Raw genomic sequence first — 142694 nt, 5'->3', positions numbered from 1 at the left:
ACTTGCTTCTCGATTCATCATCGGAGAGAAGGGCTTGCGAGATGATACTAACGGTGCTGGACGCAGTATGCGGATGCGCGGAAGGCCGGTCCGAGCTGCTAAAGCATGGGGCAGGGCTTGCCATTGTTTCAAAGAAGATACTTAGGGTTTCACAGGTAGCAAGTGAAAGGGCAGTGAGGATTTTGCTGTCCATTGCCAAGTTCGGTGCCACAAGTAAGGTTCTTCAAGAAATGCAGCAACTTGGGGTGGTGGCTAAATTGTGCTTGGTGCTTCAACTGGACTGTGGATCCAAGACTAAAGAGAAGGCGAGAGAGGTGCTCAAATTGCATGCTACAGTCTGGAAGAACTCTCCTTGCATACCAACCAATCTCGTCTCTTCTTATCCAGCTTGATCACAAGGACAAAATTAGATAGATTCAAGAGTTTAGTTTTTTTCCCCCAGTATTTATACCCATAATTATTGTGTACATAATTCTTCCTTGATCAAATTACATATGTAGCAACAGCAATTACATTCATGGGCAAAAAGCTACTGCCCTTACAAATTCAATAACATACATGCTTCACCAATATTGACAAATTGTTGATTAGACAAATTGTTGATTAACTCAAATTAGTGTCCTGATCTTAATTGTTGCTTAAAAAAGCATAGTGGCCTTACAAATTAAATTATATATATACTTCATCGTCATTTACAAGTTGTTAAAGAGTATCATTTTGATGATAACACAAGAAAAGTTGAGAAGAATTTAATTATTTCCTTTATGTGGTTAAAAAAAAAATGAAGGCAAAATATTAGAAGAATCAAGTGTTGATGATACTTTTGCCTTTTCTTACCCTTTTTTTACAATAATTAATAGAAAGCTAGTTTAATTTAATCATTTCCTTCATACCAATTGATTCAATCTAACAAACCATCAAACTCAAGTATTAAAATGTCAAAGTTCAAAGGCTTCATTGGAAATATGATTTTTTATTTTTGATATATACTATCCCTTATTAAAAAAAAAGTTAAGGCTTATCATCTGTCAAAAAGCACCTATTTCAAATTAAAATTTTTCTTAAATAATGTCTGTTTGATAATAATTTTAAAAAAATGTTTTTTATTATAAAAACTCATCTGAGAAGCTATGCAGAACGAAATCTAAGTAAGATTATCGGGACGTTAACAATATTGAAGGGTTAGATTTAGACAAGTTTCATAAATATTAGGTATTTGCGTTAACTTTCCTTTTCACTGGTTCTATCTTTATGAAATAATAATGCCTGTTATTATTTTGATCTTGGAGGTCAACACATTAAATATATGTAACCATGATAAATTTAGGAGGTAGGTAACTAATTAAAAAACATTTTAAAGAAATGAACGAGTAATTACCAGAATTATCTAGATGAATAAGTTTGAAGGTTTTGGAATTGGTCCCATCAAATGTCATGGGGAAAAAACGTAAAGAAGCATTTACCAGAGACATAAAAGCAAAGCCCTAACGACTCATCAGGTGCGAGCGTATAAAGGAAGCATTCATAGAGGTGGGCCGGTGGCGGCTTCGGCGGGGGTCAGCGCTCACTGTTTTAAATTAATTTAGGGAGGTCAACCATGGTTGATGTACCAGTTATTTTCTTCTTTAAGCTTTGGCAGGTACGAAGAAAGGAAAGCAACCTTTCACATTCAGTGCGCATCCCATTTCAGCCTTTGAACAGTCTCGTCACCTTTTTTTTTCTTTTAAGTTTTACCATGATTCCATTTTACCACACTATTTTGAAAACAAAGGGTTCAATATTTGCTATTCTTATGAGTTAAAATCTATTACGTGTATAATTTTTTTTTTAACACAACAAGCTTTTAGTCTCATTATCAATAATTTTTAAGGATTTAACCTTGCATTCTTTAATAACAGTGATGAAATTACAAAAAAAAAATTTAAATGATCAAAATGAAAATATTTTAAAAGTCAAGTAACCAACTAAAAAATTTATCCTTATCAATATTTATGGTAATTATCTTTAATGGAATGTATCATACTTGAGTGGAAAATTATTTTTTTATAAAATAATTATATAATTAATTTGAAACTTAAAAAATAAATCAGTTTTTAATTGAATAGTTTTTTTAGTGGTAGTTATTAGTTAAAATTTAAGAGTTTTAAATACTCCTACTATTTTTATTATTCTAATTTGATTTTCTTTTTGTAATATTTCTTTTTTTTTCATTATTCTTAATTGAGCTATATGTGTAGTAAACATTTTAAAATTTATAAGGAAACATTTTTTCCTGAAATAATAATTTATTTGGTGTTTCAACTTTACAGAAAAATTATTTTAGTCTTTTATTTAATTATTTTTATCTTTTTTAACCCTTAAATTTACATTTATTTTGTCAAACTACTCTAAAATAAATAAATAAAATTAATAAATGTTGACTTTACTAACGTGACAAATACATAAATTGTCATGTAGATGTCACATAAAAAAATTAAGAGAGATTAAATTAAATTCTCCATCAATTTTAGACAATTTTAACTTCATTGCTACTAGGGGTGTGCATAATCCGATTTGATTCGAAAAATTAGATAAAAATTCAAAATTTGAATTAAATAGTTTGGGTTATTCGAGTTAATCAATTTATTCTGATAATCTCAAATAAAAAATCAAATTTTTTTGTTTAACTCAAAATATGAATTACACAATTCGAGTTATCTAAAAATCCAAATAAGAAAAAGTAAAACTATGTCATTTTGATAAATGTTTACCTTTTCTAAAATTTAAAAAAAAAAAGCAAAACTACGTTTTTTTTATAAATGTTTACCTGTCAAGTTGAAAGGGAAAACTATTATATTGTTTATATAGTTAAATAATCTTATACTTCGTCTACTAGTTAAATAATTGGTGCATGTAAACAAAACATTAAGTATAAATAATAAGATTCGTGAACTCAACTTGACTTGAATTTTTTATTTGATTCGATTAAAAAAAACAAATTGAATTTTATTGCTAAAATAAAATTCGTTAACTCGACTAACTCGATAATTTTTTATCCGACTCAATCGAATACTCACCTTAATTACCACAAATTTAAAAAAAAAACTAGCAGCGTAATAAAGACGAATCGTTTGAATTACCTGCATTTATTGTATACTTTTTCAATCAAAAAATAAGAATAATAGGAGAGGGGAACAAACTTTCACGACATGTGTGTACGTACGGTCAATCTCAACGGCTAACGCTAACCCCAAGTAATGGTGCAAGATAGAAGCCAGAAATTGCACGTGGTGAGGGTGTAAGGCTACCATAGGCAGACTCACCGACGCGGTCCAACGACTTTTCTCATCATTTCATGTAATCAGCAATCCTCCATGTCTAAATAAATAAATAAATGTCGACGCTCAACATTATTAGATTAATTCAACCGTACGCCGTCGACCACCGACACTAATTCAATTAACAAGCGTAACTTAATTAATTATACAAGTAAAAGATTATAGGTAATAAATATTTTTATAAAAAAATATGCTTTGCTTAAAATAGTAAATAAAAATATCATTTTATATATTTTTAGATTTTATATAAAAAATAATTTTAAAGTAATATTTATCATTTTATAAAATAATTGAATGTTTAGTAATTTCTTAATCGATTGGTTAACAGGTGATACTAATTCAATTAGCAACTTAATATATAACTATATTATGGCACACTCACAATGTGGATAAAAAATAAAGTTATATAAAAATATATTTATAAAATTTTAATATAAATAACAAATGTGTTGAAAATTATATAGGATTGAATTCAAATCCATATAAATTGATAAAAATACTTACAAAATAATATAATTTACTCTATGAAATAAGTGTATGTTTGTCATTACTCAATTAATCTGGTGTCCAATTAACTCGTAACACCAACTTAATTAAGTAGCTAATACATAGTATAGATATAGATTTATTTGTCATAAATAATTGTTTTTGTATTTGAATATCATGGAATTCATTATTAATTAACAAATAAGAATCTTGAATGTTACTATTTAAAATATTTTTTTAAGGGTTATTTTGAATACGTCCATATTTTTTTTTAAGCTCAAAGTTCTTAATAAATATAAAAAATTATCAAATATAGATTAAATAACCTCAACATCTTTAAACATCGAGTTCCTTTTAAAACAAATCAATATATATATATGGAGCATTTTAATTGTAATTAAAATACAAATATCTCAATACTCATTACAATTTAACCAAGGTAAAAGAGATTGAAGGAGCACTCACCTATTTCTTCAAGCTTTCAAAAATATACCCAAACTTTTTCTTTAATTCAAACAAGGCCCTGCTCCATAGCTATTGTAAACTCCACATTTTGTCCAATATTTCCTCCACACATAAGCACATATAAACACCAATCAATGGTTGTTTCACGATAGATAACTTATAATATTATATCACCAATTACATAATCCAAGTATAATTATAAACTCAATTCATAGTTTCCTCGCCTCTTTCACTTGACGTTTCTACCTTGAAAATCTCTTATGTTTCATTTTTGCTTCCATTCAAGTATATGTAAATTACGGTAGGTGTAGTTGGAGTAGTAAAGTCTCACTATTGTATAAGGTAAGTCCCACCATTTTGTTTCAAAAATTCATCTCTTTACAAGCTTGTCGAATGCTCAAATGGGATCTCTAAATTTCGGTTTTCCTATGGCTTCATTCTCTCCTTACTCTCTTGTCAACTCAAACACCAAAATTTGCTCAATGTTTTCTCTTTCCTCCTCTTCCATGCAATTTGGTTGGATTTGTGGCTTCATTTACTATTCATACTTAACATGGTATTTGCTACCAAATTCTATCCAACTGACACCTAGCTTCCAACATCTAATGCAGCTTAACTTTTAACATTATTTCAACCCATTATGGTCACCACTTGCCATAAAAAAATTGTGGTTTAATTGTCATGCCACAGCTTATGTAAGTCCCTTTCCCTCTATAAATTATACCAATTACAAGATAATCATTCCTTAATCCTTACTTCACGTGCTACTATAACCATCCAAGTCCAGACACTTAGTTGAAGCATAAATATTCCAAAGTTCTATTAATTACAACAGAATTTACTATTTATGACCCAGAACTGTGTCATTACTTGCATCAAAATCTTTGAACAACACAATATTTTTTTAGTCGTTTTATATATTTCTAAAATAAATATAAATGCTATATATATATATATATTATTTAAAAGATTTAGGATTCATTCAAATATGTGGACTCACAGGACTGATCATGTGAAGCTAGCACGCCAGGATTTTGTTTGTCAATCCCAATGGACTATATAATATATACTCGAGTTATGTAAATCTAAGATAGTTTTGTTTCCTGGAATTGAAATTTTCAAATTTTGATATACTCGAAGACTGAATCAGATATATTCAAATATATATTATTAAATTGAGTTAATTATATCAAGTGCCGGCTAGAAAATTGGAAATTTAAGGCTACGATATATATACATCCCAAGAGGGTTTTGGTATCCATCCCTTTTTCGAATATGACCTTAAGAAATCTGATGTAGCCACTGCACTTTACTAGGTTAGAAACAAAGAAAATGAGATATTGCCAGTTATGATTGAATCTTCAATCATGTTGAGTACTTATGGACTGCTATTATGCCAGTAGAGTACGCAAAATAAATTTGTACAATAGCTCAAGAATGTACACTTCACCAGCGTTGCTGGTGAGTTCATTGCTTTATCACACACAAAAAAAAAGGGAACATAAACAACACACACAAAAAAAAAAGGAACATAAACAATCATAATTTGTTTACATATTATTTCGTCTAATTGTTTTGATCTATACATAAATATTAGAAGAAAAACAAGCAAAAAGAGGGGAGAAAAAAAATTAACTGATATAACAGACGAGGGTATTGAAAGCATCAAGTCCTGGTACTGAAAGTATCATCACTAGACAAATCAAATGGACTCCAATTACCAAACAGTAGATTCGGATCTTGAGTTTCAGGTCCTAGAAGTGGCTCTTGAGTTGCCTGCAAGTGCAAGGCATGAGTGATGGAGGAATGAGAATTCGGCCACAGTATCTCTTGGGAAGATAAATCATCATCTGGCAATGGTGGCAATGCATAGTTACTTGTTTCATCGCCTGTACATTGTTGAACTCTATCTAGATAATCTAATCCAGAATGGTATATTTGGTCATTGTTGCTCAAGTGATAGTCTGTGGAGAAGTCGGAGTGAGTGAGGCATCCAGTGACACCGTTTTCTTTCGGTAGCTGAAGACTTGATTCCATGTTCGTGTTCGATAAGCTTGGAAACTCCCGAGATGGATCGAACTCCGTCAGCAACTCTGGAACTTCGAAACTGGACTTGTTTTCTGGTTGTTGATTGTTCAGAAAGTTGGCAAAAAGGAGTGCCAAATCGATATGAGAACCGTCAGACATTGAGGAGGAGGTATTGGAGTCGGATAAGGCGTTCACTTTATTATCACAACTGTCACTTGACAAACTCTTGTTGCAGGGGGCACCATCAGTCGGCAGCCTTAATAAGGACTTACCTCTTCTGTTTTTGCGGCAGCCGCCTCCGATCGGCACGTTGCGAAGGGAACCTCCTTTGGTCCAATATCTTCGACAGCCTTTGCAAAAGTACCTTGGTTGTGTTAAGCTGTAATTGTTGTAATAACAGAATTTGGTATTGGAAGAACCACACCTTGGACAATTTGGTGATATCTCCCCGCTAGGCTTCCATTCTCTCTCCATAACCAACAACTTCTAACTCCGTAGCCTTCATCAAGAAAGCCAGCGGCCAAACACACAGTGGGGGGAGTAGGGATTGAGTGGGATTCAATTGAGAAGTAATATTGGTTAAATTAAGTAGAGGGCACACAGGAATGCTTATGGGGCCTTTGAAATGGAGGAGTTATAGGGAGCAAATGCCTCGAGAGGAGCACACAACCTTCCCTGCTGACCAGCGCATTCGGAGTTCGAAAATATAATATAATTTAGAAAGGCAAAAAGACAGAAGCACACGGGCAATGCACGTGGGTGGTGTGTTTCTTGAACAAGGAATATCTCTCTGGGATCATGCGCTTCTTGGATCATGTACCCTTTTTGCAGATTTCATGAATGTGCATGTGATGAGAATGTTGAACCAACGAAATCAAGACACATTTCAGAAAATCACTATCTCTAACCACTTGCTCATTCTATGCATACACTAGAACGCTTACCAGCATGATCCTTGATCGGCCATGATGCATGAAAAGAGTACGTACATATCTCAAGGTGATCTTTTCAGTCACTACTTTACTGCTGTCTGGTTGTTTTATCCACACGTTTATATAGTTATCGGAGTGATTGATTATCTTATCTAGAAAACTAAAATATTCTAAATATTTTGATAAAATTCAACTTTGAAGACATTTTAAGTTGATGATGTCTGCATGTAGTATGCCATACGAACACGAACATGGAATCAAGTAGACAGCGGAACAATGTGTAGAGTATTATAGCAGGCAGCTACGTAGCTAAATTCAAGCATTACATGGTAATTTATGTACGCATCAATGTTTATGCATTTATTTAAGGCGGATGAGATAGAGCATAGCTTGGAATTTCTGCATTTTTTTGAATTTAGATTATACCTAAAGAAAATCCCCTTGAGTTGCCCATTGTCACAAACGAAAGTGTAGAAGGGACTATAGAAAACTAGACCTGATCAGCACCAGCATAAAATCCGGATGGTGTTCCGATCGTTGGAAAATTTTCTGTCCATCTCTCAAAAAAGACTGCTTTAAGGAAGACTGGAGACTGGAAATTCCCACGTAAAGGATATCCTACAATATTGTTGCTGCTGTATTGCACCATCTGCTTCATGTGATCAAGTATATAAATTTGCCTCATTTTTTTAAGAGCATACAAATCCAGGACGAGTATAATATTTCAAAAAAATTAAGATGAAAATCTTAAAAAAAAAACAATAAATGCATCTATGGCAATGGATTTTGCATTTTTCCTTGCTCCCGTGGACTATCAAATACCGCCCAATTCAGCCGGTGGGCATCTTGGGCTATGGAATAGCTCCACTTGGGCTGGCACGTCCCGAACTCAGATTATGACAGTTGAGTTTGACAGATATTCTAACGGAGATTAGAGGTGAGTATTTGATTGAGTCGAGTCGGATTGAGTCAAAAAATTTCGAGTTAGTCAAGTTGACGAATCCTATTTTAGCAACTAAACTCAATTTAAATTTTTTTCGGATCGAATCGAATCGAGTCAAAAAATTTCAAGTAGAATCGAGTTAACGAATCCTATTATTTGTACTCAATGTTGCGCTTACATGAACTGATTATTTAACTAGTAAACGAAGTATAAAATTATTTAACAACATAAACAATTTAATGATTTTGCCTTTTAACTTAATTATTAACATTTATCAAAATAACCTAGTTTTACATTTTAACTTAATGATTTTGACTTTTAATTTTAGAAAAGGTAAACATTTATTAAAATGACGTAGTTTTGTCTTTTCTTATTCGGATTTTTGAATAACTCGAATTGTATAATTCACATTCGAGTTAAACTGAAAAACTTATTTTTTTTATTCGAGTGGATCCAAATAACTTGATTAACTCAAATAACTCAAACTATTTCATTCAAAATTTGAAAATTTTATCGAGTTCTTTAAATCGAATCGGATTTTGCTCACCCCTAATGGAGATTAGGATCCACCAATGGAAAATGTAATCAATGACAACTCGATAGCGTCAGCTATTTATGTCCCATGGGATGCTGCTCAAACAGTAGGAAATTGGCTAACGCTTGGATTACTTACAATAACCTGAGTGTGTTCTGGACATATGATGAAAACCCTGTTTTTATGGGCAACTCTTCTCTTTCTTATGTGTTCGATCTGATGAAAACTCTCCCGCAGTGTGTTAAAATTGAATTTTTCAGCAGGTACAGGCCAGTTCACGGAGTGCAACGCCATTAAATCATGGAAATTCACTTCGAATTTCAAAACCAAGCAACCAAAGCCTAGTAACAAATTTTCTTTTTAGAAAATTCAACAAATTTTGTCTGTCACATTTAAACAACTAAATTTGTTAATTCAAGATATTAATAATGATTAATTGTCCTTAGTTGATCACTTTAAAAGTTCGTAATGATTAAATAATTTAATTTCTTTTAGAATCTTTTTACCAATTAGTTATGTAATTCAGAGATAGTATATACAACACAACAACAATAATTATAAACATAACCCCAATAATAAGAATATATTTAAAATATAACATCAACGTACAGATATATTAAAATTTCTATATACAAGTTGTTAATATATCATCACTTAAATATTTAACAACTTAAAAAATTATGACTCAAAATATGAATAAATATACACATTTTAATAATTTTTTGGTCCTCTAATTTTACAAAAATATCATTTTAATCCTCCATTTAATTTTTCTATCTCTTTTAACCTTTAAACTTGCATTATTTTCTCAAATCGTTCTAAAATGAATAAAAAAAATTAGCGTTTGTTATTTTGTTGACACCAATATTTAATTGTTTTTTAAAATTTAAAAAATAAAAAAATTTCTTTTAATACTTTTAATGAATTTTAATTTCTTAAAAGTGACTTCTTGTAATCTTTTTAATTTTTTTTAAATGATAATTAATTAAATGTTAACGTGGATGAAATGTTAGTAAAGTTAAAAAAAGGTAAAATATTTAGGCATACAATGAATTTTGGTTGGATACATATATAATTTTATGTCATTTACCATTAAGGAGAAAGAAACATTATCGTTGTTCTACGAGGAAACTGTTTCTCCTGTGTCTGAATTTCCAAGAAGATATCGCCTCTATCGCTGTATTGTTTCAACAGTTCATTCATCTCTGACATCGTAAAGGACAACGCTGGCCGCTGGTTTCCTTGTAACACTATTCCAAACAGATTCTATTAATCTCTATTTATATCTGAACCCAGTCTGCAGGTACGAAGAAGAACAACACTACATCCAAACCATGTCTGCAAGTTGTCGTCTTCACCATCTTAATACTCATTGCTTTTTTCTTCTCATCTTCGTCCAACTTTTTCTTCCATTTGCTTGTCCAGTATCTTTTGATATAACTAGGTTCGATACTACAACAAATAACATAGCATACGAAGGTGACGCCCACCCTTCACTTGGAAATCTAGAACTCAACATCGTAGAATATTTATGCCGTGTTGGTTGGGCAATGTACACGGAGCCTATTCGCATATGGGATTCCTCTACCTTGTCGCTTACAGACTTCACTACCCACTTCTCCTTTACCATCAACACTAGAAATGCGAGTAACTACGGCAATGGATTTGCATTTTTTCTTGCTCCTGTGGACTATCAAATACCACCCAATTCAGCCGGTGGGTATCTTGGGTTATTGAATAGCTCCACTGCGACTGGCACCTCCCGAACTCAGATTATCACGGTTGAGTTTGACAGCTATTCTAATGGAGATTGGGATCCACCAACGGAACATGTTGGGATCTGTAAACACCAAACCTCAACTACCCGTAGCCTGATTTCATGTGGTGCATTAGGTGGCTGCTGGTGACGCGCACGGTGGAAGGAGAGGGAGAATAGGCAGCTTGAAGTTTGGATTTTCTTTGTTTGCTGCTGCAACTTGTTTGTTTTGGGGGGTTAGTATTAAAAAAAAAAGAAATATTTTAGTTAATGGGTTGGTTTATATAAGGTTTGATGGGTTAAATTTAGTTTGGGTTAATTAGTGGGTTGGGTGATATGTTAAGTTAGTGGGTTGGGTTGGTTGTGTTGGATTATTAAATTAGTGGGCTGAGGTTGGTTTGTGTTGGGTTGAAGTAATTTAAATTTTGTATCTTTTATGTAGATTTTATTTGTAATTGGGCTAAACAAAAATTGGTCTAAAAAAACTACAATAATAAAAAATATTAAATTTTAAAATGGTCGGGTCAACCTGACTCTATTTGCAGCAATCTGATCCGTTGAAGATCACCAACAAATGCCCATTTCAACAGCCCGAGAAGAAAAGAGATCAATTTCAGTAATCCATAACATTGGGGCTTCGGTATATTCTTACCCTTTTTATTATTATTTACCTATTCCGAATTTAATATATATATTTTTATAACTATATTATGTACATATATATATTTTGTACATATCATTATTTTATATTATTGTTGTAAAAAGAAATTTATGTATATATTTTTATGTACGTTTCCTAATATTTTCTTTTATTGTAGATATTATTATTATTATTACACATATTTATTATATGCAGATATATATATGTATTTTTATGTACATATTATTATTTTATATTATTATTACCAAATATATCATTTTTTCCTATTTTATTATTAGTACATGATTTGTTTTTATTTTTTTTTTGTAAATATCGTTATTATTGCTATTCTAATATTCTAGTATTCCATGTTAATATTTTTCATTAATGATATCTTTTTTTTGTATCGTTTATCTATTTTTAATTTCTCACTTTAGGAATATTTTTTTCTCATGTTTTAATTAATTTCAAAAATAAGGCAATGTACCGATTTAACATTAAGCCATCGATTTTATCGCTATGTTGGGTGAAATTCATCGGCTCGTGTTAAAAACGGGACACCCTTTCTAAAAAAATCGAAAACTAAAAATTCTCATTTTTTAATTGGATCACGAGTAAATGTCAGATTGAATTTGTACTTTTGAAAATCAAGACAACACAAGTTTAATAAGATACCAATTTTGGACGTCGCGAGGGTGCTAATACCTTCCTCGTGCGTAACCGACTCCCGAACCCTATTTTTTTCTTTGGCTTTAAACGTAGACCTAAACTCGGCCTTCTTTTTGTTTAAAAAATAAATTTTCTTTCGAAAAAGAGGATTTATTAGGTGTCCGATCACACCTAGGAAAAAAGATCGGTGGCGACTCCCTTTTTTAATAAAATCAAAAGTCGGTTTTTAAATTTCCAATAAATCGCCTCAATTAGTGACCAAAAGAAGAAATTTTTACGTCGCTACAGCTGGCGACTCCACTGGGGATGTCAGTTTTTAAAAGTCGAGTCACTCAAACGCGTGTTATCAAAATTTTCAAAATTCCTTGTTCGAATTAATATTTAGTCGTGATCCCAAAATTGGTTTTTTGAAGTGTTGTATATATTCTCCCAACTTGTTTTATCCGATTGTTATTCAGCTTTAAATTTTTATGGTTTTAGTTTTGGTCTAGTTTTTTAAATAAAACGTAAAGGTTTGTGAGTTTCTCCCACACACCGTGCACTTGCATTTTGCATAACATGAGCTCTCTACCTGAGCCTCGTCCGTTTAAGTGAAAGTAAACGCTACGCCTTCGTGAGTTAACTCGTCCCTCTGTACAGGCTAGTGAATACTTTCGGGTTACATATGACTTATGCTTTCGTGAGTTAACTTGTCCCTCCGCATAGGCATAAGTAAATGTAACCCTTCGAATTAAACTCGTGAGCCTGTGATGGGCTATGACCGAAGCGTCGTACTAATCTTAGCAGATGACAGTACGGACAATTCGAGTACCTATCTAGAACCAAAACCGCATATAGTGAACCGTACGAGCCATTTAACTAGAGCCATGCCAAACCTCCATCCGTTTAGTAGTCACCAAAATAAGTGCAGGGGAGGAACGCCTCTTATCTTTTGTATCTTCACTTTCTATACAAGGGGACTGGGTTTGTTTAATAAATTAGATTTGGGTAGTTCGATTTGTTAAATTTTCCATGTTTTTTTACCTATACTTAATTACTAATCAAGGTTGTTTGTCTTTGCCTTATTTTTTTTTCCATAATGCATTATAGGCATTATATTAGGAAGGTGTTGACTAGAGATCGGTTGCTAAAAAACGGGTTTCTAATGGAAGAGTCAATTATACAAACAACCGAGAGGAATGCCGCGGTTCGAGACTAGTCTCTAAAGACTCAGAAAGAAAGAGGGGATAGTCTAGTGGAGGGATGTATTGCCAATTTGCCCGAGCACGTAACTGTGAATGTTCACCAGAATAACCTTGAAGATTTGGTTCGGGTTTGGAATCAGTGGGACTTGGACACTAGGGGTATCTTCACTGAAAGATATGGGGACATAGCCAACTTGATTACTGTCAACGTAGACGAACGATTGATCCAAGCCATGGTCAGATTTTGGGATCCGGCCTACCAATGTTTTACTTTCAATCAGGAAGACATGACCCCGACTATAGAAGAGTATGTTGTTTTGCTTCGTGTCGAAAACGTACAACCTTATAAGATATATGTGAAAGAACCTAAGCCAATGACCTTCAAGAAAAAGTTAGTGAGATTGATAGACATGACTGATGCGTGGGCCGAAAAACAGATAAAGAAGAAGAATGAAACCATTTGCATTCCATGGTCTTCCCTACGAGACTTGGTTCTGAACCATCCCGATATGTTGAAAAGGGTAAATTTATTCACTCTGGCCATTTACGGTTTGATCATCTTTCCGAAGGTCCTTGGACACATAGAAGTTGTGGTGGTAGATTTCTTCAAAAGGTTAAAACAAGAAATCAACCCCGTCCCAACTATCCTGGCCGAAACCTTTAGATCAATAAGTAGCTGTAGGAAGAAAGGGGAATGTCGTTTTCTCGGATGCACACAGTTACTCAATTTTTGGATTCTGAGCCACTTCTGGAAAGTAGAGCGCACACCGTTCCATATGTTTTCTAAAACATTCTCCCCGTTAGAAGCTTATCTTAAGAAAGAATGGCCGAAGGAGGTCACTGAACAACACTGGGTCTCAGTCTTTCAAAATCTTCGCGCCAATGACGTAACTTAGAGAGCCCCGTGGATACGCCCGTCAATTATACTATACAAGGTCGGAGATCAAGATTGGGTGCCACTACTCAGGTTATACGGAGGAGTTGGATATGCTCCGTTAATGGTCCAAAGGCAATTTTTTTCGCGACAATTCATACCTGCCACTGGAGGATTAGCAGAGTCTGAGTTTGCTTTTGCTGGCGAGGGATATAGGAAGAGGGTTCGAGCTATCGCAAAGTCTTGGAAAAGAATTCATCTCATGGAATTAGCTTTATACGCTAACACTCTCACCCAAGATTACGACATATGGAGAAAGCAACGGGTAAACAATCAGCAAATCTCATCAATAAACTACACCGTCCAGAATCCTTTCTCGGAGGAAATGCCGTCTGAGCTAGAAATGGCAAGACAAGAATTTGAACCAAAAAATGCCAAGATGTCTCGGGACCTTAGTGCTCTTCAAGAGGAAAACTACCAATTGAAGATCGACGTTCAGATTGAAAGATCCAGAACCGAGAAAGTGCAAAAAGAAGTTGAAGTCGCAAGAAATGACTTAAGGGACCTCCATCTGGAAAATAAAAAGTTAAGAGGCACAATAAAAAATAGTGGGTTGGGTAAGTCGTCGACAGAATGGAAAGAAGAGATAAGCAACATTAAAGGCGGGATGTAATTTTGGAAAAGAAAAGTGAAGAAAGAGGAAGAAAATGCTACGCGGGCTATGATAGAATTGAGGAAGAAGAACGCCGAATATGAAGCTGTGTCTGCCGAGGTAATGACTAGTCGATCTAAACGTCAAGAACTAAAAGAAAGGATAAGAGAGTTAGATGGTATGATGCAAGATCGTCAACAACAGCTAGATACTCTCTTGAAGGCTTTGAAAGAAAAAGATAGTCAGTATGATAGAGACGTTCGTGCTTGCGAAGAGGGCCTCCAATAAAAAGAAATGCAACTTAGCTATTTGATCAATGAAGTTCATGGGGTAGCCATGCACGTGGTACAATTATCTGAAGAAGCTGAAATTCTCATTTGCCAATTCCCTCCAAGTCAAAGATCAAATATATCAGAGTTCTTAGCGCGAGTAAAGAAATACGGCGATATAGCTAGGAAGTTTGTGTAATAGCTAAATCGAAAACGGTAAAATATTTTGTAATGAACTCTTTTGATGAATGGAATGCCTAAAATAGGGGCTATCTTAAAATCAACACCAACTTCTTGCATTTCTTTCGTGATTAACATTCATTTGACATTTATGCATTCATTCATTCATTCATTACATATCCCATAATCGTTCACTGAGGTTAAAACATACAATTCGCAGTTGTAATACAACGAGACTGGAACCACGTCATTCGTATAGAACGCGTCGAAAAGTTAGGGCAAAGGAGGCTGAATTCAATGAAAGAATTGAAAGGATGGAAAGACTTTAGAGGGAATTACAAGAGCAGTTGGCCAAGTCGCAGCAAGAGACAAAAGATTTAATGGTGAGATCTCGAGAAGAATCACTCGAACAAAGGGACCAAATGGCCAAAATGATGGAAATGATGTCTACTTTAGTTAAAGGAAAGGGACCCATGCAGAGCCCTGATATCGAAGAACCTCGGTCAAGAGTTAATCACAGTCAAGATCCGCTCTATTCCCTAGGATTCACTCCGTCGCATGCCCACGCAACACAAAGAGGGTACACCCAAGGGGAACCCACAGACCTGGAGCAACGAGCGGTGCCACCTGCTCACATAGGGCAAGGAGTATTCGTATCAAACCTAGGAGCTAGTCCTGCTGATCTACTCGTTCCAGATTTGGATGATCGAGCAGAGATAGCTAGGTTGAAAATGAATGATCATGATGTTCAGGACAAATATGGGAGCTTAGAAGAAAGGCTCAAGGTGATAGAAGGTACTGAAGCCTTCTCTCTATTGAGCGCCAAAGAACTCAGCTTGGTGCCCGATCTGGTTCTGCCTCCAAAGTTCAAGGTGCCTGATTTTGAAAAGTACGATGAGACAAGATGTCCAAAAGCGTATCTTGTAATGTTTTGCCGAAAAATGACGGGTTACGTGAACGAAGATAAACTACTCATACATTGCTTTCAAGATAGTCTAGTAGGATCGGCTCTTCGGTGGTATAACCAGCTTAGTAGGAAAAAGATCCGATCCTGGAAGAACTTGGCATCAGCATTCTGTGAGCAATACAAGCATGTATCGGATATGGTACCAGACCGGATGACTTTGCAAATGATAGAGAAAAAGCCGTCAGAAACTTTTAGATAGTATGCGCAGAGATGGAGGGACGTCTCAGCCCAAGTGGAACCCCCACTAACAAAAACGAAGATAACCGTTCTCTTCATCAATACTTTGAAAGCATCGTTTTATGACAAATTAGTGGGAAGTGCCACGAAGGACTTTGCGGATATATTAATATCCGGTGAGCTTATAGAGAATGCCGTCAAGAGCGGTAGAATGGAAGGTCAAGAAAGTTCAAGAAGGGTAGCGCCCATGAAGAAGAAAGAACCAGAAACCCATATGGTGGGAATGAGAAGTTGTTATACCCCTAATCCATATCCAAACCAACCCCGACCTCGAAATTATCTTCCTCCAAATTTCTATTATCCCCCTCAAACCCCTTACTACCAAGCACCACCTCTTTCCTATCCCATATGCGCCACGAACAACCAAAAACTCGTCACCACATTCCCACAAAACACGGTACCCGCTCAAAGCCAGCCCAGAAACGAACCAAGACTAGCAAGGCCTAATTCCGAGAGACCACAATTTACTCCCATCCCTGTCTCGTATGGGGAATTATACCCAAAACTTTTAGAGAAACAGCTAATTTCTCCCCATTACATGGCACCCCTTAAACCTCCATACCCAAAGTGGTACGATCCAAACGCTAGCGTGCATACCACATGGGGAACCAGGGGCATTCCATGGAGAATTGCCTAGCCTTTAAGAGAGGAGTTCAAGGACTCATTGACGCGGGTATCCTACGATTCGATAGTGCCAGTAACGCAACTGGGAACCCGCTCCCTAACCATACCGAAAGAAATGTGAGCACAGTGGGGAAAGAGGACGAATGGAAAGTCAGAAGATGTGTTTCAAAAATAAGGACGCCTCTGCAGAAAATCTGGGAGGTACTAGTTAAGAAAAGATTGCTTTATCACCCCGATAGAATTCTTGGAGAAGAAGGTCAAAGTTTTTGCAATTTCCATGGAATTGTAGGACATGACATTCAGTCATGTAAGGATTTTAAAAGGTTGCTTCAAGACCGGATGGATAATAAGGAAATCAAGGTCCTTAACAAGAGGGAAGAGGCCAACGAAAGAGAAATATGCGTCTCTGACAGCCAGTCATCAGGTCCTCCTTATAGCGCTAATCGACCATTAGTAATTTATTACGACCTGACGAAAGAGCCGGTGAAACCAAAAATGATAATCGAAGTACCGTCTCATTTCCCATACAAAGACGACAAAGCCGTACCATGGAAATACGACGTCAATATCGTCACACCTGAAGATGAAAAACTTAAAGCCATAACTGGAGATATAGGAGAGGTAGGTCATTTTACCCGAAGTGGAAGATGTTATTCGAAAGAGGTCGAACCAGTAAAGAAGAACAGTGACTGAAAGCAAAAAGGGAAAGGAGTGATGCATGAGGCCGAAGTCGAGCAAGAAATTCCACCCGTGCAAGAGACAGTGAATACAATGTGGTGGAACAATTGAATAAGCAACCAGCACGAATCTCAGTTTTATCCCTGCTGTTAAATTCGGAGCCACACCGGAACGCTTTGCTGAAAGTGTTAAATCAAACTTATGTGGCAAACAATATATCCGTGGAGAAGCTTGAAAGATGGGTGAACAACTTGAATGCGGATAATTTCATCTCTTTTAGTGATGATGAAATACCACCCAATGGTAGAGGCTCAGTGAAAGCACTACATATTACGACTCGCTGCAAGGGCTACATAATACCGAACGTGCTCATCGATAATAGGTCGGCACTCAACGTCATGCCTTTGACCATACTTTCCAAAATTCCGATGGATTTGTCCTATTTAAGGCCCTGTAATTCCACGGTAAGGGCATTCGATGGGACAAGACGTGAAGTCATAGGGAAGATTGAGATCCTTCTGGAAGTGGGTCCCTACATATATGATGTCGAGTTCCAAGTCATGGACATTACACCCTCATATAACTACCTTTTAGGAAAACCCTAGATCCATTCCGCTGGAGCGGTCCCATCATCCCTCCATCAAAAGGTAAAATTTATCATGGATGGCTGTTTGGTCACTGTCGAGGGAGAAGAAGACATTGTCGCATCTATCTCTACTGATGCGCCATACCTTGAAGTAAGCAAGGACGCAGTGGAATGCTCCTTCCGATCCCTTGAATTCATCAATGCCATTTTTTTCGCTGAGGGAAACAGAATTCTGGTGCCAAAACTGTCGAGAAATACTAGAATGGGTGTCAAGTTGACTGTAGGAAGGGGAGCTCGAGCGAGAAGAGGTTTAGGGAGATATCTGCAAGGAATAGTTAGGGCTCTAAAGCCAGTACACCACAAGGCTCGATACGGTTTAGGGTTCCAGCCGAACATGCGTCAAAGAAGAAAGCAGTGGAAGAAAGATCAGGAAAGAAAGATCGCAAGAACATTAGGCCGAGAACCAGAATGGGAGCCCATGGAATTCCCTCCTTTGTCAAGAACATTTATGTCTGCGGAAATGATATACCCAGGCCAATATAGTGCACAAAGAACAATGTTAATGATCGAAAAGGGTTTCCAGAATATCAGTATAAATGTCATTGGCAAAGGAGCTGACGCGAGTAAAGACGTCTCAAAGATACGCCCTTGTCCCCCGGGTTTCATGTTGAACAATTGGACTGCCGATGATCTTTTTGTAGTTTATAAGTCTTCAGAGTAATGCTCAAACGTTAACATTCTGTTATGTCCTTAGATATAATAGAATTTTTTTGTAAGAGCTTACATTCGCTCTTTATCATTTAAATGAATATCAATGAAGATGCATTTTGTCACAATTTTTCGCATTATCACTAATTCCATAATGATTTCATAGCCTATCTTTACATTTGCCTCATGCCATACCATAACATTCAGTTTGCTGGTTTCAATACTTAGATGTCCCTCTATAGTTTCCTTTTTCATTCAACTTTCAGGTGCTCAGATATCAATTGCATGAACAAACCCGTTACGAGTCCTGAAATCGATTTTGAGAAGGCTGTTTGTTTAGGAGAATTCGAAGCCGAAGAAAATGCTGAAGACTATGTCTCGTCTCCTGACTTGCTAAGAATTGTGGAACAAGAGGATAAACAGATTTTGCCTCATCAAGAATCTGTTGAAACAATAAACTTGGAAACTGAAGAAATGAAGCAAAAAGTGAAGATTGGGACCCCTATTTCAGGGGGCACCAGGCATAATTTGATTGCTTTGCTCCGTGAGTACAAAGATGTATTTGCATGGTCATATCAGGACATGCCAGGGCTGGATGAAGATTTAGTGGTCCATAAACTCCCATTAAGGCCAGAATGCAAACCCATTCAACAAAAGCTAAGACGGATGAGACCTGAGATGTTGTTGAAAATAAAAGAGGAAGTCAAGAAGCAATTTGATGCTGGCTTCCTACAAGCCTCTAAATATCCAGAGTGGGTAGCCAACATAGTTCCGGTACCAAAGAAAGACGGCAAAGTACGAATGTGCATGGATTATCGTGACCTGAATCGAGCAAGTCCTAAAGATAATTTTCCCTTACCACACATTGATACGTTGGTGGATAACACAGCAAAACATTCATTGTTTTCTTTCATGGATGGATTCTCGGGGTATAATCAGATCAAGATAGCCCCTGAGGATATGGAGAAAACTACCTTCGTAAGAATGTGGGGAACATTCTGCTATAAGGTGATGCCATTTGGGTTAAAGAATGCTGGGGCAACATATCAGAGAGCTATGGTGACGTTATTCCATGACATGATGCATAAAGAAATAGAGGTCTATGTCGACGATATGATTGCTAAATCCCGAGGGGAAGAAGAGCATGTAGTGAGCCTGAAGAAGTTGTTCGACAGACTGAGAAAGTTCCAGCTAAAGCTCAATCCGGCCAAATGTACGTTTGGGGCTACCTCAGGAAAATTGCTTGGCTTCATTGTCAGCGAGAGAGGCATTGAAGTTGATCTAGATAAAATAAAAGCCATTCAAGAGTTACCACCTCCGCGCACGCAAAAGGAAGTTAGAGGATTTTTAGGGAGATTAAACTACATCGCCCGATTTATCGCTCAACTTACCAACAAATGAGACCAAATCTTTCGAATCCTTCGAAAACATAATCCCGGAGAATGGAACGAGGAGTGCCAAGTGGCTTTTAACAAGATAAAACAGTATTTGTCTAGTCCTCTAGTGCTAGTACCACCAATGCTGGGAAGACCATTGATATTATATTTGACTGTGTTCGAGAATTCAATGGGTTGCGTACTGAGGCAACATGACGAGTCCGGAAAGAAAGAAAATGCGATCTACTACCTCAGCAAAAAGTTCACTGAATATGAGGCAAAGTATTCCTCCATAGAAAAATACTGTTGCGCTCTGGTTTGGGTAGCTCGGAGACTCAGGCAATATATGCTGTATCATACAACATGGCTAATTTCAAAGTTAGACCCAATAAAGTACATGATGGAATCACCTGCACTCTCAGGAAGAATGGCACGATGGTAGATCTTACTATCAGAATATTGTAACGTCCCCTAACCCTATACCGTCACCGAAACAGGGTTACGAGACATTACCAGTCAGTACAGTCCAATTTCAGTCATTAATTAAAATAAATATTCACACACATCCTAGTTTTAAGATGTCGTCCCTTTAATGGGCCCTCGCGGTCCAATATGAACAGTAAATTCAATTCGGGACTAATTTAGAATCACTACGAATTTTTAGTAAATTTCAAAATTCATACTACATACCGTTGCCAACCATAATTTACTCATTTCATCAATACTTTTACAACCTAAATGACTCTCATTAAACATCTTGGGTACATGCCATTATCAATACTCAACATACTTTACCTTAATGAATTCGGGATCGTCTTGGGATGCTGATTCAACGTACTATCTTTACTTAACCTGCGCACGGAAACAAACCGTACGCTGAGTATGGTATACTCAGTGGTATTTATATAATCCGAACAATTAATAATATAACAAATACTTAAGATCATAATAACAATTACAATTATTCAATTATTTATTCATAGATAAATTTCAACTACTTACCATATAAATTTTATACAAATCATATAATAAACACAATAACATAATTGTTCAATTCTTAACTAAATCCATTATTATTTACTCCATTCTTTCACTTACTACTCGATATAGCTTTCCCTAATTTACTCACAATTCAATATCATTAAACTATATTCAACTATACACTTATCAATCATATTCCATTTTAATTCATTTCAATAACAGTCAATTTCATTTATATCATATCAACTTACTATCCCTGATAGCTTTCAGTATATACATACGATTCATATATCTCAAATCACATTTCAATTCATCAAATGGCATCATATATCATCAATTCGAACTCTAATCATTTCATGAACCTTTGGTTCATATTTTCAATTTCATATCTAAATTTTCAATTCTCAATTCAATTTCTCGTTTCATTTCAATAGCTTAATCAATCAAATTTATTCGATTTATCTTTCACTTATTTACCCCTATTAACAAACCCAGACTTTGACGGATACACGGATTCCAACCCAAACACACCAGTACGGCACATTGTGCCTAAAACGTACATAGTACCTGATCAGTATACGACACATAAAGTGCCTAAAACGACACACGAGGTGCCTAAAATACGACACATAAAGTGCCTGATCGATAAAGCCGGCAAATCCCGTACACTTCCAGATCCTATGGCATGCCAATTATATCCGACTCAGCCCGACTAGTTAATAGGGTATTTCATTCACTTTCTCAATTTAATAATTCTTTCATCAATATACCATTCTGATAATCACATATATTCACCCATTTTCACAATCCATACAATTTCATTCAATTCAACAATATATTTCAATTATTCACATTAATTCATAATTCAATACAATTCAATTCACTTTTCAATATCAAATATTCAAATATCACAATCTCATATATTCATATCAATTTCCTCATATTTCCAATCAATATATTTTTCAATATAATATTCATTCAATATTCAAATTTCTACATAAATCATATATATTATATAATTCAACCAATATAAATTCAATCAAAATAATTTCAATCAATATAAATTCAATAAATTCATCGCATACCAAAATCAATCTGTTCCAATTGTAAAACATCATAATTCTAACACTAACAATTGCCATATGTATATAAATATAACAAATAATAACTAAGTTCAGATAATAGAAATACAAACCGTAATTTTCGAGCTAACTCCCGTTGACTTTGTTTTGTCCTTTCTTAGCCGAGATTTCCGGTACCACATTGACTACGAAATTAATACAATTCATAATCATTAATACATTACTAATTCATATCTTGAGTTACAGAATTCTAAATTAAGATCCACTAATTTTTCCTAAAACTAGACTCACAAATCTTCTTATAATAAAATTTTCAGAATTTTTGGTTTAGCTATTAAGTACAGTTTATTCTTCAAATTCACCCCTATTCTGCTGTCTGACAGTTTCGTCCCTTCTTCACTAAAAATTAATTATCTCATAGGAAAGAACTCGGATAATATTCCCGTTTATTTCTCATGAAAATAGACTCATTAGGGATTCTAAACATTTAACTTTAAGCCTCTAATTATTTTTCTTCAATTTTTGGCGATTTTCCAAAGTCAAAACAGGGGAACTCGAATTCATTCTGACCTTGTCTCACAAAATTCATTATATCTCATAATTTACAATCCAATTTCTTATATCGTTTCTTCTATAAGAAACTAGACTCAATAATATTTAATTCCATATTTTATTCATCCTCTAATTCAATTTCTACAATTTTTGATGATTTTTCAAACTTAGACTACTGCTGCTGTCCAAAATAGTCTTAGTACAAAATGTTGATTTACTTTAATTTCAATTTAATTCTAACTAAATTCACTTACTTTTCTATCTTAATTCATACTTTATTTCTACTCAATTTTTAACCAAAATTAGACATAATTATCTATTTTTCATCATAAAACCATAATTTCGAAATTCTTTCAATTTAGTCCTTAAAGCATAAAACTTATGAATCACTTTACAATTCAATCCTTGTATCATTTTTAACTTGAATTTCTATCAATTTAGCCCTTAATTCATCATTTTATTTAACATGGACAATATCTAGAAATCTAATAACTATCAAAATATCAACTTAATTTCATCAAAACTTTGTTCTAAAACTTCTAAAACATCAAAATTAAGTAAAAAGGGCTTGATTGACTTACCTATTAAAGCTTAAAGCTTCAAACCTTCAATTTTTCCTTTTCTCCCCTTCTTTCTTTCTTTTTCTCCCCTGCTCTCTGTTTCGTTTCATTCTGTTTCTATTTCCTTTCATTTGCTTCTTTAGTTTATATAATATAATATAATATAATATAATATAATATAATATAATATAATATAATATAATATAATAATATACTAAACATAAAAAAAAATCTTAGATTTTTTTCACGATAAACAGCCTCAATTTATACTTTTTGTATAATTGCCCTTTTAGTCCTTTTTATTTTCTTTTAATCTATAATTTAACTTTCACACTTTATTCAATTTGGTCCTTTTACTTAATTACTCTTAATTAAACTCTAATTAACCACTCATTTTACTTCGTAAATATTTTTAATAAATATTTACGAATCCATTTTTCAGAAACGGAGACTCGAAAATACACTTTTTCGGTAACGGTAAAATTCGGGTCATTACAAATATGATATCGTCTATATGAACCAAAAGTCGATAAAAGGGAGCGCAATAGCTGACTTCTTAGCAACTCGAACAACGGAGGAATACGTGCCATTGAGATTTGATTTCCCAGATGAATACTTGATGTGCCTTACAGAAAAAGAATGTGAGTCATCAAAAGAAAAGTCATGGAAGATGAGCTTTGATGGTGCATCGAATGCATTGGGGCATGGGATTGGAGCAGTCTTAGTATCACCAGAAGGAAACCATTATCCGTTCACTGCCAGGTTGAATTTCTTCTGTACCAATAACATAGCGGAATATGAGGCCTGTATCATGGGACTTCGTGCAGCAATTGAACGAAACATCCAAACTTTAGAGGTATACGGAGACTCAGCATTGGTGATTTATCAAATTCATGGAGATTGGGAAGTGAGGGATTCAAAATTAGTCAAATACAATGATCTCGTGGCAGGGTTGATTAAAGAATTCAAAGAAATAACTTTTAATTACTTCCCACGAGAAGAAAACCAGTTAGCTGATGCCTTGGCCACTTTGGCTTCAATATTTAAAGCAAACAGAGAAACAGAAATAATGCCTCTTCAAACTAGCTTATATGAAGTCCCTGCACATTGTTTCAGCATTGAAAAAGAGCCAGATGGACGGCCATGGTTTCATGATATCTTAGAATACATCAAGAATCAAAGGTATCCCGAGCAAGCAAATGAGAATGACAAAAGAACAATCAGAAGAATGGCAGCGGGATTCGTTCTTGATGGGGACATCCTGTACAAAAGAGGAAAAGATCAGGTACTCTTGAGATGCGTAGATGCTGTTGAAGCTAGAAAAATACTTGAAGATGTCCATGAGGGAATTTGCGAGACACATGCCAATGGTTTCACTATGGCCAGGAATATTATGAGACTCAGTTATTACTGGCTGACGATGGAAAGCGACTGCATTAATTTCACACGAAAATGCCACAAATGCCAAATTTATGGTGATAAAATTCATGTAGCCCCTTTGCCCCTTCACGTCATGACTTCTCCGCGGCCTTTTTCTATGTGGGGCATGGATGTTATAGGGCCAATTTCCCCAAAAGCTTCTAATGGACACCGATTCATTTTTGTGGTTGTTGATTACTTCACAAAATGGATAGAAGCCGCATCGTTTGCCAATGTGACGAAGACTGCAGTTTGCAGGTTTTTGAAAAAGGAAATTATTTGTCGATATGGTTTTCCTGAAAGAATCATTTCAGATAACGCATTGAATTTGAACAACAAGATGATGAAAGAAGTGTGTGAGCGATTCCAAATAAAGCATCATAACTCTTCGCCCTATCGCCCAAAGATGAACGGAGCTGTTGAAGCAGCCAACAAGAATATTAAGAAGATTATTGGGAAAATGACCGAGACGTATAAAGACTGGCACGAGAAGTTACCATTTGCTTTGTATGCATATCGCATATCTGTACGGACATCTAAGGGAGCAACTCCTTTCTCTCTGGTCTATGGAATAGAAGCTGTGTTACCCATCGAAGTTGAGATCCCCTCGTTACGAGTCTTAATGGAGTCGAAATTAGAGGAAGCAGAATGGGTTCGAGCTCGATATGACCAGTTAAACCTCATCGAAGAAAAACGTTTAAAGGCAATTTGTCACGGGCAGATGTACCAAAAGAGAATGATCGCTGCTCATGACAAGAAGGTACGGCCAAGAGAATTCCACGAAGGAGAACTCGTGTTGAGAAAGATCTCCCAATACAGAAGGACTTACGAGGAAAATGGGCACCAAATTGGGAAGGACCATACGTTGTAAAGAAGGCATTCTCGGGCGGAGCTTTGATTCTCACTAAAATGGATGGGAAGGAGTTACCTAATCCAGTGAATTCAGATACTGTGAAGAAGTATTATGCCTAAAAAAAAGAAAAAAAGAAAAAGAGAGAGGGATCAAGGTGAAAACCCAAAAAGGGCGCCTTGATTAACACAAAAGATTAGGATGAAAACCCGAAAGGGCGTTCTAATGAAGCAAGCACTGGCTTAAAAAGCAAGGCGTTTTGAGCGGTGGGTCAAACAGAGAGACTACAGTATTTGAAGCATTTTTGAAAACTCGAAATCTCTTACGCAAGAAAGCCATACTCTAAAAGATTCTTGATTGAGGAACGTGGAAGAGTTCATACGTTGAATATCTAGAGCATTTGTATTTGTTGAAATGCGATCCCCTTTCTCTTTATGACACTTTTTTTTTACTATCGTTGATTAACTTTCTTTGTTTGCTACATTTGAAATGAATAAATGTGAGGTATCTTTTTGTCCCTACCTAACCATTTTCATGCATCTCATTATGTGGTTCATTTACATGATAAATAGTGAAATGACATACTCTAAACACAAGAAGTGTTAAGCATTACCCGGATAAGAATTTGATAAGTACAAGAGCCTCAAAGCAAGGACAAAGTTCAACCAGGGGCAAAAGGGTGATATTTGAGAAATGTTGATTACTCGTGAAGCTTGGAGACGAGTACGAGGTTTGAAGAGAAGGTCGAGAATCGAAGCAACGAATGCAGACCCTCAAAAATCGTGACGAAAAAAGACATAAGACAAACATGCCTAAGGCGCATAGCATAATCATGTAGGCATAAAGGCATTTAAGATAAACATGTGCGTATCATGATGACATCATGCATGACATATATAGGTACTCCAGTAGAACAAGAGGGTGTGATGATAGTTGTACTGAATCAAAGGAAAAGACACCTGAATTCCACCAGATGAAAGGATTTAGTATTTTGATGTTTTTTCTGTTTTCAAAATTCAACTCATATTGTGAGAAGTGAGTTGAGCCTCGGGGCACGCCGAGGTATTTTCAATTACTGTTTGTCAAAAAAAAAAGTCGACTTATATTGCAAGAGGTGAGTTGAGCCTTAGGACACGCTGAGGTAATTTCAATTTATGTTTTTCAATTTATATTTTGCAAAAATCAATTCATATTATGAGAGGTGAGTTGAGCCTCAGGACACGCTGAGGTATTTTTAATTTCTGTTCTTAATGACTGTTTTTAAATCAACTCATATTGCGAGAGGTGAGTTGAGCCTTAGGGCACGCTGAGGTATTTTCAATTTCTGTTTTTTCCAATCTATATTTTTCAAAAATCAACTCATATTGCGAGAGGTGAATTGAGCCTCAGGACACGTTGAGGTATTTTCGATTTTCGTTTTTCAATTTATGTTTTTCAAAAATCAATTCATATTACGAGAGGTGAGTTGAGCCTCGGGACACACTGAGGTAATTTCAATTCCTTTTTTTAAAAAAAAAAAGTCAACTCATATTGCGAGAAATGAGTTGAGCCTCAAGACACATTGAGGTATTTTCAATTTCTGTCTTTCAAAAAAATCAACTCATATTGCGAGAGGTGAGTTAAGCCCCAGGTCACACGCTGAGGTATTTTCAATTTTTTGCTTTTTCAAAAGATCAACTCATAATTCGAGAGGTGAGTTGAACTTCGGGTTGCATCTCGAGCTATTTTCAATTTTTTTTTGTTTTTCAATAAAGAATGAAGATTGGACAATCGAACAAAATTTAGTGCTTTTAAGTCTTTGCACTATCCCTGTTTCACAGAGATGAGCAAAGAGGGCAACTGTAAACACTAAATTTTTGTCCGACTAGAGTTTGTTGTTTAATTTTCAAAATTTTAAAAAAATAAAAATAAAAAAATTTCAAAAAATAAAAATTGCATTTTGACCCCTAAACTTTTCCTAAATTTCATTTTGACCCTTAAACTTTCTTTAAATTTCACTTAGACCCCTAAACTTTCCTTAAATTGTATTTTAACCCTAATTTTCTAAAAATTACATTTATCCCCAGAAGTTTTGCTGCATTTGTGATTTGGTCCTTCAGATAGATTACGTGACTTGGGGTACCCACTTCCCAGATTTTCAGGCCACAAACATGGGTGGCTGCTCCTCCTTCACCCACTACCTGCAAATAGCATAAAAACAAGCAAAATGGGATAAATAAAAAAAAACCACACAAAAAAGAGGAGGATTCTCCCATTTGAGAAAAAAGAGCAAAAAAAAATTTCAGCAAAAAAATTTTCTAGCAAAAAAAAACAACAAAAAAGGAACATTCAGCAATTTAAGCAAGAAAAAACTCCAATATCCGGCAAGCAACCAAGCAACCAAGGACTAACCACCATTAACACCACAACCAAGCTCCCAAACCGAAACCCACTCTAAATACCCGAGCCAATCGATTATCAGCCACCCCAAAACCCAAACCTCAACTACCCGTAGCCTGATTTTATGTGGTGCATACGGTGGCTGCTGGTGACGCGCACGGTGGAGGGAGAATAGGCAGCTTGAAGTTTGGATTTTCTTTGTTTGCTTCTGGAACTTGTTTGTTTTGGGGGGGTTTAGTATTAAAAAAAAAAGAAATATTTTAGTTAATGGGTTGGTTTATGTAAGGTTTGATGGGTTAAATTTAGTTTGGGTTAATTAGTGGGTTGGGTGATATGTTAAGTTAGTGGGTTAGGTTGGTTGTGTTGGATTATTAAGTTAGTGGGCTGAGGTTGGTTTGTTTTGGGTTGAAGTAATTTAAATTTTGTATCTTTTATGTAGATTTTATTTGTAATTGGGCTAAACAAAAATTGGTCTAAAAAAACTACAATAATAAAAAATATTAAATTTTAAAATGGTCGGGTCAACCTGACTCTATTTGCGGCAATCTGATCCGGTGAAGATCACCAACAAAGGCCCATTTCAACAGCCCGAAAAGAAAAGAGATTAATTTCAGTAATCCATAACATTGGGGCTTCGGTATATTCTTACCCTTTTATTATTATTTACCTATTCCGAATTTAATATATATATTTTTATAACTATATTATGTACATATATATATTTTGTACATATCATTATTTTATATTATTGTTGTAAAAAAAATTTTATGTATATATTTTTATGTACGTTTCCTAATATTTTCTTTTATTGTAGATATTATTATTATTATTACATATATTTATTATATGCATATATATATGTATTTTTATGTACATATTATTATTTTATATTATTATTATCAAATATATATTTTTTCCTATTTTATTATTAGTACATGATTTGTTTTTATTTTTATTTTTGTAAATATCGTTATTATTGTTATTCTAATATTCTAGTATTCCATGTTAATATTTTTCATTAATGATATCTTTTTTTTGTATCGTTTATCTATTTTTAATTTCTCACTTTAGGAATATTTTTTTCTCATGTTTTAATTAATTTCAAAAATAAGGCAATGTACCGATTTAACATTAAGCCATCGATTTCATCGCTATGTTGGGTGAAATTCATCGGCTCGTGTTAAAAATGGGACACCCTTTCTAAAAAAATCGAAAACTAAAAATTCTCATTTTTCAGTTGGATCACGAGTAAATGTCAGATTGAATTTGTACTTTTGAAAATCAAGACAACACAAGTTTATTAAGATACCAATTTTGGACGTCGCGAGGGTGCTAATACCTTCCTCGTGCGTAACCGACTCCCGAACCCTATTTTTTTCTTTGGCTTTAAACGTAGACCTAAACTCGGCCTTTTTTTTGTTTAAAAAATAAATTTTCTTTCGAAAATGAGGATTTATTAGGTGTCCGATAACACCTAGGAAAAAGGGTCGGTGGCGACTCCCTTTTTTAATAAAATCGAAAGTCGGTTTTTAAATTTCCAATAAATCGCCTCAATTAGTGACCAAAAGAAGAAATTTTTACGTCGCTACAAGATCAATAACAACTCCATGGCGTCAGCTGTTTATGTCCCATGGAATGCTGGTTCAAACAGTGGGAAATTGGCGAACGCTTGGATTACTTACAATGCCATTACCAAAAACCTGAGTGTGTTCTGGACATATGATGAAAATCCTGTTTTTATGGGTAATTCTTCTCTTTCTTATGTGATCGATCTGATGAAAACTCTCCCGCAGTAGGTTAAAATTGGATTGTCAGCCGGAACAGGCCAGTTGACAGAGTACAATACCATTAAATCATGGAAATTCACCTCGAATTTGGAAACCAAGCAACCAAAGCCTAGTAAAAAAAAGAGCACAAGAACATATGTGATTGTTCTTGTTCCAGTTTGTGCAGTCGTGTTGTTGCTTGGCCTATTAACAGTTTGGTTCCTGCTGCAGAAAGGGGGCATTAAAGGTTGCCTACGGCTGAAAAATGGAACACATTTTGATGGAGGAGGTATACAGATAAGATTTGGGTACCAACAACTATATGAAGCTACCAATGGATTTGCAGAAAACAAAAGGTTGGGCCAAGGAGGGTCCGCGCATGTTTATAAAGGAAAATTGGATGATCATAGCATAGTTGCAGTAAAAAGAATATTTGCCAAGTCCGAGAGTTTTTTTATCAACGAACTTAATGTAATAAGTCGTTTAAAACATGAAAACTTGGTAAGGTTAACCGGTTGGTGTCATGAAAAAAGCCAACTGTTACTTGTGTATGAATACATGCCAAACGGCAGCCTTGAGAGCCATCTTCATGGCGAAAAACCAACACTCTCTTGGCATGTAAGGTATAAAATAGCTATAGGCTTGGCGTCAGCTCTTCAGTATCTTCATGAAGGCGAAGAGCAGTGTGTTCTCCATAGAGATATCAAATCAGATAATGTGTTGCTAGACCTGGATTTCACGACTAAGCTCTGTGATTTCGGAGTTTCGAAACTCGTGGACCGGGGAGAGAGGACTCAAACAACAATGGTTGTGGGAACACCTGGATACTTAGCACCGGAATATATGCAAGAACAAAGAGCTCGCAAAGAAACAGACATGTATTGCTTTGGGATTGTAGCCCTGGAAATTTGCCGTGGGAGAAGGCCTCGAAATGGTGCATTGGTAAGGGTGGTGTGGCAGCTATACCTTGGTGGTATTGTGGTGGAGGCCGCTGATGCAAGGTTAGAGAATTTCGATGCAAATGAAATGAGATGCTTGTTGACTGTGGGGTTATGGTGTACAAATCCTAATCACAGTGAAAGGCCTACTGCAGAACAAGTTCTTAATGTTCTTCAGAATGAATCTCCATTGCCGGACCTTCCACCAGATATGTATCCGCCTCCTTTACCTCCCTTGGAAATCGACACGGTAGGTTCAGAGGTTGTGGATGGATCAAGATGAAAGTGCTAATTCAAGAATCAACCAAAAATATGATAAAAATGAATCAAAGGTAAGCTAATCATTCAAAACTTGTCTTCTTAACCCCAAAATGCTCATAATAACAGCACTTTCATTGCCTTGTTTAATTAACCAAGTTTTCCTTCCATTTGTTCATTCAATTTCGTGGGGCATCACTATGTTGTAAGTCTCGAGTCAGGGTTCCTTTTTGATAATTAGGTGAACCAACCAACATATTCATTGCTTTGCATGGCCTGCCTGCACCTCTCTCTTTGATGAGTCTTTGAGGACAACTCTGTTTCTGGACATGTCTTATCTGCTTCAAGAATACTTGCTTACTTGTTAACTTAACTCGGATGACGTGCTTGAATTGATATAACTAAATAAAGTCATATTTTGTAACTAGGCAGATTAGGAATCATTACGACATTCCATAAAAAGAAATCATAGTGACGTGACATCTCAATTCAGCTTTGTTTGTTTTATGGTAATTACTCCAAGTCCTTTGATTTGTTTCGAACTCTGCTTGTATTTGCCCAATTCAATTCAGTTTTTATAGTCCTCAAAAACAGAGATTTTTAATAGTCTTTCTAAAATCTATATGTAAAACACGTAATTAACCATGTCAACAAATCTTGATCTCATGACACTCAAATCCTATTTGAACAGATAAATGCAAATGGTTTGCTTGTTTGTTAAGTTTACCCAAGTATTGGTGTCTCCAACCATCTCACTCGATTACTACAATTGACCAAAACAATACATTATAAAATTAGAAATAAATAACACTTTCCTTCAACAAAAAACACACAGAGTTCAGAAATAGAAAGAGTGAAAGTGCATAAATCCAGCCATTGCTAAATTGATGGAAAATTGACATCCGAAAGATCAATTTTAAATCGAAAATAAAACTCAATGGTATCCCCACGCGTTTTCCCTATGTTTGGCTGTGTCTTTGCTTCCACTTTCTAAGATGCTTCCTCTTTCTATTTTCATTTCTTTCGCTATCAGAACAAATGGACAAATTACGTAGCCAGAATGGCATTACATTTCGAGTTCATGTTCTCCTTCACCAGTTGACTTGTCCAATCCCCATTAGTTGAAACTTGAGATCTTCTTGACCAAATTCCCACCTTCCTCCTTCACCCACTCCCCAAATCTTTATACCTCCAATACCCATTTCTCTATATCCCTTTCAAAAGTCTCTATTTTTTTTTTAATCTGATTGAAATTGGGTTTTATGACTTGATACACACCAAACATCGTCCCCCCATATTAGTACCATTTCCTTCTGATCCAACCAACGTTTTTAAAGCCTTGAAGAGATTTTAATTAGAAGACCCCAAGATGAACAATCTGTTTTCAGGCTCTTTCACTCGCTTCCGAAGCGAAGAAGGTTCCCCCTACCACCACGCAGTCCAGATGACAGAATCGTCTCCATCCTCCCGCGGTGTCAACCTTGACAAGTTCTTCGACGATGTGGAGTCCATCAAAGACGAGCTGAAAGAGCTGGAGAGGCTGAACGACCACCTTTCCTCGTCTCATGAGCAGAGCAAGACGTTGCACAGCGCGAAAGCCGTGAGAGATTTAAGAGCCAAGATGGATGGGGACGTGGCCATGGCGTTGAAAAAGGCCAAGCTTATCAAAGTTAGGCTGGAAGCGCTTGACCGGTCCAACGCCGCTAACAGGAGCTTGCCTGGGTGTGGACCGGGCTCTTCATCGGACCGGACGAGGACGTCGGTCGTGAACGGGTTGAGAAAGAAGTTGAAGGATTCTATGGAAAGTTTTAACGAGTTGAGAGAGAGGATCTCGTCCGAGTATAGAGAAACTGTTCAGAGAAGATATTTTACGGTTACGGGGGAAAATCCTGATGACAAGACTCTTGATCTTTTGATTTCAACTGGTCAGTTCTCCCATTTGCTTTCTTTTCCAAAGCATGTTGTTGTTCAATCTGGTTAATCGAGACTTTTTTAGTGGTGATGGTTATAAGTGAAATAGTTATACGGAAATTTTGGGTATAATCTAGAAATTTCTAACACAGTTAAAACGGAGACATGTATGAAAAATTGCATAAAACTGAAGCTTTGCTAAATTCTTGTTCTAGAATTATTAATATCAGAGCATAAGGTGTTTGAGGAAGCTGCATTGCATTTATTGTGCAAGGAAATATGAAAAAACATTTGGGACTAAGATGGGGAACTTGTGTTAAAATTTTGCAGGAGAGAGTGAGACTTTCTTGCAAAAAGCCATTCAAGAACAAGGGAGGGGAAGAATTTTGGACACAATCAATGAGATTCAAGAAAGGCATGATGCTGTGAAGGATTTGGAGAGGCATCTCAAGGACTTGCACCAAGTTTTCTTGGACATGGCAGTGCTGGTTGAGGCTCAAGGTGAGCAACTGGATGACATTGAGAGCCAAGTGAACCGAGCTAATTCATTTGTGAGGGGTGGCACTGAGAGGTTGCAAACGGCTAGGACCTACCAGAAAAATACCCGGAAATGGACTTGTTATGCTATCATACTTTTGCTCTCCATCATCTTCTTTGTGGTGATATTCACCGTGAGACCATGGGAAAACAATGGCGGCAGCAGCGGTGGCCAGAACAGCCCAACCCCACCGTCACCAGCAACAACTTCAACGCCACCTCCACCTCCACCTCAACAATAAGCTGGCATTGATTAGGCATCGATCAGAATATTAGCTATGCAGTTTTCTTGGATGAGATCTGCGTTTTTGCATTTGCCTCCCTTGTGTTAGGGTTAGTTTAATGAAAACTTGATGGGCTGAGACATTTGATTGAATTGCTTTGAAGCTCTCAACTACATATTATTTGTTGTTTACTAGGAAAGCAGACAGGGTTGGAGATTGGAGTTGGGAAAGAAATGGCATCAATTTCTTTCCACAATTCTCATACAATTTCTTGGAGAGACACCGTTTTGATTATTAATTCTTTCCTGTAACTAGTAGATATTTTTTTTGTCTAGATTCTGCCTGCGTGCTTGGTTGCTACAGATGTTTACGTGTTCCAACAGGTACAGATGTTGATGTAGACATATCTATCCATATATTGAGATATACATGTTATTATTCTGTACTAGTTTATAAATAAAATTTAGTTTTTGGGAGAATTTAAATATCCAATCACCTATATCCTGAATGGAACCTTTTGGCTGTACTACTTTGGATTTTGAATCATAATTCAGCAATGGTGACCCTCCACTAACCACTAACCACAAAGAAATAGCTAATGAGAGGAACACAGGAAACATTTCTTACCTCAGCTTTAGTATTTAGATGCTTGTACCTTTGAGCATATATGTTTATTTTCATATAAAAAGTTCCTTCAATGAATTGTCTTCGTCCATTTACGGTTATAGTGATAATACCTATCTTTTTTTTGGAACCAATATCAATAACCTGAAAACAAAATAATACGTGATTATTTATTAATATCATTCGTAAAATAAAATTTATGTGTCCTAATGAAAGGATTGTTGAGATGGCCGAGTTGGTCTAAGGCGCCAGATTAAGGTTCTGGTCCGAAAGGGCGTGGGTTCAAATCCCACTCTCAACATTTATTCTGCTTTTTTCCCTTGATTTTGGGCCTGATGGGCCATTAAACCTGGAAATGGTTTTATTGTTTGGGCCTAGTGGGCCTTTATACAAAAATTGCAGAAGGCGAAGCAAAAACTTGGAGCGGAGAAGGAAAGCAAGTAGTTTGAAAAGCCCTCTCTCTCCTTTACACATTCTATCTCTAGCATGGCGCCAATACGGATGATAGGCAAGTAAATCTATCTCATTTCCCCTTGTTCAATTCCTTTCTTTCGTCTCTCATTCCCTTAACACTCTCTCCGTTTCAATTTTTCTGTCCCAAAATACACAGATATCGCTGTCAACTTCACAGGTAACTCTTTCACACATTTCATCGAATAGGTCATGCTCTATTCCGATCTTTGTCTTCAATTCATCTTTCTTTCTCAATCTGTGCTTCTTATTCTCCACTTGGATTATCCTTTATTCGCACACAGATGGCATGTTTAAAGGCATTTATAACGGCAAGCAACATCATGTTTCTGATATTGCTACTGTTCTGAGTCGAGCTTGGAACGCTGGCGTCGATCGAATTATCGTCAGTTACCCCATCTTTCATATTCTCTTTGCATTTTACTATGTTTGGTTATTGAATTATTGTAATAGTTCAGTTCCATTGGAAGCTTAGAGTTTTAGTGAGCTCGTGGACTCTTAATAAATTTGAGTTCATTTCTTTATGAAATTATTGAGATGGTATTTTAATTTTGAACCCCGAATGAAAGTATTTTCTCTGAAGCGGCTGGAAATAATTTCGACTTGTACAAAAGAATAATGAGTTTCAATTTTTTATGTTGATGGAAATGTATAATTCATGGTAATAGATTTGTTGTGCAGGTTACGGGTGGTTCCCTTGAGGAGTCAAAGGAAGCTCTTGCTATTGCAGAAACTGATGGTCTATTTATAGTGCTTTATTTGTTGCCACGTCTGCCTTTTATTTTGCTTTAGAATGTGTTTTGCTCATTGTCGAAGGTTTGATATTCATTACAGGGAGGCTTTTCTGCACAGTTGGAGTGCACCCAACTAGATGCAAGGTTAGTCTTATTTCTAGAAACGTTGTCTTTGGTCCTTTTGTTTTTGGATTACATGTTTAACTGTGTGGTTTGTCAGCAAAATTTGTCAACATGGCTTCATATATTTTATTTAGGAGTTTGAAGAGAGTGGGGATCCTAAAAAACATTTTCAAGCTCTTTTGGCATTGGCTAAGGAGGGAATTCAAAAAGGGAAGGTGTGTTTTCCTTATTGGTCATTGAACTTTAAATTTAGCGACATTTTAGATTTTGCATTCTCATTCTGGCCTGTTGATGTGAGATGTGAACACTTGTGGAAATTTATACATTCAGATGTTTGAATTTCAGCTGTTAGCTGCTTTCTGTGCAGAATTGTTGTTTAGACAATTGAAAGATCTTAGAACATACTAGTGCTCTGTTTTCCCTTCTTTCTTTTCATATGTACTTTCTTCATACCTTCTCGTTCATTTAATTGTTTCCCTAGCATGTATGTAGGATTTCTGTTGGAGGAAAAATAATAACGTAATTTATGTTATTAATTGCTAGGATAAAGTAGTTTTCTTTTAATCAGTTTATATAGGTCCAAAAAGATCTAGTAACCTATTGCATATCTACATTTTATCAGGATTGTAATCTTAGTCTTACTATAGTTAGATACTATGAATTTTGCCTTAACTTAGGTGGTTGCAATTGGTGAATGTGGATTGGATTATGACAGGCTTCACTTTTGCCCACCAGAAGTTCAAAAGAAGTAAGTGGCTGCCATGAGAAAGGATTATGCTCCTTCTCTTATTTTATATTTGTTTGTTTTCTTCTGTATAATTAAACATTTCTAACTTTTCTTTGCCAAAACTAGGTATTTTGAGAAGCAGTTTGAATTAGCATATGCCACAAAGCTGCCCATGTTTCTGCATATGCGTGCAGCTGCAGAAGATTTCTGTGAAATTATGGAACGAAATATTAACAAGTTAGATTTCTGAATCTTTCCTACACTAGTGAAAATCTCTTCATTTTTGTGCCTGCTAGCACTGTAAACCATCTTTGTTCTTGAATATGAAAAGAATATTAGTTAACTGGTTTATAGTTAACGTGTAAATGCTGAAGTCTGCTGTTTTTTTTTTTTTTTTTTTTTTTTCACTTTGAAAGGTTCACTGGTGGGGTTTCTCATTCATTTACCGGTAGTGCTGAAGACCGTGATAAGCTTCTCTCATTTCATAACATGTATATAGGTGAGAATGCAACTTATACACGCCATCTTCACCAAACAGGTCTTGTTGCTATGCATGCAGTGATATGGCATCTGCTGGCTACCTTGTATCTTCCAACTATTGTCTTTTTATTCAGGCGATAGCTTTGAGCACACTTACATTTCTTCACTCAGTCAAACAAGTTGATTGAAATGATATTTCCTTCTTGTTTGAAGTCATTCATTGCTATAGATATATTGGGCTCCTGTAAACCTAGCGAGTCTTTTAGCTTTGGTTATTTTACAGGTGTAAATGGATGCTCTCTGAAGATGGCTGAAAATCTTGATGCTGTGAGGGGCATACCTGTTGAAAGAATGATGATTGAGACTGATTCTCCATATTGTGAAATCAAGAGTACTCATGCTGGGATTAATTTTGTGAAATCCTTATGGCCTTCTAAGAAGAAAGAGAAGTATGACAAAGAGTGTCTTGTTAAAGGGCGTAATGAACCTTGTTTAGTGCTGTGAGTGAAACTGCTTTTTCCAGTGTAGCAGAATAACTAATAATTTTTTTCTTAACTTAAAAATTTTTACTGAAAATATATTATTCAGGAAACCTTTTTGAAAATAGAAGATTTCATCCATAGTATATTGGAAGGAGTCAGGAACTGACTGCAATATAGCTAATAACATCAAAGAACATAATGTGCTCTTTCAGTTTATACTACATAGAGAATGTTCCTCCATATTAACTGATTCATTAATATTCAACACATTTTGTCTTGGTTTTTTCTGGTGGTTGTGTTCCAGGCAAGTTCTTGAGGTGATAGCTGGCTGTAAAGGAATCACTGACATTGATCTGTTTAGTGCAACATTGTACCAGAACACCTGCAGGTAACTTTGTTTTGCTATTGTAGGAATTTTTAAAGTTTAATGGCAATTAGGCACTAGATAAAGTGCTTACATAGTGAGCAAACAGCTTAGAAGTTGGACTGATTGAACATTTGACCAAAGTGGGTAATTATTTGGTCTATAGCATGTTAGCGCATCTGAGTTGATAATAAGCTTTTTTTCCTTTTTCATCATCATCCTTACCGTTAGAGATTTATTTGCTCTGCTAAATTAGGCTTTCTGGGTTATGCAGGGTTTTTTTCCCTCATGACTTGGATGCTGCAGCTGATGCTCTTCTTGCTGGTCGGAATGAAAGTCAATGACAAAGTTTTATGCTTTATAGAAAAAAAAATTAAAACGATATACCAATGCCTTTAATCTACCAAGACTTTTTTGGAAATAAAGAATAGAGATAGATCTAAATGGTGCTCTGTTTCTGGCAACCCTGATACAGGTTTAGCACCTCTTCGTTTTTATCCATTACCATCCGGTACAAGTTTAATCACTTTTTACAAGTACGCCCAACACATTTGAATGGTTTATAAAATAGAGCAAGTAATGAATTTATTTACAATTCAGTTTATTTCATAGTTATTTATCTTAAAACTCATATATCTGTTATTCTGTCTTACTGTTACCTATTTATGTCTGAGTGAGACTTTAGACCTTTCAGTGTTAAGACATAATAGGTAACGGATGATTTTAGATACCAGAGAATATCATGGAAGAAACAGATTATCTATACAAAGATAAAATCTGCAATCATACTATGCATATTGATTCAAAAAGTGAAAATAATATTATAAATTAGAAATATTATCTTTGAATAATAATATAAATATTATTCACTAATTAATACCTTGCAAACAAAAAAGATTGTAATGTGGATCAACCATCAAATCAATGATGTGACAAGACATTGCAATGTGGAAGCAACAATGTTGATGATGAGACAAGATCCTTGGATCCTTATCAAAAAATTGTGTGGGATTTAAAGAAAATTAAATAGAGTTTTAAAATTCTCTTATAAATTGGAAAGGAAGAAGCTTAAAGAAGGCATCAAATCCAAAAATAGTTTAGAAATATTCCTTTTTACTTTTCATTCACCAACTTCTCATTGTAAAAACTTTTCCTTTACTTCTACTTTTATAATACAATATATAGTCTTCCATATTTCCCTTTAATCCTTTGTAATTGGTATCTGAGCCCCAGTGTAACGATACTTAGAGAAATAATATAATAGTGTTCATTATAAGTTCTTATCTTTTATTTACAATTCAATTTATTTCATGGTTATTTTCTTAAAACCCATATATCTGTTATTCTGTCTTACTGTTGTCTGTTTATTTCTGAGTGAGACTTTAACCTTTTGCCTGTTCATTAGAAGGCCAGCACCAAAAAAAAAAAATTCCTTGATATTTTTGTACTGGTGCCGGCCATTAAAAGACCAGCACTCAAAAAATTTTGAATTTTTTTTTACTACAGTGGTGTCGGCCATTAGAAGGCCAGCAGCAAAAAAAAAAAATTCCTGATATTTTTGTACTAGTGCTGGCCATTAGAAGACTAGCACCCAAAAAATTTTGAAAATTTTTTTTTACTAGAGTGGTGCCGGCCATTAGAAGGCCAGCACCAAAATTATTTTTTTTCAAATACTCGTATTTTTGTATACCAGTATGATACAATTTTTAAAAAAAATACACTAGTGTCGGCCATTGATTACCCATAGTCAAAAAAATTAATTTTTTTAAGGTTGACTCAATCATCAAGCAATCATGGGGGCAAAATACGATGTGGTGCTGGCCAATGATGTCCCATAACCCCATTTTACTATTCATTTTAGGTTATTTTATTGATTATTTTAAAACCTGGGTTATTTTTGTAAATATAAATTTTTTTGGGTCAATTTACTAAAATAACTCAAAAACTATAACTCATTATTCTTTTCTTAAATTTTAAATTCTTTTATGATAATTGATTTTTTTATATTGTTACTAAAATATAATAATATTAATTAATTTAAATATTATTTAAATGTATATTTGTTATTTGATGATAACATGCTTAAAATGGACATTTTATTTCTCAAAAGCATTTTTTGACAACAATGCTAAATACTCAAATTTTAAACTAAACTTTTCAAAAGTATTTTTCCATGACACTTTTGAAAAGTATTGCTAAACTAACCCTAAATTTTATTGGTTTTGGTTTAAAAACAAAAATTGACATGGAAATTTAAATATTAGATTTAAGTTTTGTAAAAATCCATGTGAAATTCGTGTTTTTCATTTTAACAGGAGTTACCAAAATATCAAATCTGAGTGTCTAAATTATAATTTTTTCATGATTAAAAAAAATTATAGTTAGGTGACTATTTATGTAGTTTACCCTAAAATTATATAAATAGTTTAATATTTGTTAAAAAATAAATTTTCAAATGGAGCACTTAATAATTTCTTAATCAATTTATAAAATTAAAAAAATCATTATCAATGTAATAAAAGGAAATTCAATTAATTCTTTTGCATTTTTTTCTAATGAGAAATTAATTGTTCATTATTTTTTTTCTTATGTAATTATTGATTGAACAATTGGATTTTTCAAAACCATATTTTACTTTGTATTTAATGTTCAATTTCAATGACCAGCTTCAAAGACTATTTCTATGTACATTGAAGAAAATATCATATTGTTAACAACAAGAGTAAGATGAAAGTGTCATTTTAAGGTTTTTCCATTTTCTTAGTCAAAATCTTATCAATTAAAGTGTTGTAAAATATTATACTCAGAAGAAAACTAATAAAAAAAGGGAAAATAAAGTTTTAAAATAAACTCATTAGTATCAAAATTTGGCTCGAAAAATGGCTTGTTAGTTAAGAGAAGTTTTTTTTTGGGGGGGTTACAAATTTATAAATGTGGAATGTATTTATTTTAAAAGCTGAAAGTTTTGGTTAGAAAGTTTGAAGATCAAACTAATAGAATTTGTAAATGTAAAAGATAATCTTTAGTACATTTATAGCATTTATATCACAAAGTAATGAATAACATCTAGATAATAAAAAAAAATGTAAAACATCCTTACAACTATGCTCCAACTAGCTAAGTGGTGTGTAACAATTAACAAAATTATTAGTACATCTGACACACTTAAAAGAACTGAAAGTAAAAGTACTAACAGTGCTATAAGCTACCAAAACCAAGCCTCGATAAGTATGTGTCATCTAAACGAATCCTATTGATTATGGATTCACTTTCGATCATGACATCTAAAAAGGCCTCTACCCTAGTAAATTTGAGAGTCATGATGAAAGTCGTCATTTCTACTAGATCCATTGAAAAGTCCTCAGAACAAACCCCCTCGGATCTCTCACTACCATGGCCACTTCACCATTGTGATCTCTCTCTCAAAGTATGCATCATTCACATTAATCTTAATAGCAATACCAAGTAGAAGAGCTCATCTAATCTGCCGAGGTCTTGTTGGAAGAACTAGATTACGAGTGAAGTTGTGCAAGTAACGCTATGCAAAGACCAGGCCTTCTAGAATGTCACTTTGTGAGAAGTAGTCTTTCTCCACATCTCGAATTCATTACGCATATTATTTATCTTCTGAATTAAACAAAGCTGGAAAAGCCATTAATATCCATAAGACACATAGCATTTTTAAGCCAATCAATGCAATGAATATTGTAATAGGCTAATTTAGGCCTGGCCCAGTTTATAAAATTAAACTCAAATAAATAAACAAAAAGCCTAATCAGACCAGTCCAATACTCAATTAAATGACCCAAATTAAAACCCAATTACTAGCCCAATTCTAACCCTAGCCCAAATCAGCCCAACACCTAAACTAAGCAAAAAAAAAAACCTAGCTTCCCTAACCCTCTTCAGCCGTTAGCCTCCTCACGCGCACCACCACCACCGCACGTCAGCCACCTTCACTCGTCTGACACCTGCAAAACAAGGTCAACACGCAAACAAAAGGGACAACACAGAAAAAACAAAAAAACAGTAGCAGACAACAAACAGAAAAACAAAAATGGATCTTGTGATTTTGGCTATAAAAGCCTCAATTAATACTTTGTAATTTTTTCTGGACACAAAAACAATGAATAATAAGAAAAGGAAGTGAATTTTCATAAGTTAGTCCCTATATTAGATTTTTTTTTCGAAGCAAGATTAATAACAAAAAAATAAAAAATAAAAAGGGGAAGAAATCGGTTACCCTTATCACAGTAGTCAAAGCTTTTCCTCCGGGAAAAAGGGCGACCGAACCTTTTAGTTCGTCGAAAATATCATCGGCATTGATAGGGGACCGAAAAGCCCCTTTATTTTTCTTTCTTTTCTGCTTTTATTTTTGAGTTTTGGTGGGGATTTGGGTATTTTACCCTCGGATCGAGAATGGGAAGGCCGAATTGGCTGAAAGGGGCCCCTTTTTGGAACTCCGACCACCGTGTACGGTGGCAGACGCGTGGCGGACCGATGACGGCGCCAAGACTGGGTTTGAAACCCTAGCAGAGAAAGGGGGAGGGTTTTAAAAGTTTTTTTTTAAAGAGTAATAGAATGAATTTTTTTTTAAAAAAAATTGGTTTATATACAGGAGTGAAACGATGTCGTTTTGCACCAAGGTCACGAGAACCAAAACGGCGCCGTTTAAGGTGACCCACGCGAGACCCGACCCACTCCAGGGGGATCTACGTGTTTTCGATAAATGGGCTATTTACGCCCATGGCTCTTCCGCATTCTTGTTCTTTTTAACTTAGTCCTTTTTTACTTATTTATTTATTTTATAAATTTGAACCCAGAACATTGTTGCGCGTTCCAATTAAGTCCCTGCCTCACTGGCGTTTTAAAAGGCAGGCACGTGTCCATGGATTGGTTTTTTTCCCATTTGGTCTTCGACCTTTTCGCGCCTTTCGATTTCAATCCTCATTGAAATATCTTGTTATAATTTTTACCTTTTAATTTCATTTTTATTATGATTTAATCCCCAAGCTGTTAGTTTCAGCCCTTTTTCGCAAATTTATTATTATTATTTTTTCTTTCATATGTTATTTACATTAAACTTGCTTATCTTATTTATTTAAAATCTTTTCATATATTGTTTATTTTAAAATTTTTATTTATTAGTTATTTTAAACATTATTTATAATATTATTTATTTTAAACTATTTTATATATTATCTATTTAAAATTTTTACGTATAATATTCAATTTAAATTGTTTTATCTATTATTCATTTTAAAAATTTCATATTATTTATTTTAAGCTGTTTTATTATTATTATTTATTTTAAGTTTTTTTCATACATTATTTATTTGAAACTTTTTTTTAATATATTATTTACTTTAAGTTGTTTCATTTATTATTTATTTTAAATCTTTTTATTTACTTTATTTTTTTATATATTATTTTGTTTCATTTTTGTGATTATTAATGTTGATATCAAAAATGGTGTATTATGTGAATATTACCATTATATGCTCTAGAAATTATTTATTAATATCTTTATATTGTTGACGTTCATTAACATAGCATTTAATTCATGTTTTATTATTCCATGCTCTATATTGCCTTTTATTTTATTTCGTTTAAATCACATTGTGTATTACGCTCCAATGTATTTATCCAATATAGATGGTTTTATTTTACTCCAAACAAAATAAATGCACATCGTTTAAGTATTGTATTCGCTATTATTCAAAAAAGGAAAAATTTTAAAACAAGGCAATATTTCTCGTTTTGGAGATTCGAGAAAACATACCCTAACTTACGAGGTTTCAATTTTCTCGTTGAACCTAAATAGCAAAATATCCTTTTAAATTTCAAAAATACATGAAATTTCAATAAAAATTAAAGGCAAGCTTATTCTCGAGGGTTCCAAGTGTCGTGTCCTAACTTACAGGATGTGACATGTCGTTACCTCGAAACAAGAGGGTCTTTAACATTCTTTTCGATTTATTCAAGCACTTTTAAAATTAACATTAATAAAAAAAGGATCGTATTTTAAAATCTTTTCAAATTTTCAACTTTCGACATTAGGATATTAATTAATCAATTAGGTACCAATTTTGGGCGTGACGAGGGTGCTAATCCTTCCTCTCACATAATCGACTCCCGAGCCTATTTTCTAGAATTTCGTAGACCAAAATCGTTGTTTATTTTATTAAAACTATCAAATTACGAGGTGATCCAATCACACCTCATAAAAAAATTTGGTGACGACTCTATTTCTATTTTTTTAAAATAAAGTCAACCCTTTTCAAAAAAATGGCTTCGACAAATATAAAAAATCTCTCTTGTAATCCTCCAAAAGTAAAGACCTCCATAGCATAATCACAATCTCTAAATGCATGTAAGATATCTTTGTTAGATATCTACTAACGATATTAGATAGCTTTAAATTGTTTTATCGAAATAAACATGCTTATAAACATAAAGGCAAGAAAATTTAATTAAAAATGGAAAAGAAATTTAACCTTTATCCATTGATGTTTAGTGTTGTTTTTCTGTGTGTACGCACACTTGTATATACCAATACTTCTATGCTCTCAATAATTCACTTTAGATAGTGCATATTCACAAATTATTGAGCATAAATGTAACACTTTGATTTTTAATGGTTTAGAACTTTATTTTCGTAAATCGGGTCTGTAAATATTAAATATAAATATTTAAGGAGTTGGTATATAGGAATATTAAAGTTTCGCCGTTCAATTTTGTTTATAAATTGTTTAATTAGAGTATAAGGACTAAATTGTAAAAATTTTATCACTATAAATTTCTAATTGGCCAAAGGCTTAAGGACTTAAATTGAAATTAATCTAAGGTCTAAAATGGAAAATAAGCCATCTTAAAAATGTTATAGTGGATGGTAAGATTAAAGATTATTAAGTTTGATTAATATTAAGTTTAGTTAATTAATTAATTAAATTAAATCTTAATATTAGTATATATAATTTGGTGGTGGAATGAAAAAGAATTTTTTCTCTTCTTCTTTAACACACCATCTACCATAAGTGAATTGGAAAAAGCTCTCAAGGGTTTCAAAGTTTTGGTCCTTATTTGGTGAGTTCAATTATGTTAATTTCTTGTAATTTTTATGTTTCTGAGATCATGAGAGCTTGGTTTAGCTAGCTTATGTGCCAATTTGTAAAACTATTAAAGTTTTTGAAAGTTATCGTTGTTGATATCTTGAAGAAATTGATGTTAAACTGATAGATTTTAAACTTAAATGTGAGAAAGGACTAGATTATAATGTTTAATTGTTAGTTTTGTACAAAAGGATTAAAGTAAATAAAATGTGAAATTGATTTGAAAATTTGGTAATAATATACAGTAGAGGGTCTATAGTGAATGTGATTGAGATCAATTTTCAAATAGAGGCTCAAAATTGAAAGTTATGACTATTTCGATTTTAGGGGCTAAATTGAATAAAATGTAAAACTTTTGCTATAACAAATAAAATAAAATTTTTTAGATTCATCCATGTCATGACATAGTTTATAAACGTTTGATATTAATGAATTGAATGAAATAATTGTATAGATCAATAATTGAATTAAATCGGAGATAATCGGGGAAAAGCAACAATTGTCAATTAGTCCTTGAAGATTCAATTTATTTGTTGTTTTGGTCAGGTAGGTTCATATGGAAATTACTGTATTATTTTATGGTGTTCTATTTTATTTATGTATTAGATTGAAATGAAATAATGAATTTGACACTTATAACTCAAAAAGGGTTTAATTGTAAATTCATAAGAATGTTAGTTATATGAAAATAAAACAAAATGAAAATGAAAATGTTAACTGAATATATATCTTTTAAGAGAAATGAAATTGTAATGTTATTTATACGAAAATAATGTCCGAATGAATTAGGGTTAGACCCTTCCAATTATACTAGCTCCTATTCACCTATAAATAGCATCAAATAGAAATCATTAGTGAACAAAGGTTTGCATCAAAGAACAGCAATGCAAATTTTTTACACATTATTTTCGTTTTAATTTCTAAATATTTTCGATTTATTAGAATTTAACATGTCTTTATAATTTTAAATATTGTTCCTAATGTTACTGCTTTGTGCACACTACTCCTAATATCAATGCTTTTTGTAATTTTTAGGTTAATTTCTTATTTTTGAAAAATCTTCAGAGAGACAAATCTGAATCTTCTTCAGAGCTGTTTATTTCAGGGATTTAAATCATGAACTCAGTTAATTTTGATAAATAATTTGTATTCTTTTGCTAATTTTTTTCACTCTATAATATTAATTAATATTTATTCATGTCATAATATTTTAAATTTCCCCATTACTTAGTACATGGAAAACAATGGGATTAGTATTTAATTATTAAAAGTAAAAATGTTAAACTAATCCCATATTTAATTATGTAATATTGATTTACTTGAATTTTTTAATCAGATCTTAATAATTGTTTGTGACGCAAAGGAGCTAAAATAAATAAAGGTTTTCAAATTTTAGGGTTTGTTTTCCTATTCATATGCCACATTTTAATTAAATTTTGTTTTTTATTTTAAATAGCATGCCTCTCCGTTCAGATCATAATATTAAAATTTAAACAAAATTAATTGACTACAACCTGCCAATGCACATAATCTTATTGGCAGGTTTAATTTAGTTATACACAAATTGGTTCTAAATCTAACTTAAATCAATTATTAATATCTCATCAAATTAATTACCCTTTATATAACAATATAAAAGGCTTATATAAATTTTAGTAAAATCAACTCATATCTTTTTGTGATTGCATATCTTAGTATATAATATAAATAGATTACATTAGGATCCCTCAAAATTAATTTTGCTTGATTTAATCTTTATTCGGATCATAAAAAAGATGCATTCAAATAATTAAGATGTGTTGGGTCAAACAAAGTAAATTTTTAGCAGATAAAATTTGTTGTAAGTGATTGAAAGAAGTGGAAGTGAATATTTTGTCTTGAGATATTTGAGCCAAATTTAAATTTTAGAATCGACATTATTACGAGAATTTTATTTAAATATCACCTCTAATCCAAATAAGACTAAACTCAAACAAATCGTAATTAGATGAAAATAATAAAGTTACACCACCGCTATGCACAAGTGGTTGCAGCTAGATGAAAATTGAAATCTAACGCTTCAAAATTGTCTCGTGAGGAAATGGAAGTCTTCTCGTGAAAGATACATAACAAAGATTTCATATATGACTTGATCAAGCCTGCCTTACTTGTGGTTAGAACACTTCCAACCCAACGAAGCTTTAACCCATTAAATTATAGGACCAATGGCAAGTTTCACTAATTATTTGTAGCACCACAGATTTTCTTTTCCTCTTTTTTGGATCAATATAGTCAGGTCATATATCCCACTATTTAAGGAATTCTATCAGATTGGGATATTTTGTTATTGCAAATTGCATTGCATCAAAAAAAACAATTCTAAGTTGGGAACTGATTCATATGCTAAAACTGGATATAGAATGCATGTAGAGAAGGTTGAAGATTAGCCTATTCATACAAATGCCAGCCAAATTCCAGAGAATATGAACTCAACTTTGATATATGATTACAGTGAGAGTTAGCTGAAACCAGCCTAGCCTACCACTTGGATTTGCAGCTAATCTTATTTATGTTTAGTGACATTCAAATTTCAAGTGGAATACAGAGGCAATGATTCCATGCCTAATAATTTATGATCGGAGAGAACTGGGCTAACAACCATCCATTTCAATTTCCTTACTATGAAAGTGAAAATGGGAATTCACAAATCATACTTTAAATTGCAATCATATCTGTTTTCACTTGTGTCGTGGTTGTAGATGCATCTTATTTTGGTCATTGTGATAATTGGAATCGTGTGTGTGTGTTTTTTTTTTTACTTATAAAAATGGTCATGAGAAAATAAATCTATATGCATACTATTTATGATGGTGAACTTACCGCAAATTATCACATTTCAATTACGATAAATAGAATTAAAACAATAAATTTATGGTTTATATTACATGTTTATAGTTGTAATAATATTGTTTCTAAAACTTAAAATAATTTTCTTTTTTAAGAGTACAACATGCCTTACAAAAAATAAACGTTAAAAGAAAAAAAAATTCCAACTTTTATTTTATTAAATAATGAAAGAAAAGGAATTTAATTATTATAATATTTTCAAGTATATATTTTTTACAAAATAGTTTATATAAAAGATTAAGAAAAGTATTTTAATGTTATTTTTTATTTTCCTTTCCTAACTTTCTCTTAGGGTAAATAAAAATGGAGTATTTCGATTTAAAAAAAATCATATTTAAGATTCATAGTTGTCTTCCTCAACAATATTATCTCTAAAGTTAATTTGTATCCGTACATTATCATCTTATCCGTAGTTAAACTATAATTTTAGTCCTTTTCAAAAAAAATTATAGTTGAATATAGTTTTTTTAATATAAAATTTATGGCGTAGAGCACAGCGAAAACTTTTAATTTTACTTAGGACCCATGAAAAAAAATTCCCACTTCACCGTTTCTTTTCTCTCCCTTCAGTCGCATCCTGTGGGTTGTTTTGGGATTAAAATAACATAGCAGCAGTAATCAGCAACTTCTATTGCAAAAAGATTGTAGATATGTTTAGTTGGAAGAAAATGGAGACGTTAACTCAAATCCAACGATCCTAAGCCACAAGGATATTACATACCTTACAACCTCAACCGTTGACTTCTCAACAGTTTCAGATAAGCCATTACTCCCTCATATACATGTACAATCTTCAAGCATAATGAATTCACATGTATGTATGTATGTATGTATGCATGCATATCCTTTTCTTTACTTTAAGTACAGCTTCCCTTAATTAAAACTCCACCAGTTTTTCCCCCCCCTCTCTCTCATGGCTACCGTTGACTTTTTAAAACTTTGAAAAACTACCTCTAATAACCCATTTCCTTGGCCACATCCATGGCTGACCAAACCCTTCTTTTCTTCTCTCCATTCCTTTTCTGTTTGTCTTCTCCTTCCATTCTTCCATTGGATCATGAACTCCACGTCCGACGCTAATGATGGACTTCTCGGATCCAACAACATTGGTGGGTTTGGATATGGCATCGGAGTTTCTGTTGGAATCCTCCTGCTTATCACCACCATCACCTTGGCTTCCTACTTCTGCACCCGGACTCAACCGCCGCAGGGAGCACCGGCCAGGAGGACCAGACAAGAGCCTAATATTGATCCCGACAGCTTCGTTGTCGATGTAGGCCTCGATGAGGAAACCATAAAGAGCTACCCGAAGCTGCTTTACTCTGAGGCGAAGCTCCAGAAGAAAGATTCTACAGCTTCATGTTGTTCCATATGCTTGGCGGATTACAAGAGCACTGACATGCTTAGGCTGCTGCCTGACTGCAACCATCTTTTCCATCTCAAGTGTGTTGACCCTTGGTTGCGGTTGAACCCAACATGTCCGGTTTGCCGGACATCTCCCATCCCAACGCCCTTGTCCACGCCTCTTGCTGAGGTGGTTCCATTGTCAACCAGACAAGGTGGTTGATGTCAAGAAAAACTGTTGTTTCTACATATTTGCTCACTTCTCTCTTCTCAGTCATTATAATTCAGTCAATGTAAAATTGTTACTCGATCCACAGGACGAGATCTTTCCATAGTAAAAGGTATTTATGCTTCTGCTTCTTTTCTGTGGATTTTGCATTGTAATTGAGATGATTTGTTATTGATACAAATACAAGATAGTTGTAGGAATTATCAGTGTAGGACGAAACCTCAGTGGCTGATGTTTGTTTGTAAATTGCATGCCAAGGAGAATCTTTCTAGAATGAGAAAAAGACAAGATCTATACTTTGTTTCAGATCTTAATCTGATGACGAACAGAAATTAAACCAAGTTCTATAACACTGTCCTTTAAAACCTCAATTCTCCAAATCCAAGTAGCAGAAAGTTTGGAGAGAATGGATTACTGGTCTGTCTGCAACTGGGGAATACTATAACAACTAAATTACAGATCCCAAAAATTCTGAGTTCAAATGTTCCATCTTATATTAGGTAGCTTGTGTTGCTTAGATGATATAAGGCATAAAGATTTTTCTCGCACTCTCAAATCACTTAAAATGGATCATTTAAAATGGATTACTTACATTAATTAAAAAGAAAAATTATCTACAAAACTAATTAAATCTTTACACGTTATGACAATGTAGGTAGATGCCACATTAGTAAAATTTAAAAGCTTAAAAAAGATAAAAATTAAAATAATTTTTTTATAAAATTAAAATGCTAAAAAAAATCATTATCCTTTAAATCAACCGGATCTAACTTAATTTCTTGCTAACCCACTATAATAAAGTTGAACAACAATTTGGGGTTTGTATGTGATGAGTGGCAATTTCTAGTTTTGGTAAAGCATGTCTAGTCTTGAGAAATTAAGGTATACCTCAGCTCGCATTTATGTCTTCAAATTGCTTTTTTTTCTTCAAGACTAGTTGCTTTTATTTATTTATTTATTTATTTTTTCAATAAGGAAAAGGGTTGTGACATACTTGATGTGAACAAAAAGTTAAAACAAAGCAACTCATTTGTCCCTACATCGATATCCAGTTGGCTGGTAGTCTTGTTTTTAGTGCACGTCATCTTTGTTTGTGTGTTTTTTTTTACTTAATTGCAATAAATATGTGTCGGTACAAATTTAGATTGGTTATTTAATTTATTCTTTTACGAATTTAAATACTTTAATTATTATTTAAATTAAATTAAAAAAATGTAAATATTTTATCAAAAATTATTTATATTAACTCTTAAATATTAATAATGGAATAATAATTGTTATATTATCAGTAGAATTTTTAGATTATACAAATAAAATTAAGAGTAGACAAATGTAGATATAATAAAATATTTAAAAAAAATGACACTAACAATTTTTTAAAATTATTTGTAAAATAAAAAATTATACTATCAGTGCATCAAATATTAACTTATTAATTATTTTAATTCACTTTACTTTTACACATAAAAGATCCGAATTCAAGTAATAAATATCCAAATTTTATTTTTTAAAATAATGGATTTGAATTAAAATATTTGATTATCTTCTATAAATTTTAGATTTTATTTTAAAAATTATTTTTATAACTTTTAAATGTAGATATCTAGCAAATTCAAATATTTAACAGATATTTTAATTAATTTATATTTAAATTTTGGAGAAACTTTGCGAATTCAAATTTTACAAAAATTGCAAATAACCAATCCCTTACTAGGGACAGTACTACGCGAACAATGAAAGGCCCCTCCTACATTTTTGGGATTAAACGCTTTTTAGTTGTTGTTGAAATTGAACAAATTCAATTCTGTTTTTGATGTTTTAAAAATTAAATTAGTGGTTGAATTGTTTTGAGTATCTATTCAATAATATTTAATAATTAAATTTTATTAAATTAAAAATATTTTAAAAAATTATAAATTGATATAAAAAAATTCAACTGTTTCTTTATCTTTTAACTTTTAGTTTTTTTACCAATTATGAGTGATTCGCATCTAATCCAATTCCAACAACACTATCTTCTTTTCTGATTTCTTCCCCTCCTCTACTTAATGCTTGAGGCAACATACGGCTTCCAGATAAGTAGTTGTTTGCAAGTTCGGTGGACATGTATTAATATTATAAGATAAATGTGTAGTTAACTTTTTGAATGAGCTAACAAAGAAATATTCTTGAGCTTATTTATGGAATATAAAAAAAGAAATTCAAAATTCGTGTCTAATACGAGTCATTTAATCAAGTCCCAAGAGATAACTCTCAAATTAACACCAAAATAATTAAAAGAAAACCCATGTGCAGTAACATTACAGGGAGTATTGAACTCAATTGGATATGCATGTATCAAAAAATTTAATACAAATCTCGTCATGTTTACTGTTTTGAACGTTAACTAGTGTTGGACCTACATCATTAAATATATTATATTCTAACATTCATCTTGGATCTTCAACGTCGGCTTTTGTCATTGCATCTTTAAATTAAAAGAACAAAAAAAAAAATGAAAAGCTCCAAATCAGGCGTGACAACGGAAATTTTAATGTATAAGAAATAGAAGAATTGTCCCAAAGTCAGTGATGACTTTATAAGGAGAAAGCAGGTAACATGCCAAATAGAGTTTTAGAAAGGAATGCTCTCGACTCTCAACCTTTCGCAATAAATATTAGGACATAATCACTCGATTATAAAAAAAATTTAAATATTTAAATATTTTCATTATATAATTCGATTATTTTGAATACTTCCGTTAAACAAAAATTGAACATTACATTTTTCTTTTAAATTTTGATTTTCTACATAACACGTATCATTATAATTTATTAAAAAATTATCATTTTTATCCCAAACTTTTAATTTAATTTAAATAAGGTATAACCCTAACAAAATTGGGACATTTGCTAGGGGTGGAGTTCTGGGCATCTGATTTTTTAGAAAGTTGTATCCGATTTCCAGTTCTTTTCTCTTGCTTCATCCATCTCATTTGTTCTTGTCTACACTATTTGCTCGGTGTATTACCCCTGCAAAATTTCCCAACAAAATATATCCATCAATCACAACCACTCAAATCAATGAATATTTTCCATCTTTACTAAATAATTAGTATTACGTTTCACAGATAAACACAAATTAATGAACATAAAAAAAACGAATAATAAACAATTAACCTGTACATGAATATATCAGAATTATATTCACCAATATATATATATAATCAGAATTACGAAGCGTTTTGCGACAAAGAAAGCAGACATCAAGATAGTGCGCCTCATATTGATCCGCTTGACCAGAGTAATAATATTAACCCGACATGATTCAGTGCTATTGATTTACAACGAAACAACACAAAGGAAAATCAATAAAGAGTGGCAATGCCTGTGAAGGGGGAAAGAGTAATTGAAGCTTGGACACCAGTCCCTTCAATGCCCCAACTTTTGCCCCCACTCCATAGAAGGCCACTTGGTAGACCAAATAAAAACAGAAGAAAGGGTTTCCAAAACTCCACTCCTAGCAAATGTCCCAAATCTTTTAGGGCTATACCTCATTTAAATCAAATTAAAAGTTTAGGGATTAAAATTATAATTTTTTAATGAATTACAATGACATGAATTTTATTGCTTATTACGTGGAAAATCATAATTTAAAAGAAAAATGTCATATTGGTTTTCTGTTTGAGATTTTAACAGTAGTGATTAAAATGATCGAATTATGTAGCATGGATGCTTAAATTGTAAACTTTTTATTTCTGATGTCTAAAATAAAATTTTTTTATACTTGGGTGACTATCTATATAATTTACCCTAAATTTTAAACCAAAGATAATACTAGTTTTTTACTTTTTGGCCCCACGGTTACTTGGGTGTTTATTTACTATAAATAATATTTAGATTGTTATTTTTTAATGTTTAACTAAACATTGTTGTTAGTCTCATATCAAAATAAAATTATATTTATTTAATAATTAAATAAAAATCTTTAAAAAATCTTAAATACATTTAAAAATAATAAATTAATTAATCATATAATAATTAAACAAAAAGAATTAAAAATATACTTTAAAATCTTTTTCACAAATATGATAATTTTTTTTTGAAGATAGTATGATAATTTCTTTTGTTACAAGTTAAAATTAAAATTTATCAATACTATTATATGAGCTTTTAACTGAGTTGGTGTTATTTTCAATTGAATCGTAAATTTAATCACATACAAAAATGTCATTTCATAATTAAAATAACTTAATTATTCGAGGGTACTTTAGTCTTTTACTAAAAAAACTAAAAAAAAAATTGCATACGGGGGTTTAAACCCAAACCAATTGAGTTAGTAAAATATTTAATTTACCATCCAACTAAAGTTTTATTATAATATTTTTATACATTTTAATTTTATCATGCACACTTTATTACTTCTATTAATTGTATATATTAATAATGTATTTTATTGAGTTGGTGCCACAAATTAACTTGATACAGACTCAAGATTGATGACAACATAATGATAAACACTTTAATCTATTTTTTAAATTTAAATATCGTACATGTTTCATATGTTATTATTATAGTTTCAAAACATATATTTCATTATTTATTGCATGTTATTTTTTGAACACTTTGGTGTCTTATATTTGTGGTTTTCACAAGTATACATGTATGATAGAATTTCTAATAAATATAAAGTTGGAATATAAAAATATTGAACATTTATAAGAAAATAAAACTAGTTGTTTGCATGTATTTATAATTTTTTCACAAAAAATTAAATGAAAATATATGTTGAAGGATTAATTTCTTTGAGAAAATTTTTTGAAGTATTGTTCATTTGGCAATTGACTGATCTCTCAACAACCAAAAGGTATTGTCATTACATCAAGATTTTGTCCCCTACCTCAACCGAGAGCCGTGTATGGTTCACGAAAAAGGGTGCCTCCCCTGGTGGTGATACGAGAATACAACCTATGAGACTCAAGGGAGAAGTGTCAATATAAGGTGTGATATTAGTACTCTAAGTTATAGTCTATTGATTGAGTGTTCGCTTTCCTTGAGAATAATTTAGGTTCAAATAATTGTTGTACCAAAAAAATAGGGTGTGATAATAGTTATGCATAGCACTTGATCACACGAGAACTCAAACCACTTACCTGTAACCATGATGCCATATCCCCTAAGTGGTGACCTATACTTCATAAGCCAATGGTTCAAACCCTACAAAAGTTGAGATGTTCACGTTCCCTTGGTGAGTGGTTGTACAGTATACCTAAGTACAATCCATTTCGTAACGACTGACTCTCGATAAAGACAAAAGACAAAATCCCAACATGACCTAAAGATAATATTAATCATTGTTGGAAGACCCAACCAACTATCCAATAAATGACACTTTAAAATTTTCTTGGAAAGGATTAACCTTTTAACTTGATTAAAATAAATATGTTAATGAACTACTTCCAAAATAAAAAAAAAACATATAAGAAGTGAATGAAATGGGCCTAAGAAAAAACTATATTAATAATTGGTAAGCAAAATTAAAACATAAGAAAAGAATAAAATCTATTACTATAGTTCACATCTCCGCATGAAATGATAGTTTCAATTTTTTTATTAGTAAATTAAATATAAGAAACAAATTTGGACTAATTTCTATAAAAATATATCACAACAGTTATTTTTTAAAAATTATAAATACTATTATCACAAGCATATACAAGGGTAGGCACGAGCCTTGTGCTCCTTATACGGTGAGGTTGGATTTTGACTTCCAAATCATTAATAATTTCATTTAGATCCCTTTTAGTATTGTTATTATCTTTGGTATGAGTATTATTTTCTCTATATATTTTAATCAATGAGTTACGTATAAATTAATTATAATTGGTAATTTTTAATTCTTTATATGATTTGTTTGTACAAAAAAATATTTTTTTTATTTTAACAGAAAAAAAACTGACTCATTCAGTATTTTCAATTTCAATTTAATCAATTGAGGTAATTTGGTCATTTTGGACCTCAGTTTAATCAATTAATTTGTCTGGTTATCAGTTTTTAAATCACGAAATTGAACCAACCGAAAAATTAATTTATTTTATATTAATTTTAAATTATTTAAAATATGTTTATATTTTATAATATATAATAGATAAATAACTATATAAACCCAACTCAATAACCCAAGGTCGATTAATCAAAAAACTAATCAAACAGGCTAAATCAAAGTTAGTTCGACTTGGTCGGTTTTCTCAACTAATTTTGGTCGAGCTAGTTTTCTCATGTTAAAGTTGGTTAAATCGGTTCGAAAAAAAGAAAAAAAATCGAATGAACCGACTGATTAAGTTAATTGCTCTCTTCTACTTGTTTGTGGCAAAAAGTAGGGGTTAACATTCAACCAAATTGAGTGAAAAAATTCGAGTTAGCCAAGTTGATGAGTCTTATTTTATCTTCTTAACTCGATTTGAAATTTTTTTGAATCAAGTAAACTTGTTTTAGTTTAATTAAAAAAATTAAACATATCAAATTAAAATCGTTTTACAATATAACTAATTCTGTCATAGAGCACAAGATTCAAAACCATATATATTTGAAAATTCTTTCAAAGCAAATTAAAATAAGAGGAAAAAAAAGATACTTTAATATGATAAACATAAGCTGGTAATTTACTTGTTTAGGTCCTCAAAATTATTGTTTTGGAAAATTTGCTAACTTTTTTTAATATATTCTTTAGAATGATTTTTAATTTTTTATAATTTAAAAAAATAAAAGTTTAGAATTTTTTATAAATATTTTAAATTTTTGGAAATTATTTTGATTTTTTAAAATCTTTGTTGAGAGGATCAATTTGCTCATTTTTTGAAATTGACAATGATCAAAGGGCTACGCACACCAATATGTTATTGAGTTATTCAAATTGTAAATTTTAACTCGATTTGAACACGAAAAGTTGAAATAATTATTTGAGTTGACTCGAACAACTTGATTCTATTAACTCGAAATTTAAAAAAAGCTTGATTTAAAAAAATATTTTTTTTGCTTGTTTTGAAAAGGTTTTATTTTTTTTACTAGAATTTTTATTTATCTTTTTTTTAAGTTTGTATTAATTATTTTTTATTTTATGTCCAACTATTTTAACACATATGTATTAAATAAGAATTTTACTCTTACCATTACACTAATAATAAAATGTAGCATAAATGCATTACTTTAACACTTTAAAAACCTACATTTTTATCTCAATCTATTATAAAATTCCTAGCTTCATTCTAAACTATTATCGAAAAGGTTTTTAAAAAGTAAATACCCAAGATATTCAAGCTCAAAGCAATTGTATATATCTTCATGTTGGTGTTACAGGACTAGAACTTTAGTCTCACAATCTTTACAGCATTAGGTGATTCTTTCACTTCAAATACGTCTAAGTCAGCTTAACTCTTGAAATTGAGAATTCTCTTGAAACTCTCTAAGGCACCAACGCAAAGCGGAAGCAACTCAATAAAAGAACTCGAAAGAAGAGAAAAGCCACATTAAATCAAAAGCATAAGAGTTTGAGTGAATGCTCTCAAAGAATTCTATTACTCAAGAATGAAGTGAATACAATGAGAGGGATAGGCCTGTATTCATAGTTGAGCTTTCCTAAATTCAGTACATATTAAAGTACATCAATGGCCAAGATTAAAAGCAATCTACAAAATCAAATCACTAAGATTTATAGAATCAAATCTTCTAAGATTGCATATCTTCGAAGATTACATATCTTTGAAGATTACTTCCCATACTTGCCATGCTTTGTAGATGAATTTTTAATCTCTCCAAGTAGCGGGTCTATCCTGTTGGGCCATGTGACCCTTTGCGAACAAGATGAATCATTCAAATGTGCAATAATTGCGGATTACCTTGTGCAACCCGTAACACTGGCATGGAGTTGGATCAACTTATTTAAAATGTACTTTCAATTTATTCCCAATGTTTAATTTTAGGGTAAATTATCTAGTTACTCATCATATTATTACCGAGTTTATGTTTTAGTCACCAAATTATAAAAATATTCATTTTCGTCATTATTTTTATCATTTGTTTCTGTTTTGGTTACCTTTCGTTAACAGAAATGATGACCTAACCTCTTTTAATTGGCATAATTACATATGTAGTCCTTAACTCTTACACATTCTATTAATTTAATCTTAGTTCTAATTAATTCAACAAATTTAACCCTCTATATTTATAAATTTCATCATTTTGTAACATGTTAAGGCAAAGGCTGCATAATTATCCATTTTTAAACCTTTGAATTTAGACATATTTTTTTGACTATTTGAAAGAAATGCTTCATGACTACAATGTTTAATGAAAAGGGCCATGACTATAACATAAAAAAAAGAAAAAAAAAGAAAGAAGCAAACAAACAGAAAATTTCCTTTCAAAAGACTTTCTCCACAAACAATTATGATCACTATTTTAATTGCACTATTTAATTATTATAAATCACTAATTTAATTATTAACTTAAATACTAAAATATATTTTTTATAATAATAATTATTAGATAATTATTTGATTTACATGAGGTAGAGTTTTTTCAAGCAGAGTTAAGAAATTGATAAGTACTTTTAATTGATATTTAAAAAAAAAACTAATATTTGTCCTTGCTTGTGTAACATATTTATTGTTTTAAAATAAAAAATAAAAATATATAGCATATAACATATTTCATATAAATAATGTATAATATATAAAATAAATAATATTTTATAAGCTAAAGAAGTTGCAAAAGAAAGAGGAGAATAAGAGTGAATTTGATTTGAGGGTTTTTCTTGTAGGTGATGAGAATTGAGGGAGAAGAAGAATGAATGATTACGATCGAGGTAGGGAAAGTGGTTGTGACGTAGATTAGGTGGCGACAGAGGCAACAAAAGAGGTTATTGTAGTAGCGACATCATTAAAAAAGGATAACAATAGCGACGAACGAGAACAATAATATGAAACAACAAACACAAGGGGTCAATGAGAAGTTAGATGTCACAACGCTAGGAAAGCGACAATTAGGGACGAGGAGAATACGACCAAATTAATAGAAATTATAAATGTGAATGGTCAAAATTGTTGGATTATTTAGAATTAGGATTAAATTAATAGAATGTATAAGTGTTAATGACTAAATGTGTAATTATATCAAATAAAAAAAGTACTTTGTCATTTCCGTTAATGATTTAACGAAGTGTGGCTAAAACATAAACAAATGATAACATTAGTGATGAAAATAAAAATTTTGATAGTTTGATGACCAAAATAGAACACGCTAATAGTTGGGTGATTATTTAGTAAGTTTATATTTTGGAAACTCAAAATGTTACAAAATGGTCATTAAACTATTTGAAAGTTTTTATTTAAGTCACTAAACTATCCGAAAGTTTTTATTTAAATCATTAGGCTATTAAATGTTTTTTTTTAAGGTTAGGCTAGAAAGCTCCAAACAATAGTTCAACAATCGATATAGTGGATTAGTACTCATCAACGAGTAAAAAAAACATAACTTAGATCTAAGCCAATTTAACGGTCAGTGTCAGAGATTAAAGAAGAAAGATGTTCCAATTTTAGTTCGTAGATTCATGATGTTTAAATTTATTTTATGAAAAAAAATTAATTTGTGGAAAAGAATTGAAATGAGAGCTTTCGATTCGATTAGTGCTGTGGGTGCAAATAGAGAAGGCCAGATAAACAACGATTTTAATAGCCTAAAGACATGAATAAAATATTAAATATTTTAATAACTATTTTGTAATTTTTTAATGTTGAGTAATTATACTACAAATTTACTAATAGTTACTAATAGTTAATAGTTTAGTAACCTTTAGTTGGAGTTTACCCAAAAATCAAAGGAAAATTTTATTCTTCAAGAAATACGGGGAAAACGACAACCAGAGATAACCGATTCAAAAGAAGAAAACCCTCATACCGGTCACCGCCGACTAACTGCCCTTCTGGTTCTTCCAATTAACAAATCCTCCCCTGCATCATGTTGACCCAACACCATCCAACAGTCTTCATTGCTTCGGGTTCTCAAAACAAGCGTACAGAATCTTTCTTTCTCCTCTTCGTTGATTTCCCTCTCAACCAACGCAAACAAATCCAAGATATCTCCTGAAATGGAATATATGTATTTATATATTTTTAAAAAGATATAATTGTTCTTTGTAAAATCGAAATCTGATGGAGATGATCCAGTACAATCGGTTCATCGAAACTCTCGTGCTCCTATCGTGTTGTCTGGTTGTTCCGTTGACCGTCGCCAATGACGTCAGATACTGCGGTTACTCTATCTAAACTCTAGCTCCACCGCTTACAATTAATTTTGATTTTATTTTTATTGTCATTCGCCGAAAGCTCTATTATTTTAATTGCGCCATTGAGTTTGCTTCCCTTCAACATGAAACTTATTCACAGATTGTTCTGGATTGCCTCTCAAAATTAGAAATTGATTTGATTTTCTTTTAAAACTTCCTATTTGAGCTGATGTTGTAGAAAATAAATAATAATACTAATGCAGATAATGCTAAGTATGATGTAAAGGTTCATGGAGTGATCCAATCGCTAGGGGAAGCTTGCGACCTGATTATCTGCAACAACCGGTAAATTAATCAACATTTTCTCGTAAATCTATTCGTTTGATGTTAGGTATTGTGATTTGATGCTGCTTGGGACGGTATGTGTTTGCATATAAAATATTGGTTTGCAGGGTGTCTTGTAGTTCCCAAGCTTTATACCATTTATTATTGGTTAATTGTATGTTCGCTTTGTGTCTCGTCCAATAATTGATGATGCTATTTGTCGTATGCAACCAAAAACAATGTTGTTCCTTAGCTTTTGATTGTAGGTGAGTTGTATTTTCTTTAATGATAATGCAGATGCAGCAATATCTGGGGGACATTGGTGATCGAGTTCTCATATTTTGGATGGCACATTTACGGTGAGACTCATAATCTTCGTGATGAGACATCCTATCTCGTTTCTAGGGGTGGTTTCATCCAGTAAGTCCCAACTTAATGTTTTAGCAACTTGTTGGTGAATTGCTGGAGTTTTCTTTTTAATATATGGTTGAATCAATGTTCTTGCATAAGCAGAAGAGTTAAAATACCTTGTTGCTATCCTATTTGTCTAGTTTGGTAATATTTTCTTTATTTTAGGAATTAGGATGGATCAGAATAGGGGAAAAGACCTTTTTTTTTTTAAATAAAGAAAAAGGTACTAACAACTAAAAAGGGTTGGAGAGCAAGGCCCCAATTTGAGAAACTAATTTCAGTGGTTGATATTTTCATTTAATTTTTATCTCAGCCATGAACAATTTGGGGTTTTGTGGGTCTGGAAGTATTCTGAATCCCATCCTTTCTCATCCAACTGGACTCAAAAAACTTTTCAAAGAAGTATTATTATTATTTTGATCTAAGGACAAACCTTTCTCTTCTTTGTATTTTTATTATGATATCTATTTTATTCGTTGAACAAGTGATGATCGGATGCTTCTTACTCAAAGAATCTTTGGACTTAGATTGAAGGTTTTATTAAATCATTGCGGTTCTGGTCTGAATCTGTAGTTTCAATTCATTCATAGGGTCTTTTTCATTGAATTTGTATCTTATTAAAACCATGGAAATGATCCCCCCCTCCCCCTTATGACAAGCTTGAATATAAAATCACAAGATATCCAAGACTTGTATGGGATAACGCCGCGGAACACAGATGTCCATTTTAATAATCAACAAAAGGAACTGACACCTTCGTTTTCCCCAAATGAACAATACCTCTGATAGCATTTTAACCTTATGCAGGATTCATACTTTCTGACTATGAAGATGTTCGATGCAAACAGGCATGAATTCACATGCATTCGTTTTGATTTTGATTTTGGGTTGGCATCATCTGTGGCTGATAGTGGAAAAATTACAATGCTTTTTTTTTATCCATGTAAAGTAGTTTATATGCTATATGTTACTATCAACTCTGTCCATATCATTGCATGTATAGCTTGGATTATCCCCCATTGAGTTGTTATTGTGAAAAGTTGGCTTTTTTTGTAACCTAATGCATAGTAGTGACCACGGATGGCACCTATCCAGTAGCTGATATTTGGCTCACACCCTCTTTTCCTAGCCCATATGTGGCTCATTTTTATAACATAATCTTACTCATCGATTTCCAGACCATCAACTGAATGCCACCATGTTATCATGTATCAAAAAATCTTGGGCCATTAACTTTTCAATGATAGGCACAAAAGGGGAACAAATTTGGGTTAGGGACTTTCAAACCTATCAAGTTGGACTTCATAGGAACAATTCTAAAGCATCTTGATATCATAAAATCTTGAGCAATGTCAACTATTCAAGATTATGCAAATAGTATATTGAGATCTGTACCATTAAACCTCTATTGTTAGGCAGCTCAATTATGAAACTAATGAAAGACGAACACTCTTGTCATTAAATTCTTATAATTTTCTCTTACGACAAATTATTTGATTTCAAGGAAGAAAAGTAGGGCGGGCCTGGCTGAATGATGCATGTTCTTCCCCTTGTGCCATGTAGAGGCAACCAAAAATGTTGGTTATGGGTCAGGTTGAGTGGAGTCCTATGGTGGAAGGGTCCACTCTTTTATTGATCATTGAAAACCTTTAAAAGCAACCAACAAACAGCCTTTTCAGTTTTCAGTTTTCAGTTTTCACTTTCCTGCCGCTGGGAACCCATAAGAGAAACTTCATTATCCTCTTTTTGTCTCACCAATATCTGCTCTTTTTCGTCATTCTCGTTCGAAGTTTCATTCTCTTCCATGTTATCCCTTCTCAATTTCTTTAAGTGGTTCCAATGCATTTCCCGGGGTTTCTTGTATCTTATCACAGTAATAAGAGATCAAAGGCATGGAGGAAAGGTTTCTGAAGAAACCACCCATGCTACCAACACATCGAAACAGGGCTGTGTCTTTCAGCTTAACCCCCAAGGCACCTTCTCCAATCAAATTTCCCATAACCTGCCAGTAGTTGGTTTTAAAGATCCAAAGGATGAAGAAACCAAGTTGGAATTCGATGTAGGGGACCAAGATAACATTACACCCTGCACTGAGTTGAAGGGCATAGTGGCTGGAGAAGATGATTCTCAGCTTCAAGTATCTTCAGAGACCATTATCAATGATGATCATAGCATTCCAGAAGTGAAGGAGGACACTGAAGAAGGTCCACGTTTAACAGATTTTGAAGAGAAATGTCCTCCAGGTGGAGAAGATTCAGTGGTATTCTACACAACAAGCTTGAGAGGAATAAGAAAAACATTTGAAGATTGCAGCAGTATGAGGTTTGTTTTAGACAGTTTGAAGATATTGGTCCAGGAGAGAGATGTTTCAATGGACATGGAATTCAGGGAAGAACTATGGAGGATATTGGGTGGCAGAGTGGTTCCTCCCAAGCTGTTCATCAAGGGCAGATACATAGGAGGAGCTGACGAAGTTTTTCGACTTCATGAGCAAGGAAAGCTGAAGAAGCTGTTGGAAGGGATACCTTCAAACTGCCTGTGCACAGATTGTGCCAATATGAGGTTCCTGGTTTGCTCAAACTGCAGTGGCAGCCGCAAGGTTTTTACAGAAAAACAAGGTGATGAATTGTGCATGAAATGCCCTGATTGTAATGAGAATGGATTGGTTAAATGTCCAGTTTGCTGTTGAAATGTTAACTTACAAACAAAGAATCATCCTATCCTGTTTCTTGATGTTTGTATATTTTCCTTGCCTTATCTAACATTTTCTTAGAATCAAATTGCTACTTTTTCAAGTCCAGGTCTTGGTTAGCCTTCATGTATTAGGAAAATGAAGTATGTATAAGTTTCCTTCAAAGTGTATAACAATGGGCTAAATTAATGCTTAGTTATGGTCTGATTTGGGTTCAGATGTAAATTGTTTAGTTTTCTACTTACTTGATCAGCTACTATATATAACCAATGCTTGGAAACAACTCTTTCTTAATGGTATTTTTCTACAGTCAGGTTTTTCATCTTTCAAGGAAATCCATTTGGAATGCTATTGTCACGGTAACATGTTTGATTCTTGTACTCGCTTTTTTCTTACTTTTTGCTTTTGCTTTCCTGAGTTTCCTTTTTCCTGTTTTTGGTACTTCTACCATAATTTTAGGGTAAAAGTTTTAACAAAGTTGGTAATGGTATCAATCAATAGGATTAAAGTTAGTAATTTTAAGAGCCAAAGAATAAAGGGGGACCATTACCAACCAATTCCAACAGTAAAATCAAAGTCAAGTCATGATGAAACCAAACCTGAAATTTGATGTGTAAATGTTATTGAGGTAAAAAAGAAAACAATATTTGTGTAATGTTTTTTAGATAAGGAGAAGTTATGTTGCACCAATCATATATATATATATATATGCTCTTCCTTTAAGATGTAATTTAAGTTACAAACAGCAATAAAAAGTGATCAAAACTAAAGGAAAAGGTAACTTTGTACGCAATTTTCCCTTCACCTTTTACCTTAAATGACCAGCAAAGACAGCTTTATTAATTTCATACGCAGAATTTATAGAAACAGATAACATTTATATAATTAAAATTAATATGAAAATAAGAATTTTTTTTAATAATAGGGAATAAATATATTTAGCATATATTATAAACATGATTAATATAATATGAATTATTAATAATATTAAATAAATATATATTATACATGCACTATTATAATATATAATAATTTATATATGTATAGTTTAATCATCATTATACAACAACTAATACTATATGATATACTATCAGATTATATATTATACTCTTATCACATGATTCATTATGTTACACTATAGTATGCATCTCGTTGTAATATATGACTAAAAATTTTACATAATCTATGTATTACTTATTATTGACGTTAAAAACATGATTAATATTGAACAAATAATTAATAAATATACAAATTATATTATACTATATCATATATGACTTGGTATTATAATCTATCATATGAGTGTTAGCAAGGATTGATGAAAAGATTATGGTTAATTGCGAGAAATTCAAAATTTTTATTCATGTGGCGGAATTAGGAAGAAAATGTTCATCAGAGCTTAACAGGGATTTGGATGTTGTATTATTTTCTGCGTCTTTTTCACCAAATTGGCAGGGCATGGGTATTATTCAATAAAGCTAGAGCTAGAAGAAAATGCTGTCTGTCTGGTAAGAAAAAGATAGTTTCTACTACTAAGAGTAGGGACCTATACTAGAAAAAGATAGGGAATTTATAGACTAGGACTTATACCCAAAGTTTGATGAGAATTCAACTCTTACCATAAATGTGACTTTATCTTAATCAATAACTTACGAGAGTAATTATCTAAATAATATTACGTAAATTAAGTATAATGTCTGGGCACATCAGTTCTTATATTCTCTTATATGATTTATTTTTTTAATTTAGTCCTATGATAAATTCTAGAATTTGATTAGGTGATATTTAAATTCAAAGTTTAATATGATCATAAAATACTCTCGTCTAATTTTTGCACAATTAAAGATTCATATAACACGAATTCATGACTGTTGTACTACTATACATGTTGATTTCCAATTGAACATATAAAATTTTTGAATGAATTTTATAATCATTTAATCTCCAATTGAACACATAAAGTTTATGTGCACAAATTGAAATGTGTTTATAAATCCTAAATTGTGAAAATAATTAACCTTCATCATCTATTTGATCCTTATGATTTTGAATTGTGTGTTGAATATTAACTCTTTTTTTATATCATCTTTAATCCTTAATTCTATAACCTAATTAATTCACCCTGGAAAGGAAATCAAGTGAATCTTACTATTGTAACATCTTTGATTAAATTCCCAAACACAGTTTGTTCCTCAAGTGCAAGGGTTAGAAGAAAGATAAATCTTCCTTCAACTTCTGGCATAATAGTTCAATTTGGTCAACAGTTTTATGTTGCGAGACTGCAATAAAAAATAAAAAAAAAATCAAATTTATAATTCTTTCGAGAAGTGAAGAAATTTTCTAAGCCAAATTTTAGTATAATAATTTAAAATCTCGAAAAATTTGGGAGAGCAAAGGGAGGGTGCAGTAGATAAAAAGTTGTGGAGGGAATCAAAAGATGATTCCCCTTGAAAGATGTTTTTATTAGTCATACAGCCACTACTATTAGATTCCAACACTGAAAAAGCATAGGCTCAAGTCATAGTCATAAGCTTTTTCTTCTCTCGTTCTTTTGGCCAGGAATCATATTCATCAACTGGAACCACATATAGAGCTGTTAGATTTTCTTTTACCATCAGTCTGCAAAAGAACCAACTCATAAAACAGTAAGAACGAAGTTGACACTTGTTAAAGGATATAAGGCATGATACAGAAAAGGAACATGCAAGTTTCCTGCTCCCTAGAAAGATGGCCAGTGGGAAAGTTGTGCAATTGAAAAGTAAAGCCAAAAGGCTCAAATGTAACACCAACACATGAGAAAATTTTATGTTATATTTCCAGTCAACTTAGACGAAACACAACATTTGCCAAAACGATCAAAAAAAGCTCAATAGGGTTCCGTGCTGTTAAACAGCATTCACGTCATAAGACACAAAAAGTTAAAGAAAAAACCAAGTTAAGAGTAATCATACTTTTCCTAGAATTAACACAAGCCTCTATGCAGCAATTTCAGTTAATGGAACTTCGACTGAAAGTGGCATGGATGTAGTCATTGGAGAAGCAGAAGTCTCGGGTAGTGGTTGCGAGAACTCAGTATAGTGGAACTCAATCTGTAGTCGGTGATGCAGTGGTGTTGCTGCCATTAGACCCTTCTTGATATCCGCCTGCAACTCCCTAATAGGTATAGCAGCCAAGAAGCTCTTTATGTATTCCTTGCAGGCCTTCTTACCCTGGCAAACAACCTCCTCACTGTCCTCACTCTTGATTGATTTCTCAGGTTTGGTTCCTACAGCCCCTGCAACACAACCCTCCTTCCCATTGACCTGTTGATCACCCGTTGACTTATCACCTGATGATTGAGCCACATTTGGTAGCTTGTGAATTACAGTATTGCGGTCAAATTTCAAGATGTATGCTTGATTGCATCCCTCATAAAGCCTCTCTCCTAACGTGTCAATAATATAGTAAGCTTCTGGGTCAACCTTTAGGACAAAAAAGTGGTCATTCCAACTAACAATGTAAACCTCGGGGAGATCACTATTTTGACATTCCGCACCAGCACGACTAATCTCATCCCATATGTTATCAAAAGACATTGCACCATGCAAAAAGTCAAAACTTCCCTCATCCACACCCTCTGGATGGAAAAACCCAATAAAGGACTTTCTTGGCACTACAGAAAGAGGACGTAATTTTGCTTGGAGAACCGTCTCAAGATCAAAGTGCTTGTCAGGGAAACGCTCCCTGTAGGATTCATTCTCACAGAGGTTCCTCCATTCCAATGAGCCCTCTCTGATCAAACTATCAAATTGAGACTTAATAGGCATCAGATCATGGTTGTTCTGAAGCCAATCAGCAATAACAGCAACAAGGGCTGTACAAGCACTTTCACCAGCTGCTCGCTCACTCCGTTGATCGATAGAAGCAAAAAAGACCTCCGATTTAAGTTTCATGCGTCCATCACGGCTGACCACTTCTTTCTGTTCCCAATTTCCGATGGCGAAACTATCATCCCCAAATTCAGAAATAGATGTACGGTTTGCAGATGAATCATCATCTGTCTTGAGCCACTGCCAAAACAAATTATAGTTATATTTATAACTTAATATAATTTGGTAACAATTGTGAAGAAGCATAATAATAGGCATCAGAAAAGATGATAAAAACATGGAACACCGATGTTATATGATAGTCGCATCCCCAATCAGATACATAAGCTGATAAACACAAGCATCTTTGTAGGTGCATGAATTCATAAGAACTGCTAAGCTAGCCAGTAATATGAAAGCATTGATGGTCAGAAACTAAATAATCAAGAAATTGTTCTTACCCCAGGTGCATGAGATTCATCAGAGCTGAGCTGCCGGCGGTCGAAATCAATGTCATCCCCACCTTCTTCTCCATAGCCCTTCTTTAACAATGGTTCCCCTTTTCCTTTAGGAGACCTGAAACTCAGCTTCCTTTTTCTCCAAGACAAAATGCTGCGCTTGGAACTCTGCAGTAGGGATGGCTCTGACACCAGTTTAGCAGAATCCTCGACATTTGAGCAGCCAACATCCGACTTACGATTACTGTAGTACACCCAATCCTCATCTCCCTCACTGACCCTCATGCTAGAGTAAACTGATCCTCCAGCATAATTTGCATCCGCAAGAGTACCATAACTAAATGACTTCCTGACAACAGAGTCATCTTTTACCTCATCCGATTCTCCTTCCTCGGAATCGTCAAGTGAATCTGTGTCCAATGGATACTCGCCATCATCACTCCTGGCAGAACACCTTCCTTCACTGCCTTCATCCTCACGACAGGCTTTTTTCGCTCCCCTGGTAGAAACACTCTCTCTAAAAATTTTCACTTTTCTTAGACCAGCTTTAATTGCAGAAATCTCATCCTTTTCCATGGCCACAGTTTCTCCAGACTGGAGAGGTGATGCAAAAGGCACTAATGCTCGCTCTACAGGCTCGTTGATTTCTTGAGCAATTCTTAGTTCCAACAGGCTAAGCGATATCTACATCATGAATTGTACAACTTAAAATTAGAATATCTGAAAACTGAAAGAACACAGATGAATCAAACATAGTAGACTACTGCACCATAAAAACTTTTATAAGCACATACACAGAGTCGGGGGCAAAGCTCTCCAGCACCGGTGGAGAGTATGAGAGGTATGTTTAACTCAAGCTCTTTCTGCTCAGCAGCAGAGACATGTTCAGCAAGATTCAATGATGCTACCCCAACAACGGGAACCTTACTCTTTGGTCCCTGCTTCAAACCCTGCATCAAGAAAGACAACTTCTTGAAACCAACACTAAGAGAAAATTCACAAAAATAATGCTAAAAAACTATGATGATAAACAAAATATGGAGGTAAACTAATCCACCACAATATCTAACATATTATGCTTGATAAAAGCTAAAGCAATAAAAAATTTCAGGCACAACACAATTAACTGATTCCAATAGCAAACTTTCAAACTATGACCAACTCTCCAACAGTCGATAAAGAAACAAAACAACCAGTCTAATTGTCTAAATGATATTCAATTCAACCAAATTAACAGTAAAAAAAATTCTAAATTAAATCCAATGTTAAGAACATGTACAGAATACAGAGCAGTCAAAAGATCTTCATTTAAATTTCAAGACCAAACAAACAACCAAAACACAGAAAATAACAAAAAGTTGATAGACAAAAAAAATCTGAAACAAAAACTCCTCCATAATTTTATCACCTTTTCTAAAAGAAAAACTTTATTTTCTAGAAACCCACAAAAATAAAAGATAAAAAAAAAAGGAATTTGCTCATTTTAGACTTACATTCAAGGCAGAGAAAGCGATCTCCCAAGGATGAAATGCATTGTCTTTATAAGCCGATAAGTTACAAAGGGTTTGAAACTCCTCATCCCACACAACGATGCCGTTCTCGTCAACGCCGTCGATTTCTTTGGTGAAATTCCTCTTAACCGTTCGCCTTAAGGAACTGAGGGAAGCCTTTGGACCTTTCCATCGAATCTCGACCTTTAGTTTCTCAGGCTTCTCCCAACCTTCCCCGACCAGATCCCACCCTTCTAATCTTCTTACAATTAACTTAACCTCGTACTTTTTTGAAACCAGAGGCGGCCATGGTCTCCACCTCATCATCTTCACCACCATTTTTCAAACAAAAAAAAGAAAGAAATCCTTCAATCACTCGAATTGTTTATATTCTCGTGAAAACTCAACGAAACCCAGAAATCCTGTTTGATTTCTCTCTGATCTTGTTGTAATATAAACCCAAAAATGGGTGAAAAAACAACCTTGGGGGTTCTTGAAACAAAATACAAAGGGAAAAACGAAGGGAAGTTAGAAAAAGGGATCAAAAATGAGGATTCTGATAGTTAGAAAAGGAAATGACATTGATTTAGAAGAGCGAAAAATAACACTCTTGGGACAGAGACAGAAGGGAAGGGGTGGTTTTTATAATATAAAATCTTAAGTATAAGCAGAGAGAGAAAGGGTATTACTATGTTGTGGGCATCGTCGTCGGGGGGCTGTAACGGCGTAATAACGAGGTAGTTGACTTCCGTTCTCGTTTGTCTTTGTATTTTTTTTTTTTTAAGTTATAATAATTTCTTTTGGTACAAAAAGTTAAAATAAATTCAATACAATAAATAGGTTCAGACATTAAAATTAAATATTTAATTTAACTAACTAAAATAAATTTGAAAATAGAACTCAAACATCCAGTGGCGAATACAGGGGGGGCTGGCAGTGGCCCTGGCCCCCTAAATTGGAAAATTTATGTTTAGGCCCTTAAATTTTTTTAAAAATTTTAAATTAATAAAGGTAAAATTTACTTTGGCCTCTCCCTAAAATTATAAAAATTCTATTTAATCTTTTAAAAATTATAAATATATAGGCTATAAAAAATTAAAATTTCATTCAGCCTCCCCTAAAAATTTGTTCTGGCTTCGCCCCTGCAAACATCTCTCATATGCTTTCTCAGTATTTTGGTTTTGGTTAATTTTTGGAAACTCCATCCATTTTGTTCCAACTACCTTTTTATCCTTTAGCTTTTCTATACTCTAAAAACCTTATCTATATCGATATCAATGAGTATGATTGAAACACCATTTAGGATAAATTTTTATTTATATTTCTTAACTTAGTAAAAATAATTATTGGAAATTTTATTAAATATTTTCTAAGCATTCTAAATACTTGTAAAGGTATTTAAAAATATGTTTTAAACGCGTTTTAATTTATCTAAATGTTTTTTTAGTCAACCCAAAATGTTTTAAGTGTTTTAAACTGATTTTATACTTGGGTGAAGATTTACCGATAGAAGTAAGTCAAAGAGCACTTCAAGCATACCTTCAGACTTCCACCGATACTTAGGAGGATTTCTACCCATACAAGTCTGCTTCTATATAAGTCCATTTATACTCATACATCTTGTGAGTTATATCGATACAAGTCTATCTGCAATGCTTCCAATGGCTAAAAGTTATCCTCAACGGCTATAAACAGTCACAAAATTTCCCCTTGTTATATATACACATCAAGAACACTTCAAAATATAAGAGATAAACATCCAATCATATAAATCAAGAGAAAAGTCTCAAATTCTTCATTTTCTCATCTTCTCTTGTACATATCTCTTAGATGCTTATTATTAGATATTTTTATCATTCTGATTTTAATTCTTTGAAAGAGAGAACTTAATACTTGTAAACATACACCTTTAAAAGGTTTTCATTATTTACATTTTTTCTTTGTATTGTAAGAATTACTTAAGATTTTTGAGGTATAAAACCTTAAGTAATTTGTAAAGGGTTATAATTGAGCCTTGTAAAGCTAAGTCATAAAAACTAGAGGGAATGTTTTATCTTAATCTTGTGAAAAAAATAAAGATTGTAAAGGTTATACATTTTCCTTGAAAAATATCAATTCAAATATAGTTAATTGGGAAATGTTTGTTGAGGTATACCAAGATAGTAGAAGCAGGAAATTAGAGCCAAACCACTATAAATCGAGGTGTTCAAGTTTTTTTTTTTTCATTTCCTCATCCTTTAGAAAAGTTTACAAAGATTTTTAAAATACCAATTCACTTTCCTCTTGGTATTTTCGAGTCTAACAAGGTTCATGAGTCAAATAATATAAACTTTTTAAAAGAAAGATAATAAAACTAATAAGTTTTAAGGTAAACCACATCCAAGATCATTTAACTAATAATAAATTTACATTTTAGCCACTGAATTATCTAAAAGTTGCATGATGGTTACTAGCTCATTAACTTTGCAACAGACGTTAGATGTGACAATTAACTCATTGTTCATTATAAGGTAAACTACACTCAATGACCATCAACTATTAGTAAGTTTACACTTTAGCCATTTAGTTTTTTTAAAAAAAGTTACAAGTTGGTCATTGAAATATTTAAAAAGTTTGAAGGTTTTAAGGACATTTTCACAGTTGTATTTCAATAATCTTATCACTATCCAACCTCCTCATTTGGTAAAGAAACATATTGAACCAGAGATTTTCCCTTTTATTTCAATCTTGTGGTTTTATTTTCCTCAAATAACCTAAAACTTTGTTGATTTAAACATAAAACAATAACGAATAAGCTCTTAGATCTACATCCACTATCAATCTTCTCAATGAGATTTTATCTTTGGCATTTTAGATTAGGCCTCCTTCACTTGGAACTCTCCACTACCTTTAGTACACTTTAGTCTCTCTTTTTATATATATATATATATATATATATATATTTATTCTCTTCTCTCCTATATTCTTTTGTCCATTTACTTATGCAAGTTTAGCATTTTTAAGTACCAATTTGAACAAAAAAAAAGCTCAAACTGTAATATAAGAATAATTATTAAATTTAAAATTTAACTTGAACACAAAAAATAAGACGCTAAATTCAGATCCAAAAAAATAATTTAACCAATAAACAATTAAATATGATTAGTGTTTTGTTTTAAAAGGAACACCAAATTAACTGGGAGCTGCTGTATGAGTAGAAATTCCTTGAAATTATCTCCTCATTCCTCAATCTTCAAGTATGTGATGCAAGTTTTAACCGTCTCTTATAGAGAAAAAATACATATTACTTTTAATCTTTTTGAAGAAAGCTTTAGATATTTTCTCATCATGCTGAATAAAAAAGAAAAAGAAAAGGGCCAATCTTCCAATAATATTTTTGTAATTTTTTTTATCAACACAACGTGGATTAAGACGTTGAGTAAAAAGTTTCAATAAGTATTATCAAAAAATGTATGTTTATTTGTTTTAAAATAATAAAATCAATAGTCCTTTTGCCAAAATTCTTTATACCAGTAAATGCTGGGCCACAAATTTCTTTCCGTTGGTGGTCTGGGTTATTGCCACGTTTCATATACATGCTCGGTTTGATTGCTTAATCATCTTTTTTGACTAATAAAATCATTATTAAAACATATACTTTTTTCAATATAAAAAAAAGTAAGTACTTAGAATACTAATAATATTTTAATATTTTATTATACTCTTAATTATATTTGTGAAATTTAAAAATTTTACTAATAATGTATCGAATAATATCTCAGAAGAAACCCTGCTCTTTTCATATAGGTTTCTCAAATGTTTATATGGACATTTTCTATAATTAATATATTATTTAATAATTTTAAAAAATGACCTTAAATCACTATTAGTATTCTTTTTAAGTATAAATTTCAATTTCCATCTATTTTATGAAAGCACCGAACCATTGACGACAAGTGGAGAGCTAGTGACTTTTTTTAAGTATAATCATTTTTTGGCTTCCAACTTAAAAAAAGAAAAAATTATTTTTTAAATTTTTTATATTTTACTTATGTAACATTTATATGAATCTTCATGTAAACGATACATAAATATTTAATTAATTTTTAAAAGTTAGATATATATGTCGAAAACAAATTTTTAAGTTTTTATAAGTTCCAAATGAATTTTTTAAATTGACGTTAATGGAAATTAGATGATTAATTTAATTTTAAGGTTTTTATCGATGTCAGTTTATTAATTTTTAAACTTTGTGATTTTCTTTAATCCAGCAATGAATAAAAATTACAAATGTGACTGAGCAAGAAGAATAAGATATTGAAATTTAGTTCCTTTGGGTTTTCATGATAAAAACATTTTAGTTATTACTTTTTTATTTTATTTTCATGATATGTGTATATTTATAGTTTAGAAAAATGGTGTATTTATAATGAGAATTATAAGTATTAAAATGATTTTAATCATTGATAAAAAATAAATGGTTCAAAATAATAGATTTTGTATTATTTTATTTTATTAAAATAAAATTAACAATACCTAATTATTCTCTTTCCTTTTTTTTTCAGCATATAATAATATATAAAGGGTTAGAATTTTATTTTTGTGAAAAAATTGGAAAGGAAAGCAAGGGGTTAAGATGATTAAGATTAATCAATTTGTGAATTATTCTGTTCTTGTTTTTTGTGATTGAAAAAATTGATTGAACATTTCATTTTAAAAATTTTGAGATCGATTGAGCACCACAATAATGATTATTAGATTTATACAAATCAAAGTTTTTTTTTATCGATCAAACAATATTTTTAATACATATTCGATATATTCTTTTATTTAATCTAATTAGTCGGCTGAATAAAGGCAAATTTTTAGAAGAAATAGCCACAAAAAATTCTAATAAAAAAAACAAAAAGCGACAAAATATTTGGTGTTACAAAATGCTGTAAGCGACTGAGAAATAGTAGTATGTCCTTTTCGAAAATGGAAGAGTTCTGTACCATTGAAAATAACACCAAATTTTTATACATAAAAACAAATTTGTGAATTTAATTGCAACGAAATCCATAGAGTATTAAAAAGAGACAAAATTTGGAGGGCAGTCCCAAAGCGACAACAAAATGATGCAATTGATACTTACCTAAAACCGACCACGATGGTGGCCAAAAAGAACCAACCACTATAATTAGTTAATTAAGGGATAAAAACAATATTTACTTAAAAAAAGTTATTTTTTTTCAAATTAATCATTGAATTTTTTTAATTAAGGGATTGAAAGTTGCAGCTGACATAAGTTTCGGGCTTATTTTCTTTTAAGAAAATCAAGAGTATGACATGTGTCATAAACACAGTAACTTCGTCATTTGATGTCATGAGATCATTATTCGAGAGAAAATTTATCTTAAAATTTTAAATATTTATCCTACTTTTAATTAGTTATTTAATTTATAATATTTTTATAAAAAATTTATATACATTTTTTAATCTTTATGTCTGTTTTAGAATTCATCATATTAAAGTTTAATAGCTATCTTCATTTTTAAAATTCAAACATACATTCCATTATTCAAAACACCATATATCTTACAAATACATATAAAAAATATCTTATATTTAATTATTGAATGTGCACGTCGAAAGCTTGCATTTGGTACAAAAAGAATGTGAGATGATGTAAAAATATTTGAAGATGTGAAGTAGAAGATGGCAGGCAATGGCATGTGGATATATACATGAGTTTTATAGCAGCAGCACCACAAGCAGACCAAAAAATATGAAGTATGAATGGCTGTAGTCTTTGCAGTATTGCATCATCAAATGAAAACCAAAATTCTATGCAATACATAAAATACTATACATCTAGACTGTGCACTGCATCACTTCTGCCCCTCCACTCATATATCCATCTTCCTTTCTTTATGCTATAATATATATTATTTATTAAATTTTAATGTGTTCACTATACAAACTTTGACATGTGGTAAAAGAGAGAAAAGTAAGCATTTATGGAGGGAAAATTTGCAATATAAATCCCTCCTATTTTTTATATATACATTTTTTTTAAAATAGCTAATACTCATCGTAGATAGTGAATGACAAGCTCCATTAACACAACAAATGCTTTAGCCTTAGCATCAATAGAACATTATGACACGTTAACAATTGACTTTGTCACAACTCAAGTTAGATTTATTTGGAGTGATTGCAAACACTTAATAAGATAATGAAATCAATCTCTTATGGTCCAAAGCAGCAAGCAAAAATCAACAAAATAATCAAGCATTCACCAAATTAGAGAGGACGACAATAAAATCATCCCTAAAATCACTTGTAAAACCAAAATTACATAAATAAGTAAGACTAAAACACATGCTACAAGAGTAGACAAAAAACTTCTAAAACTGAAGACTTATTAAACAATGGAAAAATAAACAAAAATATATATAAAACTTAAGACAACACAAGTCCAAATCGACATGTGAAATCATTTATTATTCTAAAATACTCTCAAACCAGAAACAAATTAAGAAGTTGATAAAAAGCCACCCACATTCCAATAAAAACTACTGGTGGTTGGTGGAGTTTTAGCGAACAACAGGCACCGTCATCTGTCCATCACAACTTGTGAAGACAACAAAGATACCCACAAAATAGATCTGCAAACTGAAAAGAGAGAAGACGTTTGTAGTGAATAAGAAGAAGAAAGAAAGAAAGAAAATGTTGATGGGAGTGCGGGCAATAGCCAACCTGGAGGCTGATACCGCCACTAAACAAAACAAAAGATAAGAAGCAAACGGCTTGGAGAAAAAAAGATAAAATTTTTTAGATTTTTTAAAACAATTTTTAATAGTGTTCTATAAACTATTATTTTAAGTACTTCTATTTGTTTATATTTAATAATTCAACTTATAATTTTACATAATAACTTACTGTAAATTTTAAAATCATTTTAAACAATTTTTTTTAAATTTATTATTATTTTTACAAATTAAATACACTATTAATGTTACAATAAATCATTTAGTGTTCATGATATTTAAATTTAATTAATAATTTAAATTCATTAATTAATAATTAAAATTAAGTATGGAACTATATATAAAAATAGAATTTCACACCATTTATTATAATATTTATATTTTAAAAATATTGTTTATTTGAATTCAATTTAATATCAATTATCATGTTTGTAAAATTAAACCTATATATTATTATATATTTTTAAATGATGCAACCATATTATTAATGAAAAGTTATAAATTTTATGAAAATTTCAAGAAATAATTAAATGCAATTTAATTAATACATATAATCACACAGGTAAAAAAATCTAGTATATATGTATACTAATCAATGATGATATTTCAAATAAAAAAATGCTAATCAAGCAAGCTGATAAGATATTGTTTAAATGAATAAATATTGAAAATAATTTATGTATTAGGTTTAAGTTAAGTTGTGTTGGGATCCAATTGTATGTCTATTTAGTTGATAATTTGCCAAAGGAATAAAAAACAATTGAAGTGGGACCAAATCCAAATGACCAAACAAGCAATATTAATTATCTTAATGGTTATGGATTTTGATTTTTTTTCTTCTCTTTTAGATTTTTAGTTGATATCGATGCATGCCTACTTATGTTAGGTTATAAATGAGTATATATTTCCCATAAGTATATTGATCACTCTTTTTTTTATACATGATATCAGAAACAAGTACATTTAAAAAAAAAATCTGCATAACAGGAAAGGCAGTGGGTGGAGAAGAAAAAGCTAGTGCTTTAATGGTAGTCGAATGAATGATGTGTTAGGATTTTGACTATGAAAAAGATGAGTGGGGGAAAAATGAAGGGTTATAACTTAGGAGGGCCACGCATCAACCCCCACTTTGATTTAAACAAATTTCAGGCTAGAATTGAGGTCAACCTGGAGGGACATCTTTTTGCCTTGTCAAACTTCCACCATCACAATTTGTCTTGTCATCTATCTGTGTTACAGCTCTGTTATTTCTGCAAACGCATGTCTGGACATATATATATATATTGCTGCTTATCTTTTGATCAGAGATTAATTTGGACCTTGTATTGATGATTTATTTGAAATTGTAGATCATATTATAGGCAGACAAAATGATAGCTCTTTTTTTTAACCCACTACACCTTTACTTCATTGGTCATGAAAAGTCACTTGTGTTGAAATGAGGAAAAAATGTAACTGACACAATGTTGATGCATGTTAGGGCCCTTCTTGCCCCTACCAACTGTGATATGAGTGGATAACTAGTCATTATTATTTTCAGAACAACGATCAACGTTTTGTTTAACCTATTTGGTTTAATTTTGAAGTGTTTGATTAAGTGTTTGGAATCTTTGTATTTTCCAAAAGATTTGGTAATGTGAAGAAATAAAATAGCTGAGGTAATAGGTTCTCCCGGCATGGTTAAGGTAAGTTAAAATCTTTGCAAGTGGATTCGTGATTCTTCAGACTTGAACTCACAGTTTAGTATTCGATTTCCTTTCACTAGGAGAGCTAATAACGTTATGTACTTTATTCCAATGAGTTGGAAAGACCTTAAGATTAAATGTATTGACTTAGGTGAGAATGTTTTTCTCTCATTAAATTTTTGTTATTCATTTATTCTATTGTTTTCTTTTAAAAAACACAGAAATTTGACCTGTGAAAAAGGGGTTATATAAAGTAATTGAGTTGATTATGGGAATGGAGATTCATGTAAATCTTTGAAAACCAATGAATTAAACACAAAGAAACAACCTAAGGGAAATGGTATTCATTCTATTGAGTGGGAAATAAAAAGAAGTCAAAACCATTGACATTATTGTAAAATTAGACATTTTCTCCCGAGTTAGCATCGTTTTATCAAAGCTTTTGAATTATTATAGAGGAAAAATGAGGAGATGAAATTTCTCTGAGGAACTAAATCCAATTGCTTGAAATTTGTGTAGCATTGGCAGTCATCACACACAAATTTGTCAAACTTTTAGCCCTACTTTACTATGGTTGTGACCACACTAATGAGGTAGTTGGTACCATCATCGACAGGATGTGTTTCAATGACTGGTTTAAACAAAAAATTTATTTCCACCAAAGACTTACTTGGGTGAAAATAGTGATTTTCTTTTTTAAATTCATATGTAATTTGAAAAGAAAATTTTAGCAATTAAGAATGTTCAATTAAATTCCACCAATAAGGTATCCTTTTTTCAATTTTATTTTCCCCAATTGTTTGATAAAGTAGAAAAGTGAAATGAAATAAAATAATTTTTTTTTGAAAAATGCATAATTTGAATGATCATGCATTTCTCTCTCATTTTCTCTTTTCTCATCATTCCTGTAGCAACATAAAAATTTTGCTTTGGTCGCTAGTTGAGGTGACTTATTGGAAATTTGAAAACCGACTTTCGATTTTATTAAAAAAGGGAGTCGCCACCGATCTTTTTTCTTAGGTGTGATCGGACACCTAATGAATCCTCTTTTTCAAAGAAAAATTTATTTTTAGATAACAAAAAGGCCGAGTTTAGGTCTACGTCAAAATTCGGAGAAAAATTAGGGTTCGGGAGTCGGTTACGCACGAGGAAGGTATTAGCACCCTCATAACGCCCAAAATTGGTATCTTATTAAACATGTGTTGTCTCAAATTTCAAAAATGCGAGTTCAATGTAACATTTAATCGTGATCCGGTTGAAATATGAGAATTTCAGTTTTCGGTTTTTTTAGAAGGATGCTCCGTTTTTAACACGAGCCGACGAATTTCACCCAACATAGCGATGAAATCGATAACTTGATGTTAAATCGGTACATTGCCTTATTTATTGAAATTAGTAAAAAACATGAATAAAAATCTTTAAAGTAGTGAACAACAAAATGATATAAAATGGGCGGGAAGCCAAAAATAAAATTGTTGGAAATACATCAAAGCAAATAATAAATATGGCAAAAATATTAAAACAATGACAATATATGCGATATTAAACATGATAATAATATTATTAAACACAAAATAGAGACGAACATATATATAAACATATAATAATAAGTGAAGTGACGTAAACATAATATTAAAAATACTAATAGTGCTATATATATATATTAAAGTATATACGTAATAATAGGAATGAAAAGTGTATACATAATACTAAAAATATATATATATATAATATAAAAATGAACATATACAATATATATTAGAAATACTAATAACATAAAAAATATATTAATAATACTACATAAATATGTACATATGTATTAAAATAAATACATAATAATATTAAAAGTGTATACATAAAATAGTGTTAAAAATACATACATAATATAGTTATTAAAATATATACATATATATACATATATAATAAACATATACTAATAATAATAATAATATGCATACGCACCAAATAACACATAATAATATTAAAATAAAATGATAAGTATCAATAATGAAAATAGTAAATAGAATAATAAATATAACGATATATGAAAATAATACTATATATAAAAAGTATATTTATACCTATATAATAAAATACATGTACTAATATTAATAATAATTATAATAGGAATAAAATAGATATAATAATATATACATAAGATGGTATTAAAAATATATATAACATAGTATTCAAAAATTTATACATGAGATGAAATAAAAATATATACATGAAATAGTAAAAGAAATATACATAATATATAAAAATATATAACTAATGATATCAAAATATGTACATAATAATATATAAAATATTAAAAGAAAACATATGTACATAACATATACAAAAAATATACATACATACATATAATACAATATGAACTAATGTTAATAATAATAATACTAGAAATAATGATGAAATATAAAACATAAATATAATACAATAGTAATATTAAAATAAAGTAATTAAAATAATACTATATATATATACATACATATATAATAAAACATATACTAATATTATATATATAATAATACTAGAAATAATAATAACTAGTAATAATAATACATTAGTAATACATAATAGAGGGAATAAAAATATAGTAACAATAATAGTAATAACATAAACAATAATGTATATACGTATGAAAAAAATTATGATAGTAAAATATAATAATAATAATAATAATAATAATAATAATAATAGAAGTGATAATAAAAATGGCATTAGAATAAAATAAATATGAGTGCAAATATAATAATATAAATAATGTAAATAAACAACCAAAAGTAATAAAAGGACATAATTGAATTTGAAAACAAAATTTTGGGGCAAATCCGAAATAAATAAAATAGGAGGGGATTAATTCGCATACGCAAGTGACCAGGAAGGACTAAAATGGGTAATAACCCCTTGTCCCAAAATGCGCAGCTTCAAAAGGACTAACTTGGAAGAGAAATAAAATTTCTGGGCATAAATTAAAAGCAAAAAAAGGAATTTAAAAGCAGAAACATGAGGAAGGGCTAAACGCACAAATAATCCTAAAAATGAAAACACACGGATCCTTCTAATGGGTCGGGTCGCCTGCGAGGGTTGAGGGCCAAACGGCGCCGTTTTGTGGTCTCCAAATCCCCATCGAAACTACGTCATTTTACCCTTCTATATAAGTTAAAATTTTAACAAAAAAATTTCATTTTCTCATTTCTCTTAAAAAAACAAAGTCTTTCTCTCCTTTTCTCTCTGCCAGTCAAAGATCCGGCGAGGAACCGATCAATCGCTGCCGTGTCGGACGCTGTCGCCGGCCACCGCGAAAATCGAGAAGGTACCCTTTTTTTTGTGTGTTTCTATTTTTATATATGTATGCGTGAGAAAATAAACAAAACGAAAATAAATTTAAAATCACCTTAAGTTTCGCTCGTAACTCTAGCGTTTTGGCTGCCCGATTTGATGTTATTCTGGTGTTTTTTATTTTCTTTTGATCACTGCTTGTATGTGTGTCAAAAAACTATTTTTACATTCATAAAGAAATGGCCAAATAGATCTACCAGAAAGAAAAAAAGAAAGAGAAAAAAAGGCCCCCCGATTTTGGCTTTTAATTGGCTTATATAGCCATTTACACTGCTATTACTGTCTTTTCTTGTTACTGCTTGCAGGGGATGGGCATGGGCGGTGGAGCAGGTGGCCATGGCAGACGGTCAGGGGGTGGTTGCGGCGCCAACAAGCTAGGGGCTAGGGTTTTTTTATTTGTTTTTTATTTGGGCTGTTTGGGGTTAGTTTGGGCTTAAGTTAATACTGGGTTTAGGGTTTGGGTTAAAATTTAGTTGGGTCAAAATTGGCCTGTAACAATTCCAGTTTGGAAGAATTGATTTTTAAGCATTAGGATGGGAAATGATCACTGCTCTTATTTTCTTTCCTCTCACTTTTCTTCCCAACCAAGCACACTCAAAAATTATTTTCTTTTCATTTTTCCACACGCTCCTGCCATCCCTCCACTTTTCCACCCAATCAAGCACACCCTTAGACTTTGTTGGGTAGAGTGGAAAGAAAACTGAAAGGGTAAAAAACTAAAAGGATAGAAAATATAATATTTCTTTTCATAAGTGTGCTTGGTAGGAAAGATGGAAAAAAAAAAAGAAAATTACTTTTCCTTTCCATCCGTTGCTTGGTAGAGGTGAAAAATGGGAGAAAATAAAATAAAACATTTGAAAAATACATAATTTTGAACTAACATGCACATCTCTTTTATTTTCTCCCCTCTTGTCATTTCAATTTGGAAGGATTGTGTTGACACATTTGAAGGAAATGAAAAGTTATGTGATTGTTTCTGTGGCTGAAATAGTGGCCATAACTTGAGACACTTTTTCCTTGCTTTGCTTGTCTATTTTCAAAGTTGCCAAAATTTAGAATAAAAGTATTGAGTTATCTGTTTTGAAGATATTTGGATGAGTTAGAGCCTAAAATATGAAGACCAATTGAATTAAAATTGAAGACTTGAAGATTGGTTACTTATAGATCAAGTAAAGTCATTTTTTTTACATTTGAATACATTGAATTACACCGACACTCTTATGGAATTATGCCAAGATTATCCTCTATGCTGATTTTTACCTTTACTTTATAGAAAAGTGATTAGAGTATGGATCTTATGTAAGCAAAACTTAAGTTGTAATATAAACTTAAGTTTTATTTAGGTTAAAGTGAAACCGAGAGATTGAGAGAGCACAAATTTATTCAATTTAGGAATATTTTATGTTTGCATTGTTTTTGTAAGCAAACAAGAGAGTCTCTTGTATTGCAAAACAAAGGTTTCGAGGGGGAAGCTTAGTGAGAGAATAGGATTTGTACAACGGTGAGGTCGCTAAATTGGTGAAAGTTAGCCCAATGTTAGGATTTAAATAATTGGTTGTACTGTGAGAAAGATGGTGAATCATTGCTTTGGGCAAAATCCCACAAATGTAGACTGATGTCGAAATGTAAATAATCTCAGTGTTTACCTTTACATTTATGTACTTTTGATTTCACAGTTGAAATTGTGGCAACGGTTCCAAGCACTATTTTAGCCATAGTTTTTGTTTGTTAAAGGAAGTATCCCCTTGTTTAAATAGATTGATTTTTATGCATTAGGATGCAAAATGATTATCTTTATATTTTTTTTCTTAACCAAGCACATTCAGAATTTATTTTCTTTTCAGTTATCGTTTCCTTCTAACATCCTTTCACTTTTCCAACTAACCAAGCACATCCTTAGTAATGAAAAAAAAACATTTAGGTCATTAACTGGTTTGACCATTAACAAACACTAACAGGAGGTATGAGAAGTTAACATTTGACATGCCGAGTGAAATTCCACGTTAGTATATATTAAAAAAGTTTTTTTTTTTAAATTTACACATTCATGAACTTGAACAAATGGCTAAACAACTATATGTCCAAATTCATTTTGAATATTATCATTAAAAAAATAAAATTTAATCAAAAAAAGCTATAAAAGTTATTAAAAATACAATTATTAATGATTATTAAAAATTTCTAAAATATATCAAAATATAAAAAATACTAAAAATAATTTAAATTTAAAAATATATAAAATTTTAGGTAATTCCTTATTCATCAATATGTCTAAAAAAATGATTCAAATAAATATTCATATTAATTTTTCATATGTAATATGAATACAAGGAGAGGAGTACAATAACAACTCCAATGGCATATTTGCTATGGGCAATACAATTCTAGTCACTGCTTTACTCTTCAACATTGAATTTATTTTTATTACCAAATACTACAAACTTGCATTACGTATATATCTTTTTAAATTTATTTATTATATAATATTATATTTTAATTGCATTTCCACATATACAGACATACATATAATGTGCATGTATGTATATAGAAGTGAAAAGTTTAACAATAGTAATTCAATGGAAATAAAGATATAATAGTGCAAATGAAAAAAAAAATGATTGTGAAAACAAAAATAATAAAACTAATATATAGTGAAAGTAACATTAACAACTCATATTAAATAAACTTATCAGTGCTTGTAGCCAAAGGCCCAAAGGCTCTGGACTGCTCCAAATTGTGGAGTCAGGACTTAGGACCAAGCTTTTTTTTGGCCCTTCTTTTTGGGCCGTTCTAAGACAAGTTTAGAAGCCCTATAGACTGCTGGAACAACGGTTTGTTGTAATTGAATAGAATTGTAATGAAATGAAACAAGTTTTAACAGTTGGGTGGAATGGAATGAATATTTATTTGTATTATTATCTTTAGTTTAGAAGAATAAGTATTGTAATAACATAAAGGACAAATATATGTTTAATAGTTTCTTTTAATATAACCACATATAGTTTTTATCCATTTTATAGTTTGAGAAATAATGTTGAGATAAACTCTTTCCAATAATGTTATTACCTAATAACTTTTTAATAAAAATATAAAAAAAACTCAAATTAAAATACTTAATCAGCAATATATACTTTAATAGGCTAGTTTGTAGAAATGTTAAATAAACAAAAAAAGAATATGTAAAATTGATCAAATCACAGGCAAAAAATTTCATCAAAATTTTCAAATTACAAATGCTAACTAGGTTATTTTCATCTTTTCACTCTCAACCCGTTTCTTATATTTTCAAATTACGATAAACTAGTTTGTATTTTTATGCGATACACGGATCGATTGTGTATATATAATTTTTTGGTTTGATATATTATTTGGTATTTGTGTTTGATTTTTTTTCTAATGCGGTATCTATGTTATTTTTTGGTCTAATTTTGTACTTATATTTTGTAAAAGTAACGTGGTACCTATGTTAACTTTTTTGTGTTTAGTTCAAGTTTTAGTGTTGATTTGATGCATGTTAATTGCTAATATTATTAGGTTTGAATATTTTATGATTTTATTAATAGAATATATTTAGTATTAATTGTAAAATTATTTAGTTTTGCATTTAATTTGTCAAATACAGTATGATAGACGTGACTTGTTAGAGTTTTAAGATTGATTTGATAAAAGTTAATTGCTAATATTATTAACTAATTATTAATTTTCATCAAATGGGCTTTAAAAGTTGACTTAAACATTAAAAAGTTAACACTATTACCTTTAGATAAAAATATATAACTTTTTTGTTGGAAAATGTGTTCATATTGTAATAATTAAGTAATTACTTTCTATGTATTTGAACAATGAATAAATAAATTTCATATTTTACTGTTATGTCTTTTGTATTTCTATCATTTATATTTTATATATATAGCAAAATTATGACAAGCAAATATTAGCTCACTGATTGTCTAAGTTTAAATTGATGATGAGTGACATTGTAAGAGCATTTATATTGCGAGAAACACAACTTACTTCAGTAGATAATCTAAACGAGTCTGTAATCCCGTAAAAAATCAAAGCGAGCATTTGATTCAAATGCTGAAAAGGATTATTATGTCGTCTACAATTCTAATTGAGGAGATGACTAGTCTTGGTTATCAGAGCAGTTGACTCCACATGTAGAGACATAGATGTATTCATTGGCAAAATGATATATTCGACTAAACCCAACATGAATTAATTATGAATCCGTCTGTGAATTAATTCACTTGTGACATTCATGGTGCGATTTACCTAAATCCTGAGTTAGTCACTGATCATGCGTATGTAACTCATGTGTTTTGATATAAGTGGAGCCTTATGCTTTAAAGATGATCGAGCCGATAGCCAACATGTTGGCTACATGACTAGTGCATGGCATGACTTTGCTAGTAACGGTGAAATTCATAACTCAATTAAAGAGTTAACAATATCCTCTCATTGGCATTATGTGGATTGATAAATATAAAACGTGGTCACGGGTTACTTGTTCTCGAACGAGCAATTTATCATAGTCATTTATTGACAGTGATCGTATTAATCATTAACAAAACACAATGGTGACAATGAGATAAAATAAGAATGTATTAAGTAAATAGATTTAACTCAAGTGAATTAATGATGTCATATGATAGTAATACACACATGACGAGGTCATTGGACAAAGCAATTGGATAAATTGCTTTTGTAAAGTGTATACAATAAGGAGTTTTCAATCATGGTACTTCTTGTGGATTGATTCCATGATTAAGTAATTGTGAATTATCAAAATGATACTTCTGGACATAATTGTAATTACTAGAGCCTAATTGTATATGTCTGATTAATCCCTCCGCTATCTCAACAAAAACTCGATTGAACTGCATTTGAACTAAAAGTAAATTCTACAACTTTAGAAATAATTTAATTGAGTTAATTTATTTAATGTGAAATTAAATTGGGCGATCGTATGAATTGTTCAATTAGAGAATTTGATTAAAAATTGTTCTTGAAAATTTAATTTGGAAAATCTAAGTAATTTTTAGGAAAATTAATTTTGATCTAATAAAATTAAATTAATCAAATTAATATGATATTTCTGGAAATTAATTTTCAAGTTAGACAATTAACCCAATGAGTAGTCGAATTTAAAATTTAGACTTGAAATCATAAATTGAGCCTGAAAGCCCAAAATTAAAATAAAGACCCAAAAACTAGTCGAATCGAACTTGATATGTGAAACAGAGCCAACAATCCAACTCGTGGTTTGTCAAATTTCAAACCTTCCTCCTATACTTTTTGAGATAATAATAAAATTAACCTTTAATATTTATATTTTCTATTTATTACTCTTATTTTTTTAGTTAAATTTAATCTTTAACATTTTTAAAAATAGTCAAATTATTTTTCTTAATAAAAATGATTACTAAAATATTAATTTTTAACATTATTAGTTTGTTAACTCGCATGACAGTTTATGTGCACGTCATGCTAATGACATTACTTGTCTTATATTTCACATCAATAAATAATTATAAAATTATAAAAATAAAAAAGCAAAACTATAAATTGATAAATATAAAAAACCAATAAAAATTCCAAAAATTAGCATGGAATATTTGTAAATTGCAATGCAAGTTGTCATGTTTAAAAATTTAACATTTTAATTAATTTTTTTGTTAAAAAATCATTTCAACTCTTTTTCAAAAGATTGATGGTCAAATTTGATTTTTCAAAAAAGGGTACGGCCAAATTTAATTAAAAAATAAGAGCCAAATTAACAAAAAAATATAAACATTAATGATTAAATTTGATATTATAATTGTTTTTAAAGTTGTTCCTCATATGCTTTTAAATCTTCAATTTTATTTTGAATATTTTTATTTTACAAATTCTACTATTTAATATTTTTATCATATTTTTTTATTATTTATAAAAAAACATATAAATATTTATGAGATAAATTTCATCGTTCAAAAACTTAGTTATAAAAAATAAAAGGTATAATTATTTTTTGGCACTCCAACTTTACAAAAAATTATTTTAGCTTTTTATTTAATTTTTAGTCTCTTTTAATTCCTGAACTTACATTTTTTTTCAAATTATCTTAAAATGGATAGAAAAATTAACATTTATTAACTTTACTGATGTGATATACACGTGAATTACTATGTGGATGACATGTAAGCATTTAATCACTTTTTAAAATATTAAAAGATATTTTTTTATATAATTTTTAAAATTAAATTTATATTTTTTAAATTTTAAAATTTTAAAAAATTAATGAAATACTGATATGTCATTTACGTGACAATTCGAAGTGTATTTCACATAATAAAATTAAAAAATTAAAAAATTAATTTTTTTTAAATTTTTTTTTATTTTAAGATAATTTGACAAAAACACAAATTTAAAAATATAAAAACTAAATAAATGACTAAACTAACTTTTTATTATTATTTACTTATCAGTTCACCACGATCTAAACTCAAGTTGGGGTCATATATTTTTATATGCCACGTGTCAAATACTAGTCCATCAATCAGACATCCCCACCAAGAACTCTCTACATAATCCACAATCTCCACCCACAGTCTCATCAGAGGCGCGTGCAACTCACTTCTCTCCCTCCGGACGCTGGAGGCTTTTAGAACCAGTTGAATTTTGTTGACAGAAAAGAGAACGACGACGCAACACGAAGAACAAGCAGTCATTCTTCTTCAATTTCCGCGGTTTATATTTTTCTATTTTATTTTTTAAATTTTTATTAATTAATAATTGAAAAATGCGGTTGTTTACTTACTTGGGGGTGTCATAATTATCTTTTTATTTAATAATTATAAAAAGGAATTAAAATTTTCAATGTTTTGTTATGAACGGTCTTTTCACAAAGCTCAAACATCTCAATAATCATCGCCGAAACAACAAACGCGTTTGCTAATTGCTATCGGTGACACTCGCGTATCTTTCTATATTCACTCTCAGGCTCTTCAAGGCGGTGTTGTGGAAAGCCCTACGCGCCTTATTATTTTTCTCCATGGACGACCTATTCTCCTCCGAGGACGACGATCACCTCTTCGACCTCGATTACAACCCTTACGCTCGCAAGCGCCCTCTCTCACGCCTCGATCGCGACGATTATGATGAAACCGACGAGGAGGAGGCTAATCGCCAGAAACTCTACCTAGTTCCGTATAGGTGCGCCTTTAATTTTGTTTTTTATCTCTTCTGTTTGGTGGCCGGGAGTACAAGAGACACAATGTGAACTGGATTTTGGGTTTAGAAAATGTTGGAATAAAGAAATTATACTTTTTCTTATCTTCTTTGCTGGAATGATTTGATAGCTTATTATTGTTATTATTTTTATTTTGAATTAAGTTTTAATCAGTTGCATGGTTCTGTTTTTCACTTGCTTGCTATAAAAAATCCGATTCATAGGGTTTTTCCCCCCTTATTTGTATATATTTTTTTGCAATTATAAATTCCTTTTAATTTCAGATGGTGGAAGGAGGCTCAAAGAAGCGTTGCTGATGAAATAGTAGGCATTTTGTACAATGTGTTATCCAACTATGACAATGCCGATTCTGAAATTGTACTGGACTTGAGGAAGGAAGAGAGTTCAGGGACTAGGGTTAAGATGGGCGAAGGGGTTTCAAGCCGTGAATATGCCTTGGTTAAGGAAGCATTGTGGCTGCGTACTCTTAAATGGTGAGGCAAGTTTGTTTCACAATGCTGTTAGTGTTTCATTATCTAGTCTAGTAAGACTTACTGGAATGCTCCTGCTAGGAAATTTGCTAAACTGTAATAGAGAGATTTATGTTTCAGCTTTTTTTATATTTATTTAGTCTAATACTTCCGTACTACACCCTCCCTCAGTTTTATGTAGTATAGGTTTTGAAATAAACTAAAATCTTATCTAGCTGAAATAGTTTTGACCATTTTCTATGAATGTCTTGGTATGGCTGCCTTTGTTTCATGGAAAGCATTTTCTTGAATGTGTTATGATGGAGAATATGGTTTAGTGACAACTTATAGTACTTACCTTTTGTTTTCTAAGGAGATGTTGATTCTACAATCCTTTTTGAGTCGTCTTTTATAGGCACAATGACTCCAAAACGTCAGAGGAAGATGAGAGGTACCATTGTGTTGGTGAGGGTCAATCACAAGAAGTGTTTCCTTTGCAGATAAGGCTTTCTTTTTCACCAGGAACAAATTCATTGTTAGTAACGATCAGTTTAAAGGTCATTTCCGTTTTCCAATCCCTTATTACTTTTTTTTATGGAGTGTTTGTAACTGAGCTGCATGATTTTGGTCTGTGAATCAATGCTGTCTGTAACCCTTTTCCTCCTTTTTGTATTGTTTCATCTTGGGTGAAATTCCTCTCCCCTTTCAATCTAGAGGAAGAGATTATTGCTTATGATGCTAGTCCTGTTTTTAGGCTCATGTCATCTTGAGATGTCTTTTGGTGCTAGAATTAAGGTGTACTCTATGAGAAAATGGCTATCAGATTCACTACTGAAATAGGTGAGTTTAAATTGTGATATCTATTTTGCTACTAAGTTGACAAACTTAGATGAATATGCCTTATTTGAAGGTGATGAAACTGTAGTTGGGTAGTATTAGCTTGTGAACTCTCAAGGCCGTAGATGATAACTTGAAATATTATAATACAAACACACAAAAACACACATGTGCATAAGTCCTAACTATATAGGTTAGGGCTTATCTTGCTGAATGAATATGCAATCAAAATATGGTTTTCGGTCATATCCATGAACAATTAATTGGATTCTTATGGTTGTTGATGCTATTATCTTAATATCCGTGTTCACATTTCCTCACCTCATTGACTGGAATTTTTTTCCTTCTAGGTCGTTTTTGAAGTGATGTTAAAATCCTTTGAAGCAGCACTACATAAATAATAATTGGCCTCTCTATTGAATTTAACTGGCCCAAAAATAACATGTTTGTATTATTGTGAACAAGCATTGCATGATACTTTTTGAGCATGAGCCCTTTTTTACTTGCAGACTGCAGTTGTTTTTATTCACCATTCATCCCATTATAGTACTTCCATTTGTCCTTGAACACTCATTATTTGCATCTTCTATCATATTGAGTTATGATATGCTGCTTGTAAAAATATAAATATAGTTACTAGAATATGGTGATGATCCAGTATTGATCTGTGGATCCATTTCCTGGCAGTGGAATGTGGTTTTGGTTGGTGAAAACGCATGCTATCTGTAAAATATGTCAGGGATTGGTCTCTCTTTCTTTATAGGTCTTGACTCTCATGCCATTCTTTCTTTTTGATTTAGTTTGTCATGTCCTCTATTTGACAGTGGTTTGCATTTTCAGGACAATGCAGTTGATTTTTATAGGAGAGCTTGCATTATTTTCAATTCCCAATCTGAATTGGTAGGTTTTGTTATGAGCTACTAATACTTCATTTAAAATGGTTCCATGTTTTAGTGAAAGTGATGTATGCTTTTCTTTCATTTCTTGTGCAGTTGCAGATTTGGGACTTCTCAGGGCAGACAAGCCAGTTTGTTATGAATGAAATTATCAATTTGTCCAAAATTTCTCCTGGGAAACAGGGGAAAGAGGTGTGACTAGTTGATCTACCTTTTTTTTAGTATTATCATATAGCTGTAGCATCGATACACTTAGTTGCTTGAAACCCTGCTCCTATGCTATTTATTGTGCTTTTTTTAATAAATCCTAAATATATATGAAGGCTAGGACTCATAATCTGCTTCCATTACTCTTACCAACGGAAGTTCCTTGGTTTTAATAATTTGGAGATTCTGTTTATGTGTGTATCTCTGTTCCTGGAAGCTGTTTTAAACTTTTTTCTCTCTGTTCTGTTTTTTTTTTTGCCTCATGCCCTTTTCACATCCAGGTTCTTCTTGAATTGCATGTTCATGGGTTTTTTGTTTTTACAAACAAGACTGATGAGAGATTGGCAGAACCGATGAAGACAGAAAATAGCTTTGGCAAGAGTCGAGTAAGGATGAATATGAATAGTGACAACCTGAGCTCACAATTAATGCTAACCAACACATCACTGTCTGGTAGTGGTTATAGGGGCATTGGTGTGTTGGGCTTGGCAGGACTACAAAATCTCGGAAATACTTGTTTCATGAACAGTGCAGTACAGTATTTGGTGCATACTCCACAGCTTGTTGATTACTGCCTTGGAGACTATGAGAAAGATATAAATCATGAAAACCCTCTGGGAATGAATGTATGATTCTGCATCTTTCATTCAAGAATTTTCTTTCTTCAGATTTGTTTACTTCTTTCTCATAATTGTCTGTTGCTTGCTTAGGGTGAACTTTCTTTAGCATTTGGAGAGCTGTTAAGAAAGCTATGGGCTCCAGGTGCAATGCCAGTGGCTCCAAGAATGTTCAAGTTTAAACTTGCTAAATTTGCTCCCCAATTTGATGGATATAATCAGCACGACTCACAAGTTAGTAAAGTTACTTGCTTAAAAGAATTGTGGTTTCAGTTTTCTCATTTGCTTTTCTGCTAATGATGGCTTACTACCTGTGGCATGAGAAAAAAAATGTTTCAATTATGAAACTCCTCATAGTTCAACAGCTAAAATATGCTTTGCTGATAATTTTAAAATGTAATTTTTCCCATTTCCCCTCTCACATATTGTGTAAATAAAAAGGGATGAGTATTTACCGTGTGCCAGACTTTTAGTTCTTGTGATTTGGGTTCAACCCCTAACAACCTCATTGTCCATGTAATGAGTAGGCCAACTTTTACTTTTTTCTTTGAAAAGTGAAGGTTCCTTTTTCCCTGCCAATAGTAATTATGTTTTATGGTTGACTTAGGAGTTTCTTGCTTTTCTGCTGGATGGCCTTCATGAAGATTTGAATCGTGTAAAATGCAAGCCATATATAGAAGCTAAGGATGCAGAGGGGCGTCCAGATGAAGAAGTGGCTGATGAACACTGGCTAAATCACTTGGCTCGCAATGCTTCCATCATAGTTGACATCTTCCAAGTGAGTCCTTTGAGTTTGAAGTGTCTTGTAACTGATTTTGGAATTTATACTATTATAAAATTTTCCAAGTATTCCTCTCTCTCTCTCTCTCTATATATATATATAAATATTTTTGGCTAAATTCCTCTATAGTTAAAAGCTTCCTCAAATGGCTGTTTATTAGCACCAGAAATAACTTGAGTTTCTGCTTTTTAATTATAATTAATGCTCGAAGTTGCAGTGGATCTTCATCTGCTTTTATGTTCTAGGTGGAGTGTTTTTTTTACCTTTACAAAGACTTGAACTTGTTTAAGTGAAGTAAATCATGTTCAAATTTTCTTTTATTCTAGGGTCAGTACCGGTCAACATTGGTGTGCCCTGTTTGCAAGAAGGTCTCTGTGACATTTGATCCATTTATGTACCTAACACTGCCATTACCTTCAACAACTATGCGGACGATGACTTTGACAGTTTTTAGTACTGATGGGATTATGTTGCCCATGCCATTTACCATTACTGTTCCCAAGGGTGGGAGGCTCAAGGATCTCATTGACTCGTTAAGTTTGGCATGTTCTTTAAAAGATCATGAAACCCTGCTCGTGGCTGAGGTATCCAGCTAGACATTTTTTGCTTTTTCATATGAAATAATGTTATTTCTGTTGTATGTCATTATTAATGACTAATAATGATTTAAATATCACTGATGTATGGCATTTCTCCACCAGCATCATGAATGTCTTTAGTCACTTTTGCTAATTTAAGGATGTTAATAAATCACAATAACAATAAATATTTTGCATGTTTTTTAGTTAGGTCATTTTTCTAGGTTTAGATTGATCGTGGATGTTTCACTAGTATTATCCAGTGGATCTTTCATTGTTTCTCCATTTGTCTTCTGGAGAGTTTAGACCTAGACCATTTTAATTGTCACAATAACTCCTAAAAACTTGTGTTTTATTTAGGTTAAAATATGCTATTGGTCCTTGTTGGCTTTTGTACTTTTTGCATATTTGGAATTTAGTCCCTTTACTTTTCAGATTTAAAAGTTGAAGTTCAATTGTTGACATGGTTAAAATTTTTCTGTTAAATTTGAGTTCATTAAAACACCTGTTTTTTGTTACATGTCTACTGAGTGACTATTTCTTTTATTATAAAAATGTCACACTTGCAAATTTAATAGAAATATTTTAATGGTGTTAACAATTGAACCTCAGTTTTGAAATATGAAAAGTAGGACTAAATGCCTGAAAATAAAAGTAGAGGGACTAAATTCCAAATGTTAAAAGGGTACAGGAACTTGAAGCATATTTTAACCGTTTTATTTACATGGACAGGACTTCCATGTTTTTTTTGGGGGGGGGAGCTTTTACCCCAACTTTTGTTGTTTATTAAAGAAAACTTTTAGCAATTTGGATAGCCTAGAGATAGCATCCATAGTTCTACACTAATGTTTCATTATAGAAACTAACTTTTGAACTTCTATGCAGATATACAAAAATCAGATTTTTCGTTTACTGGATGGTCCATCAGACTCTGTAGCCTTGATTAGAGATGATGATAAACTTGTCGCCTATAGGTTACCAAAAGTTAGTGAGACATGCCCCTTGGTTGTGTTCTCACATCAGCAGCTGGAAAGGTGAGTTTGCTTACCTATTGTCATGATTCTTGTGGCCCGGACGATATTAATTTCTTAATTTGGATAAACAAGCTGCTCTTTGCTGTATCCCTATTATTCTAAATTCAGCCAAACTTACATCTTCATTGCCATTGATAAAAGAAAAAGGGTGCAAATTACTCTTTTCCTTTTTGCATCACTTTCTTTTACAAATTTGCAATTTCTGGTATTATTTTATCTACTTATTTAGTTTAACTATGTTATCAGGCCTTATGGTTTTGGTGCGATGGCACCAAACTGGAAGCTATTCGGTGTTCCTCTTATAGCAAGGATAGAAAATCTTTCAAGTGGATCTGAGATCCATTACCAGTTTCTAAAATTACTTCGTCCATTTCTAATGCCAGTTGAAGATGTGGTAAATGATTATGATGGTGATGAGACAAGGAATACTGTTAACGAGAATTCTAAGGTGGAGGGTATTGTTAGCCCTTTAGTTTCATATAGTGATGCAGGTCCAGACAGTGGAGAAGAGAATGATGTTCATCTGAATGCTGACTTCAAATTCTACCTGGTTGATAAGCCAGGGTCATCGGAGATAAAGATGAATGACCCTGTACCAATCTCAAGTTTAACTAAGAATTTGGATGTGACCGTTCACTGGTCAGATAAGATGATTGAAAAGTATGATACATGTCTTCTCAGCTCATTGCCTGAGGTTTTCAAGCCTCAGTTGTTTGCAAAAAGGCACGAAGAATCCATTTCCTTGTATAAATGTCTGGAAGGTTTCTTGCAAGAAGAACCTTTAGGACCAGATGATATGTGGTTAGTTGTTTCATTTTCTAATAGATCCTTTGTTTCTACTCTTGACAAAGTTATTTATTTGGTCTTCCATCTATAATATACACTTTTCTTTTTAAAGTTAAAAGCAGAATCAATTTATTTTATTTTAAATTATGAAGTAATCATACTCGTCTTGAACCTGATAGTGAGGGTTATGATCATATCTAGGTACTGCCCCAGGTGCAAGAAGCATCAGCAAGCCATCAAAAAGTTAGATCTTTGGAGATTACCCGAGATTTTAGTAATTCATTTGAAGAGATTCTCATATAGCCGTTTTTTTAAGAACAAGCTAGAAACATATGTGGACTTTCCAATTCATGATCTCAATCTCTCCAATTACATTTCCCATATTGATAACCAATTGTCCAATTGTTATCAATTATATGCGGTAACTAATCACTATGGAGGCATGGGAGGCGGTCATTATACTGCTTTAATTGATGTAAGTTTCAAATCTTTTCTACCTAATGTTCTTTGAATGTGTTTAAAGATTTACTGCCATTGAGTCCTACTATTTTACCGATAAGAAATTGCATCTAGCTACCCATGAATGATAGGTTATAAAAATTTGTGATTTACCCTTTTTCTCTAAAACTAATGCATCCTGATTATGATGCTATACTTTTCAAAAGCATGTATTTGTACCGTTGTAGCAATAGATGAAATAATAGGGGTATCATGTCTATTATCAGCTTATTGTTATTGACTTATATGTCAGTATCTGGTTGGTTGTCATTTTAAAGGTGGACCGAAAAAATAAAGTGTATATAATGGTAGCAGTGCTTACTCTCGGCAAACAGTTTTGTACTACGACAATGGTTCAATATTTTATAGGCTGTAGAAGTAGAAATGGAAGCTCTAAAGTTTTTCTTTTAATTTCTCATCTAACTTGGCGTTGATTCTTACATGACTTATGGTCAATCTTCTAATTCTCTTTCTGCATTTTCAGCACGGGCATGGTAGATGGTACGAGTTTGATGACGACAGAGTTTTCCCCATCAGTGAAGACAGAATTAAATCATCTGCAGCATATGTCCTTTTCTATAGAAGAGTCCGGGAGATGTAATTTTAACGTAGTGAAACATATATCGGAATTTAAAGGCAGAACTCAAACCGGGGTTTTAATAAATGTGCAACCCCATGAAGCCAATACAGAATCTACCGAAAGTCAAGGTATCAAAAACAAGACTGTTTTTGTTTACAGTTTCGAGGAAAAATAGGAGAGAAACACATCAGAGTTACAGATTCGGAAACTAGCATCGAAAAGAAGTAAATTCTTACAATGATCAAATTGTCTTTTACATGTACATAAGCATTATCCAAGAAAACAAAAATTTGGAGCAACGCCAATTTTGTTGAAGGGGATGCTTCTCTTGTCGTCCTTGGTTTCTATTGAATGTGTGAATTCTAAACTTGTGATTATGAAGCTTTGTTAGAGTTGATAATCTTACAGGTTTCTTGACAGCAGCTAAATTAAACTTATTTTAGTGGCAAACCAGATGAAGATTTGTATAAAGATACTCGTTGAGGACCTTGCTGAAAGCAAAGAGAAATCACTCAATTTAACAACCGGATTTATATGCTTATTTGTGTAGTTTATAAAATATTATTGATGAGAATCTGGGTACAACATCGATGGAACATCAAATTTTGCAGCAATTTGTCACGTTGAAGATATAGAATATTTCGAGGCATGAAAATATTCGATTGTTTTATTAGAAATTAAATAGTAATAAAAAAATCAATAAATTTGTATATCCGACTTACAAGTACCCATGGCACGTTAGTTCTAAATCTTAGCTTCATATATTAATGAAAAGCAGCTTTTGACTCTAAATGAATGGTAAAAAGATCCCCAAAATCTATCCAGCCACTGAAAATAATTAAATTCTACATTTCGACGATGCCTTTTATTACTTAAAAACCATATGCTGAAATGAAAAAAAAAGAACACATGGGGGGGGGGGGGAGAAATCTCAGGGAGTCAAGCCATTTGGTTCAAGGCTGGCTGGCTGCTGGCTTTACCTTTGCGGTTCCAAATAGGAGTGGTTTCAATAAGCTTATGGGGTACAAGTCGTCTTTCTCGCTTAGTAAGCTTGCGAAACTTGCTTACTCTCAGTCTGGCTATCTCAGCCTCCTCTTCCGCTGTCATCTCCCTCACTACCACCGTTAGTCGGCATTCCGGTCTCTCTTTAATGCCGGCCCATCCTTTCCCATGGAACAACACTCTTTTCAGAAACATTCCCTTTCCAATAAATGCCTCAGCTGTTTAACATTAAAAAAAAATAAAAAGTAGGATGAATACAAGCACAAATACTCCCAAAGTTATACAAGCAAGTTCATTTCCACTGCTTACCAACTAGCAGACGGTCAGGATCCAATCCATGATTATGGGTAGCATTTGCTCGAGCTGAGTGAATAATCTACAATAGCAATGTTTTCATTATAAACTGTTAAACTCTATTGTTCACCGACAAAGCAAAAAAATTCAACTGACAAGACCCAATATAAAAGAAAGTAAAGGGCAACAGAACACAGACGCACACATATGCCTGTCCTTCATTCTTTTTTTCTCTCTGATCAAGCCAGCCCCTCAATCTGTTTCAAGAAACTGCATCTTTCTTCTCCATTAATGAATAGTTTAGTGAGTACAACTTTCCGTTTCTTTCTGTTTTCTGGGTTTCCTTTTGTGGCACCTATAGCAGCTTATAAGATGAGTTTTAGGTAGTTTCTAGACCAGACATCAGCAAGTAACTACACAACTACTTCATAGATTAGAGCAGTTGAACCACCTGGTAGACTGTTTTAGCAGCACGCTTTACCGTCACTTGCAACTGCAATAATGCATCTTCGACACGCGTACCACGAATTAGTGCAGCAACCAAGTTGAACTTCTTGGGACTCTAAAACAAGCAAGTCAACCATATGTAAATTCTACGACCAAAGCAACACCAGAAGCAATGGCAATGCAGCATCATAAAGGGCAGTTTTAGGGGGCCATATTAAAGATGCAATAATAGCTTCTTCTTTTTTAAAAAAATATTACTTCCTCTTGTTCTTGTTATTACAGCTCAATAGCAGTTTCAAGTAGGGTCAATTGATTTTATACTAAAATTTCACTAGCTTTATCATTAGGAACTAACTTAGATACAGCAAAAAAGGCCAGTTACTCATGCAGAAATTGAGGCAAATGAAGATGATATTGGACCTTTATAAACCAGCCTCTATTGAATTTAACAAAGATTTACTAACAATCAATTAGTTGCACGGATGCTCCATGGTATGTTCTCACTGCTCAAGCACAAGCTTAAGCACAGAATTCAGAAAAAAGTTTTTGTTTCAGCTTAATTTTTCTGTAAATCTCCTAAAGCATAAAGGCAAGTCATCTCACTTTTAGGTTTTTGCATTAGAAAAATTCATCTACTTGACTTATTGCTTTGGATCTCTCAAAATATCCATTTATTTCAACTAATCAGAGGAAAGAGAATTTTGTGCAGAAGTCAAGACCAACATATTGTGTCCCATCAATTAAGCTAAATCAAACTCATTTAAAGCTGGAAAAATTCCTCTTTCTAGCACGTTTGAATAACTTACAGAAGTGGTTTGCAAAATGCAAGTCTCATGTGAAAGGGCATAGCATGGAAAAGTATGCTCCATTCATTATTATTGATCCAGAGCCATGTAAATTTTCATGTAGTTATTGAACATTGGAAACTATTGCATGTAGAGGAACATTGATCATGAAACATCACCAACTTCCTTGGGTTTTCATTACAATAATAATGTAGATATTTTATAGTTCCCTGCCTATTTAAGTTATATACCTCATTTCTTACCTTCAAGTGGGACAGCAGAATACCGAAATAAGCAAATGGAATGAAGTTAGAAATTTCTGGTAATTGTTCGGGTGGTTACCTGTTTTATTTTCTTTAAAACCGCCTGAACTTTTGTGCGATTAGCAACAACTTTCTTCTCTTCAGTCTTTCCACTATCTATTGCCAAAACAGGAGTTAATGGTGATGAAATGGGTGTCTCTTCAGAAGAACCTGCTAGTAATTTCCTTGAAGTGGAAATTCCCTATGCATGTAAATATAAGACAACTTATGAATGGAAAACAACAAAAAATAAAAATAAGGAAAAAATTGAAAAAGCTCGCAATAGCAACCCGAATGTTTAAAAATGGAATAAAGAACAAGCCATTGTATCAATAAATTCTTTTGGCTCAGATCAACTGATAATATACTCTGAAAAGTATTGACTTAATAACTTTAATATGATGCTGCCAGAGGGAATAAATATTATAACAGCGTATAATGACACATCCATGTGGCGCAAACATTATATAGATAATTCATTTATGAACCTCCTGTGACATTGATTAAGAATTGTTTATTCATCAGTTAGAAGCGTCTCATTGATCTTCAATATGTTGACACTAATTCAAACCATTGGCATTGTCTCCAATGGGAATTGTTAATCAAAGGGCATCTTACAATGATGAACAGAAAAGAAACTCTGATCTTCTGCAGATAGGTGCCATAGGCAATAAAAATCATACTGAATAGGGATGACATCAAGATGAAAGCAACATGGCATCTTAAATACAAGAAAACAAGCATTTACAAATCAATAATAGTAACACCATCAAAAGTGAGAAAGCGCATGAACTTATTGCTTTCCAAGATATATCACAATATCCGCCTCTCTTACCTCTGTATACTATTCATCAGTAAACAAACAAGGCATCCAAAAATTCGCATCAGCATACATGAAATGTCACAATTTCTACTTCAGATTTCACAAGAAAAGTTGCATTAGATTACATGTCTAGTTTTTATGACTTGCAAAACACAAAATTCACGGTTCTCTTGGAAATAGAAATAATGACCATTGCCAAGAGAAACTAGAAAACAGCCAAAAACATCAAATTTACCAAAATCATATCCAAGTGCAAAGAACAAGTTAGCATTACCAATTGCTGGAAATACTGATATAAAGGCGATGAGATGCTAGCGGAAGGTGGCTTCCACAATCTCTGAATACCAGGCAGTTCGCCTGCATAAATAATTCAAATAATTTTAAATACTGAAATTAAAAAAAAAAAAAAACACTTACGAAGTGTTGCCAATCTTACTTCCCTAATAACAAATTCAAATTTAACTTCAACTTCACATAGAAAATACTAATAAAACAATTAACGAAGTGGAACAGAGGTCCCATGAGAATGAAAGAAGCTAAATATATGAAGTATCAATAACCAAGTTATTCAAACTCACTAGGTAAAAGGGAGGGGCTCAAGCGAGAAGTGGAAGTGGAAGAGTAATTGGAAGACAGAGAATAATTGTGTTCCAGTCTTCTTCGAATTCGACGGAGTGCACATTGCAAATGCCTCTGCCACCCCACCATGATTTTCGAAACGGCCTACTCCTTTAGGACTTTTCTCAAACAGCTAAGAGGGTAAAGAAACAAACCCAAAGTCACACTCACAATGGTAATAACCCAAAGCCAACAAAAGGCATAAAGCATAAACAAAAAACAAGTTAAAAACATTCTTAAGACCCAACTAACAACTTTGAAGATCAAACTAAAAACAAAGGGAAAAATTGAATCTTCAAAATCTAGAAAGGAAAAAAAAAGCTGACACTTAAAAGAAATGAGATTTTAGAGTTTGCTAACTTATTATTGTTTTTGGATTGAATTGCTAATGTACAGATTGGTTATGGTGTAAAGCTTAGTGAGAGTCAGTGAGGAGTCAGCTTGTAAGCCTGGGCTCAACCGGAACTGTGAGAAATTTTTTTCTAGTTGTTGTTATTCCTTTCGGAATACCTACGCTGGAGGTCCTTGTACTGTAGGACTAGGAGGAATTTAGTTCCTCCTAATTACATTCTAAAAAATGATAATTATTTTCATTAATAAACTACTTAGAAAATAATAGTTTAGTATTTCAAATTAATAGGGCAATTTAATTGTAAGAAAAAGAATAATTGAATAGGATGTTAGCTACTTACATTTTTAAAAGTATTTGTAAAAATCATCTACACTAACATTTTTAAAACTTTTAAAATAATTTTGGAATTATTATTAATTTTTTTACTTTTACATTTTTGTTAATTGTTAAAATTATTCAAACCTAGTTGCATTTATTTTTTTTCCACCTTAGTTTTCTTCTTCTTCTTCTTCTTATTTGAGTGTGGAGATCATTTAATTATGATATAAGGTGGGATGTTTATACCTCAATTAAAATTGAATTAACTAATCGAATTGATTTAATTTGATTAATTGGTTAGTGAACGAATTTAGTTTGATCGGAGGTCGGTTAATAGTTTTTTTAAATTTCAGTTATCGATTAATTCGGTTCAAAATTAAATAATTAACTGAAATAAATAATATGTATTATATATAATATATTTTTTATATTAGCAATACATTTTTTGAACAATTATTTTTTATATTAATCGAAATAAATAATATTTATTATATATAATATATATATTTGAACTATTAAAAAATAAGAAATGAACATTAGCAATATATTTTTTTATATGTTTTATACTTATTTTAACCAAAAGACAAAAACATATAACTGAAACATTTCGGTTCAGTTAATGTATTTGAAAAAAAATGCGATTCGATTAACGGTTCAATATTTTTACATTTTGAGTAATTCGATTTGATTAATAACCGAACTGACCGTTTGAACATCTTTACAAGAATTTAGTTTGACAAGCTCAAGTAGAACACAGTTTGTTATGTGAGCTTGTTACATTCATAATCTTCCCAAGTTACTATCGTCATTACAAATCCTTTGGAGTCCCTGAAAACGAATGAGACTATAACAGATTTTGATTGAATTATATTTGCCTAACCTCAACATCCAATTGCATCGTCGTATCAGTTTGGCCAGGAAATTGGTCCTTCTTACCCACCCCATTTCCCAGTGAGGACGCCCAAGCTGAATATTTCAAGTACTTTGTGTAGGTCTTGGGAAACATGGGGAGCTCTTCCCCTCCTCTAAACCTTTGTCGTATCATATCTCCTATTTTCTTACTTAAGTCGTCAGTTTGTTTTTTGGTTGCAAGAAAGTCTTTTAAGGTATCAACTTCTACATTTCCACATTAAATGTTTAGCTTGATTTGAAGACAACACACTAAATTTAAATATTATATCTCTTATTAATATTGCAAATGGCATATAAATTTGTTATAAAAAATTAAATTTCTGGCTCAATCGGTAAAAGTGGAGGCTTTGAGTATTGAGTATTTAAGTTTGAAAGTTATTATGTGTAATTATATGCGTCGGTCTTTGATTTCTATCATGTGTAATTGTCATAAATGGGTTTTGGTCTAATTAGTCTAGTTTATTGGTTTTAGTTTGGATTGTATCAATTTTTAGTTTGTTTGTGCTTGTAATGATTTGATTCTATATTGTGATTACTCAGACACTCTATATGTAATAACTTAATGCTTGTGGTTATTCAGACGTATATTTATATTTGTACTTTAATTGTATATTTATTACACTTTAAAATTTTTCATAATTTTTTTTGGACTTGTAACTATTTTCATATGATAGATTGAAAATGTAATAAAAAATATTGAGCTAAGAAAGGTTGGAAGGTTAAAAAATTGGAGTTCGGCCAATTGAGTTTTAACTCGATTAGTATGAGTATTATTGTCTATGTAGGAGGACATAGATTCGAGTACGCTAAAGTGTAATATTCTCTTATTTATGAATTAAGAAGGGGTAATGAATAGTACTAAACATTATATAAAAAAACATATATAATCAAATTTAAAAAAAATGAATTTTAGCCCCTACCATTCCCTTTTAACTTGGTCACTGCCTATGGACCACCTTTGCCTCTATGCATTGCTCTTTCAGATAAATGAATTTCAATTTGAAAAAATATCCACCCAAATTTGTAACAAATTTAAAAAAAATATATAATATTTTAATTTATATAAAAAGTTAAATTTTGAAATTAAAAAATTAATATTTCACTATTTTTAATCCCGTCAAATACCCATCTTAAATTGATTAAAACAATAGTAAAATCAATGAAAAACATGGTGGAGATCGCCAACTACTTATTTGTCGGGTCATTCACTTCATTATTATTCAAGTAATGAAAAATAAAATTTAAAAAAAGAAATACAAAAATCCATTCATCATGCATCTAATCCTATATGACTATTAAAAGAAGGTTGATACTTGTTAGGGACTTCCTTTTGTTTATACGTTTCTGTTTTTTTTTCTAAAAAAAGTTTAATTTTTCTTATTATACTTAAATTTAAAATTTAATTTCTATACTTTAATATATAGTTATATACCAATTAGATTAAATTAAATTAAAAATAATCTTTAAAAAAGTCAAACTTTTTATTGAATCAAATGAAAAATAATGTGTTATTTTAGATTAAATTATCTTTATGGTTTCTCTATTATCTTTAAATTTAAGATTTAGTATATATACTTTAATTTGATATAATTAATTCTTCTATATAATATCATTAGTTATTTAAATTAATTTATACCTTTAATTATTACGGTTAAAAATTGAAGTTGATTTTTTTAAAATACCCGTCCCAACTCTATGCAAAAATATGTATATATTCTTTTGTGTTAAGAAAAATAATTTTCAAATAAATTCATATTATCATTTTAATTAAAATAATTAAAGATATTAATTATTTAGACGAATTAATGTCATTATAAAAATAGATAATTAAATTATGTTAAATTAAAATATAAAAGTTAAATCCTAAATCTCAACATGATAGATAATGAATAAAAAAAGTAAAAGACAAAATCGTGCCATTAGTTAGTACCTTTAAGAGTAGAGACATCGGTTCATTAACTTTTGTCTCCACCGAACTGTTCAACAATTTGCCCTAAAAACAGACGAAATCTTCATTCGTATTAGAAATAATGACCATGTATGAGGCGTCAGGTGGATCGTCCTCCTCCTTAGCAGCACTCCCGTTGTTGCCTACTTCTAGAGGTTGGTCGTGATTGCCCACCCTCGGCGATTGACTTTGGTGGCTGTTTTCTCTCATTCAACATCATTCCCTTTCTTTCTCTAATATTTAACCAAGTTTAATGCTCAGTTTGACACTTTGACACCTATTTTTTTTTTGTCCTACTTTAATGCATCAACTAGCATTTCGCTGCACTACTTAACTCACGACATTAAAGAAAACTAACATGTGGCACTATTAGATGGCTTTCTTTTATTTTTTAAATATTATGTAAAATTTATTAATTAAAAAAGGTTTATATATCATAACATTAATTCAAATATTCAAAAAAAAAGATTTCCTTTAGAAAACAAAATTTTAGAAAATCCTAAAATATATAAATTTAAATTCAAAAACTCGTAACAATATAAAAAAAATTCAAAAAGACTCAAAGTTTAGAAAAGTACAAAAAAAACCCTCAAAATTTCAAAAAAAAAATATATTCTAGAAAATTTGTAATAAATTTTTTTATTTTTTAAAGCACCACATCATATATCAAAATTTCTAAAATTTCAAAAAGTCTAACTCAAAAATTGAAAAATAATTTTTTTTAAAAAAAGAGACAAATTCCAGAAGATTGTAATAATTAAAAAAAAACCGCAAAGAAAAGTATATATAAATTTTTATAAAAGAAATTCTTAAATTTTGAAAAATTCAAATGAAAATTCGATTAATGACCGGTCTTAAAGTCAAAGATATATCTCCTAAAATACTTTTTTTAAAACATTTTATATTTTTAATATATTCTTTTGAATTTCTTTTAAAACATATAGTTTAATTTGAATAATCATAAAAATGTCGTGTCTAACGTTTTAAATGATTGAAAGGTGTTACATACCACATTTTAATAAAGTTTACATGTATTTTTTAATATCTATACAAAAAACTGTTTTAATAAAATGTATTGAACTGAATTATATAATAATTTAAGTACTAAAATGAAATAAAAAAAAAGTAATTAAATATTAAAGTGAAAAAAAGGGTATAATTTGAAGGGTAGACAGGGAATTAAGTGTTTAATAAATGAAAATGTTTAACACGTTTAATTTAAGCTTCGTTTATTTCATTGAAACGGAAAATAATTTCTACAAAATGATTTACTTTTCTGGAAAAGTTAATATTTTTCAGTGTTTGGATGAACCTGTATAAAGTATTTTCTGTTGTTTTACAGATTTTTTGAAAATATTTCATAAAAGTTTTTTCAATAAAACAAATATACATTTGAGATTTTATTATATTTTCATTGTTTAATTGAGTTTATTTCAGAAAGCTTATTTATATTTTAATTAATTATGTTTTAGTTTTTATCAAATTTAATTTACTTAATTAAGCTTAATTGTTAATTTCATACATTTGAGAATATAAATTTATGTTTAATTAAGTAGAAAGTGGTAAATATTTATTTTGAATATTATTTGGATGAGTAAGGTGAAAAATGATTTAATTTAATAAAAATTGAAGGAACAAATTGTTAAATTTGTAAATTTTTGAACTAAGGGTTTGAGTAGTGGAATATGAAATATTGATGTAGTAACTATAGTTTATAATTATGAAATATGAAAATTTGGAAAGTTGAGCATAAACTAGTAAAGTTTGAAACTATAATTTGGAAAGTTGAGCATAAAATAGTAAAGTTTGAAACTACAGGGTTAAATTGTAAAGATTTCAAAACTTGAGTTTTAGGATTAATTTACATTATTTGAGAATTTACAATTCTGAAAAATAGAATATGAAAGTTTAATTGTTCAAAAGTCAAGGACTAATATTTGAAAATTTTGACAAATTTAGTTGTAAGGACTAAATTTTAAAATTTGGAAATTTTAGAAAATGGATTGTTTTGCAAAATTATACAAAATGAGATTTAGGACTGAAGTGTAGAATAAAAAAATCTGTTTGTGAGGAATTAAATTGTAGAATAGTAAAACTTTAAAATTTAAGGATTTAATCGTAAAAAATATAAAATTAAAATATAATGGACTGTTTTCTTTAACAGTGAAAAGAGCTTTTCCTTTTTATTTCTTAGACAATAAAGACAGTAAACAAAGGCTTATCAATTTAAAAAATGTCTTACCCAAAAAAAATTTAATAACACATTTTTTTTAAAAAAGTCTTAATTTTATTATTTTTTTAAAACTAACTTTTTTTTTAATAATTTATTTTCCATGAAACAAATAAAGCAAAATAATAAAAATATTATATTAGATTTTAATAGAATAAAACTTAAAAACAGCCTACTAAACTAATTGGATTAGTGCAAAGTGTAGAGTAGAGTCGTAAGTCGTAACAAAGCTTTATTTGGTAATAAGGTTTGGTGGAGGTTTTCAGTGCTGTGGGACCCGCCTTCTTAGTTGTCCTAAAATCCGTCACGCATCCAAATACTTTAATTTTGTTTAACAGAAAAAAAAGCTGTAATTTTTTGATTTAGTGATTCTGCCGACTGTCGTGTATCCGGTATACCCGAGAAGAAAAGCCCATGTTTATTTTGCGTCTGGGCGCTCCCCCTTCAACCTTCTCTTGCTTTGTTTACCACCATCAAGATATAGAGATTTGTTGGAGCTTTTAACATTGAGATCTGTACCATTCTTTTTTCGGTTTCTGTAATTTCACTTTTCTCTGTTTCTGATTATTCCTTCTTATAATTTTCATTGGAGATCAATTTCTTTTTTCCTTTGATTTTCATTGAGCTTCATGTAAGTTGAACTTCTTTCATTGCTTGCCTTGACTGATAATATGACTTGTCGATCTTATGAGGTTAGAGATATGAATGTTTTTTCTTGTTTTATAGAATTCCTCAGCCGTGGTCCCCGTAGCTTTTGCAGTTCTTTTCTGTGTCAATTTCGTGGTTTGATTTATTTAGTTTGTTCTGCAGATGAGGCTTTTTGCCTGTACAATCACATGGAAGTTTTAATGAATGAGAACTTTAACGAACTTTGTCTTTTACTCTTGCATATTCTGCAGATAGAAACCTATTTTTTTCATTTTTTTTATGCAGCTGTTCTTAGCTGTTTTGTCTGGAAATCTAACGCACGTGTTTACAAAATTGGTTTTTAGTTGCAAGGTTAGTTGATCCTTGGAGTGATTGAGGGGCAGCTGGATGCTGTTTTCTTACATATGTTAATATGGAAAAGAAAAAGGCAATCTCTCAATACAGAGAGAGGCTGGACAACACACTGTCCTCTGCTGAACTGACTGATCCCGAGACACTTAAAACCCTTGTCAAGAATCAGATTTTACGATATGCACAACATGAGAAAGAAGGTTTTAGAGCATTAATTCCAATTTAATGTTAAAGCTGCTATATGTGTACTTTGAATCCCTCTATGTACATTCCTTACTAAATTAAGTGTTTGTTTTCAAGTATATACTGTCCAACTTTTTCTTCTTTCTTATTTTGGTCAACAGAATTTAGTGAACATTTATTGGACAAAAGGGCTCAGGAAGTATCCAATTTTCTCGACATGTTAAGGAGTACTTCTGTTGATGATCATCAAGTGTCAGAATACAGTGAGACATCACATGGGGAATGGAAGGTATGCTCTATCAGTTTAGATTCCCTTATTTCTCTTATATCAATGCCTTTATTGAGCATATCTTAGTGGAAGGAACCATGTTATGTTCTACATCATGATTATTGTTCACCAAGATATATAGCGAACCTTTATTTGCAGTTGAAGCATGATAATGAAGAGTTCCGTGTTATGTACCGTGAAGGACCTCATGGCACCCCTTTTCATACTTTACTTGTTGAAGGCTATGTAGATGGGCCTTTGGATGTTTGTAAGTTCTGCCCATGCTTTAATTATTTTTGAATTTCCTCCTGAATCATGAGCAGAAGACTATGAAATTGCAATTGGCTTAAGACTTAAATACTACTCATGATTGTATAAGAAACTTTTTCATGAGCAACTTAATTGCAGGTTTATGTATCTCTTGGGAGTCACCCCTATACAAGAAATGGTGAGAATTGTTTTCATTCTTGCACTTGATTCTAATGTAGAATTAGCATTGCTCTATATGACTGGTAAAACTGTGTAACCTGCATGCTTTCATTCTTTTTTATATCCTCTGTTGAAGTAATATGTTGTGTATCAATGACCTTGGTTGTGTGTTGTTACAGAAAATCTCTCTACAAATCAGAATGTTTTGTAGACACCTATTTCTATTCTGTTCTTGCACCACTAGTACAATATCTATGTAATTGCACTTGTATAATTATAAATGGATAATTGGTGAGAATTTGTCACAAAAGATTGACAGACAGGGGAGAGGATACTTGATATCTAACAATAATATGTAGCTGATTTTAAGACTTCATCCAGTTCAAGTGAAAATGTGTATGTTTTTGAAAATAATCTTTGTTTGCTTTTCCTAGGTGGCCTCAGTCTAGCTTTCCACCTTTCAAAGTAACTAGTTCCACCTGTTTGCAAAAGATCCGAATTGGTGAACAGATAGCTCTAGTGAGGTTTGTCAAGCCTAGAACTACAACAGTTCATTAAGATATTTTTCCTTCTTTCAGTAGTATGTTGAAGTCTGAAATTGTAAAATGCTTACTTATCTTTGTATTTTCGGAAGAAAGGGTGAAGGTTGCATGGCCGCTGTCAGCTAGGGAGGCTCTAGTACACTATTTTTTCTTTGAGTACTTTCAAGATGATCTGATTGTTATTCTTGTGAACACGGTAGTCACTTCAAAGACTCGAATATGGTTTCCCCTCCTTTGCAATTTACATTCTTCCCATATACTGGAAATCTATCTAAATACTTCTGTTCTTATGCTTTTAGATATCAGATGTGAGCGATATTGATAAAGCAACTCATGGATTTACTAATGATGGAATCCCTGAAGCAAAAGATGTTGTAAGGATTGATGTAGTTGGAGGCTTTGCTTTGCAGAAGGTGAACAACGAGAGAAGCTACTTTAGGTAAGTTGCAATACTTTAAGCTGTCATATTAAGATAGGCAAGTAAATGTTGCCATATGCATTTCTGGGCGAGAAAAGGGTCAACAGATTTAGGCCCCTCTACAAGCACCAAAGAGTTTTATCTGCAAAGATAGCAGATGCCTTGTATAATTGTGGCTTTGGCTCTTGCTGTTGCTTGAAATCTCAATAGGACATATGCTTGAGGAGCTTATTTTTCAAATATCCCAGAGTATGACTCGTAAGACATTAATGGAGATGTTAATATATTTGGGGTTGGCATTGGCTAAATACTGGTCTTCGATGATTCCATTTGATCGGAGATGTGATTAGGAGAGCCTGAATTAGGGTCATTGGATCTGCTAAGGCATTCGGTCCAACTGTATTACACAACCAGCTTTTTTCTTGTTCGGATCTGAATTCAGGTCATTTTTAATCATAAGGACTTGGGAGTTTATTTCAAATGGCTGCTTTATTTTTCCTCCCTTATGTGGCATTGAGTGTCAAATAGGCATTACCAAGTATTTTCTTTCTGAAATGTGACTATCTATAGATACCGGGAGGATCATTTGCAATCATGGCTGTAGAAACCGTGTCCATATCACCTTTTGAAGGTCGCATTCCTCTCATGATTCTTCCTTGTTTGTAGGACAATAGCAAATATGGATATGAAGCTGGATTTTGTCCCTCCATCCCTTATAAACTTCATTGCAAGGCAGCTTATTGGAAATGGTTTTAGACTCTATCAGAAGGTCACACATTCTTCTGACATGGCACCTTCATTTCCTGCAAGTAGTTTATGATTATCTGTCTTTTTAATTGCTACCAATTAAGTGTGACTCATTTGGCTCGTCAATGTATGCAATGAAGTAATGGGTAAAAATCAATCCATCATTTGTCTTAAAAGGTTCCATTGCTGAGAGCTTCCAGATTAGTAACTTCATTTTTCATGATGCTTATTATTATTACCCTACCGATTGATCTCTCACATTTTTCCAGTCTACAATGCTTACAGACTGTGGCTTCTGTCACTAATAGCGATGAGGATTACAGCAAAGCCTTGGGAGACCCTCTGTTTTGCCTAATTCGTGGAGCTCTTTTTTCCAATAACAAATCAGGCGAAGTTCTTGAAGCACAAGAAATTAAAAGGGAACCTGGTATTTTTCCTAAGGAGGATGAAATTGTGCCTAACGAGAATGAAATTGTAGACATACAAGATGGCACAAACGATGCAGAACCAGAGGTTCATGCTAATGAACCTGCTGGTGAATCTCCACTGAAGATAGCACTAGACGCAAAGAGAAAAGCTTTTGGTGAAATTGAGGAAGAAGAAAGTGAAGAGAGTACCTGCTTGGAGGAGAGCATTAAGGCTGCAAATCAACCTTCAACCAATAGTTTTGCTGATTCAAGTGGCGTAAATGCTAAACAAAGGGTTTCTATTCGTCCAGAGGTGAAAGAAGCTCTGGGAACATTGGAGAAGGCCATTTCAATTGTACGGCAATATAGATTTAATGCCCAAAGCAGATCTTCTAGTTTCTCTGATGAAGAAACTCCGAATTTTGAAGAGGGTGCTGTAGAAGACTCAACTTTTTCTGCAGAAGCCAATGTTTGTTCAAAAGTCGAGGTTGGTCATGAAGCTGGCTCCAAAAAGTTCGCGGAGGATTTGGATACGACTTCGGATAACTCCAAGAATAGCAATGACATAAACAACACAAGGTAATCATGTTAAGATATTTTCACATGTATCCACTTGAATAGTCGAGGGGAGTAGGAGAGTCACCCCGTCATCCTTTGGCCTTTTTCACAATTCCCCTAGTTTAATGTTAAAACCAAAATAATGGGATACATCTGTTTTGCAGGTCTGGTGGACCAAATTCTATGTCAAGGGAAGTACACCATAACAAAGTAGTACCGGCATCGCCTCATCAAAATGCATCAATGCTACCAATGGATGGTAACCAGGTTGGTTTGAATTCTTATGGGAATGGAACCATAAAGACAAATGGGTTTCATGAAAAGGGTGTTGAAAAGCCGAGTAAGTGGAGAAAGCATAGGTACTGTTGCATTGGTTTCAATTCAGGGTAGGTATTAGCCTCCACCCCTGAAGAAGACAGACCTTAGATGGATCAAAGCAAGGTATTTCATTTTAATAAGACCTAATAGAGTGGATTTTGTAATATCTTATACAATAATATGTTGTAATTTGTAACCCTAAATAAGTTTTTAAGTACCAATTTTAACAACTTTGTGCCATATGATTTGTGGGGTATGAAGGTGAAGGGATCTTCTCAACAGACACGGTATTAGACTTGAAGTTTTCTTGTTTTCTTTTTTGCAATGCAGTCTGCCAAAGAATCGAAAAGTCATAAATGACTTCCAGAATTGGTATACCATAAATGAAAGGAAATATGTTTTCAGTGTTTCAGACAAAGACTATGCCATCCCTATGCTTAATATTCTCTCTCTCTCAAAATATTTTCTAATTTCTTAACCAGCTAAACCATTGGTTTCCTCCTTACAGAACACCCACTTTAATGGCAGTGATGGCACGTTCTTGCATTTTTCTTTGCCTGCTTTTGGTTTGTACTATTTTTTATTTTTTATTTTTTGAAAGAAAGAAATTACAGGTCAAAGATCAAACATTGAGAAAACTCATTACATAATATTTATCAACGAGGTTTCCTATCTTTTTTGAGCTTGATTATCTTATCAGTAAGGCTATTCTCTCCTCTTGGAATATGTTGAAGATTTTAATGACTTAATTGCTTCAATAACAATAGGGTTCTCATAACTAAAGCAGAATTAGAACTTTTATGAACTCTTTCGTGAATGAGATTAATTGCCTCAAGATTGTCAGACCGTATAAGTATCACACACACTAAAATAATAATGCAATTAAATTCAAATATTTATTGGACAATTAAAAAAATAATAAAATACAATTAAATTTAATTCATATTATACTAATATATAAGAATAAATTGAATTTTAATAATTATTAAATACAAGATGCACATACACATTATAAGAAACCTGACAAACTCCTCGTGCATATATAGGGAAAAAAACCTTACATGTTTTTTGAAAAAAAAATATGAATAAACAAAATAAAAGTACATAGAACTTGGAGAAAAAAACCATGACAAAAATAAATAAATCAAGAATTAAATTTAATGAATATTACATTCTCTTGTAATTATAAGTAATTATAATTTTCTAGACGTATTCATATCTAAATTTTTCTAGTCATGTTTGATAGTATAATTTGTAATTATATAGTTACAAAATTTATATTTTTTTAAAATATTATTTATTATAAAAAATTATCAATGCAATAAAAAAATTTCTAAACAAGTAACAAACATTAAAATCAAATCATCATATGTAATTTTATTATTTTATTTACTTGTTAAAGCCTTTCATATTTGTTGAATTATTTTCTCTTTAACATTTAACATATACTCTTTATTCATCATTTGTTTGCCCTTGACCAAGTTTTTCACAAATGTATAATTAAGATTATAAATATCTATTTCTTCCATGTGCTCCTCAAAGTTATGGATAATCTCCATTTCACCTTCGAATGAAATTATAAAATATGCAACGTACAAATATAATTCCATTTTTTATGCTATATTGAGGTGATGTTGTTAATATGATAATTTTTTTAAAACAACAAATGCTCTCTCAAACACATTTCGAAGTTTTAAATGTCTCAAATTAAAAAAGTTTGCGAATCGACTCTGGTGCTTATGTCTACATCCATTTTTTCAAATGGTATCGTACCTTATAATATGTTACAAGAAAACTTTTTGTATTTTGCATAACTATTAAATAGCATTTATCACATGATATTTGGATTCACGACGCAAATGATCTATTTAGCTTTAATTATAAAAATTTATATAAATCTAATTTAGAGAAATACTTATCATAGGTTATAAAGCTTTTTATAAAACCTAAATTAGGTAAAAAATAATATAAAATTAAAATATATAACCTTTATATAGTTTTGAATCACTTTCATTTGTATTGTGTCACTTCTCACATCCAAAGCTCAGAAACATTAGCCCTTAAATGGTTTGTAGGAGAAGAAGATGGCCCCCATTTTTGGCTCAAGTTCACAGCATGCATACTGCCCATCATTGTTTCCCCTTTCTTGACCAATGGGTATAGTTTCTATAGCTTCAACAGTCTCCTTGGATAAATGGATTGTTGGTTTATCATGCACTAATAGAGATATTATGTCTTGATTATAGTTTATCCCTTGCTTCAGCCCCAACAATTTTTAGTTTGAATATGCCGATTTGCTATAATTAGAAAGAAAGTGACGGTTCACTACTGCCGGTCCAACAACCCACAAAACTGAAAATATGTAAGCCGTCCATCACCATGTGAGGCCAACAGTAATGTTGTAACAACTAATAAGCACTCAAACCCTCACTGTTGGTTAGCTAAACCCTCTCGGAACCCATTTTAACCCGTTCAATTTTCAACTTATCTAACGCCAATATATAAACCTACCTTTCCTTATTTTCTCTTTTTTCCCCGGGAAATAATAACAAGGCAGAAATTTCAGCAATCATTTCCTTTCCTTTTTATCTTTGATTATATACAAATGGATTAACCAAAAACTTCAATCCCTACCTCCCCAAGATATTTATATTTTTTCCCATTATTTATGATTCCAAATATTTGCTTTTCACATTGAATTTTCCTATTGTCGTCTTTTGTCTGCATTGCCTTATTGGAAGTTTCTTTCTTCAACTTCTTTTTTTACGACCATTGAACATTCTATTTACGTGAGAAGTTTTCTGAGATTTCTCTTCTTTTTTTTTTCTTTTTTTTATTTGGGCTTTGATGAAATTGTTTTTGTGTGGGATAATTCATCTCTTTGATACATTTTATTGATCATAGATCATTGAATCATTGGTTTTGGTTGCACGGTGCTGAAGGTGCTAGGGTTGGTTTATTTTGGCTAAAAGCCTAAGGGATAGAAGAAAGCTTTCTTTTATAGATGTACATATATAAGAGAAGGTGTTAGAATCGAGAGTAGTTTTAGATGGGAAATAATTGTTTTAAAACAATCTCAAATTCCATTTGTGGACCATCTGAAGAAGAAAAGGAGAAAGAAAAAGAAGAGGTTCCAAATGTAACTGCTGAGTCAGAAAGTAAAGAAAAAGGAGCTTCTGATGTTCAGAACCAGCCCCCCGAAGAAATAAAGATTGTTAAGGAAGGGACAGAAAGGGAACAAGAAGGGAAATCTAAAGAAGAAACCCAAATGCAACAATCAAAGTGTGAGCTTCAAATACTTGATTCCAAACCAGCACAGGTATCAACACAGGTAACACCACAGACTGCTATAAACAACGAGGAAGAGCATAAGGTTGAGCCTAAAAAAACACCAAGGAGACCCCATAATGTTAAGAGGCAGTCATGCGCAGGACTGAAGATAGATTCAGTATTACAGACGAAAACAGGTCATTTGAAGGAATACTATAGCTTGGGGACCAAGGTAGGGAATGGACAGTTTGGGACAACTTTTGTATGTGTGGAGAAAGGTACTGGGAATAAGTTTGCTTGCAAATCGATTGCTAAAAGGAAACTGGCAACTCTAGATGATGTTGAAGACGTGCGAAGGGAAATTCAGATAATGCATCACATGTCATGGCACCCTAATGTTGTGACCATCAAAGGGGCTTATGAAGATCCCATGGCGGTTCATGTTGTCATGGATTTGTGTGCAGGGGGGGAACTCTTTGATAGGATTGTTAAGAGAGGGCATTATTCTGAAAGGAAGGCGGCAGAATTAGCAAGGGTCATTGTTGGTTTTGTTGAAGCCTGTCATTCCATGGGTGTAATGCATAGGGATCTTAAGCCTGAAAATTTTCTTTTTGTCAATGACGAGGAGGATTCACCTCTTAAAGCCATTGATTTTGGGTTATCAATATTCTTCAAGCCTGGTATGTTCTAAATTCTTTGCTTTTTTGGTTTCTTTTTAGTCCATCTCAATTGCTGTTCTGAAAGATTAATTTAGCCTTACCTCACCCTGGGAAATTTGTAGTAAACATTTGTAGGTGAATGGTTCATGTTGAATTTAAAGCTTAATTTGCTCACTTTCCATGAACTTGCTAGCTTAAAATTAGAATGGAAACTGCATACGTTCTTCTATATCTATCTATCTATCTATCTATCTATATTCAAACGCTTGGTTTCACAACTTTAGGTTTTTCTTCTTGTTATTCTTTAACTACTTCTATTTGATGATTGCATTTGATGAAAGGAAAATGTTTCTTTGAAAATTTTCAACTTACATGAATAACAACATATGTTATATTTAGGTTTACACGAACATTTATATTTAAATTGGTGTACCCATTTTCATTTTTATACATATGGAATAAAAACAAATAAAATATTGAACTGCCCAAGTGATATTTTAAAAATCTTGTAAGAGTTGAAAATGATGTTTGGGATTGGATGTAGCAGACTTCGATTTAGTTTACATATACCGAATTGAATTAAGTATTCTTGGTAGCCTGTTGAATTGGTTCCAACAGGAAAACAAAATTAGAGAAATTTCCACAATATTGTGAAGCTGCGTATGCAATAAGCAATGAGTAGTTTTGTTAATGAAGGTGTTAAAATTTCAGGGGATACCTTTTCTGTTGTGGTTGGAAGCCCATACTATGTAGCACCTGAGGTTTTAAACAAGTGTTACGGTCCAGAAGCTGATGTGTGGAGTGCTGGGGTGATCATCTACATTCTCCTGTGTGGGGTGCCTCCATTTTGGGGTGGTAAGACTTATCAATTTGAGACAATATGTGATCGTTCTTGTTCAACACTGCAGTTTTAAGATAAATTTGGTGTATTTGTGCTGTTTTGGTGCAGAAACGGAAGAAGAAATATTTGATGAGGTATTGAATGGTGAACCTGACTTCACATCGGATCCTTGGCCTAGTATATCTGAAAGTGCGAAAGATCTATTAGCAAAAATGCTTGTTAGAAACCCCAAGAAGCGGATAACTGCACACGAAGTACTGCGTGAGTCCCCTTTTACTATATAGCATTGGATGAGTATTGCTGAACTTAGATGATATAGTTTTATTTGATGATAATCCAAATAATCAGTATCTTTGTTTGTTCACCATTGTTGTGGGAGAGTTGTTGTCAATGAAAGGATGTCTGATTATTAGGGTTAGGTTGCTATAGGGACAAAGTATGAAAGAATATATTACTTATAAGAATGTCGAAGCTAACTCGACTTTGGTTCCTTGCAGGCCACAGTTGGGTTCAGGCTGATGGGGTGGCACCGGACAGCCCACTTGATTCTTTAGTCCTAGGACGCATGAAGCAATTTTCTTCAATGAACAAGCTCAAGAAAATGGCCTTAAGAGTAAGTTTCTACCCGTGAGAATAGACCTATCTCTTTCATATATATGGGTATGGGAGTAAGATGACTAAGATCCTCCAAATTTAAGGAAAGAAGTTGGAAAAACATATCCGAGTATAGTAAGTGAAATTCTTTCAATGCACAAATCTCAGTAGCTAAAATGACCTATCCCTTTTTTCTTTTTAGGTCATTGCACAAAGGCTTTCTCAAGAAGAAATAGCGGGATTGAAGGAAATGTTTAAGATGATAGACACGGATAATAGTGGTCAAATCACGTTTGAAGAACTCAAAGCTGGATTGCAAAGCTTTGGTGCTAGTCTCCCTGAATCAGAATTTCAAGCTCTAATGCAGGCTGTAAGTTTCATTTCAGAATCCTGTCACTTTTTAGGCCTTAATCATTAATGCTTCATCATAGTTAAAAAAGAAAAGATTCTTTGATTGAAATTGTTGTTTACCAGGAAGACAACAAGATTATGCTATTTCTGCATCCCTCTTAATCTAATCAACCTCCTTTTGGTTTTGTTTTGAAATGGCAGGCGGACGTAAATAACAGTGGTTCAATCGATTATCAGGAGTTCATAGCTGCAACGTTGCATCTAAATATGATCCAGAATGAAGATAATCTGATGGCTGCCTTCTCGTATTTCGACAGAGACGGCAGTGGTTACATCACTCTAGAAGAGATTCAAAAAGCTTGTCAAGAGTTTGGCATCAAGGATATCCACATGGATGAAATGATGCGTGAAGTCGATCAGGACAATGTAAGCCAAACGACAAGGACTCAAAGCATGAAAATAGTGGTATTCCTTTCTATTGAACAAGTTTTGGTGTTGGACTCATTTTTTGTGTACTTTTTTCAGGACGGCCGGATAGATTACAACGAATTTATAGCGATGATGCAGAAAGGGAATCCTGAAGTTGGTAAGAGGGATCGTGAGGGTAAGGGTTTGAGCATTGGATTTAGGGAGGCATTGCCAGGTTCCTGACAAATAGGCGTCACATAGGGCCTTTTCTTTTCTTTAGTTTCTTCCCAACTTTTTAGAGTTTAGCTTTAGTTTAGCTCTTCAAAGTTTGAGGATTATCAGGCGCAATCCTTTGATGACCAGATGTCGGGTTTCCTTATATTTGTACATATTTTGCCATTCCCTACACCCATTCATATTCTTGTTTTTTAGGCTAAAATACTACCGCAATTCAATATGAAAGAAGAGATCAGGCAGATGCTGAGCTCATAGGAGTGTATGAATCAACAAATTATGCTCTAGTGTATCACTTTTTAAACTCGTATTGCTATTTTAAGTGTTTCCAATGCTCTTATATATAGATATAGATATAAGCACAAATTTGGGAAAAAAAAATTTCACACTGAGTAAATTATATTATAAAATTGAAATAATAAAAAAATTTATTAATGTTATGTGATAATTAGAGGTGTTGGCAAAAATGGATCTAAAATTTTGTCAAAGCCCGACTCGGATAAAAATGCTAAAATTTAAACTTGACCCGACACACCCGTATAAATTTTTTTATATAATTTTTAAATATATATAATATATCAAAATTACTAAAAATATTAAAATTAATATTTCCCAATAAATTAAAAAAATAATATTAAAATAACAAAAAATAACATACAAAATGACTAAAATGCACATCCGAATCAGCATATCATATAGGAAAGATAGTAGTACTCAAGTCTCATTTTTTGCCACAAAACAAGGTTGAAGTCTCTTTGGATGTTGTTGGACTAAAAAACGGCTATTAAAGTGCACCGCACTCAAAAGTAGAGGTGCTCATGGGTCGGTTCGGGTTGAGTTTAAGTATGATATTAAAATACTTTATACTTGTCCAGGTTCGGCCCAGTTCGAAATCTGAATCTAAAATTTTGTCCAAACCCATCCATATTTGTAGAAGACTAACTCAAGCTTATTTTATGCCCGCCCATATTGTTTTTTTAATTCTTTTAAAAAATATTTATTTTATTTTATTTTAATATTTAATAATTTTATGCATTTTTTATTTATTGAAATTTTTTTATATAATCATCTTAACATTATTTTAATGTTTACATTAGAGTAATATTATATATTTAGTATAGTTTTTTTTGGTAGAAAAGAGACAGCACTAAGCGATTACAACAACTGATTCATAAGTTAAACGGATCTAGACCCATAACGGTCTTCACCCAACAAGTCTCTAACCGAAACCGGTAGAACTACAGACAAACGAAGCAAAGAATCTCCTGTGTCAATACATTTAGCCATGTGGTCCGCAACCCCATTTTGATCCCTTGGAATATGTCGGATGCAAACCTCCTATCTTCGACGCAACAACTGATGTAACAACTGTAATTCCACTAAGCTACTATTGGCTCATTCACCAAACAATATTAATTCTACCAATAGAGTATTATTACACTCAACTTCAACATTTCTAAACCCCTTTTCTCAGGCTATAAAAAGGCCTTCCAACATCGCTCTTGTCTTAACTTTAAAAACTGATTCTTTACCAAAGCTCATCGTATAACCCTACAACCAATTTGCATTCGAATTCCTTAACACTCTTCTAATAGAAGCACTTTGCCTACTAATTGACACCGCCCCATCAGAATAAAGTCAGAATTAATCTTTATATAACCCATTTTAGGAGGCAACCAACTCGAAATGCCCTTATGGATCTTGGCGGCTCCATTTCACATCCAAATTCAGATAATTTCTGGCCCAATTATAACTTGTATCCGCAATGGCTTGGGTACACCTGTGACAATCAGAAAAAAAAAGCATCTATATTTCTATTTTTACAAATTAACCAACACAATATTACAAATAGGGTTTGCCAATTAAGATCATCGTTACTCAAGTTGCTTTTATTCTGCAAATTCCATAAAAGTCACTCCTTAAACAGTAGAGAAAAAAAGATACTCTGATCTTGCCTTGGAACCACTACTACCCATATAGCTTTAGAAAAGGAGCAATCACGAACTACATGATATATAAAAATAACATAATATAAAGTATTATAAATTTAAACAGGTCGGGTCGGGCCGGACTTGAGCCTTGAATGTTAAAGCCCGAGCGCAACTCATATTTTAAACATGCCTTATATTTTTGCCGAAACCCTCTTAAATTTCGAGTAAGCCTTCGAATTTGGAGAGGTAACCCAGCTTGTTAATAGGTCTAGCCATAAGGTTTTCCCCTCCTTCATGTTATCTCTTAAAGCAATTACAGACCAAAATTGCTGAAGAGCGAAACCATAGCTATATAAAAAATTAATTATTAGATTTAAGCTGTAAAGTTTAGTCATATATTAATTAAAATTAAGGACTTAATATTTGATAAAATTTAAATTTAAATTATGAAAAATTTTATTTTTTGTTTTCATCTATATTTTTTAAAATATTTCACGTTAATTTAAATAAATTTAAATTTTAAACTTAAAAAATTTTTAAAACGGTATTGCAATGTTAAAGAAAAATTAAAATAACCGATTGAGTTTTAGCTCGATTAGTATCGACACTGTTGCCAATGTAGGAGGATATGGGTTCGAGTATGCTGGAGCGCATTATCTTCTTATTTAAGTGTTGAGGAGAAATTATAAGCAGTCCTAGACATTGTATCAAAAAGAGCGAAAAGCGATAAATAATTTGTTATCTATTTATCAATTTTCACACTTTTGATTAAAGATTTCTATCATTTAACATTGATTATAAATTATCAAATAGGTTCAAAAAATAAACTATTAAAAATATTAATTTTAAATTGATTTAGCTTTTTTTCGGTGGAATCTATTAAATAATTATCAAAACACACACAATAAGTAAAGTTTTCACCCAAAAACACAAGATAAAAGTAAAATATTCATGATATACAATTGTTTACACCCACTTTCCTCAGATTGACCCAACATACAAGTATAATAACTTTCCAAGAAAACCTATGGTATAAGGCATAAATCTACCCTTAAAGAGAATTGATAATTAAAGCACGAACTAAAGCTAATCGACAACTTAAATAGAACAAAATCCAATCAGTTTTGATTTAAAAACATGATAATGCTTTTGAAACTTCCATTGTTGAAATACAATCAACTCTTCATTACTAATGGGAGATTTCTTAATCTGACTAGAATTCAACGAGTTCACGTTGTCATCATCCTAACTTTTTGGCAATTTACTAATATCATCTGCAATTCCTTAAGAAGCTTAACAAGGGGGAAGGTGGACCCTTGCGATCATCTTTTTTTTCTTTTTCCTAGCTTTGATTAAAGGTAGAAACCCCCACTTATTTTTGTTGTGATCTGAACTATTAGGTGCAAACCCTTTTTGTTTTTGTTTTGGTTCCAATGGGTCTGTTGTGCATAAGGCATTGTTCAATGTGTTGAGAATCAATTCTACAAAACAAACCTTCAAGCATTCATCTTTGGCACTAACTTTGAGATCACTGACCTAAGATGGTTTTTACATATATGATTTTATCTAAATACTTCTTTAATGTAAATTTTTTTTATAAAAAAAAAATCTCATTATTGAATATTTTAAATAAAGTTGATCCTCTGTCATCATTAGGTATCTTTGCTACATCTACAAACTTTTATTTCATACTATATCCTTGAACAACTTCATAAAAAGTACTCTGCATTAACTCACAATGTAGTCTTGTAATTACGGGTTAAATTTTTGTGGCCTGAACTGAGACGATGTATTGTTAGCTAGATTAGGTTGTTAGCTAACCCCATCACTTGCTTCTTTAACATACAAACTATTACCTTCACATGCACTGGGGATAATGTACATCTATACTACAATCATCTAACATCTATTGTAATTGTCATAGATGCCTACAAGGCGTGCTATATCGCCAAGCTTGGAAGGCACAAGACCACCATTGCTGCAAAAACAACCCTTCAGATGGCGACAGTTCAAGCATTACCCCATCCTTGAACCAGCAACAAAATGCTTCAACCAAAACCATAATTATGATTCAAGTTTCATGCTGTTGTTGTGAATAACATTTGTAACTTGATGATGACATTCTTTTTCGGAGGGTTACTAAGAAGGTAAATATCGAAAATTATGTTAAAATTTACTTTTTGAACTTTTTTTAATGAAATACTATTGTATGATGAGATATGGACATGTAACCCTTGAATTTATATTAAAATTTGTATCATTTAATAAAATACATTTTCTTATTTAATATTATTATTATTATTATTTGTGTTGTATTTTATTTACAAAATAATTATTAATGTTTAGGAGTTAAGACGGATAAAGTAGTGCAACTTTGATGGCAATTCAAGCTGTTTTGAAGAAGAAAAAAAGGGCTTTGGTGCCTAATATCTAATATCAAATTCACTTCATTAATAATGGAAGAGGGGTTAGAATTCAACGAGTTCACGTTGTCGTGATCCTAACTTTTTGGCAATTTATTACCTACCATTTCTCATGATATAAAGCACATGAATTTTGACCATTTTGTATAAAATAAACCCCCCTGCAATTCCCTAAGAAGCTCAACTAAGGGGAAGGTGGACCCTCCCAATAATCTTTTCTTCTTTTTCCTAGCTTTGATTAAAGGTTGAAACCCCCACTTATTATGTTTTGATTATTAGCGTTGTGGTATGAATTGTTAGGTGCAAACCCTTTTTTTCTTTTGTCCCAAAGGGTCTCTTGTGGACAAGGCATTGGCTGCCGCCACCTTAAAAGCCAAATTTACAAAACAAGACTCCAAGTGACATTTGACACATCCTAAATTTATATTCTAAGCTACGATTCTTTTATATGAGAATTCAGATGTGTCAAATGCTATACTAATTGTATTAAAATTCAATACAAAGTAATTGTCTTTTAGAAAGAAAAGAAAATGTATGGTGGATGGATTTAAATCAACTCCCTAAACCACAATGATTCTTACAATTTATAGAAAAGATGCAGATTTGAAAATTCAATCTCCACAAACATGTGATTAAAGAGCCAATAATTGACATATAATGTAAGCTTCGAAACTCTTAACAGAGGACGCAGGCACAAGGTCACAAATCCCGTCCATGAGTGTATGAATATTGTTGATATATGAGATTTGACATATCCTATTTTTTTTCTTGCAAATGTTTTTTCTATTTATTAGGAAAAATCAGCTAATTCATGCTGGAGCCTGGAGCCAACGACACAGTGATTTAGATTCGACCCATTTGTCTAAAGTGTCAGCAAATTTCCAAGGCGTGTGATGTGAGCTGGGGGGGGGGGTTATGATTTAATATCCACACCACAGACAGCCAAACCCAATGAGCCAAGCCGATGTCTACAGCCTGTCTCCAGCCACATTTTGGGCAAAGCGGCATTGACTCTCATCGCTCTACCAACATCCCATGTTCCCTTTCTTCTTCTTTTTTGCATCACCAACTGCATGTTCCATTTTATTTTTGCCTTTATTTTTTTTTCTTTTGTTATTATACCAAATTTGTCAAAGGTAAGACTAAAGCCAGATTCATAGCCCAAAATTCACTTAAAAATTTTCCCCACCGTGCAGGTAACGCTTGCTGAAAATGCCTATTAACCCAATAGATAAGTTAGAAAACTGTCCAGTATTTTCCCAATTGTCAAAAAGTCTTCATAATTGATGATGATTATTATTTGATTGCAAGGAAAAAGCAACCAATGAGAATAGTAGGTAAAGCTAGCACAAAATCCACAACACAGGCCAACAAAGAATAAAAAGAACCTTTGATGTGATGATAAAAAAAAGTTCTAGGTTTTTCCAAGGTTGTTCATATTTATTATCATTATGCATTATATAATAAGAGGCAATGATTCATACACAAAAAAAAATTAAAAAAATGGTATGTAATTACAGTATTTATGACAAAATAACACCAAACTTTTCGCTTTTGCTTCTGGGGACTTTTTTTTTTCTCGTCTGCTTTTTTTGAGGATATGAAACGAGCATTCACCAGGCCAGGCCCTTCCCTTCCACTGTATTATGACACAAAATCTTAACCCTAAGATGAGATGAGAATGCATGTTTTTACCCGGAAAAAGTATTGTTCACCTCCACACTACCAATTTCTTTTTATATTCATTGACACCATCGGAATCCTGAGCCCCCTCCAAGACTGCCAAGCATCCAACATCCCACTTCCAACAACTTACCTGCTTTATCAATTACCAAACACAGTTAATGTCTAACTCGTAATTAAGCATCTACATCACATTAAATCAGGCAATTAAGTGGCATAAATTGAATAATTGAGTGGTATTCCTTAGCAACCACCAAACTCCTATACAAAATTAAGGTCAAATAACAAAATAGTATAGAGAAAGCAATCAGACAACAAATCTTGCCAGCTAGCTGCAAAAGCTTTAACGATAAGTAAAATATATATATGATACTAACGGCATGGGAATTAATTATTTTCAGGTATTGTTGGCAATGAAGTGGTGGTGGGGTAGACAAATGTGGCTAACAGCTGGGCATCCCTGGACTTTTAGCTTTTATGTTTAGGTGTTTTACTTCACATGGACTCGTCGGTGGCCAAGGCAATGAGCACAAGAAATGATTAGTTAAAGATCCTCCTCCTACTAACCACTTCTATACGTGTACCAAATAACTAGTATATTGGAGCTTAAAGCACTCAGAAGCTTCTTCTACACCATTTACAAGTTCCCACTTGCCCAAATCCAATCCCTTATTCGAAAGTGAAACCAAGTAGTTCCTGTCAAAACTTTGTACACTTTACCACTACAACTAAGAGCATTTCCTGCCAGAGAAGGATGCCGGTACACCATATCGACCTTGTGTCATCCTCCACCACTTTTGACAAAATTAATCTAATTATTCCTTTAATATGGCACAGCGGTACTGGCTTATTGCTGCAATGATAAGCAAAGATAGCTCCCAGCTTTCCTTTCCATACAGTCGTATATGCTTAAAGGTTAACCTCCCCCCCCCCAATCATCATCAAAAGGAGGCCACGATTTATAAACGCGTAATCCATGATGCCTATATGTCCCCACCACCTACAACATCAACCATCGGAAAAAGCACACTATCCCAAATTATTCTAACTTAGTAATCATTCCCAGAACCAATTCCACACCACTAATTGAATTCCCACTATCAAGTTCCAAAATTTCCATTCTTTTCATCCTCTTATAAAATATAAACCCCATTTAACTAATTTTTCCAAGCTAAGAGACTGTCGTATATATGTTGAAGAGGGTATGTGTCAGCGTTATCACATTTATGAATTTATATCCTAAAAATAATTAATTAACAATTAACCAAACAAGAGTTATGGGGTTAACATCAAAAGTACAAGAAAAAGAACATACCTCTCCTGGGCTTGGAGACAACCTTAACAGCAGCCGGTTTCTTAACAGTTTGGGTCTCTTCTTCCGGGAACAAAACCCCATCGATTCCCTGAACCGATATCCTCCCATCCGTATAAATATCCGGGTCAAACAGATAAGCTGAACCCTCACCATGCCCAAATTTCACGGAACCATCAGCCTCCTGAGCCACTACCTTACGCGGCAACCGCAGTGTGTCATATTTCACTTTCCCGAACCTCCGAACCGCATTGTACATACTCTCCTCCGTCTGGTACTCGGGGATGATATGATAATAAATAATCTGCTCCGGCGCCCCTGGCTCGCTTAACTGATCCGTAGTAAGCTTCGCCATGGCTTCGTCGTTGGGAGCCAAGACTGTTATAACATATCCTTCTGAAACAAGTCTCCCCATTTCCGTTGCTAAAGATGTCAAGTTTACTAGAATATCAGCCATTTCGTTGTACCCGCCGTAATGTAATAGAGTTTGGATGAAATCCTTGACTTGGCTTTCACCATCGAAGTGATGGCGAGGTCCGCCGGGACCAGGAGCCGGGGCCGGGGCCAGAGAAGGACCTGGAGCCATAGCGTCGTAGATTGGGAGTACCGGTGGAGCTCCAACTGGAATCGGCGCTGGATTCTTCAACCTGTGCGTGCGAGGATCCACTTCCGGCGCACCCTCAGGTAATACGGCCGTGATTGACCGTAGATTACGCCTCCTATTGAAGTCTTCTATGACAGAGCGGGGAATGAGAAGTTGCTGGATCCCGTGGATGACTCCATCGGGTCGGATCACGTCGTCAGGTCGGACCAACTCGGCTGAGTCAACTGTCTTTTTGCCGGTGGATTGGGAAGTTAAGCGTATATGATCGTTACAAAGGGTGTTGTGCTTGACAGGACCAGTTTTCGGATCAGGCCATTGATGGGATCCAACCCTTTTGGGGATAATGTGAAACATAAGAAGGCTTTGGAGGGACTTGAGGTTCCCAGGTTCAAGCAAGAAGCGCTTGAACTCGGGGTCGAGTTGACGCTCCAAGGCTTCATTGCGAGGGGCAAAAATGGTAATATTGTGCTTGCCAACCGCTTCTTCAAGCGTCTGGAGAAGTAAAGCTTTCTCGACAAGTTCAGCTAACTCAGTATAATGCGAGTCAAGAAGAGCAACAAGGACGGAGTTGGAGTTGATCTGACCAGAAGGTGAGGATTTCCCAGATGGGTTTTGAGGCAATGCAGCCGTGGAGAGCGAAAGAAAGGAGAAGAAAAGGAAAAGGGAGATGTGGGAGGAAGAGACACCATAGATGGAAGAACCCATGGTGCTCAAAAGGGAACTGAAAAACAAACAAACTCAAATAAGATAGAGATATTTGAAGATAGGGTGGTGAAGGAGGAGGAGGAGTGAAGTGGGGAGGTTGGTGAAGGACTGACTATTGCTTTGCTTTGCTTTGCTTTGGCTTAGAAAATAATGAAACAGAAGAGGAGGTAATATCAATAATGCAGCAATGGAGAGGAAGAAGAGAAGGGATGTGGGCTGGCTTTTTGGGGGTTTGCTGGCGCAGGGGAAGTGAGAGAATAAGCTTGTGAATGAGAGAGAAAGAGAGGGAGAGACAAGTTTCTTTAAGGGTTGAGCTAAAGACAGCCTGGAAGAGGGGACCACACGGGGGAAGAAGGCGACCTCTTCTGTCACTTTGTCAGGACTCTGTTTCGCTCGGCTTGGCTTCTTAGTTCATTCAGCCGTGCCTTCTTACTTAATACTATTTACTTCTTTTGACTATAAAAAAGTGTTGAGAGGGAGTTAGGTTGGTGGTGGGGTTTATCTTTTCTTGGAACCTTTTGTTTGCATTTCTACTATTTTTTGTGGCTGTGATTAAGGATTATTATCAAATAAGAGCATCCAAGGTTTTTAAGTTCTTTTTCTTCTCCTAGACAATAGTTTTCACATGTAAAAAGAAAGGAGTTGAACACAACTCCCATCGTTTTTGGTACTCAGTTCTGGGTTTGAGGATAACCTACTTAGCTAGTTTATTAAGCTTTCGAAAAAGTCCAAATTATACATACCTCATCCATCAAAATGTATATTTTTTTTAATCAACATCCAATATTTAGAGTTGATAATTAATAGATACAGCAATTAATTAGAGCTTGTCCACTTTGTTAATGAAGCAATTAATAAATGCGGTGGGCAAAAAACAAGGGGCATGTGAAGGAGAAGGCTCCCGACACAAAAGCTGGCTGGCTTCAAGCTAAGGCAATAGCAAGCTGTCGGTGTCCCAAAATGAAGAAAAAATTGAAAATGGGGAAATACAAAATTGGCGCCCCTTTGTTTTAACGCAAAGAAAAGTAAGAGTCTTGCTATTATTTTGTATAGCATAGGTTTGATTCTGGAAATAGTCCCTGTACTTTGAAAAATCTGTGGATTCAGTCTCTATGCTTTAATTTGATCCATTTTAGTCATCATATTTTTCTAATTATTGAAATTTAGTCTCTTTTCTTTTTGCGATTTTGATATTTTAGTACTGTGGTTGAACCTTTTTTGTTACACTCAATTATTAGTCTAGTACTATGCGTACAAGTATGTATTGAATTCATATTATCCAATTGAATCATTTTAACTCTCAATACTTTTCCAAATTTTGAAATTTTAGTTTTGGAACAAATGATAGACAATCATTAATCAATTAATTGTATTTTTAATGACTAATATGCAGAAACAACAAGCTGACATAACATTACTGCATCCTATTTTTGAAATAGCAAAAGTTAACAAATTTAATAGTTAGAGGACCGAAAGTTGAAAGATTAAAAATGAGGACTAAATCCATAACTTGTGTAAAGTAGAGGGGGTAATAGCAGAATTTTACGTAAATGATATATCAAAGTCTTGCCGGTGGCGTCAACCTCTCCCACCGTTAGATTGTGTGTCAGTTTCAGTTTCCCCTCCAAGTCACTCCTAGTTCCTGCACCTTCTTCCACTCTCTCTACCTACCCATTCATGTATAAATTTTAACATTCTTTATAAATATGTTTAACCTAACTATGAAATTTCCATCCTAAAAATTACAACAATAGAGCCCATTCACATCAAATAAACATTATTAATATTCCAAAAAAATAAATACTCATGTTTGGTTAAAATTTATTTAAGGAAACAAGAATATAATTATTATTATTTAAAAAAATAGCAATTACATAATCATTCATGATAAGTTGATAGACTAATTTTATAATAGATTGTTTGTTTTCAAGTCAGCCGCGTAGATTTAAGTTGAGATGATTCTTTCATTTTATTAAAATATATATTTTCTTGATTTTAAAATGATTCTCAATTTTTATTTTTATTTTTTTAAACACTCAGAACAAAGACACCCTAACAAGTGAAGCCTAATTTCATATCAAACCCTTCATTCTCAAATAATACCAAAACCAATTAAATTTCGATACACTATTTTCCTAGTTTATTTTATTGCTCATTCATGAATGACGGTGCATTATGATGATGATAATAACTAATTATTTTTAAAAAGAAAATCCACATTTAAAAGATGAGATTTGAGCATCTTTTTAAGTTGGTGGGCTAAAATAGAATATATTTTCTCAAATCCACGTGTGAAAATGTAATTCAAAACATATTTCATGTCTAAATGTTTTACTGCAGTACAGAATTTATTCTTCATTTTTTTTACAATCCCTTTTTTAATATTTCAATATTCAATTATGTTGAGTAAATTGATGTGAAAAACAATTGCAATAATTGAAGAAGTGGAATGTTGTTTGATATTTGACATAACTAGAAAGGCTAGTGACAATCATATAAAGGTTTAAAGGTCCCATATTCATTGGATTCCGCAATGAAATACACCCACACCCCCACTTCTATATTCCTCTTCTTTTATTTTCTAATCAACCACCTGGACCTTTCTTTCTCTCTTTTTTATATGCCATTCAATTTCCAGCTCAAACCCCCAGATTTATACATAAAGGTTAAAGACATGTTCGAGCGCAAATTCTGAGTTGGGTGGGAAATTTAACGTCACAAATTTGTGAAAATTTGAAACCTCCCTCCAAAATCCAAACCCAGAATCTACAAGCCATGGAATGTCTTAGAAGGTTTAACTAATAAACGTATTGACAAGAAAGAGAGAAAGAGAGAGACCTTTTAGCAAATTATTTGAAGGATGTTGTTTCATAATCCATTAAGTTTCATTGTTTCCCTCCAACTTTCACGCACTCAAATTAGCCATCAGTTACGAGACATAAATACATATATTGCACTAAAGCAGGCTATACAGATACAGATACATCATAAAACCATATAAAGTCTCTCACTTTCTCTCTCTATATATATCGAGATGGAAATGCCCTCTTCCATTTAATAACCTCCAGGAATCTTTGTCCACGAGGAAAAAAAAATGCAGACCATCATTTCCTCAGATTGTCATCTCTGGTGAAGCAAGAACCTGGAACCCCAAACAAAAATCATTCAATGTTCGACAAGGATTGAAGCGAATCAACAATCATGGGAAGATGCATCGGTTCCAGCTAATAAAAAGATTGCAGTGTGCAAGAAAATTATGCTACTCTACTCATGTAGGTCAAAATTGGCCTGAACAAAAAATTCTTCCAGTGTCACCTATGGCTCTGAAATCACATGATTCAAGCGGTAGAAACATTACAGGACTAAAAAAGGTGGCTGCTGGATGGTAATAGGGATGGTGGAAGCAAGTTTAATATATTTTATCAGTGGGTTGCAATGCCTGAATAATAATAATAATAACATAATGCGCAAAAAGATGCAAAGCGACCTGATAACTCACCTACAGAGATGAAAAGCTGAGGATAGATTCAATTTGCAGAAATAATTTTTCTTATCTAGAAAGAGAACTAGTGGCATGTGGAGGTCGTGAAGGGATAATGCCACGCGGCCCTGTATTACGCTGATTGTCTTGCTCTGTAACAGAAGGTTCAGATAAATGTTGTGACAGAGAAGCAGCTTGGTGTTCTCTGCTATTTCCATTGATTTCAAGACGCTCCATCATACGAGATACACTAGCTATTCCTGCACTCACTTCTCGACGAACTTCATTCCCGATATCAGACATAGAAGAACTACGTGAGAACAACCTCTCCTTCCAGCCTCTTGTACTCTTTGAAATTGACTCCCTGTATCTTCATTTCAAGATGTTTTAAGAATAAATTAGCAACGTATGAGGAAAATCATGCATTCTCTAGTTTCATACCTCTAAAGAGTTGCTATAAGAGGAATTTTGGATTCTTCCACCATACCTCAAGGACACTGCATTAAGTCTGGATTTTATAGACTCCGAAAATGACTGCAACTCTGATGGTCCTGCTTCCTCTTGATTTGGCAATGAGGAATTACTAGAAGTGCTTCTACAAACAAAGACAAATAATCAATACACGCACCATTAGAAAATGACTACAAGTGCTGCAAACAAAAGATAATACATGTTATATTAAAATGCATGAAAGGACAAGTCATAAATACCGATTATTAAAGGAAAATCCTCGTCTATCCAGAGGACTGACAGTAGATCCAGAAGCTGATGTATTCTGACTAGAAGGAAATGGAGAAGCCTCATCTCTAGATGATAGTGGACCGGATGGCGTGGCTCCGGTGATTGCAGGTGCTTCAGATTCTCCTGCTGTCTGTGTCTGAGCTGATGATCCAGAACCAGGGTGCTGTGTGCTAGGATGAGAAAACACCAAGAAGTGCTGGTGACTATGAGCAGATCTTCTCTGGCCCTCCCTCCTACCAGCATGGTGGGTCCTTCCCATTGCAGCAGCAGCAGCCAAGTGCTGAATTATACGCTCTTCAAGTTCAGGGTCATTTACACCAACCGGCAACTGCATTACAAAGCAAAGATTGTGTACGTTCAGTTTAATGGATGGATGTCATAACAAGTTTATCACCAAATAATAATAAATTATTGATATGAACACTTAAAGGCAGCATACATGTTGCAATTCAAAACCACCAAGGGCGGGATGGTGAAATATGGCAGCATTTCTTGGTGCAGTAACGCTAATGCTCCTTTCCGTTTCTACTGCTTGAAGCAATTCTTGACTGTCACAATTTGCAAGTTATTAGCTTACTCCATAGATGCTACAATGAAAAAACTTTCAAGACTAAAGACGTGTTCTAATAAATGTTAAACCTTGCAGGGTCCTTCAAGCTAATGGCTTGCCAGCACATTGGACATTGTGAGCTTCTCTGGCACCTACAAATTAAAAAATTGTGTTAAATTTAAGCTTTTTTTCGGAGAACTCTTCCTTCTCCAGAGTGTATACTTCCGAAATCCAAAAAAACTTAACTTGCATGGTGAGACATTGTCTCCAGACCAGATTAAATCAGCAACATGTTCACACAATGTGGTAAATGATAACAAACAAAATGGTGAATTAATTATGAACTATAAATCCTAAAGTTCAAATTTTGTATCTATATTTTTTCTCTTTCTAAAAAAGGGTATCAGCTATTATTGGTGCTTGATTTGTTGGAAACATGGGTATTAATTTGACATTCCATTCGTGGTTGTACAAGAGATATCCTAAAATCTTAAAAACTGTCAAAGAATTTAAAGCAACGTCTAATACTAACTGCTAGAAGTTGAAGGGAAAAAAAAACTCAGGATAGATCAAACAAGAAACTAAGTCATCTTCATCAATCAAAACTCAGGTTACAGTTGTTGCAAAGAAAAAACTGAGAGGGGAGCAAAATTTAACTGACACTATAGTTAACAAGGGATAGGCAATCAAACTCAAAATAAATATAAAAAATGGAACAAAGAATGATATACATCATATGGTCACATCTAAACCAGATTCATTAAACGGTCAACTGATCATAGTCATACCGTATAACTTTATATGTCAAGTTTATCTGTCCAGATATACTGTGAGTTGTGACATAAAAATTAGACCTTTAATGTAGCAGAAAGCATTCATTTGTCATTAGGTTTCTCTAGAGGCCACTATTTTCCTCTTTTCCCAGCAACAAGGTGACGTCATATATATAATTCATGAACAATGAATTCAAATAGAGTGAAAACGATAAGTATTTTGAGATTTACAAGATACATACCATTCAAGAATACATTGGAGGTGAAACTCATGCTTACAATTAGTCACCTGCAAGCAAAGGTAGCAAAGAATTCAAAATGAGGCATTTGCACACAAATTTAAGATAAAGGAAAATAGCGCATAAGATCCCATTAGCAAGTAAGGGGTTAATAAAATGAATCTGTTGATTTAGGTATTACCGTAGAAGGATCACTAGCAGAAAACTCCTCAAGGCATATGCTACAAGAATCGTCATTGGCATCCTGGATTCCCCCTTGCACAAAAGCTGCAGCTGATTGCATATGACTCTCTAGCTTCTGCGTCTCCATTCTCAGAACCTTCAGGATTAAAAACCCCAGAAATTTTAATTTATAGAAAGCATAATAAAACTCAATTATATCCTGCTAAAACATAAAACCTTCTTTTATTTCTTTAGCTTCATGACTGCAACTAATCATATCGAAAACCTGACCACATCTAACTTCCAAAAGTCCATAAGCTGCAAAGCTAATATTATTAAAATAGACTAAATATCGATACAAAAAAAAGATGTCCTTACAAAAAGGTTTTATTCTCGAGGGAGACAAGAAAGTTCTTATACCTGTTAGAGCAATAAGCACCATGCTCATAACACAAAGGTATTATCCTCTTTGAGTGTCGTGCTACACAGCGACTGCTGAAGAGTGATGCACCCACAGGGTTTTTGACTTCTGCTAGGGGCGCCTCTTGAGCTGCTGAAGAGCAAAATCCATGGTCATTGAACAGCAGAGTACATGGTAGTTCTAACTTGGAGTCCAAGTGGTAACATGGTTGCCCAAAGTACCTCTATATTCCTAGAGGTCTTGAGTTCAAAGCACCATGCTCTTTCGCTCTTCGATGGCCATGGATTCCTCTCTCAACGGCTTCAAGAGGTGCCACTAGGCTCTCTTTAGAGCCGGAGTCAAAAGCTTGAGGGTTGTTGCTCTTCAATGTAGTTACATCCAAAGAGGATAATACCTTCATATGATCAGCACGATGCGCTAACAAAACCTATCATCTAAATCATAAATCTCAACTCAACTAAACCACAATACAAACTATCTCGACATCCAAACACTATTTTTCCCAAAAATTAGTGAACAGTTCTTTTCCTTGCCGATTAATTCAACCTTCTTTGTCCTTACCAGACAAGATCAACAAATAACAGAAACGATATCCAATTTTGTGAAAATTAGCAAACATTTATGTTTGGTCTTTTCACAAATTTTATCCGAATGAAGCAATAAGTTTTAAAAATATGTTTCAGAAACTTCAACCATAGGATAATCTTACACAATTATTCCACTCCAACCATTCAAAATCGGGCCCTGAATAATTGCATTGAATGAAAAAACATACATGTGAAATATATACAATTTGGTTAAACGTAAAACTCACTATAACGGATATAAATTCCAACAAATATGAGCAAAATAATTAAACCAATATTCCATGAACAGGTATAACAGATACACAATCCATTGAATTAAACAAAAATTAAACCTTTTTACACATAAACCAATGAAACCCAGATGAGAAATGGGTCCTAAAATTAAAGAAAGGATATAAATGCATAAACAACAAGAACGAAAAACACGGGTTTACCTCCAAAAATATGATTTTGGAGAATTCTTGAGAAATGAAAGGAATCAAGGAAATGCCACCAAAAGACAAAAATTAGAGCTTTTGTAAATTCCCCTTCTCTTCCTATTTATTTAACCCCAAGGGAATGCTAAAGGTCCACTAAGGAATAACCGGAAACCCTACATAATTTAGGGGGGAAATGATAACCCAATCATAAAATAGGAAGAAAATAAAAAGAGAGAGAGAGAGAGAGAGAGAGAGAGAGAATAGGAAAGGAAAAGATACGACCGCCTTTACTTTATAAATCATTATGGTTGGGTTTGTTTTAACTTCTGTTTTTTTATGAAATTTATTCTCTCTTTCCAAACAGATTTAACATAATCATACATATTAAATATAGAATCCACTTAACCCATATTCATAAACATCATTTAATTATCTTATAAATATTACAATTGATTAAAGTATTTTTATCATTTTAAAATTTAAGTAATGTTTGCTAACTATTTTCTAAAACAATGATCCAAGTAATTGATTTTAATAATTTTTGCACAATCCTTTGCTTCAAGAACTGGTCTAAATCTCCCGATTATTCTCCCATTTTTCGATCCATATTTTCAAGTCAACTACAAAATTTTTACCGCTGATTATTACTGTATTCAATTTTTTAAACACGTAAAAGAGCAAATATTACAAACTCAAATTTCTTTATGTAATGCTTGAAAATTAGGATTTCAAATTTTGGATTTAAATTTTAAAAATAATATAAATTAAATAATAGATTATTTAAAAATTAATATTTATGATAATTTCTTATTCCCTTAAATTTGTTTGATGTAAATTCTTTAAATAGTTTTAGATTTGAAAAATCTATATATTTATATTTTTTTAATTTATTTATTTAAGGTTAATTTATGATACAGTGATAGTATATTATTTTTTTTGCCAAATAATTTTCCATTTCATTCTTATTATTTATCTAATAAATAAAATTCAAATTTCTAAACCGATATTCCAAAACTTTAGAATTTGTCTTCTTAAAACTGAAAATTTACACATGAAGAATTTTCAAAACATGTGTTGGTGAATTTGGAATTTTGTTTTTGTATTATTCAACAAACTAAAATGCAGGAATTCAAAGGCATATAATTTAATGGTTGGTTGGTATGTAGAATTGTTGGTCCATCACCAAATTAATTCAAAAATGGGAGGCAAGATTTGATCCAACATGGACTTGAATTTTCTTTCTTACTGTTTCATTTATTTGCAACATTCAATCTATGCAAAGACCAAGTATAGTAAATATGTTCGTCCAATCTTTTTATTTGGTTACATTTACACACATATATATATAATAATTAATAAATTAATTTTGATTTTAATTTTATTAAATAATCGACTCAACACTTGTCACTATTTCATGAATTTAAATTATGAAATCAACTATCAATGCAGGCAACAAAAGCATTAAGAATTAGAACACATAATGTTAAAATACCATAGAAAAGATAGGTTGGATATGTCAAACTAAACATCGTTACTATTACAATAATAAATTTAAACACATTTAAATGCATTACTCAAAATAGATATAAACTTCCTCAATCCATTTTAAGTCCACATGTTAAAAAAAAAAAGAGAGAGTAAATTTAAAACATTACTCAACGTTGAAGAAAGATAAAATCAAATATATATATATATATATATCTTCACGTTCCATTTTTAAACCCCATCTTATAAAAAAAGAAAAAGAAAAAGCTAATTTAAGACAAAAAAAATCAATAATAAAAACAAAATCATTCATCATTTAATCAAAATATAACACAAAATAATACCAAAGAACACATCACCCGAAGAAATGAATATTAGATACAAAATAAATGAAGACGTGCCCCAAGCACCCACAAAATGTTACCAAGAGATTGCCTAAATAGCAAATATGTGTTACGAGAGAATAACAAATAACAAAACATTAGAGAAATAATAATATTGTAATAAATTTTAATTAAATAAATTACTTTTAATAATATTTGAATAATAAAGATTAATATTTTAAAAGTAAAAATATAAAGAGTAAATTTTATATTTAAAAAGAATATAAAAACTTATCATATATTTTAACCCCCAATGGAGTGAAATTTAAGAATCATAAATATTAAAATATTTAAAAATAAATAATACTAATTTATTTAAAAGTAAGGAAGTTATTAAAGTTAATATGTTACTTTTGAAATAACATAATAAAAACTCAATTAAATTGATTATAAATAATATAGATAAAGAATGACTTGTATCTCTTAATTTGAAAATTAAAATATGTGAATTCAATTTTTGATTTTTTTTCTCTATATCGTTAGGTTTGTTCTAAATTTATTCATCCCATTTTAAATAATTTTTGATTCGTGAAGCGAATAAAGTATTGATGAAAAGATTGAGTATTAAGAATTAAAATTTTTATGGTGGAGTGGATTGAGTTTTAATTCGATTGATATGAGTATCTTTATCAATATAAAATGTCGTGAATTTAAATGCGTTGAAATGTATTATCCTCTTATTTATGGGTATTGTTGTCAATATAAAATTATTTATGCTTTCATAAAATTTTTAATGTAATATTTACATTTTGAAAATGATTAATGTAGTGCATGAACTATCAATCTATGTATTATCATAGTATTTGAAATTAACATCGTTAGTGAATTTTAAACTAGTAAATGAAATTTTCACATATGAATTTTTTTTTCTAAATTATCAAATTCATATGGATAATATAACATTATGATAAAAACTAAATAAAATAAAATTTAAATTAAATTAACAACTAATATTAAATAAACTTACATAAACAAAAATGTCACCTTCTCTATTGAAATAAATACTAATATCATATTTTTCAAATAGTTTCCTATTTAAAATCAAGTTTAGTTCACATAAAACCTTAATTGTAAAAATTTGATCTTCATTTTCCTCAAAAAATTTTCCAAAAGACTTTACCCTCCTCACTCGAAAATTTTAGAAACAAAATTGGGAAATCTCATGGTAGTCATATTTGGGAAATTGCTCATGTGGACTATATGATTTAGGAAAAAAATTACATGTTGAATTTTTCATTGACTTATTTAATATGTTAACTTCATGTACCATAGTTTAAGTACAACATTAGACATTTTCAAAATATAAAAACCATAATAAATATTTTATAAAAATATGACATTATCTAAAAGAAATGTAGTCCTAAATTGCAATGGTTTAATATTACATAAGTGGCCAGCCCTAAGCCCAAAAAGTAACTAGAGTTAGGGCCCGATTTTCAAGATCATGGGTTGACTGAATCCAATACCCCATACAAAATGGAAACTTCAAGAGAAAAATAACATTGTATTGATAGAATTATTACTTTTAGGTCAAGATTTTTAATATAATGGAATGATATTTGTGGAGGACCAAATTTCATCATTGCATTTTCTACTTAAAATTTTAATAATGAAACATTAAATAAAAGCGAAAACCGATTAGATTATTGTGGATGTAATGTTGAATTCTCAAAGTTTTATGGGTCGGTTTCTAGATTTATTTTATTTAAATCTTATTATATGTTTATGTTCATGTTATTGTAGTTATCAATACAACCGTGCGTTATAACTTGTAACCTCTTAAAACATAATAGGTGGATTATTTTCAATATTCATTTAAAGAGTTTTCTTTTAAATTTTTTAAAAATGTTTTTAAAAAGTTTGATTTAAGATCTACATGTTTAACATTTATCCAGAAATATTTTTAAAAAGATAAAATGTTTATTTTAGATATGTTGATACTAGGTATAGCAAGGGAGGAGAAAGGATGAGGAGGTGGTGCAAAGAAGGCTAATTCACTTGGATAGGCAAAGAGTCGGAAAATGAGTGAAGTAAGGGAAGAGGAGTAAGGGAACAAAGGAGATTGAGTGCAGGTAAACACTTTGGGTTGCTGAGAAGGCCAAAAGGAGAGATACCCCATTCATCGTTCTATAGGGTTTTTATAGGTGAAGGAGGTCTTGTGTTTTGTAATGCCACGTCACTGACAAATCTAAGACATGGTGATCGTGCGGCCAGGTAGGTGGCAAGGCTATTGTATGTGTGTACACATCACTTGTGGTATGACTTTGACATTCTCCTTCCTGAGATAGTTCGAGGTTGTTATGCATATTGGCCCCCTATAGAGGTGGTTTAGAGGACAAGGCGTCTAGGTGGCTGGTCACCCTGTGACCAGTCAGGTGATGTAAGATGGGAGACCGTCACAATGACCTTCAAATAGGAAACTAACTAAGTGATGTGAAGTAGAGAACCATCTACGAATGCCTCTTAAGTATTCTCTTGTAATTCTACGTGCCCACGTCGGGTAAGAGGTATAATAAAATTTGGTATAAGTAATGTAAAAAACAAGTTACATAAAAAGTAAATTTCCAAAAGTTAGAAGCTAAAAGTTTTAGTCTTTTTAAGCTGACTTAAAAATTTAGTTTAAAAAGCACTTTTTAACTTGAAAAACTATTTATTTAACCTTGTTTAGAGCTTAAAAATTAGTTTAACTTAAAATGTTGCTTTACAAAATTATGGTGGACACACCATTGATAAGTTATTTGTCTACTTTGTCAAAAACCAACCAAAACACATATAGAATTTCATATCCTTTAACTTTAAAGCTCCAAACATGATATCTAAACATTTACATAAGATAAAACTTGACAACCTATCCATTTGAGACATTAAACCAAAATAACCCTAGGTGCATGCCAAATGACCAAAATGAAATACACATTATAAACTTTGTTAAGTCAGAAATGATAGTCGGGATGCTGACTTTAAGTTTCAGGGCTTTGAGGAATACCTAAACCTGCACACGGGAAAATAAATTGTACGCTAAGCAATAGGGCTCAGTGGTACCTTTATGATTCAAGAGATTATAAATTAGTATAAAAGCATGAAAATAAGTATGTGAACTCAAATTGTAACTTGTATAAGTTCATATGTATACACACAAAAGTATTTGTTGAACTAGCTTTATTTAATAAATTGTTTTGATATGACAAATAAAATGTTTTTGAATAAAATTTGTTTTTGAACAAAGAAATTATTAAGTTCAAAGCATAAAAATCATTTCAAGACTTCCAAACATCTTAGAAACTTTTTTGAACGCTTAGAAAATTTTGGACAAAGTTCAAAAACTGTTTTAAACTCTTAAACTTGATTGAAAATTTTCCAAAACGTATCGATACCATACAATTTTTATTGATACCATTGATACCAAAATTGCTCACTAACTTGAATAAAAAATTGAATAAAAGGAATAAGTATCGATACTTTTCAAAATATATCGATACTTATTGAATTTTATCGATACCATCTTTTTATATCGATACTACTTTTGTATTTTGTTTTTATGATTTTTCAGACAATGACAAAAAGTATCGATACCCATTAAAATATATCGATACCTTTTACCAGGTATGGATAAATCATCTTTGGTATTGTTGTAAACTAACTTAACAGTCACTGAACCTGACATTAAATGTTACTAGTATTGATACTCGTAGAAAAAGTATCGATACTTTTTATTGCAGGGGAATTTAATTGTATGATATTTTCATCCCTAATGGCTCTATTTATTTTCTCAATAGCCACAATAATTGAAAATGAATTAGAGGGTATAAATATCATCTTTTAAAGGTCCTACAAAAACAAGAAAAAACATTCAAGCAAAAAGATTAATCAAACAACCTTTGTGCCAAATATTTCATACTTCCTTTCATACACTTGTGAGCTCCATTGCTATTTTATTAGCTCAAGTGTTTTTCTTTGTAATTAAGCTTAATTTGTAAATATTTTGATATTGTAAGGATTATTTCTTTGTTTGCTTTTTTGTATCTTTTTTAAAGGGTTTATGTCTTAAGGTTTAGGTAGAAACCTTAAGAGGATTTGTAAGGTTAAACATTGTCCTCAAAGGTCATCAAATTAGTGAATTTGGGAAAATCCTTAGTTGTGTAAAGCTAATGTAGCGGAGTAGGCAACTGGGGCCAAACCACTGTAAATTTTTGTGTTCAATTTTCTATCCTTTCTCTCTACCATCTACAAAATTTTTAAAAGTCAACTCACCCCCTCTTGGCAATTTCAGTTTGATTATTTGAGCTAACAATATGCATATCCCATTAGGTAAGCCAATTTGCTTAACATTTCAACATTATCATTAAAGTTATACTTTTGCTACACACTTTTCAATTTTATACTTAACAAAGGCATTATTTTAATCAACTTGTCATGATCTATTCTATTACTTACCTTATACTTATTGGTCAATCCGTTTCTGGAGTTTACCAACTGGTTTACATTTGTTTCAGCCTCTAAGGCTTGATTCCATTTGCTTTGCATAATAAGATACATACTTCTCATTTCAAATTAATATATGGACATATTCAAAATCTCAAGCATCATATTAGTTCATTTCAATATAAGTTATCAAACTTATTATTAATGACCCCTATTAACCTAACTCGAATTTCAAGATTGATACATGAAATAAAAAACCTGTATCTCAATTTGGTACTGTAGTGCATCATCAGATATACTAAAAGAAAGTTATTGGCACAAATAGTGCATTATCGGGCAAGTCGAAGCAATTATACTGACACACAAGGTGCATTAACAAACAAACTGAAATAATTATACTAGCACGCATAATGCATCATCGGATGTATCGAAACAAATATACTTCCACACAAATGCATCATCAAGTGTAATGCCCCCAAATTTTAAGTGATTAAATTTGTATGTTATGTTGCATATTGGTTTGCTTGCTTTAATGGTTAAGTGTCCTGAGAAGTGTGGGAAGTCCTGGGTTCAAGCCTGGGCTTTAGCAAAAATTTTGTTTTAATTGAATAAAACCCTTGCTTCTTAATAGTGAGTTCTTAAATAATTGTAGGGAAATCAAGTCACAAGAAGTTTGTTAGTTCAGGGGCTAGTGGCGTGTTACTGTTACTAGGAGGTCTTGAGTTCGAGCCCTGTTGTGTGCAAAGGGTGTTTATTTTGTAGCTCTGCCTGTGGGAAGTTGAGGTTGACCGAAACTCTGCTAGTTGAGGAGAGTTTGAATGGGCGGTTGAGAAGATAATGGAAGAGGGATTTTAGGAGGATTTTAAGAGGATTTTGTGGAATTTGAAAGTGGGGAAGGTTGTGCCGAAATTGAACTCTGGTGTTGGCACAACCTCGTCTATTACGTTAACTATTTCGTGTTAGTCGAACATGGTGGACATGAATTTTCAATAGTATCAGTACTGCTGTACGGTGGTGTCACTGGTTCACGTGTCTGTTGTCGACGACTTCGAGTAGCAGACAATCGTGTTTAGTGTTGGGTAACACGTTCGTTCGCAGAGGGGTAGACATGGTCGCTAGATGTTCGAGCCTCGTCCGAGTTACCTGCATGATATATCAGTAAAGGTAAAGTAGATTGAGGGTTAGGGGTTGACCTTTTGGAAAGAGCAGAGCTGCTGTCTGAGTGTTCTAGTTCGACCAGAGTCGAACGTTGTTGGCGACGTGCTCTCGTTGGTGGGATCGTTCGTCTAGGAAAAGGTGGAGAAGGTTTATCATCGGCTATATCGATGACTGGAGGCGCGGAGAATCGATGCCAATTTTGATTGAGTGAGACCGGAAAGTTGACAGCCGTTTAGTTTCGTGTTTGAACCATGGTGTCCGTGTAGATGACACGAATAGTCGACATTGGTAACTAAGGCGACAGTGGTGGCGGTAGCGGCGTTAGGATATGGAAATAGTGGCAGCGTATTGTGACGGTGGCAACGTTTAGGTTGGGCCAATTTTTTTTAAGAGGGTATTTTGGTGGTTTCGATTTTGGAGGGGGTTTAAGTAATGGGAGTTGGATTTTTTTCTTTGTTTTGTTGAGGAAGAAGATAAAGAGAAAATGAGGTTTAGGGAGGAGAAGAGCGGCAGCGCACAGTGGAAGGCTCCGTTCAGCGGTAGCTTGGTGGTAGAGATCGACGTCGGACGGTGTAAGGAAGAGGGAAAAGGAAAAGAAAATAGAGGTAGGGCGTGGGTGAGGGTTCATCGACGGTGGCGCGGGGTGGTGTGGTGCGAGGCCGGCTACGGGGTACGACGACTGCGACCGGTGATGGGGGTGTGACGGCAGCGACGGCGTGGCTTGGTGTTGAGTTTAGGTTTTGTTTTGAAGAAGATGAAGAAGTTGAGGTTGACCGAAGCTCTGCTAGTTGAGGAGAGTTTGAATGGGCGGTTGAGGAGATAATAGAAGAGGGATTTTAGGAAGATTTTGTGGAATTTGAAAGTGGGGAAGGTTGTGCCGAAATTGAACTCTGGTTCAAGAGAGTTTCGGCTGAGATGGGAAAGGTTGGAAGAGTCAAGTGTTGAAGTTGTTTAGGGGTCTCTTTTGGGAAAATCAGCATTAACTCTCCTCTTTTGTCTTTGGTGCCGAAGTTGGCTATTTTTTTAGTTTGGTTTCCTTGCTTGTTGTGGCCGAATAGTGCTTGTTCATTCGGGTCTTTCTCTTTTTTATGCTTTACGATTTTATGCTCCCTTTCGGACCTTTTTCTTTTGGTTAATTGAACTCTTTTCCCATCTTTCTCATTTGGCATTCTCTTCTCTTCTTGACCGGTTGCTATTATTTCTTTTTCCCCACTCAAACACTTTCGATTTTGTTTCCACCTTCTCCTTTCCACAATCGGTTGTTGTCTCTAGGCCGATTACCTTGTCTCTTCTCCTCTCTTTTTCTTTCGCTTCTCTGCTTTCTCTCAATTCCTTCTCTTTTTATTGGTGGGTGGTCGAATATTGATTGGTAAGTCTCTGTTTGTCTCTGGTCTTTCGGCTTTTCTCCCATTTTCCCTGAATGTCGATTCTCATCTTTTTCCTCTCTTAGTCATAGTGTTCTTTTGGGTTTTAGTACTACTCGAGGAGTGAAGAAATTCATTAGTATTTCAAAAATAATCGGAATCTTTCTTTCGTCTCTCGTTCAAAGATAATCATCAATGAGTCTATTATCAACTTTCGTTAGCGATCTAAGTGGGCTAAAACCACATTCGTTCAAGCAAGGCGTTAGTAAGTAATCTTTTGATCAAGTTTCGGTTAAGGTTCTTTCAACTCGTATGTTAGGTATATAACCAAAGCTTCTGTTGTAGTAGGTTGGAGTGTACATAGGCTAATTCGCTCGTTTTCGCAACCAGATGTATAATCACACTGCTATAAGCGTAGATCGGCAAAAGCCAAAAAAGTATGATTGTTGATGCTACATGAGCGTACGCTCGCTCATGTGGTAATCCGGACGTGTAAAATGTGGGCGTTCGATCGTAGAGGCCACTATAAGCGATTTCATGAGCTTAGGCCACGTGGGTGAACCACACGGACGTGTGGAAATTATTGGGCCAGACTATGTAATACACACGGCCAAGGCTATTTTTGGGCTATATGGGCCACACAGTCGTGTGGGCCCACATTGGTCGCATTATGGGCTTTGGGTCCATTATCACTCTTTGATTGTTAAGGTTGCACGGGTCACCCAAGATGACTGTAGACCTACTGTTGGGTCGGTAAGTATACTTGGACCCCAAACTAATGAAATGACTGCTGTACCCTTACGAGGTAAAATAACTGATATACCCCTATGATATGTATGACTGTATTCGAGCATGACATTCTTGCATACACGTATGATATTATGACATGACATATTGCATGGGGGTGGGTTTGATATATTTGGCAGAAGTGTACTGTACTAACAGCTCTGCTGCAATCACTGATTAATCCCGCACCCAGTGCTATATTTTGGAGTGTAAGGATGGGTGGGTTGATTTTATCCCCACATGGAGTGTAGGGCTGGATGGAGTGGAGTGGAGTGTAGAGGATGGATGGGTAGGATTTCTGATCGCATTACTAATACTGTTACTGTATTAGGCTAAGGCCCACATTGATACCAATACTGTTACGGTTACGACCCTAACTGATACTGGACTGTGATTGAAACGGGCTTAGGCCCAAACTGTATTTGTCTACGGTTTGACTGATTTGTTTTTGAAAAGGGATTACACACTGAGTTTTTCATAAACTCACATTTCTTCTTTCTTGCTCAGGTAATCCTTAAGTGGGTCGGTGCTGCGAAGGACTCGATGGAGGCCACACCACTGCTATTGCTGTTGTTTTAAAATTTTAATCTTTAAGCTATGTAATTTGGGTATTGTTATGTAATAAGGCCTCTTTAAAATTTTACTTTAATTTGGGGTTTTCTTATTTTGATTTATATCTGCTAGTAGTAGGTTGCGGCTTCTAAAAAAAATTTATGTTTTCAAAACACCTCGCTACTACAACTTATTTCAAAAAGCTTCCGTAGTAAACACTGTTTTTTTTAAAAAGTAATAACAAACCCGAAATGATTAACTTTTGCTAAACCTACTTGAGTTTTTAACAACGAACAGGATACCTATAAGTTGGTAGAAGATCACTACAAAGGTTTTTGATTTAATACGATACTTTTCAAGACACACTCCAATGTGA

The 142694-nt window shown here is 32.6% G+C and overlaps 15 protein-coding genes, 1 long non-coding RNA gene and 1 other non-coding gene across 28 annotated transcripts in view; 11 read left to right on the top strand and 6 right to left on the bottom strand.

Annotated features, from left to right (window-relative positions):
* Positions 1–570, top strand: part of LOC107889448 (E3 ubiquitin-protein ligase PUB23) — a 1568-nt gene extending 998 nt beyond the window's left edge. Inside the window, exon 1 of the mRNA XM_016813867.2 lies at positions 1–570. This exon is cut by the window's left edge and continues 998 nt beyond it. Coding sequence (XP_016669356.1) covers positions 1–392 — 392 coding nt within the window. The 3' untranslated portion in view covers positions 393–570.
* A 5328-nt stretch (positions 571–5898) lies between these two features.
* Positions 5899–6826, bottom strand: LOC107890108 (dof zinc finger protein DOF3.5). The gene has a single exon (XM_016814620.2). It carries the CDS (start codon positions 6768–6770, stop codon positions 5934–5936), a length of 837 nt encoding a protein of 278 aa, XP_016670109.2. The 5' UTR covers positions 6771–6826; the 3' UTR covers positions 5899–5933.
* A 22710-nt stretch (positions 6827–29536) lies between these two features.
* LOC107890109 (L-type lectin-domain containing receptor kinase IX.1) lies at positions 29537–30916 on the top strand. Its single transcript, XM_016814621.1, has 2 exons — positions 29537–29672; positions 29754–30916. Exons 1-2 carry the CDS (start codon positions 29537–29539, stop codon positions 30914–30916), a joined length of 1299 nt encoding a protein of 432 aa, XP_016670110.1.
* Positions 30917–31669: 753 nt separating this feature from the next.
* LOC107889449 (syntaxin-121) lies at positions 31670–34042 on the top strand. The gene is made up of 2 exons (XM_016813868.2): positions 31670–32816; positions 33133–34042. Exons 1-2 carry the CDS (start codon positions 32261–32263, stop codon positions 33579–33581), a joined length of 1005 nt encoding a protein of 334 aa, XP_016669357.2. The 5' UTR covers positions 31670–32260; the 3' UTR covers positions 33582–34042.
* Positions 34043–34407: 365 nt separating this feature from the next.
* TRNAL-AAG (transfer RNA leucine (anticodon AAG)) lies at positions 34408–34488 on the top strand. The gene has a single exon. It is a non-coding gene; the product is annotated as a tRNA-Leu (tRNA).
* Positions 34489–34564: 76 nt separating this feature from the next.
* LOC107889450 (putative deoxyribonuclease TATDN1) lies at positions 34565–38163 on the top strand. 3 transcript variants are annotated; one of them, XM_016813869.2, is made up of 12 exons: positions 34565–34695; positions 34798–34818; positions 34943–35043; positions 35340–35397; positions 35493–35536; positions 35650–35730; positions 36193–36263; positions 36369–36479; positions 36659–36741; positions 37006–37222; positions 37509–37592; positions 37843–38163. In XM_016813869.2, the coding sequence occupies exons 1-12, from the start codon at positions 34674–34676 to the stop codon at positions 37910–37912; spliced, it is 963 nt and encodes a 320-aa protein (XP_016669358.2). In that variant the 5' UTR covers positions 34565–34673; the 3' UTR covers positions 37913–38163. The 3 variants fall into 3 exon arrangements, with proteins under 3 accessions (XP_016669358.2, XP_040932580.1, XP_016669359.2); XM_016813870.2 differs by having other exon boundaries at positions 34612–34695; positions 34798–34847; XM_041076646.1 differs by lacking the exon at positions 35650–35730.
* A 2412-nt stretch (positions 38164–40575) lies between these two features.
* On the bottom strand, positions 40576–42155 carry LOC107889452 (uncharacterized). Its single transcript, XR_001681750.2, has 2 exons — positions 41812–42155; positions 40576–41539 (listed from the first exon to the last, which is right to left on the bottom strand). It is a non-coding gene; the product is annotated as an uncharacterized lncRNA (long non-coding RNA).
* A 6285-nt stretch (positions 42156–48440) lies between these two features.
* On the top strand, positions 48441–49445 carry LOC107890326 (RING-H2 finger protein ATL70). The gene has a single exon (XM_016814790.2). The coding sequence runs from the start codon at positions 48624–48626 to the stop codon at positions 49131–49133; it is 510 nt and encodes a 169-aa protein (XP_016670279.1). The 5' UTR covers positions 48441–48623; the 3' UTR covers positions 49134–49445.
* Positions 49446–58956: 9511 nt separating this feature from the next.
* LOC107889453 (uncharacterized) lies at positions 58957–61301 on the top strand. 2 transcript variants are annotated; one of them, XM_041076645.1, is made up of 4 exons: positions 58957–59186; positions 59663–59744; positions 60021–60143; positions 60942–61301. In XM_041076645.1, the coding sequence occupies exons 1-4, from the start codon at positions 59132–59134 to the stop codon at positions 60955–60957; spliced, it is 276 nt and encodes a 91-aa protein (XP_040932579.1). In that variant the 5' UTR covers positions 58957–59131; the 3' UTR covers positions 60958–61301. The 2 variants fall into 2 exon arrangements, with proteins under 2 accessions (XP_040932579.1, XP_040932578.1); XM_041076644.1 differs by having other exon boundaries at positions 58959–59425.
* Positions 60058–63021, top strand: LOC121203033 (uncharacterized protein At3g28850). Its single transcript, XM_041076643.1, has 2 exons — positions 60058–60082; positions 61639–63021. Exon 2 carries the CDS (start codon positions 61939–61941, stop codon positions 62821–62823), a length of 885 nt encoding a protein of 294 aa, XP_040932577.1. The 5' UTR covers positions 60058–60082; positions 61639–61938; the 3' UTR covers positions 62824–63021.
* Positions 63022–65619: 2598 nt separating this feature from the next.
* LOC107889454 (uncharacterized) lies at positions 65620–69317 on the bottom strand. 2 transcript variants are annotated; one of them, XM_016813873.2, is made up of 4 exons: positions 68626–69317; positions 67927–68082; positions 67136–67816; positions 65620–66875 (listed from the first exon to the last, which is right to left on the bottom strand). In XM_016813873.2, the coding sequence occupies exons 1-4, from the start codon at positions 68959–68961 to the stop codon at positions 65802–65804; spliced, it is 2247 nt and encodes a 748-aa protein (XP_016669362.2). In that variant the 5' UTR covers positions 68962–69317; the 3' UTR covers positions 65620–65801. The 2 variants fall into 2 exon arrangements, with proteins under 2 accessions (XP_016669362.2, XP_040932576.1); XM_041076642.1 differs by having other exon boundaries at positions 67927–68103; positions 68626–69274.
* A 17652-nt stretch (positions 69318–86969) lies between these two features.
* LOC107889455 (ubiquitin carboxyl-terminal hydrolase 8) lies at positions 86970–95257 on the top strand. The gene is made up of 14 exons (XM_016813874.2): positions 86970–87114; positions 87368–87580; positions 87881–88090; positions 88482–88623; positions 89744–89803; positions 89896–89991; positions 90288–90632; positions 90717–90857; positions 91231–91401; positions 91731–91988; positions 92868–93016; positions 93263–93817; positions 94004–94277; positions 94785–95257. The coding sequence occupies exons 2-14, from the start codon at positions 87420–87422 to the stop codon at positions 94899–94901; spliced, it is 2679 nt and encodes an 892-aa protein (XP_016669363.2). The 5' UTR covers positions 86970–87114; positions 87368–87419; the 3' UTR covers positions 94902–95257.
* A 305-nt stretch (positions 95258–95562) lies between these two features.
* On the bottom strand, positions 95563–102905 carry LOC107890110 (50S ribosomal protein L22, chloroplastic). Of its 3 annotated transcripts, none has more exons than XM_041076641.1 (7): positions 102664–102905; positions 99112–99284; positions 98808–98890; positions 97751–97912; positions 96628–96738; positions 96192–96258; positions 95563–96100 (listed from the first exon to the last, which is right to left on the bottom strand). In XM_041076641.1, exons 2-7 carry the CDS (start codon positions 99239–99241, stop codon positions 95820–95822), a joined length of 834 nt encoding a protein of 277 aa, XP_040932575.1. In that variant the 5' UTR covers positions 99242–99284; positions 102664–102905; the 3' UTR covers positions 95563–95819. The 3 variants fall into 3 exon arrangements, with proteins under 3 accessions (XP_040932575.1, XP_040932574.1, XP_016670111.2); XM_041076640.1 differs by lacking the exon at positions 102664–102905 and adding an exon at positions 99512–99695; XM_016814622.2 differs by lacking the exon at positions 102664–102905 and having other exon boundaries at positions 99112–99695.
* Positions 102906–105110: 2205 nt separating this feature from the next.
* Positions 105111–110020, top strand: LOC107889456 (uncharacterized). Of its 5 annotated transcripts, none has more exons than XM_016813878.2 (11): positions 105111–105449; positions 105904–106110; positions 106255–106382; positions 106521–106629; positions 106770–106809; positions 107225–107314; positions 107429–107528; positions 107632–107771; positions 108417–108519; positions 108783–109483; positions 109627–110020. In XM_016813878.2, exons 2-11 carry the CDS (start codon positions 105972–105974, stop codon positions 109850–109852), a joined length of 1776 nt encoding a protein of 591 aa, XP_016669367.2. In that variant the 5' UTR covers positions 105111–105449; positions 105904–105971; the 3' UTR covers positions 109853–110020. The 5 variants fall into 5 exon arrangements, with proteins under 5 accessions (XP_016669367.2, XP_040932573.1, XP_016669365.2 ...); XM_016813876.2 differs by having other exon boundaries at positions 105240–105542; XM_016813877.2 differs by having other exon boundaries at positions 105246–105603.
* A 2286-nt stretch (positions 110021–112306) lies between these two features.
* On the top strand, positions 112307–116462 carry LOC107890111 (calcium-dependent protein kinase 26). Its single transcript, XM_016814623.2, has 7 exons — positions 112307–113730; positions 114421–114564; positions 114659–114811; positions 115048–115163; positions 115347–115514; positions 115697–115921; positions 116021–116462. Exons 1-7 carry the CDS (start codon positions 112830–112832, stop codon positions 116144–116146), a joined length of 1833 nt encoding a protein of 610 aa, XP_016670112.2. The 5' UTR covers positions 112307–112829; the 3' UTR covers positions 116147–116462.
* A 5771-nt stretch (positions 116463–122233) lies between these two features.
* Positions 122234–124795, bottom strand: LOC107889457 (fasciclin-like arabinogalactan protein 15). The gene is made up of 2 exons (NM_001326763.1): positions 123490–124795; positions 122234–122307 (listed from the first exon to the last, which is right to left on the bottom strand). Exons 1-2 carry the CDS (start codon positions 124793–124795, stop codon positions 122234–122236), a joined length of 1380 nt encoding a protein of 459 aa, NP_001313692.1.
* A 2849-nt stretch (positions 124796–127644) lies between these two features.
* Positions 127645–132474, bottom strand: LOC107889458 (E3 ubiquitin-protein ligase RHF2A). 2 transcript variants are annotated; one of them, XM_016813882.2, is made up of 9 exons: positions 132184–132474; positions 130761–130898; positions 130583–130629; positions 129657–129719; positions 129457–129565; positions 128987–129345; positions 128764–128871; positions 128295–128646; positions 127645–127937 (listed from the first exon to the last, which is right to left on the bottom strand). In XM_016813882.2, exons 2-8 carry the CDS (start codon positions 130887–130889, stop codon positions 128346–128348), a joined length of 1116 nt encoding a protein of 371 aa, XP_016669371.1. In that variant the 5' UTR covers positions 130890–130898; positions 132184–132474; the 3' UTR covers positions 127645–127937; positions 128295–128345. The 2 variants fall into 2 exon arrangements, with proteins under 2 accessions (XP_016669371.1, XP_016669372.1); XM_016813883.2 differs by having other exon boundaries at positions 128764–128868.
* Positions 132475–142694: the final 10220 nt, after the last annotated feature.

This window comes from Gossypium hirsutum, chromosome A09 (genome assembly GCF_007990345.1).
Source record: "Gossypium hirsutum isolate 1008001.06 chromosome A09, Gossypium_hirsutum_v2.1, whole genome shotgun sequence".
NCBI lineage: Eukaryota > Viridiplantae > Streptophyta > Magnoliopsida > Malvales > Malvaceae > Gossypium > Gossypium hirsutum.
Note: the sequence above shows the minus strand (reverse complement) of the source record. Positions and strands in the feature narration are given on the sequence as shown.

Coding starts and splice junctions, on each gene's coding strand:
- LOC107890108 (XM_016814620.2), bottom strand. CDS start 6,770: ATGGAGAGAGAATGGAAGCCTAGCGGGGAGATATCACCAAATTGTCCA.
- LOC107890109 (XM_016814621.1), top strand. CDS start 29,537: ATGGCGTCAGCTGTTTATGTCCCATGGAATGCTGGTTCAAACAGTGGG. Junction 29,673..29,753: donor TGAAAATCCTGTTTTTATGG/GTAATTCTTCTC, acceptor CAGCCGGAACAG/GCCAGTTGACAGAGTACAAT.
- LOC107889449 (XM_016813868.2), top strand. CDS start 32,261: ATGAACAATCTGTTTTCAGGCTCTTTCACTCGCTTCCGAAGCGAAGAA. Junction 32,817..33,132: donor TGATCTTTTGATTTCAACTG/GTCAGTTCTCCC, acceptor AAAATTTTGCAG/GAGAGAGTGAGACTTTCTTG.
- LOC107889450 (XM_016813869.2), top strand. CDS start 34,674: ATGGCGCCAATACGGATGATAG. Junction 34,696..34,797: donor GGCGCCAATACGGATGATAG/GCAAGTAAATCT, acceptor CAAAATACACAG/ATATCGCTGTCAACTTCACA. Junction 35,398..35,492: donor TGCTATTGCAGAAACTGATG/GTCTATTTATAG, acceptor TATTCATTACAG/GGAGGCTTTTCTGCACAGTT.
- LOC107890326 (XM_016814790.2), top strand. CDS start 48,624: ATGAACTCCACGTCCGACGCTAATGATGGACTTCTCGGATCCAACAAC.
- LOC107889453 (XM_041076644.1), top strand. CDS start 59,326: ATGGAGATGATCCAGTACAATCGGTTCATCGAAACTCTCGTGCTCCTA. Junction 59,426..59,662: donor CAATGACGTCAGATACTGCG/GTTACTCTATCT, acceptor ATACTAATGCAG/ATAATGCTAAGTATGATGTA. Junction 59,745..60,020: donor CTGATTATCTGCAACAACCG/GTAAATTAATCA, acceptor ATGATAATGCAG/ATGCAGCAATATCTGGGGGA.
- LOC121203033 (XM_041076643.1), top strand. CDS start 61,939: ATGTTATCCCTTCTCAATTTCTTTAAGTGGTTCCAATGCATTTCCCGG.
- LOC107889454 (XM_041076642.1), bottom strand. CDS start 68,961: ATGGTGGTGAAGATGATGAGGTGGAGACCATGGCCGCCTCTGGTTTCA. Junction 67,817..67,926: donor AGCTTTGCCCCCGACTCTGT/GTATGTGCTTAT, acceptor TTCATGATGTAG/ATATCGCTTAGCCTGTTGGA. Junction 66,876..67,135: donor ATGAATCTCATGCACCTGGG/GTAAGAACAATT, acceptor TTGTTTTGGCAG/TGGCTCAAGACAGATGATGA.
- LOC107889455 (XM_016813874.2), top strand. CDS start 87,420: ATGGACGACCTATTCTCCTCCGAGGACGACGATCACCTCTTCGACCTC. Junction 90,858..91,230: donor ATAATCAGCACGACTCACAA/GTTAGTAAAGTT, acceptor TGGTTGACTTAG/GAGTTTCTTGCTTTTCTGCT. Junction 93,017..93,262: donor TCACATCAGCAGCTGGAAAG/GTGAGTTTGCTT, acceptor CTATGTTATCAG/GCCTTATGGTTTTGGTGCGA.
- LOC107890110 (XM_041076641.1), bottom strand. CDS start 99,241: ATGGTGGGGTGGCAGAGGCATTTGCAATGTGCACTCCGTCGAATTCGA. Junction 98,891..99,111: donor GAGCCCCTCCCTTTTACCTA/GTGAGTTTGAAT, acceptor TTATTTATGCAG/GCGAACTGCCTGGTATTCAG. Junction 97,913..98,807: donor ATCAGTATTTCCAGCAATTG/GTAATGCTAACT, acceptor TTACATGCATAG/GGAATTTCCACTTCAAGGAA.
- LOC107889456 (XM_016813878.2), top strand. CDS start 105,972: ATGGAAAAGAAAAAGGCAATCTCTCAATACAGAGAGAGGCTGGACAAC. Junction 106,810..107,224: donor TCACCCCTATACAAGAAATG/GTGAGAATTGTT, acceptor TGCTTTTCCTAG/GTGGCCTCAGTCTAGCTTTC. Junction 109,484..109,626: donor AATGACATAAACAACACAAG/GTAATCATGTTA, acceptor TCTGTTTTGCAG/GTCTGGTGGACCAAATTCTA.
- LOC107890111 (XM_016814623.2), top strand. CDS start 112,830: ATGGGAAATAATTGTTTTAAAACAATCTCAAATTCCATTTGTGGACCA. Junction 113,731..114,420: donor ATCAATATTCTTCAAGCCTG/GTATGTTCTAAA, acceptor TTAAAATTTCAG/GGGATACCTTTTCTGTTGTG. Junction 115,922..116,020: donor GTGAAGTCGATCAGGACAAT/GTAAGCCAAACG, acceptor TACTTTTTTCAG/GACGGCCGGATAGATTACAA.
- LOC107889457 (NM_001326763.1), bottom strand. CDS start 124,795: ATGGGTTCTTCCATCTATGGTGTCTCTTCCTCCCACATCTCCCTTTTC. Junction 122,308..123,489: donor TGTCTCCAAGCCCAGGAGAG/GTATGTTCTTTT, acceptor TTGATAAAGCAG/GTAAGTTGTTGGAAGTGGGA.
- LOC107889458 (XM_016813882.2), bottom strand. CDS start 130,889: ATGGAGACGCAGAAGCTAGAGAGTCATATGCAATCAGCTGCAGCTTTT. Junction 130,630..130,760: donor CTGCTAGTGATCCTTCTACG/GTAATACCTAAA, acceptor CTTTGCTTGCAG/GTGACTAATTGTAAGCATGA. Junction 129,346..129,456: donor GTGGTTTTGAATTGCAACAT/GTATGCTGCCTT, acceptor TTTGTAATGCAG/TTGCCGGTTGGTGTAAATGA.